General features: G+C 37.7%; 3 protein-coding genes across 3 annotated transcripts; all 3 read right to left on the reverse strand.

Annotated features, from left to right (window-relative positions):
- Positions 1-22,682: 22,682 nt before the first annotated feature.
- LOC134742671 (very long chain fatty acid elongase 7-like) lies at positions 22,683-40,793 on the reverse strand. The gene is made up of 8 exons (XM_063675860.1): positions 40,701-40,793; positions 38,489-38,570; positions 27,291-27,359; positions 26,265-26,452; positions 25,445-25,522; positions 25,134-25,223; positions 24,223-24,432; positions 22,683-23,646 (listed from the first exon to the last, which is right to left on the reverse strand). Exons 2-8 carry the CDS (start codon positions 38,526-38,528, stop codon positions 23,227-23,229), a joined length of 1,095 nt encoding a protein of 364 aa, XP_063531930.1. The 5' UTR covers positions 38,529-38,570; positions 40,701-40,793; the 3' UTR covers positions 22,683-23,226.
- Positions 40,794-47,917: 7,124 nt separating this feature from the next.
- On the reverse strand, positions 47,918-63,013 carry LOC134742679 (very long chain fatty acid elongase 7-like). Its single transcript, XM_063675870.1, has 6 exons — positions 62,822-63,013; positions 56,563-56,753; positions 55,375-55,512; positions 53,796-53,901; positions 53,300-53,436; positions 47,918-49,555 (listed from the first exon to the last, which is right to left on the reverse strand). Exons 1-6 carry the CDS (start codon positions 62,880-62,882, stop codon positions 49,292-49,294), a joined length of 897 nt encoding a protein of 298 aa, XP_063531940.1. The 5' UTR covers positions 62,883-63,013; the 3' UTR covers positions 47,918-49,291.
- A 4,541-nt stretch (positions 63,014-67,554) lies between these two features.
- On the reverse strand, positions 67,555-102,694 carry LOC134742677 (very long chain fatty acid elongase 7-like). The gene is made up of 7 exons (XM_063675868.1): positions 102,542-102,694; positions 85,052-85,120; positions 74,870-75,060; positions 73,704-73,784; positions 72,050-72,212; positions 69,573-69,709; positions 67,555-69,214 (listed from the first exon to the last, which is right to left on the reverse strand). The coding sequence occupies exons 1-7, from the start codon at positions 102,546-102,548 to the stop codon at positions 68,918-68,920; spliced, it is 945 nt and encodes a 314-aa protein (XP_063531938.1). The 5' UTR covers positions 102,549-102,694; the 3' UTR covers positions 67,555-68,917.
- Positions 102,695-144,179: the final 41,485 nt, after the last annotated feature.

A 144,179-nucleotide genomic window follows, 5' to 3' on the forward strand; every position in this document is an offset into this window, starting at 1 on the left:
TGACACTACTTTTCTATTGGCAATTGGACATGGAAGTAACGTAATGGAAATTAAAAATATTAGGTATTAATTGATATATTTTCTTTTGTAGAAGTGTGTATAGGCCAAAATACATGAGAAGTGAAAAATGCATTTTTCTCACCATCTAAATATTACTCTATCTTAAGATGAATTGTTTAACATCAGAAAAGTATCACTTAGGTTGGTGGAAGATGACCGGTGCGATGTTTTTTGTAAAGAATTATTTGGCGACTTCACTTATCGTGCTTCGGATTTTTATATCTGAAAAAAATCGGTCAATGCGGCCAAATCAATTTGCGAGAAATTCCGTACAAGAACGTACTTTTTTTTCAACCGTTTGAACTAGAGTTCATCAGCTATTGACTGCTCGAACTAAAACCTCGCTGCTTTATCGATAAAGTTAACAATCGTGTTTTAAATAAGCGCTCGTGTAGACGGTTTAGGGAATTCGGGGTTTGGCCGCATTGACTTAGAAGTTAACTCAGGAAATAATAATCAATTCTTGTTAAAACTCGTTGTTCCACATTTGTCCAAATACCAGGACGTTGTAAAAAGTTAGACCGCACGTAAAAAACTGTGTGACAATACCTTATAAGGCAGGTTGTAAACATGGCGCTTTTTTCTCGTTTTCGTGATTTTAAACGTTCGTTGTTCTAAAGGGGTCCACTGACTATCAGTCCGCCGGACGATATCGGCCTGACAGATAGAACAAAAATTTGACAGTTCCGAACAACTGACAGGCCGATATCGTCCGGCGGACTGATAATCAGTGGGCCCCTTTATAAATGTTTAAGTATGTTTATTTTAAAAGCACTGACATTGTGACACTTAAAATGACATTCAATAGAAATTGCAAAAAGAAAACAAAGGACTGACTTTGCTAGCATTTGACACATCTAATCTAAATATTTAATGAGCTATGTTTTGAAAGAAAAACATGCGAATAATTAATTGATACAATTTAGAAACTGACTAAGCTACTAACTCTGCAAGATATTTGCAATGTTACATTTCTATGAAAATATGATGCGATAATGACACTACCTCACTTTGTTTTATCCAAGTCGGTGCAGAGTTAGATTAGATAACGGACAGTTTGATAGGAACACTTTTTTTAGCGTTCCGTAGCTAAAATGGCAAAAACGGAACCCTAATAATTTTGTCATGTCCGTAAGTCCGTATGTCTGTATGTCAAAGACTCGGGAACTACCTATATGATATATTTTAATAAAATTTATAACGTAGGTGTATTTTGTAAGCCGCTTTTTAGTTTAGAAGTTAAAATGAATAAAAATAAATTTTAGGGGGGCACTTCATTCAGTAACTAAATTTAAAAAAGTTAAATTAACGGGTAGAATAAAACCTAAACATTAAATTTATAATAGCAAACTAACTTAACTAACTACACTTAGGTACTTAACTAATTACACTAACTTAACTAATCAATCCACAACGCAGGTTTCGTCATAGTTGCTACACACAAAAATAATATCCACAACATGCTTCGTCAAAAAAAAATGCTATTCTAACAATTAAGCTCCAAACGTTCCAAATAATTATGCTAGCTGCGTCACATTCGATGGGACTTTACTTTAATAATGGCATTAAGTTTGCTAAGAGCTTTTGATTCCGTAAATACATTTGAAAAAAAAACAGAAAATAAAGCTTAATACTTTCTACGAAAAGAAGCAATTGAAATTTGGTTTTAAATGGATTAGTCATACAATTTCCATTCTAATATTTAACTCCCATTCTATAAATAACGGTGCTTTTACCTAAATTGTTATTTGAAAGTATCCTCAAGAAATACTATAAAAAATATACTCAGTCATGTTTTTAAATAATCACATGTATTTTACTTTCCTCGTATTCGAAATGAATAGTAGTGTTTAAGTCGGGTGAAAGGAATCATTTCAGCCTTGGACTATTGGCGCTTGAACGCAAGTAATGAGTGCCTTTCATCCCTTGGTTAACAATTTTTTCGTGCTAAAATTACGTTATGTGCCCTAAGTCGACAACAAGTTTAATATTAGACTTCGAATATTCATCATCATCATTACTATTCATCTGAGATCTCAAGGAACTATTTTTGGTAGGTTTTATAAATTTAGTTGCTTCTATATTAATCTTAAGGACGACAATCGAGAAGGGGGTATTTCAACATTGACTCTCCAAACTAAAAAATCAAACCTCTGTACTTGATAATAATGTTACAAAAAAGTCGAATATCAGCAGATTCAGACAAGCTAAGGTATCCAAATCAGTCAAGTAAAAAAATCCTGCCTGGATACAAATATACTCAGAAAACATAAATCTAAATAAATATACAAAATCACCGAGGGAACAAATTTTCAAAATGGGCTGTGTACATTTCAAAATGATCTTATACCTAGTAAAGAAAATTTGTATGCCTTGTTAGAAAGAGTTAAGAAAAGGAATTGTAAAATAAAATGTTACACATCTATTATACTACTTTCTAAGATTATAGGAACTTTCAGTATGATTTAAGTATAAAGGCATAACTTACTCGAGGTACGCCCTGTGATGTTGGACGTAGAATGATAATAGCGTTGTAGTATTGAATCTATATAGTATATAAACCTTTGTTTATATACTAATAAGCTATGCACGTGTGTGGATAAGGCGTGGCATACACTACATCTTCTCCATTGAGGAAAAAAAATGCTTTATTACCTATGTAATAACATTTCATTATGTGCATCTAAAGCGCGCCTCTCATTTATATAGGAATCATTCACAACGCATTTATTTTCATGGCTACGGTCAAATTAATACTTTAGTATTTTTTCACCACACCAGCTGGTAAAGGCTCTCTTGATTTTTCCAAAAACTGATAAGAAATTTGCATTTTATTCACATGTGAGGCAAATTAATCAAATGCAAATTTTGAGTTATTTTCTTATGTTTTCTGGTAGAATTGACCTTTAAGTGATGATTTTGAATGATAAATATTAAATAACATTAATTTTGAATCGATTTGCTTTGATTTTGTTTGATATTTTACAGTTAGCATTTTCTTTGTGTTGGTGTGGTGAAAAATTTTGTGTTTCACTCGGTGGCAAACTTAACCCTCGTCGTGCCTTGAGACCGGGCAACGCTCAAAATTCCATTTTTCGAACCACTCGCTACGCTCTCTCTTCTGGAATCTTTCGCTTGCTCTTGTATCAATATAAGCACGAAAGGTTAAATAACAACTTTGCCCCCTTGAAAAATAAATAAATATTTCATTAGCTCAGGATACCTACAAGGAAATCACTTAGGTACTTACTTACATTCATATCCCACTAAAAAACACTCAAAAACGTAACCACACACAGTGAAACTTGAATATACATACATATAAGGCTACTCGTCCTTTGAAAAACTTATGTTTTAGTTTTCCCAAACACTTTGCACACTATTGCACTTTTCCAATATCAAGTCATTATTTTGTTTGTTAAATATGTATTATCCGTTTTAACGTTTTAACTATAAAACTTCCGTGAGACTCGAACGTACCTATTGGAACATTTGGAACGAAGTTCCTTATCGGACGGTTTGCGGATAAAAACGGGAAAAAAAAAACTAGGCGAAAAAAAGTGTAAGAATTTGCCGTCACAGACCATATTACTGCGATAGATGAAAATGTTTGATATTGGCGTCACATACAATACTAGTGCAACAGATGCAAATGTTAAATATTAGCGTCACAAGCCAAACTAGAGAATAGAACAAAACGGAACAAAACTGAACGGAACGGAACAAAACAACAATACACGAGAACACGAGAGCACGAGAACACAAGAACACAAGAGCACAAGAACACAAGAACACAGGAACAAAGAGACAAGACAAAATCAAAACATGAGCATGAGCATCAGCATGAGCATGAACACGTCACCAGCCTTTCTTAATTTCGTTCCAAACGAGTGTTACACGACACTCACCATTTTTAACATTATTTTAAATGTGTTACTCACGTAATTATTCAAGTCGAATAAACGCTTGACATGTTTCGATCCAATTTTCGAGGATCACCGGAGCAACGACTTTACTCGTCGATTCTCGAAAATTGAATCGAAACACATCGAGCGTTTAGGTAGTCGACCAGTAAAGGCAGTACAGTCGTTGCTCCGAGAAAATCCTCGAAAATTGGATCGAAACATGTCAAGCGTTTATTCGACTTCATAATAGTTGAGTAACCCGTTTAAAATAATGTTAATATGTCAGAACCGTGTGCGAGATAATGTCATTACAGAATAAATTATTCTTATAAACAATTTAGTTTGCTTACCATTAATGCTTTTAGTATTGATTTTCCCTGTACTAAATAACCCATTTAACTGATTGTTCTTATCTAAGGTTAGAATGGCAAATTAGCTGTCTCGATGATAATAGACAATGAATAATTTCAACATAATATAATTCTACTCACAGGTAGCGTCATAAAATTATTAAACATGACATACTTAAAGTAGTAATATAATTAATAAAAATGTATACCTAAGTAATAGAGGATAAGTCAGCAGGCTATTGATGTTTCTATTTTTTTTTATGATGAATACGATCCCACCTGATGATAAGTGATGACGCTGTCTACGGTGGAGCACGCTTACTTATGAGATACATATTAACTCTTGCCTTGAAGAGCCCCAGATTGTACTCATGCGGAAACACAGACAGAGGTATTTTATTTTTATTCAAAAAATATTCGAAAGTGCGAAAAAAGTGAAAGTTTATTTCTGTGTATTTCAGAAAGTTTGTTTTAGTTATTTATTAGTATCATTATTTACAAAAGGCATAAGGCTGACTAATGGACAGTAAAGTTGAGTGTTGCTGTTTGTACCATACTCTTAAAATATGAACAAAAACCAATATTTCGGGCATTTTCTATGAAAAGCGACCTAATTGTCGATGGCGCTTACGCCGCACAGCTTCGCGCGGCATTGTATTTATATCGGAGCATCGTTAATAACGGCGTAAGCGCCATCGACAATAAGGTCCCTTTTTATAGAAAATACCGCATTTTATCCTTGTAGTTTTGATGGGTAACTGATTAAATCTCAGTTCGAATGTCAACTCGATGGTGAACAATGTAAATGACGATGTCGGTTTATGTATGGATCTTTGTTTCATGTTCAGATATTATTACTCGTATTTTAAATTGAAAAGCTTCTTGATGAGAAGTATTACCTAGGTACTTAAAATATTGATTTTTGTGTGTGCGACCCGTAGGCCAAACGAATAGTCTAGGAGGCCAAACCAAACCTACATGACATAAAAATGATGTCATTTTGTTATCTCCCGTGCGTCTCCCTGGCGCCAATAGGTACGTGTCAAAACAAGTATGCGAAATGCACGAGCAGATGATAACAAAATGGCATCATTTTAATGTCATTAAGATATCAAAATGTAAGTTTAAATTAAATAGGAATTTCGGTCATCCGAAATGTGTACCTATAAGCAATATAATCATTAGGTAATTGGCGCCTGGCAGATGCGAATTAAGTAACAATAATGTTATAGTAACTACCTTTGTCACGAAGTATAGTCTGACAAAAAAATGTAGAAAAATATTGAGGGCGCCACTTCCTACGTAACTGTCACATTTTTGACGTAGGTAAAAGGCTTCAAAATGGCAACTATTTCATATGGAATTTTTTTAGTTCCATTTTATTTGATTTCTAATATTTTCTGTCGCACTATACTTCTACACTAAGTGTGCGTAATTTGCAGCGGTCGTTCGCCCATTAATCAAGTAACCATTTACTATAAGATAAGATAAAGATAAAGATAGTTTATGATTCAAGTAGGCATATTTACAATGCGCTTATGAACGTCAAATAAAGCTACGCCGGCTCTAACCCTACACCTCAGCCTCGAGAAGATTTAAATCCCCACTCAATTGGAGGAGGGTATCCCAATATGGGACCGGCAACAAACTCAACAATCAAGTAAAGCCGCTAATTCGGTATATAAGCGGCAAAACCGCACTTCAAAGCCCTAGGCATCCTAACCTTGCCGTCGTTACTAATCTTTCAAGCGGCAATATACGCGCGTTCGCAAGCAGACAGCGCCCCTGCCTCGTCGAATGCGGCCCCGCGCCGCTACCCCGCGCGCTGCGGCCGCGCCCTCTGCAGGCTCGCGCCCGTGCCGCACAAGCTGGCCAAGTCGGACAAGCTCATTCACATATTGGGCCCAAAAGTATACAATCGTCTTCCGGACTCAATAGTAGTTGCTAAAAGCGTAGCAATATTTAAAAACAAATTAAAGAAATGGTTAATCGAGCAAGCGTTCTACGACCATAAAGAGTTCTTTAAATTAGGAACTTAGGTAGATGTAAGAGATTAAATACAACCTACATTATGTAGCGAAAATTCATACTTAAATATAATCTTTATACACTGTATAAAATGTGACATGTAATTTATATTATTAATAAATATTATGATTATGATTATAAGCTAGTGACATTGCTCAATGGTTGTATTATTAAGTGTACAAGTATACCCGGTATGTCCTTAAACTGCGTCCGGACCCGGATATGTCCTTAAACTATGTCCAAAAGAGAGGTATGGGCACTGTGAATGACATCTCGCTTTGTGTGGTAGGGCAGAGGACAGCGGATGTCATTCCAGATCTAGAGCAGAGCCCAACTGGGGAAGTACCTCCTTAAAGAAAACCGCAGCCAAATAACAGTAAGACCCTACTCATAGTGTTGTGTTCCTGCCGGTAAGTAAGGTTGCCAGAGCTCAACGAGGGAGAGGAGTGTTAGGGTCGGCAACGCGCGTGTAATATCTCCGGTGTTGCAGGCGTCCATAGGCTACGGTAACTGCTTATCATCAGGCGGGCCGTATGCTTGATTGCCACCGACGTGGTATAAAAAAAAATAACATTCACAAGATAAAAAATCTTTAAGAGTACCGTAAACTCAGGTAACTATAGTGTCCTATAGTGCAACTATGGTCCAGTCCCAGTCCAGTCCTATGCTGCCCAAATTTTATATGAATATTCTTTCTCTTACCCCCGGTCGCTGGTGGCGCGTCTATAACTACTTGTATATACTATGTCTATGGCCCCAGTACAGAGTAAAATAAAAATGTGTTCGCAGTGTCCGTGTTACTGACATACAAAAATTACTAATTAAATTAAAAAGTTGATGTTTGATGACTATCAAAATTAATGATGTATCTTGCCAATAGCGGTGTCAATGAATCAGTAGGTATACCCGCCAATATAGAAAGTGTTCTATACTTGAAGGTACCTATATATTTTTAAAACCTTTTTTACTTGGCAGTATTACCACTACTTATCACTTTTCGAATGATAAAAAACTGAAGAGCTTCGGATAAAAAAGTAGTATGTATGTAATATGTAGGTATGTATGTCGTATCATTTTTAGGATAAGAATTGAAATGGTTTAGTAAGTAGTTTAATTGGTTAGTAGGTATATGATGCCTTGCAGTTTTTAGGGTTCCGTACCCAAAGGGTAAAAACGGGACCCTATTACTAAGACTCCGCTGTCCGTCTGTCTGTCACCAGGCTGTATCTCATGAACCGTGATAGCTAGACATTTGAAATTTTCACAGATGATGTATTTCTGTTGCCGCTACAACAATAAATACTAAAAACTACGGAACCCTCGGTTGGCGAGTCCGACTCGCACTTGTCCGGTTTTTTTTATTCCAATAAGCAAAGCAGATTTGTTATTCTGTTTGAAGAAGTTTTTGTTGTTAAGTATTACTAATGTATGACGACTGTAGCGCCTAGCGGCTATGGGCAGTGGGGGACACACCTCCTTTCGGGTAAACTCGGCTCCGTTCGGCTCAGCATTGCTCCGAGAAAATTAGGGTTGGCACAACTTGACGTCCCTTTGCGTAAACGACCACGAATTGAATTTTGACAACCCTAAATAGCCGAAAGTGATAGTGCCATAATTAGTCCCTGAATCGCTGTCAGACTTCGGGTTTATAGGAAGTGTCCTTTCTGTACGGTGGTACTATTACTTATTCTGTGCCATGGGGTCAGCTACACAAGCACCAGCGGTGCATGAGTAGCCCTTCACGATAGCTGCGTGCGTGTGCGAATGACCTAGTGCTTGAAAATGGAGACCTAGACTCTCTGAAATATAGACAGATAGATAAATCATTTATTTGACAGCTGCAATAACACATAAATTTACAAACATCATAACAGAAAAAAAAATATTACGCAAAGAAAAAAGCCTCATAAAAATGAGATAGAAATGAATAGTACAAAAGTAAAATTGAATAAAAGTAGGTACGAACTGTGTGCATTATAGCAGGACAAAAGGGTCATGGCTCAGTGTTACGATTCGCTTTTTCAAGCAGATTTTCTGCCGGAACCCAGGGCACCTACCGCGAACCACGTTCGACGTGTTGCCTCCCTGTCACACTTACATACGTATTTACAAGTGCGACAGAGAGGCAACACGTCGAACGTGGTTCGCGGTAGGCCCTCAGATCACAACAGAGTGTTTACGTACACAATACGTGAGTTCTTCTCGTGTCGATGGTTTCGTATTTTATATTAAGCGGGACAAATACGTGATAAGCTTACAAAGACAATAATACGCGAGTTAAACCGCATAATTAGCTATAGTTTGTCAAAGGACTGTCTCATTTCAAACATATACAGAGATAATCATACTATCTTTGTCTTACACTAGTACTAGCACCCAAAAGAAAAGGATAAGTATAGTTTTTTTTTTCTTATTTACTGCCAATTTGGTTTGACCAACTATAAAGTGTTAATGACTCACGACAGTTTAAATTCGGTGTTTATAAGAAGTCACAGCGGTACGTTACTGATCTGTCACTGTCTAAAGTGACGTTTTTTGGTTGAAAAATGTCACTTGTTTTCCGGTTCCAACGCCATCTTGATAGTCACGCCTCGTGATTAATTCCTTTGTTTTTAGCTCATTATTATTGTTTAAAGTTTAATATCGAGAGCTTAATTAATCTTAAAACGCGTTTAACCACCATTTTGGATTCAACGGCCGGTTGTCCGCGTGCTACTTGTAAAGTCCAGAGGCCCGTTTATCAAAATTTTGTAGCTTGTAATACAAGTGGAAGTCCCTTTCTAACAAAAGCTGTCAAAAAGAGACTTCCACTTGTATTAAATTACAAGCTACAAGCTTTTGATAAACGGGCCCCACTATAGCTTTACAAGAGCTAACAAAATCACCGTACACTGTCTTGTACTAACCGTAAAATTTTAATCGTACCTATTTAAAGCTTCTAATAAAATAAAAAATATCTTAATACGTAATAAATATAAGAGCCTCGGTAGAGAGTATAATTTCGTTCCATTTGGAGTTGAAACTCTAGGTCCATGGGGTCCCAGCGCGCACAAGTTGTTTGCAGAAATCGCGAAGCGTCTGGTTGACGAAACTGGTGACCGAAGAGCTGGCGGCTTCCTCGCACAACGTATCAGCATTGCGATACAGCGAGGAAATGCCGCCAGCATCATTGGTACAATGCCTCAAGGGCCTATTTTAGATTTAAGCTAGTTATTAATTTCGTTTACGTAGTACCACGCTACCACTGTATATATCTTGTATGTAAATAAAATATCTTTATTTAACAAAAAACACAATTTCACAGAGGCACATTGCAGTGAACCCCGCACTAGGCATGGCCTATATCGCGGGGGTCAAGGTCATCTTAACACTAGCGAAACGGACCACTGGGCTGACCCCATTTAATTTTAAAATTAATGTCACTTTTGACACAGAAAAGTCAAATGAGAAAAGATACTAGCAAAGATAGATATAACTCCGTAATAGATGGATACAGTCTAAGGAAAAAACGTGCCTCGAAAATCAAGAAAATTTGATTCTCGTTCAGAGGGCGCTACTAGCTTTGGCCAACTGTCGTATAGATGGCGTTGACGGTTTCGTTTGTTATTTAACAATTTTAACGCATATCAGTGAAAGAACATGGGTCAAAATCATAAAAAGAATTAATGCAAATAAAAAAAATCATTTATCCATATCTAAATACATTTTATCGTATTTTTAAAAATATTTATTTTTAGTTTTAAAGTGTGTCGACAGATGGCAGTGAATTTACTGGGGTTACAAAATTTACTATGATAGTACCGCTCTAGTATAAGTTACTCTATGATACTAGTGACCAGGTCTAAACACACTTAAATTGAAATTTTTAACAGTTATTATTATTGCACTTAACTTGTTCCCGATTAAAAGTACATTTGAGTTATAACGGTCTTCGAGTACAATAGATACAATATAACAAATATACTTTCACCTCTTGACCCACTTGAATGTAACAAGTGTTTAGATACCTAGATTCGAAGACTAGAAGGCATTTGATCTTTAATACATTCCTTGACCTTCTTGATTTTCTAGCTTTGGCGCTAAAATTAAAATACACGGTGTTAGTTGAGCCACTGAAAACCTGAGACACCCCAACAGTTTTTTTTGGACTCATCTTGAGTATATATTCTTTAATCCGATAAATATTAAAAAAATATTCGTTGTTTAGTTTTCCTAACAATTCTATTCGACTGGTAATTCTACACAAGATGCTTCGCCGTTAGTGACGTCAAACAATTGCTAGCTACCATCGTAAACACTGTTAACAGACCATTTGCATACCTTACTGCAACGAGATAAGGTTTACCAATGGCTAGTGGGTGCTGCTCATTGACAAATAACGTGACAAATGCTAGTTATTGATATAGTTGCATTAAGGGGCTACCTGAGGTTTTCATCGATTTTTGACAAGTTTTGAATCGTATCTCCTACTTTTGCACTACATATAGAATTATAAAACAAGCGGCTATCGGTTCTTCAATCTTTTATCTCCATTTTTGTCTACCGGATTGTGAAAAAAATGAATACTTATTTATTTATGATTGTTTTAAACATTGTCCAAAAAACACTTTTTTCGTATCTCGATTGCTGTGAAAGATCTTACTTATACGAAATCTACATATTTGGGTTCGTCTTAGATGTCTCTAAAAATTTGTCTAAGGTTTTAATTTTAAACTAATTAACACAAAAGTTATGGCCAGAAAACCAGTTTTTTGGCCTAAAATTGTTCAACTTTGATGCCAAATATTTCGAAAACAATGAACTTTGAAGTAAATATGCGATACTATATTTCTAAAATCCGTTGCTGTTAATATGATAAGCTACAAAAAATATTAGAAAACTAAGGGATTCAAATCGAAGGTCATTGGGGCATGGGATCCCCTTAAAAACTTGTAGACTGGGCACGTAAAAACAATAAATAAAATAAAAAATACCCCCATTAAAATATAGCGCAATCGATTACTAACTTAATACTTACTGAAAATTAGCTTCATGCAGCCAAGCCTTCATTATACGTACAGATATGTTCGTTAAGTCTGTCAAGCCGATTTGTCTGGCGGACAAATCTGTTAATTTATAGCGGAAATACGATGTGTCTAGGAATAGATCTCCGGCGCTTAAACGCGGTATATTTTATGCGGTTAAAAACACGTTGAACTACACGTTGCAAAAAACATTTCAAATGTATGTTTGTCAATTGGTCCTCGGAATTAGTTCGAACGTTTGCGATGAAATTATTATTATTATAAATAACAGGGTTAATAAAAACAATTAATCGATCTAATTTAGAAATGGCCCAAGCTAACTCTGTACAGACTTTGCAATGCATTGTCCAGTCCTTACGAAAATATGACGTACTAGTTTCATCCCCAAATTGGTCCACTCTATAAATTTCCATCCCATTTTTTACACCCTTAAGGGATGATTTCGGGGCTAAAAATATTCTATATCCTTCCCCACAGCTCAAAATATCCCCATACCAAGTTTCATCTAAAGCGGTTAAGCGGTTATTGATTCCCCATACAAATTTCCACCCCCCTTTTCTCCCCTTGAGGGGTGATGTCTGGGATAAAAAGTATCCTATGTCCCCGGGACGCAAACTATCTGTATACCAAATTTCAACTAAATCACTTCAGCGGTTTAAGCGAGATGAGGTAACAGACAGACAGACAGACTTTCGCATTTATAATATTAGTATGGATACAGCGGTACTTTCACACTTTGTTACTTCAAAATCTATACAGTTCACTAGGTTATTAGACAGCATTTTCGGTTGAACTACAAAATGGTGAAGTCATTTGTTCGTTTTTTGCTCATTAACGGTGTTCAGTGTCATATTGATAGCGTATTAAGGATGACTCACGCTATAATTATTCGCGCCCAGGCCGGGGCGCCCGACACTTCTTTTTCTATGACAGGTAACGGTGATGTTATGCTTTTTAGGGTTCCGTACCCAAAGGGTAAAAACGGGACCCTATTACTAAGACTCCGCTGTCCCTCTGTCCGTCTGTCCGTCTGTCCGTCTGTCAGTCTGTCCGTCTGTCCGTCTGTCCGTCTGTCCGTCTGTCCGTCTGTCCGTCTGTCCGTCTGTCCGTCTGTCCATCTGTCCGTCTGTCCGTCTGTCCGTCTGTCCGTCTGTCTGTCTGTCACCAGGCTGTATCTCATGAACCGTGATAGCTAGGCAGTTAAATTTTTCTGACGGAAGTAACGCTCAGTATTGACACACGGACAATAGAACACACGTCAAAGTGGCAACATAGTGATAAACGTCATCGTCAAAGAAGTCAAAGGCCAGGTCAAGAGCACCCTAAACCGGCGAGCGTGTATGAGGAATGTTATGAAAGTGAAGGAACCGAAAGAGGTATGTCAGGATCGTAGCAAGTGGAAATCTCTGCCTACCCCTCCGGGAAATAGGCGTGATTATATGTGTCAAAGAAGTTTTTTTACTTCAATCGCGCGTAAAGATTACACGCACACACTTTTTTTTTAAGAAGAAGCAGTTGGCTTAGACGCACCGTAGGCTTCATCCAGTTCCGGCTATCGATCTCGCATAATGCAAATGATACAAGTACATTTAATGTCATTACAAAATGGAAAGTTTGAACTAGTTAAATAACAATTTGATGCTAATTTGAGCGACATTCCGAATAGCTTGTTAATTATATCGCGGATGAGTTCATGGTCATCATTGTCATCAATTACAAGATATAATACAATTTTTGAGGTAAAACTATAATATATATTTTATTAGTTATAAACTGATCGGCGATTCTAGGGCCAATCGCACTTGATGGAATGTTAAGACAGGGCCTAAGAAGGAGCTCACCGGTTCAGTAACAGCCTATTCACTCTTGCTTTGGTTGGTTTTTAGGGTTCCGTACCTAAAGGGTAAAAACGGGACCCTATTACTAAGTCTCTGCTGTCCTTCCGTCCGTCTGTCCGTCCGTCTGTCACCAGGCTGTATCTCATGAACCGTGATAGCTAGACAGTTGAAATTTTCACAGATGATGTAGGTATTTCTGTTGCCGCTATAACAACAAATACCAAAAACAGAATAAAATAAATATTTAAGTGGGGGTCCCATACAACAAACGTGATTTTCTTGCCGTTTTTTGCGTAATGGTACGGAACCCGTCAGGCGCGGGTCCGACTCGCAATTTTCCGGTTTTTTTTTCTATCGAGCCAACTTTGACCATTTAAGGTTTTGGTTAGATCTGCTCTTGTATAAATATAATCTAGTTTTCGTGTGCATTTTTTAAGGCATTTGCCTAGTTTAATCTAGTTAGTCATCAATTAATGTGTAAAAATTCAATATACAAACTCCAATTTTAGGAGTTTAGAGAGAGTCCTCTAACCTCCTAGAGTCCCAGCTTTTTATAAACGTCTTGAGGCCTCTTGTTAATTTTTTTGCACAATAAAATTTTTGCTGTCCGTCCTGAACAGACTATTTACAACTCTATGGACTGTCAGAATACTCCGCGCGAGCATTCATATTTGAAAGCGGAGGGCATCTAAACATTTTGTACCGAAATATGACTGGGACTGGAGGGTGACTTTTATTATGTACAAAATTTGGTACCGCAGGACTTAGGAGGCTATCATATCCTTTGATTGACGCCGGGATACCTACTTGAGTAATTTTTAAGTCGTTCAATATTCCTTTCTTACCTACTTTTGCACTACAATCTGTCAAATAATTGATAGCAATATTATAACAATGTACTTTTTTGTAACCTGTTAACTAGCAATTTTGGAATAGGGGAGAGTGGGGACAAACGTAACAGCGGGTGGAAAGTAACAATTGCTCTGTAGGTTTCTTTTATCCAATAGTCAAAAACACTGCTCATTTTCAAACATGGCGCCACTTGTTATTAGGTTGTGTGAGAGGACGCAACGTGATTGTACGAATCAAAAGTACTTTTTTTGACGTTTAGTTAGGTATTTAATGTTTTCGTTGTATTAAAAGATACATTTATCCGAATATTTGCATGTTGATTATTCATTACATTGATTGCACAATGTGTTCATTTGTTTTTCTTTATCACGTTCGACTTCAAAGATAACTTTCCCGTTTACAGAAAAATGCAGTCGGGTATAAAACTAACAAAGTCAATGGTATAGTTACATCAATCCCTCCTAAAAAATTGTTTGAATTTAATTAAATGTAACTTACTTGCCAGTCCCAGCTTATTTTACTTCCAAAAATAGTCGAATCAATATCTGTTTTATTCGTATGCAGATTTCTTATTTATTTTTGTTGTATTATATTTGACACTAGTTTCACTAAACACGTCAGTTCTTTAAAAAAAATCACTCGATCTAAGGTATGACGAAATCCACTATCGTTTAAATCTGTTTCGTTTGACCATGAATCCCGGACTTGGACAAAACAATTAGTGACCTATGTCACCCTGTATACGTAGGCGAACAACATGCGAACGCGAAGCGAAGCGATGCGGCGAGGGGTGAATCAATTGATACCTATAGAAGTGTCCTACGTGGGCGATCTCGTAGCGAACGCGTACGCCGTGGGCCCGCCGCGCCGCGCCACCTGTGGGGCTACAGCGAAAACCTAAATTCACAAATTGCGGGGATCTTACTCTTTTACTCCAATGAAGGCGTAATTAGAGTGACAGAGAAAAATGCCCGCAATTTGCGAACTTCGATTTACGCGGTTATAGCCCTGTTGTTCGCTTACGTAAGACGCTGCGTAAGGCACGGTCCAGGAATTTAATTTCAGTAACATTTCGTACTTTGTCACAGTGAGAATAGTATGAGGTCTCCAGCGACTTTGATATTGATTGTCACTGTGACAAGGTACGAAATGGTAAGGAAATTAAATTATATGGCGGTAGTTATCATAACTATGTGAAAATTATAATGGCGTTATTCATATAAATCTGTCAAATCTAACAAAGAGTTGATAATCGTTTATTCTTATTCGTCATTTTGACAATTCTGTCTGTCAAGCAAATCTTGCCAGTAGAAAAAGGCGGCAAATTTAAAAAAAATTAGGCACGAAGGGACATCGTCCCATAGAAAATTTGAATTTCGCGCCTTTTTCTACTGACAAGATTTGCTTGACCATAAATTACAATTCTGCCAGGGAGTATGCTCTACAGCAAAAACATGTGTACAACGAAACAAGTGATAAATATAGATATTTTTAAAACTAGTTTAGAATTAGAGTTTTGAATGATTCACGGTTCCGATCCCGGTCAATATAAGTCTAGTCTAGAATTGTAAAGAGTCTGTGCGGAAAGAGAAGAAACGTGGAATGAATGGGTCCCAACACATTCCACAACCCTTCTTTTTACATTATATAGACTATATACAGACATTATATGTGCCATTTTCAACCAAAAGGGTACTTATTGTCGCTTGTCAGTAAGGCGCTATTTCCATATAGATTCAATTAGAAATCTACCTTATCGACAAGCGACAACCTTCACCTTTTGGTTGAAAACGTCACATATAAACATTATATAGATATTTTCCCATATATTCATTATAGCTATAGGTTCTGTTGTGGAGCATGAGACGAATCCCCTAGCCTGATCCTCTAGGGATCCTGGTGAATTTGAGGCCTGAACCCTGAAGTCGTAAAGCTGCGTTCACATTACGGCAAACATAATTGTTATAGGGAGCGTGCATATACTGTAGGGGGCAGCACAGAAGACGTCAGATTATTGGCGCGAGGCGTAAATGTGTAGTTTATGCTTCCAATGTAGCCCACAAGATGGCAGCACTTGCTTTGGCGTGAAGTGTCAATATACATGTGATGTTGGTTCCAATTCAGGCCACAAGATGGCAGGCAGACCCTCCAACGCGCACGGTCCCTATAGGTTTTCTTGTTGTTCAAACCGCGAGTTATCAGTTCGGGGCGAACTACTAGTTAGTAGTTACATATCAAACAACAAAAAATAAATAAATTTATTGAATATATTGACGTACGAAGACACAGAGAATCTACTATTAGTTGTGAAATGATTATAAGCGATATGACTAGATTTATAATAGGATAAATATGATAAGTATTCCATTACTATTGTATGATGATGTATGTATGTATGTAAACACTTTATTGTACATAAGACAGATTACAAACACAATAAAAGAACATAAATATATACAATGTACAAAGGCGGACTTATCCCTATAAGGGATATGATGTATGTATTAAGTTGCTAAATTATAGTATTATTGCTGTGTATTTTGTAAGTGAAAATTAATTTCCATTAACAATGTTTGCCATATTTCTCGCCTGAAAAATCGGGTATCTAGTTCAGGCACATGTAAACATCACTATTTTGTAAGTCTTTGTTTTGTATAAATGTAAGCATGCCACGTGTTTTTTGAATAAATTATCATCATCATATATTTAAGAGTTATACTCTTGCTGGTGGAGCGATTTCCATATGTGTCGGTCCTCTGCCTTCTCCCTTACAGCCTGATACGACACGACGTTGAGTTTTTCCTTTACTTGATCTATGTATGTTATCCTTGGTCTCCCCCTCCGTCTCCTTGCCTCAACTCTCCCTTCAATTATGTTTTTGATAAATTCGTCGTGTCGTAGCAGGTGTCCAAGCATCTTTCCTCTTCTATTTTCTATGGTTCTCAACAAACTCCTCTTCTCTCCTTTTTTTTTAATAACCTGTAGTATCCCACTGCTGGGCAAAGGCCTCTCCCTTAGATTTCCATGACTCCCGTTGTTGAGCTGTTTTCGGCCAGTTATTAGTGAAGGTGTCTAAGTCGTCCCGCCATCTCCGCCTGGGCCTGCCACGTCCGCGCTTCTTTTGCGGCATCCACTTGGTGGCTATACTAGCCCACCTATCCGGATGCATGCGGCAGACGTGACCTGCCCAGTCCCACTTCAGCCTAGCGGTCTTCTCCCCTACGTCAGCTATGCCTGTTCTGGAGCGCAGTGCCTTCTCTCCTACCATGCGTAAAACCTCTTCATTTGTTTTCTTCTCCGTCCAACTGACCTTTGCCATTCGTCGCCAGCACCACATCTCAAAAGCCTCCAGCCTTTCCCTATCACGTTGCCTCATTGTCCACGTTTCGCTTCCGTATAGTTCTATACTCCAGATGTACACTTTTATGAGCCTCTTGCGCATATTGCCTGATATTCGGGCTTTAAATAGTCACTTTTTTGTGTTTATGTTTATTGAACCAGCTTTTGTATCGAATAAAATTGTGTCGGCCACGAGGTCGGACAAATAGGCTATTCCACATTTTTTTTCAAATATATTAATAAATACGAACGTATAGCTTTGACAGCCAAAAAAAAATTAATCTTAGACGTGGCTGCTACAGTCTTCAGGATTAGATTTGCCATGTGATCATCGCTTACCCGTTGCAACTTGATGCCATCGAGGAATGTCCATGGTACATATATGAAAAAAATATAGTAGATTGTTAACCAAGGGATGAAAGGCACTCAGTCCTGCCGAGGTATTTTGGTGCTCGAACGCAGTGAGAGCGCCAATAGTCCGAGGTAGAAATGATGCCTTTCACCCGAGTTAAACACTTTACTTTTCATTTCGAATACGAGGAAAGTAAAATGCGTGTGTTTTTTTATAAACATGATTACATAACTTAGTTTATAAATTATTTTTTTATAAACTAAGTATAATTTTTATAGTATTTTCAATTAACAATTCAAGCAAAAGTACCGTTATTTATGGAATGGAGAGTCAAATATCAGAATGGAAATTGTATATCAAATCCATTTAAACTCAAATTTCAATTGCTTATCGTAAAAAAATTAAAAAAATCGTACTTCGAACGTAAAATGCTCTAGTGCAAACACTTATCATTTTCTGCACACCTTTTAGAACAACAATGACCCTCTTTCAGAGCATTAGAAATGAAATAGTAGATTGTTAACCAAGGGATGAAAGGCACTCATTTCTGCCGAGGTGTCTTGGCGCTCGAACGCAGTGAGAGCGCCAATAGTCCGAGGCAGAAATGATGCCTTTCACCCGAGTTAAACACTCTACTTTTCATTTCGAATACGAGGAAAGTAAAATGCATGTGTTTTTTCAAAAACATGACGAATAATACATTTTTATAGTATTTATTGAGGGAACTTTCAATTAAAAATTCAGGCAAAAGTATCGTTATTTATGGAATGGAGAGTCAAGTATCACAATGGAAATTGTATAACAAATCCATTTAAACTCAAATTTCAATTGATTATCGTAAAAAAAATAAAAATATCGTACTTCGAACGTAAAATGCTCTAGTGCAGACACGTATCATTTTCTGCGCACCTTTTAGAACAACAATGACCCTCTTTCAGAGCATGAGAAATGAAAAATTGTTTATCATACCATTCATGGTACCTATCACAAATATAACAATACCTAATACTATCTAGAGGGCACCTGTAATTCTAGTTGTCTATATCAGCCATTCTCAAAATGTACTCCGCGGACCCCTAGGCCTCCGCAAAGCCTCTATTGGGGCTCTCTGAGAATACTGGAAATAATAAGAAAAAAACCGGCCAAGTGCGAGTCGCCCACCGAGGGTTCCGTACTTTTTAGTATTTGTTGCTATAACGGCAACAGAAATACATCATCTGTGAAAATTTCAACTGTCTAGCTATCACGGTTCATGAGATACAGCCTGGTGACAGACAGACAGACAGACAGACGGACAGCGGAGTCTTAGTAATAGGGTCCTTTTTATCCTTTGGGTACGGAACCCTAAAAACGGGCAGATGCGAGTGGGACTCGCCCACCGAGGGTTCCATAATGTACAAAAGTATATTTTTTTTACGTTAACTTAGAAGTTTGATTTTTTCACAGCTGCAAGGGGCTATAGACCAGTATATGCCAACGTTTAAATGCTGTCTTCAACAATTCGAGTTAGGTATTTAAGTTTTGCATGCTTTAAATTGTATTAATGTTAAATTAAGTTTAAATTGTATTATTAATGTTAGTTTCTGAGCAACATAACTGTTATCATTCATTAGTGGAAACTGTGTGGCTTGTGAATGTGTTATCTGATTTTCTATGTGTGTTGTTTTTGGCTGTTTGTTTCCCAAAGGTTTAAATAAATAAATAAATATGGTTTTAATTTCCTTAACACGTTCACCAGATAAAGGGTATCGACAGCAGCCAGCTTGCGGCCGTAAAAATAACTATTTCTTATTTATTAAAGATAACTGTAGGCCGAGCACATGATTGACGCGACAGTATCTTGCCGCGAGATAGACTACCCGTCTTTTAGAAAGAAAGAAAGAAAGAAAGAAAAAGCATTTATTAGCACAACATAACATAAGACTAAAACTAGAAATAATTAAACAGAATGAGGTTGCGCTAAATGGTCCTTACTCAGCTTGGTGTCACGGTGTGAGCCAACATGGCACACTCCGCGACGCTGATTTTCAGTAAAGCCAAAGATAGATATAACTCCGTAGGTAATACATGGATACAGTCTAAGGAAAAAACGTGCCTCGAAAATCAAGAAAATTTGACTCTCGATCAGAGGGCGCTACTAGCTTTGGCCTACTGTCGTGTAGATGGCGTTGACGGTTTCGTTTGTTATTTAACAATCTTAACGCATATCAGTGAAAGAACCTGGGTCAAAATCATAAAAATAATTGATGCAAACAAAAAAAATCATTTATCCATATTTAAATACATTTTATCGTATTTTTATAAATCTTCATTTTTAGTTTTAAAGTGTGTCGATAGATGGCAGTGAATTTACTGTGGTTACAAAATTTACTATGACAGAGTGTACCGCTCTAGTATAAGTTACTCTATGGTAAGGCCCAGTAGTGAACACAATGTAAAAAATAAATAAGGGAAAGCTTAAATACAAATAACAATCAAATTACTTAATTAAAATTTTACTAACTGTATGAATTAAAGGGGGACGGGTAGTCTTATATCGCGGTGAGATACTCTCGCGCCAACCATGGGCTAATGGTCCGGCTGATCCTCAAAAAATGACTATGTTAAAAATAGCTAAATATTTTCTTTGGGCTAAGTATATTGTTTGAGCCAATGAAAACTCTCATAATTGATTAACATTTTATTTCATCTTATTATGTCATATTATTTTGTACTATATTAAACAACTTAAGTAATTAAACAAGGCCACATTAAACTGAGTGATTCATTAACTATACATAAATTATGTTAAAATATATATTATTATAAGTACATAACATTTTATTTTATGACTGTGTCAAAGTTCATAAGAAATTAATTGCTTCCAAAAGAAATAAAAATAATATGCCTCCATTCAATTAGGTATATAGTTTGTCAAAGGACTGTCTCATTTCAAACATAGAAAGAGATAATCACACTATCTTTGTCTTACACTAGTACTAGCACCCAAAAGAAAAGGATGAGTATAGTTTTTTTGTTCTTATTTACTGACAATTTGGTTTGACCAACATATATTACTTCGTAAAGACGGGCCTTACGGGCACTAAGAGATTGACGAGTTCGCATCACGCGCGCGATTGGTCGCAACTAGTTGCGTTAGACTACCCGATTGGCTCGAATTCGTGACACCGCTGAACTAGCACCATTCTTAGTGCCCGTAAGGCCCGTCTTTACGAAGTAATATAAATAATATAGGCCTGTCTTTATAATATAAGTAAATGTATGCCTCTCTTATTTACAACTTGTTTACGTATCAAGGATGGGGATGCATTGTATGAGGGCCTACAGGGAAACACGATAGGTACGATTTTACGTATCTACATTTAAAACTTTAAAATAATAATAATTTAACAAAATTATACAAAATCGTTACAATTGTTGTAATAAAAACATATTAATTTGGCAGTAAATACTTTGTTTACAACCCGCAAAGCTCGTTAAAAATGACGTCATTTCGATGGCATCAAATTATTCATGAAAAATCGGACGGCGTGCTTCAATTTAGGAGAAAAGGTGCGCAAGCGGTGTGCAGTATTTATAAGGATCTGTACGTAAGTTGCCTAATACAAAATCCAGTGTGTAAGGTTGGAATGTGAAATTACGATCGAAACATAAACAGTATTTTTCTTTAAAAAATCCGCGGAAAAACCTAACCACCATTAATCTCTCGTATGTGGATGCTATGGATTTTGACCGAATTTTTAGTCATCCTTTTGCTTTTTTTATTAAGAGCGATTTTTCTGCTCTATTCGGCGCGACCGAGGTCTGAGCTCACGATTTTTGACCATTTACACATATGTAAGGTTAAGCCCGTTTTAATCTGCCATCTTGTAGCCTGAATCGGAAACATAAACATGTACATTGTCAAAGGAAGTACTACCATCTACCGTTATCGTACGTTATCTTGTGCATAGTAGGTTCTGCCATCTTGTGGGCTACATCGGAAGCATAAACTTCATATTTACGCCTCACGCCAAAAATCTGACGGCTCCTATGCTGCCCCCTATAATTCATGAACGCTCCTAAACGACCTTCCATTATATACCTCTTGACTCGTCGCGCCCAAAATGTAACTTTTCGCGCACTTTTTCAGTTTTTTTTTTGCTAGACTTCCGCCCCTTACGGCTTTTCCAAATGGCCAATGTCTAAAATCAATTCTGCATAATCTATCAACATACAATAAATCCTTACTTAGAAATATTGTTTACAAATAGACAGGAAAATTCCAAAATTTGTACAGAGCATTTATTTTGGCAAGAAATTAAAAGTAGATGCCACAGTGGCAAGATTCTTAAATAAATTAAATATTGGTCATAATAACTAACCTACCTTAAGTACAGTATTGCGCTAACCGGTTTACCGGATCCGTTGAATCGCATAGTTTAATTTAATACCCCTATTCATTCTTACTTAGTTTTGACTGTGCGAGCCACTATTTATATTATATATATAACTAATTAAGATAGTGTTTGGAGTTACAGTTCAAATAATTTTCGAGCTGTACTTTTCATACCAGTCACGTTTTAATAAAAGCTAAAATTAGGATCTTTTAAACTAATTATAAGTAGTTTAGTTTCATAGGACACAGAAAGAAACTTCTTCTTTAAGGGTCAAACACATTTCCCTTCTGTGGACAAAATAATGAATGTTAACGTCCTGGGTACATTAACACGTTTTTCTTATTTCCCGCCGAGTTTCTTGCGCCGGTATTAGGGAATGTAAACCGGTTTTTACTTGTATGAAATTTCGCTTAATGACCGGTTATTAACCGGTTTTTCCATTTTTTGACATTCATAAGTGCAATGTAATATGCCTGAATTGAAGAATACTTTCACTTTCAAGTTGGGTCTCATTAACTGGAAAAATTTATCCCGTCTAAGGGTGCAGCGTAAAAATTAGCTTTCGATTCTGTTAACTTTGCGATACCTACAGGAACGACGCAAACAAGTTAAATATACAATAAAATGTGTATGACCCACAGTTAATTTGCAATGTTAACCTGAAATGCTATTCGCTAAATAATAACAGCGTAAGGCTATAATTTCAACAATAAAATCCTTAGCATCTACATTATTTAAAATTGTGCGGTTGGCATTATAATATTAATGTAATTTAAATCTTAAAGCGTATCATCTCACTGGTACGTTCAATATTTCAACAGCATACAAATGCACTTTAACTACGATATGCTGAAACATCTTTTCATTAATAAAATTTATTAGCACAATCAACATATTTTCAGTGACAGGATTGACACTAATTTAATTAAAAATAAAGTCAATTTTAAGCTCTATTTCATACGTCCTTAATACTACAACATTTTTATCCAATTTTTACTATTTACTTATTAATCGCTCCTAAATTATTTCGTTTATCATCGCCATCACAAAATTCAGTCTCAAAAAACCCGGAACTAACCATATTGTTCAACCATAAGAATCATTTCTTTATTATACTTTCGTAATCTAGTTCTTCACACGCTTTGGCTGTGCGTCTAGTAAGGAACACCTTGCCTTTCTTAATGTAGTCTCCACAAGCTTTGTCAACTGCACAAGGAACATCTTCTAGATTGGAAATATCCTTACAATCATTTGTGCACACCCCTTTGTTCTTTCCTGTTGTGATACCATTCGCTTCAACGCCATTTTGTTTGGTCCCATTTCTTTGTTTCTCGAATTCGTTCTGTATTTCCTCTTCTCCGCTTTTCTTTTTCTTGTAGCTTTTGGAATAGAAATTGAGAAAGAGACAGAGGAAAATGGTGACGTTGGCCGATATGAAGTAAGTGAAGCCGACCGCGTACTGGCATCTTGGAGAGAAGTGAGTCCAAATGCAGTAGGCGAGCATAATCACGAATTGTACCTGGAAGAAAACAAACAATTACCAGAAGAATGTAAGGAGGACCAGGGAATCTAATATGGTAAGACATTGATCTATGAAATGAAAAGAAAATTTAAAACCCCGTTAATAAAATGTGGATTCATTTTCTAGGCCGTGTCAGTATCTTGCAGTGTTAAGCCACATCAGTAAATAGTAACTGTCAAAATCTTAGAAGCTGCAATGACGTAGTGACGTATTTCTTCCGCCACAAATACTTTTGGAACTGAGGCTCCAGTTCAGAGAGAAGGTAGTAGGATTACATGGCAAGGTAGATGGCAGAGTTGAGCAGGGCGAGGACGGTTCCTCGACCACCAGCCCCTTCGTCCCTCAAAATTCGGTCAAAATTTATCTTACCAGCTGCAACGTAGTGACGTGTCTTTTCCACCATACTTTTGGAACTAAGGCCCTAGCCCAGGGAGGAGATAAGAGGAGTGAATACATGACAACGTGGAAGGCAAATTTCAAGAATGGCAGCCCCTTCATTGGTCCATTGAGTCCCTTGAGCTAGCTCCAGTATGTAGTAGTAGGTATTTAGAAGCAAAACTATCTAAATCTTACCAGCTGCAAAGTAGTGACATATTTCTTCCACCACAAATACTTTTGGAACTGAGGCCCCAGTCCAGAGAGAAGGTAGTAGGAGTACATGACGATATGGACGGCAGAGTTTAGGAGGGCGAGAATGGTCCCTTGGCCGCCAGCGGCGAACTTGAGGTAGCTCCAGGAGTAGAGAGCCATGATGCCGTGGTGGTATACGTGGAGGAATGTCACCTGAGAAAAAAAAATCTTATATTTGCTTTAGTTTACAATGCATACGATTAGAATATGTCTTCACGTAGGCCAACAGTAAGTGGTATTGTTCCTGTCTAGGCTCCGACACAGAACTAGGCCGAAGGGAAACTTATACTTATGAGAATCTTCACCTCTTGTTGGGTTTAATGTCCAAACACTAGTACCAATAACCTCCAATTAAATTTTAATTTTAATCCAATGGAAAAGAGTTGCTTTTGTTTAGTTTCGTTCGATTTTAGAACAAAACATATTCAAATTTATTTTCTTATACCATTGATTCAAACTCGATTGCACAGCGTCACTGCTAGCTACCACTACATTCAATTTTTTTATGAATGCCAGTGTAATTTTTAATCCCCTTATTTATCCCTTAGCAAACATCTGTTAAATTTTGTCTCATTCTAACAAACACAAATGTCAGAATGAAGGATAAGGACAAACGATTAAGTATCAAAGGTTTGTTAGACTTGACAAGCGTTTATGAATAACGCCACAGATCATATAATGATAACGCTATAAGGTGTCTGTGATTTATTAAAGTGACCTTTCTTTGCTACCTATTCTGCCAAAATAGATTTATCATAGAATTGAGCTAAGTAACGTCTTCATATTCAATTAATATTGTATTTCTTTTCAGAAGGATTAAAGCATTCAATATTGTACCAGTACCACTGACTTACCTGTTTGTTCTTTTTTCGAAGCACAAAGAACACAGTGTCGAGGAGTTCAGTGAACTTGGCGAAGAAATACCACCATCCTAGCTCCAAAAGCTGAAAAAGATAATCACAAAGTCAATAAAATTAATAAAGGAATACTAAAATGCGTAATGCATGATGTGATATGATATAAACCGTAAATCTGCAATATTTGCGTAGATTTTCTGAGCCCACGTGCGCCTTTCAAAATAAATTAGCAATTGCGCTTTTATGATAAATTTAGCTTATTTCTTTCCTGTGGTAACTGTGGAAAAAAATAATTTTAATTAATGTACCTGTTTGTTTTGGGTATTTGATGGATATCTGCACCCCGCATAGAGCACACCGTCTCGAAATATGTTCAAATTAAAAGCCTGAAAAGAAACAAATATTATATTAACTGATTTTCCCGTAAGTAGAGTAGAAATTAATGTATAGTTTGTGGGGTACGGATCGAAATATGTCCAAATAAATTCTACAAAAAACTCACATAATATTATTTTTGGGTCTCTATTGTTTTTCATAAAGTTTTAAGTCATAATGTATTGTTTGTCTGAATTTTCGTTAGTCATAATTTGGTTTTTCTCAGAAACACGTACCTAACTTTTCAGGATTGCCATAAAGGGTTGGATGGAGTATCGAGAATCCATTCTGGTTTAACGACGCTTTTTATCAAATATCATGTAAAATTTGTGATTTATCTCTAATAAATAAATAATAAATAGATAAAAGTAAACCTAACCTAACCTATTTCCCTGGATCCCATTATTTTTACATGATTAACTTATATTCCGTTTAACAGAGATTTATTAGCATTACTATCTTGTAGAAGTAGTAAGTTATGTTTTTTTTTAAATATAAAAGGTGCTTGGACAGCACTTGAAGGATCTTAACGCTTATATATCATAATAAGTTCAATGGATTTGATTTAATTTCAAAGGCAATCAGTTAACTTCTATGATTAGTACTGGAAAGTACCATTAACCATCATCACAGACAGCAACACCTGCGTGACGATGTAATACGTGATGAGCTTCGTGATCCTGAGTGGAGGCCTATTCTTCATCATATTGGGGCCGACGCGCACTTAGATTAGTTTATCAACTAGTCTAGTACCTTGTAAACCATCATCACAGACAGCAACACTTGCGTGGCGTTATAATACGTGATGAGTTTCGTGATCCTGAGTGGAGGCCTATTCTTCATCAGACCGGGGCCTACGCGTACGAAGATCAGGTACGCGATCACTACGCAGAGGATCGGGATCGGACTCGACATCATGAACCATGAGTCCACTAGGGCACCTGGAATAAATAAACCATCATCTATGTAAGTACAACTTAATCTCTAGCTGCCCAGATGCCTATAGAAATACCAGTGACCTATAAAAAATTCTGATTAGTCTTATCTATTGAAGTTGGTGGAAAATAACTCAAGTAAGTACCAGAAATGCGACAATTCTGCAACGCATCACACCGTGTCGAGTTGGTAACGTTACGGATATATCGAAGCCAAAACAATATAAGTAGTTGTTTTTCAGCACTTAATAATATTAACCATTCGGCTGGGTTCCGGCCTACATCGTCATTTATAATTCATAACAAATACGATGTCAGCAGGCATCAGAGAGTAATTCCAATAACACTTGACCAATGGCAAACGTAATGGCGCCACCACACTTCGTTATGGGTTATTCGTTATGCGGCTTCGCTGTATTTGCAAGCGAACAACAAATAGGGGTACCACACTTCGCCGTATTTGGCGAATAATTGCGCTGCGTCTTTATCGTGTCCTTTGAAGTGTGTCAAAAAACCGACAAGTGAACGGATACGCGTATTTGCTATTTGCGCTTATGCGTTATGCGTGCGAATAAGGCAAATACAGACGAATAAGTCCTCCACACTTCGTTGTATTCGGACGAATAACACGCATAACGAATAACACATAACGAAGTGTGGTGCCAGCATAACAGAAAATCGCTATCATGAAAAAGTCAGCTGTCAAAATGGAAATCGTAGTATTCGCGTCACGCGACGATCGCGTGGTCGCTTATTGTAACTAAGTAATAAAGGGAAAACGCTTAAAAACTTTTAAAACATTCTTGTCAGTTGTAGTGTAATGGACTTAACGATTAATACTCACTTTTTCCAACTTTTAGTGAATCAAGGTAGCGGTCCACCTTTTCAAGGTAACTCATTTTGATCACTTCACCTGAAAACAGAAATAAACTATGTTTACTTTATAAATCTTGCTGTTAGATTTGACAGATTCGTTCTTAAAAGTGCGTTGACGTTAAATATGTGCCAGTTATATTTGAGGTTAAAAGGAAATAGTTTGTTCGAGTAAAAAGCATACAGCATGTAAAGCCTGACCAGAAATATATGATCATTGTCAAGAGGGCGCTGTTATTCTCATGTAAAGGTTGACAGTTCAGTATAGTATGCAAAAATTTGTTCCAGTGAAATTCCGCAACATGGCGCGTGATCATATATTATATTCCTGGTCAGGCTTTATGTTGAATTTGAAAATATTTTTTTATTTACAATTTTAAATATACATCGTAACATGTAAACGTCTAAATTCCAAATAAATATAAAATCTGCAAGTACAAGGAAGGCTCAATATTATACTACTCTTTGGGCTCAATGCGCGCTGATGGCCTAGCGGTAAGGGCGCGTTACTTTTTGTTTGTTTTATTGACTTGTGAAAGATCTATATTAGAATAGAATAGAATAGAATAGAATAGAATAGAATAGAATAGAATAGAATAGAATAGAATAGAATAGAATAGAATAGAATAGAATAGAAATCATTTATTCAGACAACACATCAATACAACATATATATAGCAAATACAAGACAAAGATAAACAAAACAGTAGAAATAGAGATGTGAAGCCGAAATGGTCTCCACTCAGCAATGCAGCTGGCACGACTAGCGTGGTCAACGGCGCTACCTATATATTGAGACCTACTCACAAATAAATTCACATATATTTTCCTCGCGTTATCCCGTTTTTATTGCCACGGCTCATGGGAGCCTCGGGTCCGCTTGACAACACTGGCATAGGCACTAGTTTTTACGAAAGCGACTGCCATCTGACCTTCCAATCCAAGCAATGGGTAAACTGGGCCTTATTTTGATTAGCACGGTTTCCTCACGATGTTTTCCTTCACCGAAAAGCGACTGGTAAATATCAAATGATATTTCTTACATAATTTCCGAAAAACTCATTGGTACCAGCCGGGGTTTGAATCTTTGAATCCGGATTGAAAGTCGCACCTCCTTACTACTAGGCCACCAGCACTTTATTATTGGACAGCTGAATTTTCTAATAACCTTCATAACACCCATTTCAAACATGTCATTACGCTAAGAACATGTCGCTAAAAGACCGGTGTTAATTTGTATAGGGTGCATTGGGCTCAGATTGAAGGGTTTTTATGAGGGGTAAGATAAAAAGTCGTCCGTGCTTTGGCATACGGATTTTTTTTTGTCTTTCCCCTCATAAAAATCCTATAAATAAAATACATACGCTTTCTTATTTGTAGAACAAAAGACCATTTATTTTAGTTATCCTATAAAAGTGTTCTAAAGATTTATTTAATACATTGTCATGCACCAAATTTTATATGGACCACTAATATTTCAATAATATGTCATACACGTGTTACTCTTTGTCATTACGTCACTTTCTGACAGCTAACTATATCATCATTTGTAATGTCAATGTGATACCAAATTTGTTAATGTTTCATGTTTAACTTTTGTATTTGAGACAAAAGTTGACTGTGAATGGAATGTACACAAGAAACATTTTTATGGTTCGTTTCATACAGGGTTTTAAAGGAAGATCTCTCAAAAGGTAACATTACAATGGGATCGTATTAAAATATTACAACATAAGATATTAAGAAATGCTTTAACATGTTATATGTGCGGTATAATCTTAGGCCTAAATTTATTATTTGAAATTAGTAGCCAAACCCGTGAGGTGACCCTATAGTGGTAATATTGCGATTTAGTAATATTTTATCATTATTATTATTTATTATTCAGAGCCCACTGTGTCCCACTGCTGGGCAAAGGCCTCCCCCCTCTTTTTCCACTCGTCTCTGTTTAGTGCTATATCTGGCCAGCCTCTCAAGAAGGAGTCCAAGTTATCCCGCCATCGCCGACGAGGTCTGCCGGATCCCCGGTTAGACTCGTACCAACTCATACATAACATACAACATACAAATATTTTGGTGTGGTGTTTAGGTTAGCCTCTGGAAGCTAAATTACTACTACAAACTACTTCATGACGTTTAAAGTAATTGTATAGGTAAAAATATTCCAGTTTGGTGTACTTATGGGTCTCCGGCAAGCTCGGTTCTCCATACAAACGTAGTTCCGCTCTCATTTTAAAACGACTAGCTAGAATGCTCTGAAACTTTGTACTTACAATAGGTTAAGGTATTACTATGTCTGTAATTAGTTTATGTAGATTCAGATACCATAGTTAAAAAAATACAGCGTATTTAAGTTTTTCATACATCTTGTTTTTGCTCTATTTCGTTAGTTTTATAATCTGGAGCTATATAAACTAATTTAAGACCTAGATATACCTCATGTCATTGTATTTGCAAAGTTTCATTACAATCCAACACGTAGTTTTAAAATGAGAGCGAAACTACGTTTGTATGGGAAGGATTCGGCCGAGCTTGCCGGGGACTCTTAAGACAGGTCATAAATATTGAATTATTAGTCATAATTCAATATTTAAAAAACAATACACTCCTTTTTTGGGCAGTCGTGTAATGACATCGAGCTTATCTGATATAGATCGGAGGTGGCCATAGGGCCTATAGATGATAAAACAACTGAACATCACTGAGCTTAGATACTAATCTTAGAACTAACTCGTAGATGACTGTTAAAAAAGTACAGTCGACGATAAAAGCTTGTATCAAAACTGATTTTTTGGAAAAATAAACTTATCATTACGACTACGTAATATGTAACAATGTTACTACGTAATATGTATGTTACAATGTTGCTAGGCAGGCTCAGTTATTATTATGTAACTGTTCCTGGTTCCGGTCTTAGGGTAACAAGATTATACCTGAACTCTGCTGAACAATAAATTAAGTTTAGATGTGATAAATAATTTGTGTAACTATCACATGGCAGAGATCGCCACTAAAGGGGCCCACTGACTATCAGTCCGCCGGACGATATCGGCCTGTTAGAACGAAAATTTGACAGTTCTGAACAACTGACAGGCCGATATCGTCTGGCGGACTGATAGTCAGTGGGCCCCTTAAAACACTATGACTGCAGTTGCAGTATGTAGAGCGGCCCGGTTATATCAGTGACAATTTTATTCAACTAAGGAAAAGGTTTTTAAATAATTAATAATATTAATAACAAAACTTCCGTGAGAGACATACATATTAAATTAATATATTTAATATGTATGTCACTCACGTATTTTAAGTCGAAAAACATGTCGAGCGTTTTTCGACTTAAAATACGTGAATGACCCGTTATTAATATAATTAATAATATTTCTGAATTTAATTAGCAGTGCAATTTAACCACCTCTGCGTTAATTGAAGATATGAGATAACACTAAATACATTTTCATTTAAATAAAAGAAAAATTGTTGAAGTCGGTTCACATGATAAATAATTATCCCTGAAAAACTACCATACTAAGTCGCGCCAATTAGTTAGCTCATTCACTGAACACAATTATACTTAGTATAATTTTTTTAAGGTAATTGAAAGTTTGTATAGAACCCTCAGTGCGCAAGTTAAACAAACTCCCACTTGACCGGTTATTCTTCTTGAAATCACTTATCTATACATTCTACACAGATTATTTTTACATCTGCGATTTTTCATGCGTCTCTTGCCCCACGACTTACTTAAAGTTGGAATACGAGGTCCGAGGTTCAACTAAGGTTTCAAAGAAAACTAGTACCTAATAGAATAAAAATTGAAATTGAAATTAAATCTAGGTACTATATCGACATAAAATTTTTCACTCATAATATCGTGAGTTCTTCGGGCTATTTAGACGCACTCTGTACCATAGTAATAATCTTACAATTGTCTAGTCACGTTTTAATGAACCATGCCTAACACTGTTGATATTGCAATTTAAGTTGTCACTTCACTACGCCCTAGGTAACGTAGCGGTCTAAGCCTATCGACCTGTACGTTTGTAGGTCAGTTTCCCTTTATCAAGTTGTTATGTTGACATTATTGTCCATTTCTCACAACATATACACACATTTGATTCTTATTACCAAGGGATAAGGTCCTAGTGTATATGTTTAAGGCTGCTTTCCCTAGTGTATTTGGGATTACGGTCAATCGATGTGATTCAAAAGTAAGGAAAACTAACGGCGCAACAGTCATTCAAACCCTTACAAATCAAGAGTGATGAAGATGTTTGAATCAATGCTATTCTTGCCGGACATGACAAGAAATTAAGTTTTGAGGTGAAAATATTGTAAGTAGTGTAGAGTGCGAATCTAGCTCTGAGATAGAGTGTGGAAACAATATCAACGAAATGTATATTCGAATTTAATCGAATTTAAACTATCGTGAGACATATTAACTCAACTAACTTAGCGGTTTCACTCACGTATTTTTAGTTACTCGCGCGGCATGTGAAATGTATATTAATTATGAATTGTTATTTAATAAATAGGGACATTCTTACACAAATTGTCTAAGTCCCACGGTAAGCTCAATAAGGCTTGTGTTGTGGGTACTCAGACAACGATATATATAATATACGAATACTTAAATACATAGAAAACATCCATGACTCAGGAACAAATATCTGTCCCTCAACGCACAAATAAATGCCCTTACCCTGATTCGAACCCAGGACCATCGGCTTCATAGGCAGGGGACCCACTAGGCCAGACCGGTCGTCAAATTTGTTTCATAGGTAGCCAAAGTTTTTGCTAATATTGATATCTGAGCAAGCGAAAGATTCAACCCGTTAACCACGAGCGTAGTGACTGGTAAATAACAGTAAAGTACCTACCGCTCATTACTATTTAGGCACTCGTAATTTTTTCCATATATACAACGTCGACTTTCAGAATTATACCGCTAAGTCGCAGTCGGCACAGTTTTTTGTGCAGTTTACTTTATTAATTTAACAGACATATCGAGCTTCAAAATGACGTGCAGAATATTCGTGTACAACTGTACATTGCCTATTTACCAAATGGCAAGCGTAAAAAAATCCATAAATCGTTTTCCAGTACAAAATCGTTTTATTTTGTATGAACTAGTACATAAGTTTTTTAAATCGTTGCATAAAGTAAACTCGAAATTTTAAAGGATGTCTTTGGCAACAATTTGAGGCTCAATATTTATATTTACCTAAATAAAAATTCAATCCAACATGTAAGAGAGTCATTTGCCTGCGATCGAAAAGTATGATTTTGAAAATAATTTTTGTATACAATTGTATGGTAAAAATTGCGGGTGCCTGAATACTTTTGAGCGGTAGTGTAAATAGGCATTATTGTATGCTTAAATCTAAATAGATAAATAATCTAAACCCTATAAAATTGTTAATGGAGCCTGTATTCGGGGGTTCTAGTTCTTTTGAGTTGGTATTAAAAAAGACTCAATTAAGGACTTGACTTAAAATGTTTTGAAGATTTTAAGCGCTGAGTCTCGAATCAACCGGCCAAGTGTGAGTTGGGCTCGCGCACGAAGGGTTCCGTACCATTACGCCAAAAAATGGCAGAAAAATCACGTTTGTTGTATGGGAGCCCCACTTAAATATTTATTTTATTCTGTTTTTACAGACAGACAAACATACAGCGGAGTCTTAGTAATAGGCTCCCGTTTTTACCCTTTGGGGAACCCTAAAAACGAGTAAAATTTCTCAAATTTTAGCTCAAAATACCCTAGTTCCTACTAACACTAGTTGTCAAACCGTTGTATGTACTAGACCTATACTTATTTTATTATTATTCTCTACGTATACCTACTATATACGTGTCGTCTTTGATAAAAAAACTAATAACAAGGCCTGAAAGGGCGGAAAGCTGTCTTGCTTTAAGCTTGTCACTTATCTACTTTTATAGTCATTATAGTCATGTCTATAGTCTTGATTATAGACATGTCGTTTACTTGATTATAGTGCGACATAAAATAGTAGAAAATAAATAAACTATAACTAAAAAAATGCCATACTAAATTCGTTGTCAGCATTTTACTTCAAAAATGTGACAGTTGCGTAGGAAGTGGCGCCCTCAATTATTTTCTACAATTTCTTGTCGGAGTAATAAAATACAAGCATTTCTTTCCCACATACGTAACCACAGATGTCATAATACTGAGTTATATCAGAAGTTCCGAACTTTTGCAATTCAATATGGTACTTTCTGTTAATTGCTTCCCCCTTCCACCCTTATTTTTCTATACACTATACAAAGTACGTCATAATAAATGTAAGCAACTAGAAACATAATTATATATTATACTTAGTTCGATGACGCACCTGTAGAGGTTTATTTATAGAAGTAATCACTTATCGCTTGTCGTATTTTAAATATACAGGGTGGAATCCCTTGGCCATGCTAATGCAGAATTCAAGGGTGACTAAAGGGGCCCACTAACTATCAGTCCGCCGGACGATATCGGCCTGTCAGCTGTTCGAAACTGTAATTTTTTTGTTCTATCTGACAGGCCGATATTGTCCGGCGGACTGATAGTCAGTGGGCCCCTTAAATAGGGTGTGCAACTGTCAAATGTCTTGATAGATGGCGCGAGCATAAGGCAAAAGCATTTCGTAAAGGGCATTCTCGTGGAATCTCGTCTCTTTATTGTTAGCATCTAATTTTTGGTGACTGCGTAACCCGCGCCAAGTTCCATCTACAGCCAAAACTGCTGAGCGGAATCTTCTGGGATTCACGAATAGGTATAGCCAGGGGAATGAGATTGCTGTAGAAAGACCCGCGAAGGACCGGGGCAAATGGAAAAGCATTGTAGAGGAGGCCAGGGCAGGACACACGCTAGGCGAATATGAAAAAAGGTTTTTGTAATTTATTTTTATTTTTTTATTAGCCTACTTTGGTGTCCCACTGCTGGGCAAAGGCCTAGCCTCGTTTTCTCCACTCGACCCTGTGATCGACATTTTCCCACCATTTGGGGTAGAATGCGTCCAAGTCGTCCCGCCATCTCCTTTTTGGTCTGCCTGAACCCCGGCCTGCACCGTCTATGGTGCTCCGTGGGTCCCACTCAGTAACCATTTTGGCCCACCTTTCTGGGTGCATGCGAAATATTATAAAAGCGAAAGTAGCTCTGGTTGTCTGTCTGTTACCTCTTTACGCCTTAGTCGCTGATGGTATTGAAGAAACTTGGTTTAGAGTTAGTTTTACGCCTTAGCCGCTGATGGTATTGAATAAACTTGGTTTAGAGTTAGTTTTACGCCTTAGCCGCTGATGGTATTGAATAAACTTGGTTTAGAGTTAGTTTTACGCCTTAGCCGCTGATGGTATTGAAGAAACTTGGTTTAGAGTTAGTTTTACGCCTTAGCCGCTGATGGTATTGAATAAACTTGGTTTAGAGTTAGTTTTACGCCTTAGCCGCTGATGGTATTGAATAAACTTGGTTTAGAGTTAGTTTTACGCCTTAGCCGCTGTTGGTATTGAATAAACTTGGTTTAGAGTTAGTGAGTTCCGGGGAAGAATTTGAGGTAGTTTCCAGTGAGTGAAAATTGGAAATTATAAGTGATTGCTAAATTTTTTCTTTGGAACTTCGAGGCGTATTAAGGCCTTGTTTTCCTAAAACGTTGTGCGCATGCACATTAGTTACGTAAAGCGCCACTTTTTTAAGAAACTGTATTTAAAAAAGAACTATCGATATAGAGCACAAATTTGATGAAAAATAACAAAATGCTGCAGTTTCCGTTGCTTATGCTTCACAAAATTCCTGTATATTGCTCACCTCTTTAATAAAATGGAGTTCCAACTTTTACTAAATTTATCTGTGGGGTGCTCAGCCTTGTTTATTTACACAGCCTATTTGACTCGTCAGAATCTAAACTAATTAAAAATCTATTTTTTTATTAAAGATAATTAGGTATCTTTTAAGGCCACTATTTTAAGCCCAATAACCTCACTATAGGCTCACCTTTATTCAGGTCAAACCTATTATAGGAAGTTACTATTTTAAGTTAGTTGACATGTTAGTTTACTATCATTACTGAAACGTGTGATTAGTGGTATTATTAACTACGAATAAAATCTATTCTAGAAGGTAGTTTACACCCACAGTTGGCGACAGCTGGCTTTAAAAATAATATTGATTAGTGGTTTTTATCAGAATCATAGGAATGACTGCACTTTAGCTGACGCGGAGATCAGGACTCATATTTTTTTATGGAAAGTACTCATCATAAGGAATCTCCCCACCAAGTATTATCGTGCGGAACCCCATAGTTTTCGAGGGAAAAAATGTTAAAGTTCCCATACAAGTTTCCTTCAACACGGCTCTGGCGCATTCATTCAGTTGTCAGGAGTCTCCCCTGAGGTAGATAGGTAAAAACGGGCCACATAGCCAATAACAAACATAAAGTCTTAGATCAAAACAATCTAATCGCTCATAAAAAATCTAGGTTAAACAAGGGCTAAATTGCGCCAAAAATATCTACTTAACTCCCGTCTTATTACCACACAGTAAGGTCGAAAACTGTGTACATATCTTTGACGTTAATTACATCGCGTGACTCGAAAGAGCGATCGGTAAAACAAATGAAAATCATGTTGACCATATCAGCGGTAATTTGAGTCTTATATCTAAGTGAAAGTAAGGTTGAATTTAGTAACATGTAAAAACCAACACCTTTAATTTTGTTTATGTTATACATTTATAAACCTAGTGCGGCTATATTTACGACGTCAGTTACCTTCATTATAATATAGCCAATACGAGTACCTAGGAGTACCTAGGAGACCGAGCTTTGCTCGAAAAGTCGGAAAATATGTATTATATGTATAAACTTACAAATGCGCGTTTTTCTAGAGATAAGACCTAGCTAGATTGATTTTTCGCCCCCGAAAACCCCCATATAGCAAATTTAGTATTTTTTTATACTACGTCGGTGGCAAACATGCATACGGCCCGCCTGATGTTAAGCAGTCTCCATAGCCTATGTACGCCTGCAACTCCAGAGGAGTTACATGCGCGTTGCCGACCCTAACACTCCTCTCCCTCGAGCTCTGGCAACCTTACTCACCGGCAGGAACACAACACTATTAGTAGGGTCTAGTGTTATTTGGCTGCGGTTTTCTGTAAGGTGAAGGTACCTCCCCAGTTGGGCTCTGCTCTAGATCTGTATTAGATTTATGTAACCTATGCTCCTGACAAATTTCATGATTATTGGATTACCCTTTTCTTAGCAAATGCAAAACAAGATCTTGACTCTGCCTACAAGGATGTAGGTACGAGTAATAAACATTATAAATATGTATTGAGAAATCTGTGCCCAGACATTTGATTGTTGTGTGACTATGTAATGTCATTGTACTCGTAAGTTATTATGAAAGTCATAAACCGGTGACTTTCTTGTCTGACCCTTTCTTGGACAGATGCCATACTTTCTGAAGCGCTGGAAGTCAGAAAAATAAATGTCCTTTCAAAAATGTAAAAAGAAACCCTTGTGGTGCGACCGTCTATCTGTCACATCGCTAATTATTTCGAGAACTAATTACGATATCGATGTGAAATTTGGAAAAGCTACAAACAATGCTATTTATTTTACTCTAAATATAATACAGGTTGTCCCAAAACAAGCAGACATGTAACATGTAGTAAAAGTCATTCTGGACATTTTAGTTGGTTTTCTATTATTCAACACCTAATCATTTTTGCGTATTGGCATTTTTAATTTAAATAAAAAAAAAATCAGTTTTTACAGTACAGTCGCCATCAGATATATCGGAGCGCCCGAGGTGCTCACAAATATCTAAACACGCCTCTATTATCAAGGCGTTAGAGTGCGTGTTCAGATATTTTGACTATTTTGAGCACCTCGGGCGCTCTGATGGCGACTGTACATCTGGTGCTCCATGGTGGCACCCTGTGCTATAATAAGCACATTACGTAACTACGTCGAAAATTTAAAGGGCCATATTGTACTGTAAAACGATGACACGATATACGTGCGAATAGGTAATTCGCAACTCGTGTCGATTTAAAACACTTCCTTCGGTCGTGTTTTAATATTTGCCACTCGTTGCGAATTTCGCACTTGTATCGTAAATAAGTATTACAACTATTACATGTTCTTTAATATGTTCTTTTTAGGGTTCCGTACCCAAAGGGTAAGAACGGGAACCTATCAAAAATAATTCTGTCTGTCTGTCCGTCTGTCACCAGGCTGTATCTCATGAACCGTGTTAACTAGACAGTTGGAATTTTTACAGATGATGTATTTCTGTTGCCGCTATAACAACAAATACTAAAAACAGAATAAAATAAATATTTAAGTGGGGCTCCCATACAACAAACGTGATTTTTTGCCTTTTTTTGCGTAATGGTACGGAACCCTTCGTTCGCGTCGGACTCGCACTTGGCCGGTTTTTAGTTATTTATTTAATTAATTAAGATGAAGTAGAAATCTACACTGAAAAGCATTATAACTAGCTTACTTACCTAATATAGGGCTGAGAAATGTAAATAGGCCGTCAAATAGATTTGTAAATACGTGTAAATAATTAAACAACACTGAATAATCGAGTAGAAGTACACAATGGATCGGGGTTAGGTTACGAAACGAAATAGATGATGAAGTCGGTTAAAAACAATGATTGATTACTTAGTCTAATGTTAATATTAAGGAGAATCGCCTTGGATTAAATAATTTCAAGTTTAATGATTTTCACTCAGCCATTTTTACTCATTTTAAGTTACAATGCATGCATCTCTCGACGAACTCAAGAGACAGAATAAGTAATAGTATTATCATACAGAACGGCCACGCACCGCCCCGCCCCGATTCGCGACAGCAGATTGACGGCCGTTTGCCGGCCGCTCAGTACTGTTTTTAAGCAACTTACACAATGATGCATGACGAGTGTACAGACGTGCCGTTCACGCATAGAAACGCAAGTGATTTTTTATGTATAACGTCTCCGCCCTGTGCTCAAGGGTAGTGCTTTGAATTCCTTAGATTCCAAAAAGCTTGCTCCAAAGTGCTTTATTCTCTGCCAGGCGAGGGCGTGTCTAATTTCCGCCACCTTCTTACATTTTACATGAAGCCATGGCCATTAGATCTCAAAATGGCCGTGAGGTTTTAGTTTATTTATACTTACTAGAAGGATTGGCGAGCTGAAGCGGCAACGGGCTGGCCATGTCTGTAAGTCTTCACGATGCTGATGCCCAACGGAATGAGACCTGGAAAAGTAAAAGACAGTTAATAGAGGATATTGACATAAGGTCAATGTGGATAAGACTGTCTATCAGGTAAGAGATGTAAAACTATGTTTTATTAAGGAATGAAGGTCGGTAAAGCACAAAGTAACGTGACCGAGTGAAATATTAAAACACACTTTTATTTTATACAGCTGCACCAATGCATGTTTCCTCGCTATGTTTTACCAAGTTTTACCAAAGAGCGACTATTAAAATTTTATTTTATTTATTTATTGACTGGGATATAGACCGGGAATATTGTAAGCTCATAAATAATACAAAAGGTAATCACGGTCTATATACCGGTCAATATAAGTCTAGTGAAACTAACCGTGAATCATTCAAAACTATTATTAAAATATTAGGTGATAGTTCCGAGAAACTTATCAGTTTGAGCCGAGTTTTGAACCCACGACCTACAATTCAGAAGCAGCTCTTTATAATCTGTATAGATATTTGTATCGCGTGTTTGTAGCAAATAACCTTGGTATGAAAACCCTATGATTTATCATTTGCATAATGTCGCAGAGCCGTACGAGTAGGTACTCCAGTATCGTTAATATTTTCTTGATGAAATTTCAGTCTAAATTTAAAACCATGTAATTACATCCTTTACTTTTGAATGGCTAAAATAATACTTCTACATCTATATATAGATGTTTTGTTTCCCAAAAAGGAATTTGCATTACGTATTCAAATATTTCTGTTTTTAATATGCATTCATGGTAAAAATAGTATTCTTTTATTTATTTATAAAGTATGTTATAAGTTACCACGACAACACATTTATTATATGTTTAATTTTAGCAAATAAATCGCAGGTAAACGCCAATTAGATTTTATGTACCTACTTATATACTGTCTTATTTATTGGTGTTACATATTTATCAACGCACTATTATAAGCCTCAATCATTAATCGTATGTATTTGTGATTAAGGGGCCCACAGACTATCAGTCCGCCGGACGATATCGGCCTGTCAGTTATTCGGAACTGTCAAATTTTTGTTCTAACTGACAGGCCGATATCGTCCGGCGGACTGATAGTCAGTGGGCCCCTTTAATCTGTCATTGTGACTTATGTATTCGTAGGCCACCTAGCCCGGCAGCGCTTGCAAATTGTAACAAAACTGCAACTTTTATTAAACAACTTTTTTATATATTTTTTCTGAGATTGTCTGAATTAGTAACATGTATAACTTATGCCGTGTTTCTGGAATTTGTAAAAAAAAAACTGCTTCTCATAGCTCGTGACAGGTGGGACAGCAGCTAGTGACGGCATGATCATTGATAAAACTATTACTATACCTAGGTATGTTAAAAAATTATTAAAATGCAAAAACGAATAAAATTCGAATCATACTTATTGAATCCTAAAAATATGATTCATGAACTTTCATTAGTTTCATGAGTTTACATTTAAATCAATCGCTCAAATGACCCAACACACAAATCTACTAACTGGGTTTGGTTAGTTTTAGAAATAAGGGGGTCCGAACTGTAGATCTGGCCTATTGAAATAAGTACTTAAGAACGATTTAAGTTTAGGATAAAGAACTTACCTAATTATTGACAAAATACAAAGCATGTGTGACAGTGTTTTTTTTGTTTATGTAAATCGTTTTATAATAATTTTGTCTCTAGGTACTTTTACAAGTTCGCATGTCAAATCCAATTTCAATATCCATAATTATACAAGTGAAATTACCTATACTAATGTTGTTGTTTGCTTACACTAAATAATTTGAATGAATATTTTATTGCTTACTTTAATATTCAGGCTTCTATTTTTATTATTCAATGTGTGAACACATTTTTCACTAGGCCCTTTTACAGTTTAAAGTTACGTAAGTTTTCCTTCAAGCTCAAATTGAATTATAGGTTACGTAAATTTTTCCAGCAATAATTTGGTGAACTTCAGTAGGTAACCAATAATTCTAATTGCCTTTTACAACTTTCCTAATTATACCAACACCTTTACATACAAAGACTATTGTCAAAACTAAAAAAAGTTTCCAGTTTTACTTTTTTTTAACACTGTTTCACAATCACACTTCTAAAACATACTGGCCGTTTTCAGCCATTACTTTTTACAATTTAAAAAAATACTTACCGTTTAAATTTCGAATCGGCCGGTGTCCGAAATTGTTGGTAACGGGTACCGTGCGAGCGGTGCGGTGATGGAGCCGGCACTGCGGTACTATCGACCCGGCTGCTTATAAAATAAGTGAGCACGCGATAGACATAGTTCCTTCAAGACTACAGGAGTTCTAATTTTGAATTATTTATATTTTATTATTGATAAACCAAACTATCCGCATTCCATAAATAATGATAGTTTTACCTAAATTGTTAATTGAAAGTATTACCGTGAAAGTACCCTTAAGAAGTACTATGTAAGTTTATACTTAGTCTTGTTCCGGGTTCCGTACCCAAAGGGTAAAAACGGGACCCTATTACTAAGACTCCGCTGTCCGTCTGTCTGTCTGTCTGTCACCAAGCTGTATCTAGAACCGTGATAGCTAGACAGCTGAAATTTTCACAGATGATGTATTTCTGTTGCCGCTATAAAAACAAATACTAAAAAGTACGGAACCCTCGGTGGGAGAGTCCGACTTGCACTTGTCCGGTTTTTTAAAACACATGTATTTTACTTTCCTCGTACTCGCAATGAAAAGTAGAGCGTTTAACTCGGATGAAAGACACCATTTCAGTCTCAGACCAAACTACTTTGACAGAAATGGGTGCCTTTCATCCCTTGGTTAACAATTCACTTTTCACCAATTCGACAAAGGGGTTTTTCTTCCCTGCTAGGAAGGATCAAAGTGGCACTTTTCTTCCCTGCTAGGAGGGATCAACACTTTTCTGTTCTAGGACACTATTTAAAAAAAAAATGCACATTCTTTTTTTAGCTTATATAATATTTTTAAACATCATAATTACCTCATAGGTGATGGGAAAAGCAGTATGTGTCACATGGTAGCAAAAATATTTCCATCTTGGGCGTAACACACTTAAATCCCTCACTACGCTCAGGATTCTACTTTAGAATCCCTCGTTACTCTCGGGATTCTATTATAGAATCCTTCGCTTCGTTTAGGATTTAATGTACGCCCTCGCCGTAAATATGTCATTTTGCTCCCTTGTAACACAATCTACTAATATCAATCGTTCCACGCAGACAAAGCCACGGGCAGAAGCTAGACAAGTTATAAATAGATAATCTATGCACTGATAATATGAGGCACTCCGTAAAAACCTTAACCTTAGCCTTTTATATGGGAAGCGATCTAAATTTGACTGATTAACACAAGCACCATCTTCCTCGCGTTATCCCGGCTTTTTGCCACGGCTCATAGAAGTCTGGGGTCCGCTTAATTGGCAACTAACCCCGAGAAATGGCGTAGGCACTAGTTTTTACGAAAGCGAAATGCGTTCGCAACGAGATCGCCCACGTAGGACACTTCTATAGGTATCAAAGGATTGATTCACCCCGCGCCGCATCGCTTCGCTTCGCGTTCGCGTGTTGTTCGCCTACGTAGTACGCTGCGTTATGGAAAAGTTTCATATATTTTCTGGATGAGACTAGTGTAGATGGAAAGCTTTGAATGAAAATAGGTCAGGTCAACATACTGAATTGAAATAATTGTAAATTTTTCAATCGGTTTTCCACTTTTAAAAGAAAAGCTAGCTCAATCAGTAATGTCTTACTGCATATCAGTGTGGGGTGGCTCAGCAAAAACCAAGTTTCTGGAAGTTGAAAGGGGGCAACGTTGTTTACTAAAGGTTATGTACTCTAAGCCATACAGATTCCCAACGAAAGACCTCTACCACCTAAGTGACTTACTAACAATGAGGAAGCTGTATGTACTGAGTCTAACAACGAGACTACGTAAAACATTACCATTTAACCCACAGCTGCTAAATCGTAGAAGAAAACATAATGTTGCCCCCATATCAACTACAAAATCTGTATTTGCTAAGAGACAATTTGGAGCGCAATCTGCATATGTGTACAATAAAATAAACAAAATACTAAATAATACAATTTACAACTATATAAATTTAAAAAAATATTAACCGAGTGGCTTAAAATACTTAACTACGAGGAAACAGAGGCTCTGATATATTAAATTAAGTTGACATTAACTTAAACTCTAAAGTACCTACTTATCAGTTTTAATATAATAAGTCTAAGAAAATATGACATTTTACTTTACAGTACCTATTGTATAAGAAAATACCTATTGTGTAAGAAAAGTACGATACATAGTTCTATGCTTTACAGTACCTACATATAAGAAGTGCCGATTAGTACATCACCTCACCACCTGCACTCACACGATCTCATACACCTACACACACCCATACACTCTCTCTCTCTCTCTCTCTCTCTCTCTCTCACACACACACACACACACACACACACACACACACACACACACACACACACACACACACACACACACACACACACACACACACACACACACACATTTAATATAGATAAAATTTTATTAGCTTAAGTTTTCTTTCTGCTTTTGTTAAACTACTTGTTGTTACGGAGGAGGATACTTAAAAGGAAGTCCCTTGTAATGTAACATTTTATTAATGAAATAAAATATTTTCATTTTCATTTCATTTTCATTTTCATTCTTCTAGGAGTAAGTAAGTAACTAAATATTTTCATGATTTTGGTTTTTATAATTTTGAATTAATGTTAAGTAATGCAAAATAATCATAATAAAACTTGGAATATGCTTGATCCAAAGTTCATTGACTACTATTAATATGGAACACAGTTGTGCCTATTTTTACACGACTGTTGTACAGCTTAGTTACCGCTAGGGTAAAGCGAGCGGTTTCTAAACCGGAGGTCCTAGGTTCAAATACCAGCTCGTGCTCGTACTAAAGATCTTGGAAATATTATTAGGGTTCCGTACCCAAAGGGTAATAAAAACGGGATCCTATTACTAAGACTCCTTTGCCCGTCTGTCTGTCCGTCTGTCTATCCGTCTGTCTGTCCGTCTGTCTATCTGTCTGTCACCAGGCTGTATCTCATGAACCGTGATAGCTAGGCAGTTGAAATTTTCACAGATGATGTATTTCTGACAGAAACAGAAATTTTCTGTTGCCGTTATAACAACAAATAATAAAAATAGAATAAAATAAATATATAAGCGGGGCTCCCATACAACAAACGTGATTTATTGCCGTTTTTTGCGTAATGGTACGGGACGCTTCGTGCGCGAGCCCGACTCGCACTTGGCCGGTTTTTTTTATTAACCAGTTATTTTCGGTAAAGGATCATATTACGAGGAAACCGGACCAATTCCAATAAGGCCCAGTTTCCCCTCTGGATTAGAAGGTCAGATGACAAAACGATGAAAAAGGTCAATGCCTGAGCCAAATTAATTGCATTGTGACTTATATTCAGAGTTGCGACAGTATTTACATATGTACTGTCGCGGACTTTCGGGGCAAGGTAGTTCCCGAGTTCCCGCGGGTTGCGGGTTGCGGGTAGCGGGTTGCGGGTTGCGGGTGGTGGTTGTTCTGAATGAAATAATCGACGTCAAAAATATGTATACATATTTCGCCTTATTACAAAAGAGGAAGGTGCAAAAGTGTAAACATTTTCGCAATTATAAATGCGAAAGTGTGTCTGTCTGTCTGTTACCTCTTCACGCTTAAAACGCTGAACCGATTCAGTTGAGATTTGGTATCTTAGATCACTTATTTATGCTATAGACTATGCACATAAAAAACTAAACTTAGATACTGTCCTAAAAGCGAACATGCATGGCGATAGTTTATGATGACTATTTTAAAAAAAGATATATTAATTTATCTTTTTGTTTAATTGTCATTACACCTTTTAAATTATTTTAACAACTAATTCAGGTAAATAGATAGTTTACAGTTTTTATATTAGGGTATCTTTTCCAATAACGTTTTTTTAACTCATTTTTAAATTTAGCCATACTACATTTATTTTCTTCCTTAGATAGTTAATTTCGTTATACAATTTTGGTATCAGTGTTCTGTACAAGTTTTTTAAGCCTTATGCTCTTTGTTCTATATCTACTTTGTTTCAGCACCTTAAATTTATCATGAAAACAATTTTCTACTTGTATCATATATTTCACCTTTTGATGTATAGGAAGTATTTAACATATCTTATACAATTTGTCGTAATTTCCTTTAAGCTTATTTTTTAATTTTTGTATGTATTAGGTATTTCATAGATCTTAACTGTAGTTTTCTAATTTCATCTAAACAAGTATGAAAAGTTAGACCATAACACCAAGACCGTAACTAATGATTTTTCACCTCAGCAGCTTTTTAATTTAGTGAAGGCCATGAACTGCCACTTTATACTTCGGGGTCTATTACAAATTCGAAATACATTTTAACCTTTAATATATTATGTTCTCACTACTGAGGTGAAAAATTATATGTGCAACACGAGAGCAAAGTTATTTTACATCTCGTGTTTTTGAGTCCCTCGCTACGCTCAAGATTCTAACTTAGAATCTTTCGCTTACTCCAACTTTCCTCTCTTGTGTACAAATAACTATAGGTAGAGTCCACTAACGCGTAATAAACAACAAGCGTTGTTTTTTATTAACTAATCTATTTAAGTGATGTGATACAACTTAGGACTGAACGGAGTTTTGAACAAACTGCAGTAATGTGTTTTCCAGTTAAAATTGTTATCCAGATGCATACCTAAATGGTCAGAGTCATGCAGGCCGTTGTTTAAAAAGTATGGAATCTTGACAGTTCCGAGCTTATACATCTTAGAAATGTGTAAATTCGTTAAATGCAATTTGGAATTATTTGATCAGAAATGTAACATTGGAAAGCGCACAGTCACACGTAAAGCTTTGATTGTCCCAAAAAGTAGATTAGAAGTGAATAAGAAAAATTGCTACCACATGGCTGTCCGCATTTACAATGCACTTCCTATGTCATGGACAGAGTTACCAAGCAACAAATTTTTCTCTAAGTTAAAAACCTTTCTATTAACTGAATGTTTTTACAATCTCGATGATTTTTTTCTCAGAACAGAACAAAATCGATCGCTTGACATGTAAATTATAATGTATATTGACTTGAATTGTAATGTAAACTATACTAATATTGAATTGACTCTGTCTTTGGAATGTAATTTATCTAGCTATTATATATATATTACTATTGTATTTTAGGAATAAGTCTATTGTATACCCTAAACCGGTTGATTGTGACACTTACTATTATAAGATACTATTGTAACATCTGTATACTGACATGCACAATCTGACAATAAATGATTACTTACTTACTTACTTACTTACTAAATATTTATATGTACTAACATATTCTAAAGATTCACAGCTACAACTATAGATATTATTTGTTCGGTTGTGCAGACATTCGTAGATTCGTACCCGTGACCTACAATCTCATACTCATTGTAATTAACAGTTTTTGCCGTTCGATTGTATGGGGAATATATATGCGTACATTTCGTCTTTAATAAATTGATAATTATACCGTTATCGGGGGCCCATTTCACTACATTGTCGAGGTCACTTTGAATGTTATTGGGCTACCGATATATCTGTCTCTGAAGCAAGTAAGCACATAAACCTCCAATGTTTGACATACTTATTGAAAGTCATTATGTAATGATTGTCATATTATCATTAGTCATATTTCTGAAACCGTTAACTATTCAGGATTTTCCTTAGTTTATCCTGTGGATAGGTTAGGTTAGGTTTGTTTTATGGCCCCGTTTGGACCCGGGTATGTCCTTAAACTGCGTCCAAAAGAGAGGTATGGGCACTGTGAATGACATCTCGCTTTGTGTGGTAGGGCACAGGACAGCGGATGTCATTCCAGATCTAGAGCAGAGCCCAACTGGGGAGGTACCTCCATCTTACAGAAAACCGCAGCCAAATAACACTAGACCCTACTAATAGTGTTGTGTTCCTGCCGGTGAGTAAGGTTGCCAGAGCTCGAGGGAGAGGAGTGTTAGGGTCGGCTCCTCTGGAGTTGCAGGCGTACATAGGCTATGGAGACTGCTTAACATCAGGCGGGCCGTATGCTTGTTTGCCACCGACGTAGTATAAAAAAAATGGCAATCCTGAAAAGTTACACGTTTCTGCGAAAAACCAAATTATGACTAACGAAAATGTGGACAAACCATACATTATGACTTAAAGCTATATGGGAAACAATAGAGACCCCGTCCGCGTACATACTTTACATTTGTTCTAGACGTTTACAACACCGTTGACCAGCAGCATTAGATAACCGACTTTGCTATCATCCTGCTATCCCGCTGCTGGAGCTGGTATCCCCCAGACGCGAGGTCAAGTCTCATTCGAGACAGGTACAGAGTGATCAGCTCCTTCTCCGAACGCATATCGCTTAGCAGTGATGGCCGTGCGTGCCATCGTACATAATTGACTACATATTATTGTTATTGAATTGTTATTTTTAGTAATTTCTAACACAAAAAGAGTTATCGATGAGTTCGATCAAAAATAACATTAGGTACACATTTTTAAGGGGCCCACTGACTATCAGTCCGCAGACGATATCGGCCTGTCAGTTAGAACAAAAATTGGGCAGTTCCGAATAACTGACAGTCTGATATCGTCCGGCGGACTGATAGTCAATGGGCCCCTTCAGAAGCAATTTTCATGTTAACTTTTGTGCAAAAATAGTTCTATCGAGCGAAAGTTGTTTAATCGGTTTTCGAACCAATGAAGTTACTTTAGATAATCTCTGATTGCGAATTTCTGGTAACCGTATTATCACATAAAAAAATATCCTGCGATTTTTCATAGATTCTGTTGGCACCTTAATGATTATAACAACCGTTTGTTGCATGAAATAAACCGGTAGTGAAGGGTTCCTAGTTGCAAGTCTGTCATATTTCGACTTCGAGCACAGTTTAAACTTCGAGCAACGATAAGTGACAATTTTTATGGAACATATTGCCATTTCCCAACGCTGCTGCGGCAGCAGCGTTGAGCTGACGACCTATCCCGGGCTGTGGGAAAGCAATGAATGGCAATAGCTTCAAACAGAAACAAATGGATCGAGTTAGAGGAGGCCTACACCCAAAGAGGGGTTCACCACTAAGTAAATTAAAATAAATCCAAACTTACAAATGTAACTAAACCTAGTGTGAATAAACGGTTTATTTATTTATTGCCATTTCCAATGCTTTTGTGGGTTTCAATCCTCAGATGGCAATGGAAAAAAAATAGGAATCCAAAATGAAAATCCTTCACATAAAACATAATTTTATTATTTTACTTTACAATAGGTACAAGAATATGTTGTCTGAGAGCGAAGAATGAAGATCCGATATCGGATGTCGAATACAACCACAAAAAAAATTAAAAGTATAATAATACCTTTTTGTAAGGACTTGATGCCATAAGGCACTCTTTAGGAGCAGTTTTTCTCCAAAGGTCATCCGACATCCGATGTCGGATCGGACAATGTGAAGACGCTCTGAGGGTAGGGATTTGCCCGAAGATGCTAATTTTGAGCAAAATTAAGCGGCAAAATTATTATAACTGTTAATAAATATTATGAAATTGTCACACTATAAATTAAATACAGTCATATAAAAACATTTTAATAAAAACAATATAATATATTTTAAATAGTATACTCTCATATTAAAAAGACTCAGTGAGACGTCGGGTGACTCTATGGCTAACTCATTCCTAGGCCAAAGAATAGGCATCGCCACGTAGCGGAGGAATGTGGCCAGCCTCATGGACCTCTCCCACAGGTCACATCCCTGAATGACCTATCGTATGGCTCCTCTACACGATGGACCATCATAGTGGCCCACGAAGATGGGCCAACGTGTAGAGAGGGGGTTGGAATTATTTAAGAAAAGAATTTGATTTGTTCCCAAACTTGTTCATAGATGGCAGCACCAGTCTCTCTCTCTATAACGTAATTCCGTAGGCAATTTGTTTAGGAGGTGCAAGCGCACACTGCTTGCCCCTAGAGCTCGTCAAAGACGCCTAGTCTTACTAAGATGGCATATAGTCGAGAAATTGGGACGGGTACCGTCGTGGCGGGATGGCCTAGGGGTTCATGGCGTTAGCCGCGATAGCTAAAGACGCCGGTTCGAATGCGGCCTTCACCACTGGAGGGCTTCGACACTTTTTCTTTAATATATGACATCTATTACAGTTTTTAATTTATATATAGTAGTGTGACTACTTTAAAAAAATAATAATAAAATAATTTGATTTGTACCCAAACTTGTTTGTAAAAATATATTAATAATTATACAAAGATAATCATTATTACTTACATCTATTTGGTACCATTACTAGGTACAAAATAAATTGTTAAATATTATTAAATACCAATAGAAAATAAATAAAATCGTATGTTCATATCGTGTTTTAAAGCTGAAACATAAACTGAACTGAAATGATTATATTACTTTTTTACTTTTAAAAAATTGCTCAAAACTATAAGGCCTCCACAGACATAATTGCACGCAAATTGCGTTAAATTGCGACGTTGTTAAATTTGCGGCTTGAATTTGCTATTTATATCTTTTAATATAATTAACTAACAGTTGGTAAAGAGCATAACTACGTAGCTAAAACTATAATTTAAAAATACAGGAACTAGGTGCTAAATTATTCTAAGGTATAAAGTTAATTAAATCTACGCAATTTTTTTATGAACACCATTTTTTCCATTTTTAAGGTAACCATTACTCTGTCCATTCTGGATACCATTTTGACCATTTTGCAGACTGTTTAGTTGGGACTTCTTAGGTTTTATGTAGGCTTTTATATAAAAGTCTATGAACAATATGAGCATGAAGAGGTTCTGGGGTAGAAAGACGGCGGCGGTCCACCGGGGGTAGGCACAGTCTGTCTTCCAGACCAGGGTCGCCATGTGAACTATGATCATTAGGAACTGCAACTGCAAATAGAAAATATGGTGTGTTATCGAATTATGGACCGACAGAAAAAAGTCGCTCCTATCACCGAGGTTTAATAAACTTAAACTCAACTGTAGTTTTTCTTTATGTCCTACTTTTTGATCTATTTTCGTATAGGAGGTGTCAATTTAATCGTTTTTATAACACTATTGACTAGTCTTCAAATAGGAGGAGGACGAGGTTTAGGATGAAAAACCGTTGGAACACACGAATCAAATACTTTCATGACAATAGACTGCTAAAATTATAATCATCGGCTAAAATCGGCGGAGCTTTTATTGTTTTTCTCAGTCAATACGAATGATCTACTAATCAATGATCACTCTATAAGTGGCCACGCACAGGAGATAGTACCCGTACATGATGACGTGTACCTATGATTGAGTTGACCACCCCGATCATCATGCATCCGTGGCCTCCTAAAACCAGTGATGAATCGATCTTCGCTATATACTTACAATTTGCATCTGCGTGATGTATTTTTTCCACCACATGGATTCCTTCATGCTCGGCACGGCCACGGTCAGAAGATGTTACCCGTACATGATCACATGGACACGTCCGATCGTGCGAAGTGGAGAAAAAGGACAAGGAAAGCGTGGGGTCTGCTTCTATAAGGAAAGCAGACCCCACAATCAGATGGGAATAATAATGCTAAGGAGAGAGAGAGAGAGATTACTTGGAATGAGTTGATCATCCCTATCAGGGTGCCGTGGCCTCCTCAAATTGATGATTTAAAAGGCTGGTATGATGATGATGATGATGACGATGATACTTACAATTTGCATCTGTTTGATGTATTTCTTCCACCACATGGATTTCTTCATGCTCGGCACGGCCACGGTCAGGAGATAGTATTACCCGTACATGATCACGTGGACGAATGAATTGATCACCCCAATGTGGGTGCCGTGGCCTCTTCAAATTGATGATTTAAAAGGCTGGTATGATGATAAACTCCGTTATTGTTGTCTCTGGTGTGCTCGCAAGTGGCTGACGTAGCCGATTTTGTTTCCAAAAGTTCGCGAGCATTGCGGGCATGTGAGCACACCATTTGAGTAATTATAATGTATTGCCGCAGGTGGTCTGGCCTTTATTTCGTCGCGCTTGGAATCCAGCTCTAAGCGCCGTCGCGATTCGAATTCAGCCACCCGGGCATTTATTGTATCCCGCCATTCTGTTCGTATGGCTGCCCGCTGCCCCCATCGCGAGGGCTCTATACGACACTTTTTCATGTGCCGCTTAAGCACATCTTTGTACCTGAGGAATTGGCCGCCTTGTTTCCGCTTGCCCTCCTCAAGCTCAGAATAAAAGATGCGCTTAGCCACACGCTGGTCGTTCATCCGTGAAACGTGACCACACCACCGAAGCTGACGTCGCATGAGGTATACGTCGATACCACCCACATTTGCTCTACGCAGTACTTCGGTATTCCGAACACGATCAGACCATCGGATCTTCAGTATCTTGCGTAGGCATCTGAGGTGGAACCGATCCAGCATGCGAATATGGCGGCGATAAACGGTCCACGTCTCAGCGGAGTATAGAAGGTTAGGCAGCACGACTGCCACATAAACGGATATCTTAGTGGCCAGTTTTAAGTCATGTGAGCTGAGGACCTTGTGGTCTAACTTGCCAAAAGCTGCAGCCGCAGCCCCGATCCTGCAGTTAATTTCAGCATCAAGGTCGCACTTGGATGTTAACGTGGTAGCGGAACTTGTCTACCTGCTTCAGCTGGTCCTCGCCGAGTCTAACGACCAGTGTCTGATGACTGAGAACGTCCAGCGACATCACCTCAGTCTTCTTGACACTGATCTTGAGCCCAAATTTGCGACAGGACTCGTCGAAGCTGGACATGAGCTGTTGCATGCCTTCCGGGGACTCAGTCACAAAGCACAAGTCGTCTGCATACATGATCTCTGTGATCACTGCGTATGAGACTTTTGTGCGTGCTTTAAACCTGGCCAGATTGAAAATGTTGCCGTCAATGCGATAGCGGACGCGAACACCTTCAGAGCATGTGAGTAAGACTTCTCGGACTACGACCGAAAAATACATTGCGAACAGAGTGGGTGCTAGGACGCAACCTTGCTTCACCCCGCACGTAACGCGGAAGAAGTCCGATTGTTCGTCGTCGGTAGCAACGCAGCACTCCATGTCGTCATGTAGGAGTCTCACTAGCCTTACAAACTTCTCCGTGCATCCAAGCCTGCTCAGAACTATCCAGAGGGCTTCACGAGGCACGCTGTCAAATGCCTTCTCGAGGTCAACAAAGCAGAGAAACAGTTGACGACCTTGCTCTCTGCTCTTCTCTTCTAGCTGACGCACTGAGAATATAGCTTCACAGGTGCCTCGGTCCGGCCGGAAGCCAAACTGGGTCTCTGGAAGTATTTTTTCGGATATATCCATTAGGCGGTTCAGCAAGACTCTGGCAAAGACTTTCCCGGGGACCGATAACAACGAAATACCACGGTAAGAGTTGCAATCAGAACGGTCACCTTTGTTCTTATATAATGCCCTTATGCGAGAGACCTTGAAGTCATGAGGGACTCGTTCCTTCTCCCATATAAGAACAAAAAGTTTCCACATAGCTGATTGCAACTCCTCGCCGCCGTATTTAATCAGTTCTCCTGGTATAAAGTCGACGCCAGCCGCACGCTTGTTTTGCTGGTGTTTAATAGCAAGAGCAACCTCGTCCCTTGACGGTAGCTCATCCAGTTCAACGGCAATGGGGAGTTGAGGTATTGACCGGACGTGTACCAGATCTGCTGCCCGATCAACATTCAACAGAGTGTTGAAGTGTTCTGCCCATCTTGTCAACACCTCATCCTTACTCTTAAGAAGGCCTTCGCCATTACAAGGCTTAAGAGGCACCTTTACAGGTGGTATGGTATTCGTTAGGTTCCTGATCTCCTTATAGAACTCCCCTAACTGGTTAGTGTCCACGAGCAACTGCATGTGGCGAGCCTTATCCTGCCACCATTTGTCTTTAATTTCCCTTGACAGTTTACGCAGACTTATGTTACTCCGCCGTAGCTCCGCAACGCTTCTGCCTTGGTCGGCACTCCCGTGCTGCTGAAGAAGACGACGGTGTTTGCCAATAGCTTCCGAAAGGGCTGTGTCATTTTCATCAAACCAATCCTCATGCTTACGAACTTTCTTGCCCAATACGGACTTAGCAGAGTCTAATATATGAGATGACACAGTCCCCCAGATAGCATCGACATCACCCGTGTTCATGTCCACTGACCCGATTTTTGAATTTAAGGCTTCAACATATGTCTCCCTGGCCTCGCGGTCATTGAGCCTGTCCACGTTAAAACATACCGGCTTCGATCTTTCACACCTACGAGGATGACGGAGGCGAAGGCGTAGCTTTGTAATTACAAGCCTGTGGTCGGTCCAGCAGTGAGCGCCCCGCATTACGCGGGTGACTTGGACCTGGGAAATGTCCCTTTGCCGCACGATTGCGTAATCTATCAGGTGCCAGTGCTTGGACCTAGGGTGCATCCACGTGTTCTTGTGCTTAGCTGGAAGTCGGAACATGGTGTTCGTAATCGCTAGATGGTATTGCGCACAAAGGCTAAGCAAAAGCTGTCCGTTGCTATTCATATTGCCTACGCCGTGTCTGCCCAAAACTTCAGGCCACGGAGTTGACAGCAGTCGCCGTGGCCGAATCGGCCGTGGAGTTATTATATTATGATGATAAAGATGATGATACTTACAATTTGCATCTGTGTGATGTATTTCTTCCACCACATGGATTCCTTTATACTCGGCACGGCCACGGTCAGGAGATAATACCCGTACATGATCACATGGACGAATGAGTTGATCACGCCAATTAAGGTTCCGTGGCCCCCTGAAATTGAAGATAGGTAAAATGTTTATGATTTTTTTTCTTCGGCAGTCAGATTCAAAATTAAACGAAAATGTCTATAACTGTTTGAAAGCACGTCTGTGTCAATGTCTTTTGCTTTTGTAATTAATGGTAAAGCCCCAGAATTAATAAAAAGTGAAGGACAAAGGACAATTTAGAGTACATCACACACACTTCTGAATTTCATTCCAGATGTTTCCTAACGATATTTTTTTTATACCAAAAATCATCTGTACAGTGGAGATAAGAAACAGCTTTACAAGCCAAACTTAAAAAAATATATTTACACCACAATATAGTCTGTGTCGTTGGGCGCAAGGTTTAAATTATCAAAAAATTACCTGGGAAGTATGTAGAAGCGCCCCACGTCAACATAACCATGCCCGTGTGATGGTAGACGTGTAAGAAGGTCACGTGACTGTTCTTCTTACGCAGTACGAAGAATACCTGTAAAAATACCAAACCTTCATACCCTCAATATCGTTATTCTGCTAGCTACCAACACTTTAAGATGGTTGTGGTCTTTTTTGAAATAGTGCGGGCGACAGTGCATTCCACAGTATAGCTGTGCGTGAAGTTGCTACATTTCATTTCATTTGTTTCTCTGTTCTACATTAATTATTTAAAAGTCAACAACCCTTTTGTAGGTAAAACTTATTGTGCGTTTTTTTAGTTGGGGAATCTGAAGAAGAAGAATTAGTAGTAGGCAATAGTTTTTACGAAAACCACTGCCCCATATAAATCAACTTGAGATCAAGCGTCTCACGGGAAATGATAACAAAACTTTAAAATTTTTCGCTACGCTTTTCCCCCTTGCTTAGCTCCTAGTAATAAAGCATAGCACATTGCACAATGCTTGTCCTGAAAGGAAGCATTATCTAGGCTTTGCACATTTATTACCTGTAAATAATTTTAAAAAGATTTTCAACCCTTTGCAAGCAGCAGAATTTAATAGTGAGCCAGGAAACCACGATAAATACTAAAAACAACATTTTGCTGTGCTATGAAATTCCTAAATTTAATGACTCTACTACAGGTTAGCTTTTCGTTTAAAAAATTTGCCGTCTGATGATACGATCAAATTATGTTCCAATATCTATATTATTATAAGGAAGACAAACGAATTAATTCCGTTTTGAAGCTATTTTATGTAGTATGATACCTTTGGGCATGGTGCTTTACGTACACTACCGTCCCCCAACCTCCACTGGTGCAACGCTTTTAGCATTAAATATGTTCTGGTTGACAGTTTTTTTAATTTTTGAAAAGTGTTAGTGTAAGGCCTGAGTGGACGCTCGTGTTGGGCATGCAGCGGGGCGGGCGTGCGGCGTGCATGTTAAACAAATGCAAACGTATAGGAGCGGCCTTAGTGCACGCTGCTCAAATCACTTGTGAGCCCGACGCCACGCTGCATGCCCCGCCGTAAGCTCCGCTTCGGGCGTCCACTTAGCATAGAGTAACTTATACTAGAGCGGTACTGTCATATTAAATTTTGTAACCCCAGTAAATTCACTGCCATCTGTCGACACACTTTAAAACTAAAAATAAATATTTATAAAAATACGATAAAATGTATTTAAATATGGATAAATGATTTTTTTATTTGCATTAATTATTTTTATATGATTTTGACCCATGTTCTTTCACTGTTATGCGTTAAAATTATAAATAACAAACGAAACAGTCAACGCCCTCTATACGAGTGTAGGCCAAAACTAGTGGCGCCATCTGATCGAGAATCAAATTTTCGTGATTTTCGAGGCACGTTTTTTCCTTAGACTGTATCCATCTATTACGGAGTTATATCTATCTTTGCACTTAGTGAAAGGCCTGAGTGGCTCAAGTGATTTAAGCACACTTAGACTTAGGAAAAAAATGTCAATGAAAGAAATAATCCGTAATAAATTCTAAGCAACTTACGGTATCCGCCAGGTCGAGAATCTTGACAAGGAAGTAGGAGTATACGTATCGAGCCACACGCATCGCTTTCTCGTCTGTTGAGAAGTCCACGGGCTCACATAACCATTTGTAGTCAAACGCCCAGGCGTAGATTAGAGACTGGAAATAAAAAAAATACTAAAATTATATATTACTGTTAGAACAAATTAAATTATTTTCAGAAAATATTTATAGCAAGTATATAAATTATAAACTGAAATAAATGTCATATTATACTAAAAAAAAGTGACCAAGGCCTCCAGTACCCCAGTCTAGAATCGAACCAGCGTCCTCTGCTATCGCGGCAGGTGCCTGTGCCATTCAGCCACCGGGCCACGGCGGCATAGGTCGAATTTTTCCAAGTATATGCACTTCTTACAGAAGGCTTATGGCGCCCCCTGGGCATCCCGCATCCCTAAGGTAGAACAGTATGGTTCGACCTTCTAACTGGATCATCCATGTGATTCCAAGCTAGCGAGAGAGATGGCGCTGCCAATCAATACTATTACTCGCAGAAGTATTAGAATAAAATAAATTATTTTCAGAAAATAGTTTAATTTCCTTTTTTTTGCACAGGCACCTGCCGCGATAGCAGAGGAGGCTGGTTCGATTCCAGCCTGGAGCACTGGAGGCCCTGGTCACTTTTTCAGTATATGACATTTATTTCAGTTTAAAATTATATATTATTTTTTATTAGTTTCGGCCATATACAAATTAAGATATTTTATTAGTTTTACTAAGACTTTATACAAACAGGTACCGACTATTTTCGTACAATCGAAACTCGGTTTTGAATTGTGACAATAAATTGGGCTCAAGAGACCAGAAGAGTCTTTTCGATACCGAAGAGAATTTTTTTATATTTCTGTTTTTGAATAAGCCGTATTGACTACTAGAAGAGAAGTGAACTGTGTACTTTTACTCGAATACTCACAAAATTTTAGTAAGAAAGGTTTACATGTATTCTATTGTAGCGTCAAAACTACTTAACCCATTTTGATTAGGTGCCAATCGAATTAGCCAGGAGACAAAACGACATTATAATCAACTTTAACAATATTTATGCATAAGGTATGTTTTTTTAATACTAAATTTATATACGGAAATATACACAAACGGGTTACAGTGTAAACATATAAGTACTATACTATAATCATATAATTTACTTACCCCTATAAATATCCGTGCACATATCAATACTTGTATCGCATTGTACGCAATGAGGACCTTTTCCAAATTGTAAGCAGGCCGGTTCTTCATGTAGGCTGGGCCCCATTTGAGTACGAACATGAGATACAGGCCGAGCAGTGTTAGGCCCTGGTACGGCCGTGCGACGAGGAACCATGTGTTTGTTCTTGGGTCTGAAATTATAATAATTTTTAAGTGGGTCTCTATTGTTTCCCATATAGTTTTAAGTCATAATGTATTGTTTGTCCACATTTTCGTTAGTCTGAATTTGGTTTTTCCCAGAAACGCGTAACTTTTCAGGATTGCCATAAAACAAACCTAACCTAACCTAACCTCTCTATAGGATAACCTGAGGAAAATCCTGAAAAGTTAACGGTTTCAGAATTATGACTAATGATAATATGACAATCATTACATTATGACTTTCAATAATTATATCAAGTCAAACTTTTTAAGTACTTATGGATAAAAAACTATTTTAGTATGAGTTAAGTTTATGAGTCTTTTCTGTGGACATCATAAAATAAGTACCAATCTTAAAGTCTAATTTTCTCAGCAGAACCTTATCTTAGACATGTTACAACCTTCAACTTTTACAAGCTGCATAATTTTATTAAAGTCTCAGTAAGATGTTCCCAAACTTTCGTAATTTCCCTAAATATTTTCCACAGATAAGACGCCAGTTGTCCGGGACGTTGTTGACCTTTAGGTATGTATTAGTTCTAGGACATCTATGGAATTTGATTCTCAACGGTTTGCCTAATTTTGGGCAAGTTTAACACTATTCCTGCAACTCGTGAAGAAAAAGATAGTCACTGAAGCTGGAAAATGGAAATAAACTGTTGTGACACCACATTTAAACACGTTAGAGTCGAGACGAATACTGAGGCGCATTAGGCTACCTTTCCACTGAGGCGCAGATGAGAAAGATGAGAGCACCTGAGAGGAATAAACCAATAGCATATATGGGTAACAAGAAATACTATTGATTGATTCTTCTTGCCATCTTCTTCATTCTTTCTTCATTCTTCATTCCTCCATTTGTTTCTTTATTCTTGTCGTTGTGTTGTTGTTTGTGTTGTGTGTGTTGTTGTTGTTGTGTTTTCTTTCTTTCTTTCATCCATTGGAAAACTCGTGCGACTGTTATCAGCAAGTCTCTTGTAATAAATTCCACGTTGAAACTGGTTTTACAATGGCTGAATAACGGCAGGATATGCATTAAATGTCCACTTTATACTTATTATTCTCCTTTCTGCTTTCGTTTCATTATCCACATATATATAGCAATATGCAAAATGCTAAATTCTCAAAATTTCCTTAATTTCTGAAAACTTTCATAAGAAAATTCTCATGCAAGCTCCCGCCATCTGTATTCCCTGATCAATGTGACCTCGGTCTCTTTAAAACAAGAGTGAATAGGCTGTTACTGAACCGGTGAGCTCCATCTTAGGCCCTGTCTTCACTTTCCATCAGGTGTGACTAGGGCCAATCGCCGATCAGTTTATAATAAAAAAATAAAAAAACTTAAAAAGTTTCCGTTCATATTAGGGATTGTAACTCAATGTTCTTAATTGTTGACGACTGTTTTATTTAATATTTAAATCACTCGTTGGCGTCTAATATATTTCATATGTCATAGAAATCGAAACTTACTAGCAATAAAAAATATCGAGACATTTCACGATAACTTTGCAATTTTTTAATTCTCTTTGTCACATTGCTATCCAGAACGAAACGCTAAAAACTGATAATGGACAATGTGTAAATACTGTAAATCTTATTTCAATAAAGAAATAAAATCCTCGAATGGCTAGTTAAGACCGTTAGCGACTTAAGTATTTCTCATGTTATAAGCATGACACTGCAATTACTTAGAAACTCGCATTTTAAGCGTATTCGCCGTTAAGAATGTATGCATTTAAGTCTTTTTTATGTAGTATATGTATGACCCCTTCGTTGAACGATTAACCTTCGGAAGTGGTGTTTTAATGTAGCTCATTATCATGGTTAATTGAATAAATGGCTATGTATGGCTGTCGTTATATTCTGATCGGTTTACGTGCCTTAAGGTTACATTTCTATTGCGACTACAGCGTTTTTGCAGCGTTGCCGCGAGAAACGGGCGATGTCACAAGAGTAATACCAAGATGAGGATGCAACGATTTTGGCAGACAGACGCATATAAGGGTTCCGTTTTTTTTCTTTTTGAGGTAGGGAACCCGAAAACGGCGAAAACATGTCTAATTTTCATATATTTTCAATAGTGTTATATTTGTTTATTTAAACTTTAACAACAATGTACAAATGGAGGACTTAATGCCAAATGACCTACCAGTCAACCATAGGGCCAAACAGAGATACCTACCATTGGTGCAGAGAGAGGAATATATTGAGTGAAACTTTAGTATAAAATAGCTAATGATAGCCGCTTTGACTAGCAAAATTTCAAACGGTAGCCTTATCACGAGTCATTGTCAGTATCAACACTGACATATTCGGTAACGTCTGCGTAACTTACTTTCTACACATCTCACTCCCAATAATATGCCAGTACGAGCGAAATGCATAGAAAGTGTTACGCACACGCTAGCGAATATGCCAGTGTTGACACTGTCAGTGACACGTGGTAAGGCTACAGAAGTATACTTTCAGGGATATGCAGGTTTTGCAGTGAGCAAAATCCGTCAGTTAACTGATGTGAAAACAGCTCGATTAGTATATTTTGGTTACTTCCATAGCGTTATGTCATATGGTATTTTTCTGTGGGGTGGTGCTTTAGAGATAAATACCATTTTTGTTCTGCAGAAGAGGGCTATTCGAGCAATATATAAAATGAACCATAGAAACTCACTTAGAGATAAATTTAAGGAAGTTGACATAATGACAGTACACTGTCAATATATTTATAAGAATATTCTGTAAAAACATTGCCAGTTTTATGAAAAACTGTGACATACATATAAGATCAATACTAGAAATAAGCATAAGCTCGCAGTGGCCTTCGCTCGGCTCCATAAAATAAAATAAATCATATTATGTGGGTAAATGTGTAAGATTTTAAGCCTAATATAGCACACAAGACTACATGAATGATGAAACACCGTGGGATTGAGTGTGATCGAAAATAATTAATTATTTATTATTAAATATCTGTTATTGAGTAATAATTAATCTATGGAATGTAAGTATAGAGTAAACGCATGATATTATTATGTTAATAATGATGAAATTAATAATTCAATTAATATATTAGGTAATCAATATTTTTAGATTAGTATTTTGAAATGAAATTAAATGAAATGAAATGAAATGAAATATGAAATATTTGAAATGAAATGAAATGAAATAGATTAAGTAGTATTTTTTTATACAATTTTGGTGTTTGACAAATCTTTTGTGAAATTCTTGTAATTAAGTTCGACATATATAGGTAGTAAGAGAGATACCGACGCCCGAGAGCGCTTTAAAGCAAATAAATATGACTGTCTCGGCGCCAACTACGAATTCGTAGCTTTTGGTGTCGAGACACTCGGTCCATGGGGCAGGGGTGCACGCGGGCTCCACAAGGAGCTCGGAAAGCGGTTGAGGGAGGCAACCGGGGACCCTCGCGCGGGCAGCTTTCTCGCGCAAAGGCTTGCTATCGCGATACAGCGCGGGAATGCTGCCTGCGTGATGGGCACTTTGCCAAGAGGTCAGGGTTTGTTATAGGGATTTTTATTTTTTTTAGGTAGGTTTAGTTTTAATCGTTTTATTTTATAAGTAGTCTTAATTTTGTTTTATACAATTAATGTAAATTTTAGGTAGTATGTAATATCTCAATGTTTTTTTAAGAACAATAATAACCGCATTAATACATTGGTCTGATATTTAGATTAAGGCAAGTAATATTTGTAAAACTAGGTGCTTGTTGCTAAGCCTATTTGAATAAAGAATATATTGACTCTTGACTCTTGATATTGACGAAAAACGTCAAAACACGCGAATCCGAAATCATTCGTCGCAAGTTTCGCGCGGCGCGCCTAATCTTTGTTCGTTTGTAATTTCCTAGCTCAGGGGTCGGCAAACTTTTGAGAAGAAGAGCCAACTGCAGTAGAAATCACCAGTTTCACGTATGTCAAAGAGCCGCAACCGCCCAGTGGTATACCACTGAAAACACTATTTGCGGCAGAGATCGGATTATGTAGTTTTTTTTCTTGGCTGAAGAGCCGCGTACCCCTAAAGAGCCGCATCCCTCTCGCGAGCCGCGGTTTCCCAAGCGGTCGGCGGTCAAGCATCCAGATTTAATAGAATAGATAGAATGAGCTGTCATTTTAGGATTTTTTTTATACTACGTCGGTGGCAAAAAAGCATACGGCCCGCCTGATGTTAAGCAGTCTCCGTAGCCTATAGGACGCCTGCAACTCCAGAGGAGTCGGCAACGCGCATGTAAATGCGCGTTGCCGACCCTAACACCGCACCCTAGTTGAGCTCTGGCAACCTTACTCACCGGCAGTAACACAACACTATGAGTAGGGTCTAGTGTTATTTGGCTGCGGTTTTCTGTAACGTAGAGGTACTACTTCTTCAGCTACAAGCATTTTCCAAGCATTTTTTCTAAAAGAACCCTCAAAATAGTAAGATTTAATTTAATAAGTGACAATCTAAAATTCATCCAATAGTTTATGTCTACGTAATAAACTGATTTTCTGTCATCTACGGTTGTTTTTCGAAGTGGGGCAGCATAACATTGCGGTGTTCTCAATAAACACCGCAAATGTCAATTTACCGTATGCGACTCCCCCATTACGGATAGTTGCACTTGTAAACGTGATGGCGAGATAATGACAGTTTCTGTCTCTTTCTGGCGGTGGTAAAAGTGATGCTTGCTTTATCACGTGGATAATACAGTCCCTAAGAGAAAAGGGGACAACCACTTCTTCATATAAAAGTAGTCCATACATACATATTAATCGTAATACATATTTTTAAACAACAGCTATGCTCCTTTGTTTCATTTTTTTCGATTTTACAATTATTACAAGGACTAAAAGCTTTTTTTATGAAAATTTTCCGTTCCTAACTTTTCTAACATTCAAAAGAAAATCCAAAAAAGTAAAATATTTTCCATAATAAATATCCAGGGAGGAAAATGGGGACTACGTTTGTCTGGAGGAGTCATGGTCCACTCTATGGTCCACTCGTCTTGCTTGCGTTATCCCGGAATTTTGCGACGGCTCGTCGGAGCCCAAGCTCCCAATAATTTCCGCCGCTCTGCTTGGCAACTAACCCCCAAAAATTGGCGAAAGGGACTGCCTGATCTTTCAACACAATGTTTTCCTTTACCAAAAAACGTAGGTAATCGTCCACTCGCTTTTAGCTCGTTTCATAAACCCACATTCGTGTATTAATGCCTTTCATTATGTAGCAGTCACTTAAACTACCTACTATTAAAGACGCGGGTGAAAACGCGAACGAAGGCTAAGGTGGTTATAAATTACAGTTCAATTAGCAAACCCCGATCATCTTTTTGTACATACTAGATCTATAATGTAATAGTTATTTGTTTTAGAAGAGGGCAAAGTCGTTGTTTAACCTATCGTGCTAATATGGCTACATGAGCAAGCGAAAGATTCCAAAATTGAACCATGAGTGTAGCGAGTAGGGTGACTGGGGGAGTAGGGGGATTGGGCACTCCATAATAACTGAACTATCGAAATTAAACTATCGTGAGACATATTTCAAAATATTTAGATCACTACGCTGACACTCACTAGTATTTTTAGTCAAGGACAGCCGCCGCGGACACTCGAGGCTGAGGAAGGACTTCCGACGAGTCCGAAAAATGTCGCCAAAAGCGACTATTATATACCAGTGAGTGTAACCGTAGTGATCTAAATATTTTGAAATATGTCTCACAAGCAGAAAAGTCTGCGAACGATGCTATTAAGCTAAGACTAAATTTAAAAGTGGAAAAATTACTGCCTTGGGTAAGACTTGAACTCACGGCCTCTGGATCGATACTCAGACCTCATCCATAGTCAGCAAATCTTCCCACTATATGGGCCTAGATGACCCTAGCTGCATCTACCGTAAGAGCGTTACACTTCTTAAACGGAGTTCCAAGTCATATTGGAAATTCGCCAGTTGCGTCGGCTACCAATTCTAAATTAATTTTTAACAAGCACATAATAATTTAAAATTTAAAAGTCCAGTAATTTTCCACTTTTAAATTTATTCCAAGTTTAAATAGATAAAAACTTACCAGTAAGCTCTTCAAACACATATCTGTATCCCTGCCAAGCCGCTTTCAATATCAGCGCCATTCTACACAACGTGCGCGTGCGCTCACCGTGAAGATTCTACTACTAACCGCTAGCGGTTACCTTGCATCACGGCCCTAGCAGCTCGAAAACTATAATCACACTGAACTTACACCAAGCTTGATTGAATGGAGCAATGATTTAATTTGCATTACATTAGTTGACAATGCGTTTTTTTTAAAAGAACGTGTAGTTTGTATTATAAAGAAACATTGTTGGTGGTGCAATAGTCTTCTCAAACTTGCAATGAAATGTTAACATGACTCGTAGCTACTTCAAATTAGGTCCAGAAATACTACGTATCCGATGCGATGAGTGAAGATGGTATGTAAAGGAATTTCATACAACCTTACATACGTAGGCCTGTAAAGCAACCTTCTTTTGTTTTTAATAGCAGCCGCGGCCCGCGATACCTTCATACTCGTACGCGCCCCGGCCGCCGCGGCCCGGCGGGTTGGTCAACGACACCTTCTCGTAACTCATCAGGCCCTGGTACTTGCTTCTTGCTAAATTCAATTTTTAGACAGTTATCTCGATTTTGGCTACCGTAGCCTGTGGATATTTCATTGCAAGTTTGAGAAAAACACTATACAAATCTCAGCGAGAAACGGGGTTGCCGGCCGCGTATCCCTATCTAGTACTTACTATTAATACCGATATTCGATTGGAAATCGTCAGAGTTCGTCCAAGCTGACTGAGTGTTCTAAAACGAGCCGAAACCGACCAAATAAGTCATTCGCTCAGAAGGTAATTTAAAAAAAAGCCGGCCAAGTGTGAGTCGGACTCGCGCAACGAGGGTTCCGTACTTTTAGTATTTGTTGTTATAGCGGCAACAGAAATACATCATCTGTGAAAATTTCAACTGTCTAGCTATCACGGTTCATGAGATACAGCCTGGTGACAGACAGACAGACAGACAGACGGACAGACGGACAGTGGAGTCTTAATAATAGGGTCCCGTTTTTGCCCTTTGGGTACGGAACCCTAAAAAACTACCATCGTATCAAATCTATTTGAATAAAGAATTCAAAAACAAATAAACGAATTATGATTGACCGAACGGTTTTAGTACACATTGTATTGTATTGTATTGTATTGTATCATGTACAGCGTCGAGTGGAAATGGAAATTTCATAGGAAAATTTTCGTGCGGTTTAGAGCTGACTACTGTTTCATTGACAAAGCATCATGGCTTCTGACTGTGTAACGTTGTTTCTTGGAATTTTAACGCGATTGCTCTATTAGTCTCAGTAACATACTTAGTGAAGGTCGTCCGAAAATCGCGAAAAACCAGGAAAACATTGAAGCTGCTGTACGGCAGTTGTTCGTCGAAGCTCGCCGACGTGAACGCTGCTCGCACTATTAGTGCTTGAGAAAGGAGACCTAGGCTCTTCGAAACATGTCGCGCGAGTGACTAAAACAAGTGAGTCTAAACCGTGAAATTGTTTATAGTAGTATATCTCACAACAGTTCAAATTCGATTAAAAAAAGGTCACCTCGTTTGTCGCCAAAAGTGGACACGTTGCCTTTATCGGGTTAGAATATCACAAAATAGTTAACCCTGACTAGTATATCACACTTTGCTTACTAGAAACTATAAGTGAATTATGAAAAATCAACCGAAAACATCGTACGGTATCTACTGCGAAATGACAATGCAATCTCAAGCTCCAACACCTCCTGGCCAAAAATTGCGTTTTTACAATAGCAAAACGTCGAAATTCTCGACCACCCACCGTACAGCCCTGACTTGAGCCCTAATGATTTCTTTGCTTTCCCTAACATCACAGCTAAGCTGTGGAATGAACTGTCTCCCGTGGTCAGGATAGCCTGATTGTCGTCTGCTCGTTTGCCTCCTTTACCTTTAGCTCGTTTCTCGTTTGCATCGTTTAATCACGATAGAATACTGTTCAATATACTACAATAACATCCTGTAACTAAAATTAAGTATTCTTGCAAATAAATGATATTGATTGATTGATTGATTAGGCATCATAAAAAAAGTCTAGTACTTACACAATGAATTAAAATATGAATAATTTTAGAGCAATTTTTAAATCAGTTTTGCGAAAAAGCTGGCTCATCTTTATGTATTCTCACTGATTTTAATGGCTCATCTTTATGTATTTTCACTGACTTTGACCCATGTTCTTTCACTGATATGTGTTAAAATTGTTAAATATCAAACGGTGTCCCCAACGCCATCTACTTACCCGAGTATAGGCCAAAGGTGTGGTGCCATCTATTCGAGTATAATTTTTTCTTGATATTCCGAGGCACGTTTTTTCCTTAGACTTTACTTATCTTATACGGAGTTACATATATCTTTGGTCCAGGGCCTGAGCCGCGTAAGCGGAAGATGCCGGTTCTTATCCGGCCTCCGCTACTGAAGGGATGATCTCTTTTTCGTTAGTATATGACATCTATTTTAGTTTTTTTAATTTATATATATATAGTAGTCGTGTGACTAATTTAAAAAAACACAGCTCGTTAGGCAGCGTCGTTGAAGGTTGATGGAGACGATGGCTGAGATACGCGTCATACTCGTGAATCATTAGGTTGTAAATCATTAGGTTGGTGGGTGGGTTTTGAACTGCGATTCTCACAGAACTGAACTGCTATCAGAAAAATAGGTTAGGTTAGGTTAGAGCTGTGACCCTTACAGAAAAGAAATGCTATCAGAAAAGTAGGTTAGGTTAGGTTAGAACTGCGACCCTTACAAAAACGAAATGCTACTAGAAAAGTGGGCTGTTTTACCTCCTTTTCTACATAATAAGGCAAAATATGCTGTCTTTTTCATTTCATTATCTGGAATCTTAGAGTGCACCATCAACAATAAGTGAACTTTCAGCGGCATCCCCCATTGAAGTCGGTTTTTTTTTTCTTAAAAACTATTATTAATTATATAACAATTCAAGTCTTGGAGACCCTTTACATCTCTGGATAATTTGATGATCTTTTTTATTATTATATACATTTTATCTCTGACACCTAAAGACTTTTACATCTCTAAACAATTTTAGTACTTCTGTTGTTTGTATTTTTTTTATTAGTTTTTTTTGTGTAATTTGACATTTATATTTATTATGTAATTGTTTTTTGTAATTTTGGGTTAATTTAATTGTTTGTAGAAATTGGCATGTGCCCTGTGGCCTATTTGCTGAATAAATGTTTGATGTTTGATGTTAGCCAAAAAATAGTTTAAATGTAAATTTTGTTACGCAAGTACAGTGAACAATTGAATGGATTTTCAGCAGACATGCCTATTCTATAAATAGGTAGATATTGTTTCCATTATCTAAAGTTACCCTTCCATTCCTTGTTGACGAAATTAGCAAAGAAATTAATAAGTGATACTAAAAACCTTCGTCGATGAAAATAGAAGAGAAATCGATGTCGATGAAAATTATACGGATGACCTAAACGCGGGGAATAATTATTTTCACCTCAGCAGCTCGAACAAGCCTACTTTCCTCACTCCAGGGAGTGAAACAATGTAGCTTTTTTATTTAGTGAAGGCCATGAACTGCCACTTCATACTTTTATTATGGTATCGTATGGTATCGTATGGTATCGTATGGTATCGTATCGTATCGTATGGTATCGTATGGTATCGTATCGTATCGTAGCGTATTGTATCGTAGCGTATCGTATCGTAGCGTATCGTATCATATCGTATCGTATCGTATCGTTTGGTATCGTATCGTATCGTAACGTATCGTATCGTATCGTATCGTGTCGTGTCGTGTCGTGTCGTGTCGTGTCGTATCGTATCGTGCCGTATCGTATCGTATCGTATCGTATCGTATCGTATCGTATGGCATGGTATTACATTACATATTAAATTACATTTTTTTTCTGTTTATTCTGTGTAATTCGAAATACATTTTAACCTTTAATATGTTCTCACTACTGAGGTGAAAAATTATGTGTGCAACACGAGAGCAAAGTTATTTTACATCTCGTGTTTTTGAGTCCCTCGCTACGCTTAAAGGTTAAAAAGTATTTCGAATTACACACAATAATACAATGAAAAAAAAAATGTAATAAAAGTATGAAGTGGCAGTTCATGGCCTTCACTAAATTAAAAAGCTACTTTGTTTCACTCCCTGGAGTGAGGAAAGTCGCACTTTCTTCACTCCCTGGAGTAAGGAAAGTCGCACTTTCCTCACTCCAGGGAGTGACGAAAGTAGGCTTGTTTGAGCTGCTGAGGTGAAAAAATATTGTTGCTAGCATAAAAAGAAGCCAAGTATAAACTTAAATCATTATCTTCCTCGCGTTTTCCCGGCATTTTGCCACGGCTCATGGGAGCCTGGGGTCCGCTTGACAACTTAATTCCAAGAATTAGCGCAGGCACTAGTTTTTACGAAAGCGACTGCTATCTAACCTTCCAACCCAGAGGGTACACTAGGCCTTATTGGGATTTGTCCGGTTTCCTCGCGATAGCAACGGTTACGGTTTAAGTGTAAACTTAAATATTAACACAACTAAAACTTGACATGACCAGATTATCTATTGTTATCATTACGTAGTAAGAAGGCTTTTAAAAAAATAAGACCACATTAGAATTTTCCATAATAAAGGGTGAAAAGGTCCTCGTGTTGAAATGAATAAAAGTAGAGTCGTTTACCGACCATCGACCTTCTCATTGTAACCGTTAAATTAAAGACACTAAAACAATTGATAATTATTTATTCACCATTTCCTAATTTATTGGTATCGCCGTACGTTTGAACAAATTACGTATTGTTTTCTGATATTTTTAAGCAATACTGTAACCAAACGAATACATTGATACGGAATAAAGATACAAACATCGCTTGAATCAATTTGGCATCATTTCTCTAAGTCCCATTTGTATTTGAAATGATTTCATCTATACTCATATAGTCGCACTTATAGTCAATGAATTAGCCAATAAAAAAGCCACAAACACATTTCATAGAGATCAAAAAGCAACACACTTGACCATTGATATACGTATTTTATGTGATTGCAGTAAGATTTACGAACAGTAGTTAGCTGTTGCGATAGTTATTTATTAGTACTACAACTACTACTATAGTTAAAAAGCAGACTATAGTAGGTTTTGACTATAACCTGCATCAATTAAGTGTGACACAATATTAGCCGTCCATCTAGATTCTAGAAGCTAACTCTGTATAGGCTATGAAATAACAAAGCGTAGAAGTGACACTCTAAAATTCATATTTTAATGGGACGAAAAAATCGATCGATAGCGGTGGGCCAAATTGGCTACCGAATTGACACCGCAGGTTAGCCGGGGCAGATACCAGAAAAGAAACGATAAGAGATTTTGCAGCCGGTGGGAACATGTACCAAAATGTGATGAGTGGTGGAAGAAATGGGAGGCTTTTGCTCAGCAGTGGGATCTCAAAATAGGCTATTAAAAAATATGGAACAAAATCCCATTTATTCGGAGTACTTCCACACTCTGTCACTACAAACTATGTGCAAAGTTATCTGGGTCCGTCTCTATAACTATAAATGCGACTTTTTAAACATACAACATGATTGAAATATTACAAATAGTTTTGTCTTCGCTAAAATGGCTTTTTTTAGTCATACAAAAAATACTAGTAATACGTACAATATCAATAACAAAAATACGCATTGTGCTATAGTATTTGTTCAGATTTAAATGTAATATTTGTTATGTTATTTAATTTTTGCAAATAGTTATACTTTCTTATCATTATAAAACAAATAAGACAACACAATTCATAAATAAATAATTTCGATGTCATATATAAATTGAGCAAATCTGAAAGTAAAATTAGACTTAAAATATAATTAGACTTAAACTACGCATATATTTCAAACATCACAAAATAAAATTGTCTAAAATAAAACCTCGTTACGATAAATGGGATATTCAAATCTCCATATACTGACTGTACAATTAATTTAAATCTCCACCATGTTCTCCTTTTACCTTAATTTTATTAGACTAAGTAATAAAACGAAGTAATATTAACATAGCATCACAAACTGTATCCTTACTTAATAAGTATTCGCTAGCAATCCTTTTTTCCTTCGGTAACATTAGTTTTTGTATCTACTTCATTTACTTCACTTGTTAGTTTAACGTGATCATTATTTACATTGCTATCTACATTTTTAACTTCTTTTTTGACGTCTCCATTTTGAACAGGTTTTCTGTTTATTTTAACGTAGTTTTGATAATAAAAGTTTCCGAACATGTACAAGAAGAGACCAGCGTTTAATGAGAGCAAAAAGTTGATACCCTTCGGGTAGTTGCAATCGCCGAACATGACTGAGAAATTGTGGTAGAAAATAATGCAGAACTGGATCTGAAAAAAATAAAACAATTACTTTATTTCTACTTATGATGATTTTATTATTGGGTTGGCCAGTTGAAGTATTTTACAGATAGCGCCAGCATAGGTTTTACCTGTCAATCTACGGATCAAATTCCTGTTATTTGTGGGAATTTTATGGCCTGGATGCCCTTTAAGCCAAATCTCAAGTGACTGCCCGATCTTTTCGAGGTGGCCTAACCAGCGAAGACGATGAGCTTTTGCCTCACTTACGTATTAAATTCGGCTCGTCTATCAGTTGCTCTAATTTAACATTGCTTCGGATCCTCCAACTGCCATCATCTCTTTTGAATAAACAATAATATACTATAGGTATAAAATAAATGCTTACCAATTGCAATGTAGTAACATGCTTTTTCCACCACAGGTACTTCTGATACTGAGGGCCCAGCCCCGAAATCAGGTAGTAGGTGTACATGATGATATGGATGAAGGAGTTGATGACGCCTAAGAGCGTCCCGTGGCCTCCTGAAACATTACATTAAGGTTTTAAGATCACGGATATTGCACAAGAGCAGCCGATTCAACGGAGCCACGCCGTTTTGTCGCATAAATTTAATAGTGTTTAGTTTTAAGTTCATATAATACATACATGTATGTTAGTCTGTAAGGTATTTGTAATATGGGCGTTGTTGCTTGATTTAAAATTTTTTAAATAAAAAATAAATAAATTGCTGGGTAGCCTTAGGAGGACATATAATCTTTAACAAAAAATCATGTCATGTACGATGATGTGGATGAAGGAGTTGATGACGCCTAAATGCGTCCCGTGACCTGGAAGATTTATATAAAGGTTGTAAGATAACGGATATTGCTGGGTAGCCTTAGGAGGACAGATAATCTTTAACAAGAAATCACAGGTCAGGTAGTAGGTGTACATAATGATGTTGATGAAGTAGTTGATGACGTCTAAGAGCGTCCTGTGACCTGGAATTTTTATAAAAAGGTTGTAAGATCACGGATATTGCTGGGTAGCCTTAGGAGGACAGATAATCTTTAACAAGAAATCACAGGTCATAGGTGTACATAATGTTGTTGATGAAGGAGTTGATGACGCCTAAGAGCGTCCCGTGACCTGGAAGATATAAGATCGGACATTGCTAAGTAGCTTTAAGGTACCATTCGGATGCAGAATATATCAGCATTACTGTTGCAGTATTGCTGCGAGTCCTTACTGTCGACTACATTGCTGCCGCAAATGTAAAAAATCCTTGCACCAATTCTTGACTCGATTTTTCCAATAATCCATTATCACACCCTGGGGATCACACCATATCAGGGATGACGTATTTAATTGAACCAAAGAGGATATAATAAGATAGAGCGGTACTGTCATAGTAAATTTTGTAACCACTGTAAATTCACTGTCATCTATCGACATACTTTAAAACTAAAAATGAAGATTTATAAAAATATGTTAAAATGTATTTAAATATGGATAAATGTTTTTTTTATTTGCATTAATTATTTTTTTATTTTATTTTATTTCCAAATATGCAAGTTTACAGTTCTAAACCAAAGCACTTACATACTACAATAAATCATATTATTAAATTACATTATATTACATTATATTAATTTACATGTCAAACTATAATTTAAATCATTTCTTAAACTACCAATTGTACTCAGTCATATGATTAAATTACATTATAAATAATTCAAATTGCACATTAAACCTTATTCCTAAAATAATCAAGTATATATAAATCACTCATCTTATAAATCAATCATATTAAAATTACACATGTATAAATCAAATCAAATTAAAATTAATTTTAATTGCCCACCTATATTGCGTTACAATTGCCAAGACACAGCCCAACACGTCTCACGAAAACACCTATACTATCGTGGAATATATCTGTATCAGCAACCTGCGCGTACAATTTGTTCAGCAGCAAAAGTGCTCTCCGCGTGGGAGCATTACCACCCCGTCGAGTGCGCGCAACGCTCCTCGCAAACGGGTGCGGGCGTCGCCGCGGTTCCACTGCTGCGCCACCTCCGCGCCTCAGAACGGGGACGTGCAATCCTATCTGCCCTAGCACACTCGGATTGTCAACTCTATTATTTAGAAGCTGATAGTAGTGCACTATGAGCAACAACTTCCTTCTCAATTCCAGAGTGTCCAATCCGACCATAGCCGTAACAAATAGTGACGGATACATATAGGGGTAGTACCCATATTTACGCCTGTATATAAACCTAGCAAATTTGCGCTGTATTTTCTCTATACTTAGGATATATTTTGCTTCGTGGGGATCCCAAACTATAGCGCCAAATTCCAGTCTGCTGCGAACGTATGCATTGTAAAGCCTTATGGCAACATTCGGATTAGGAAACTGGTATGCCATCCTCATGATAAATCCGAGTGTTTTGCTCGACTTCAAACATGTGGTAATGATATGTTGCCGGAAGTTAAGTTCCCTATCAAGCGTTAGTCCAAGGTCACGAATTTCTGTGACGCGCTCCAACGGGATACCATGCAGAGTGTACGGTGCATTTATCGGCTTGCGGATTCGGTTTATATGATTTTGACCCATGTTATTTCACTGATATGCGTTAAAATTATAAATAACAAACGAAACCGTCAACGCCCTCTATACGAGAGTAGGCCAAAGGTAATGGCGCCATCTGATCGAGAATCAAATTTTCGTGATTTTCGGGGTACGTTTTTTCCTTAGACTGTATCCATCTATTACGGAGTTATATCTATCTTTGGTCTACGGTAAGTGACAAAAGTGCTGCCTTTTGATTGAAACGTCACATGTATATGTAAATTTAAAGTTGGTTTAAAGTAATATTTACCTGGCAAGAATTTCACCCCAATCCAGGCACAAATGGGCATCATAAAATGATGGTACAGGTGCAAGAAGGATATTTGCCTATTTTTCTTCCTCAACACAAAGAAAATGGTATCCAGAAGTTCGATGATTTTTGCCATGAAGTACCACCATACTGTTGCTGCCATCTGTGGAATAAGTAGTGAAACTTAAAACGTAGAAGCGAACTATCGGACGTAAGCAGTAACTTCTTGATAGTTCTTAACATTGAGACCAGATGGCGCTATAAGTACTGCTCCGTTACCTTTAGACTTTAGAGACATGTGCGTGATGGAGGGATTTCGTGACCAGAGGTGTCAGCATGGTTGCATTTTTATGACCTGTCACTATGCCTGTCACTTTCGCACTTACACACTTGTTAGAACGTGACAGGCATGGTGATAGGCGATAAAAATGCTACCGTGCTAAGCCCGCTTCGAAAGCGATAAGAATTCATGCTTTACGTACACTTCACGCTGGCTTTATTTCGCATAGTATTCTGCCATCTAGTGGCTTAAATCTAAAAATGGAAACTTGACATAATGCCGGGGGCTTCTGATGTGCTGCCGTCTACAGTTTATCAATTATTCATAATGTAAAAAACCGACAATCACAATATAAATTCCTACGAATCTACCATGTGTAATTTTAAGTGCAATTGTATATTGTGAGATAAATAAATCATATCATATCATATCATGGTCCCTATATTTCTCGCATTATAGGATCCCTATGACTCAAATAAAGGGTTTAATTTCAAAAATAGCTAAATAAATATGATTTTATTTTATTTATTTTATTCAGAGCCCACTGTGTCCCACTTGCCCAGCAAAGGCCTCCCCCCTATTTTTCCACTCGTCTATGTTTAGTGCTATATCTGGCCTGCCTCTCAAGAAGGAGTCCAAAAGTTATCCCGCCATCGCCGACGAGGTCTGCCGGATCCCCGGTTAGACTCGTGGAGCTCCCACTCCGTGGTTAACTTGGCCTACAAGTCGTCCGGCATTCGGCAGACATGACCAGCCCAGTCCTATTTCAACTTGGCCGCTTTCCGAGCTACGTCTATTATTTGAGTCTTAGAGCGCAGCGTGCTGTTTCGGACTCGATCCCTTAATTTTACACCTAATATGCTGCGCTCCATAGCTCTCTGGCAAACCCCGAGTTTGGACTTCTGAGCTTCCGTCAAAGACCAGGTCGGAGCACCAATTTTACAGAATCCAAAAGGTGCTGGTATTTGAGGGTCCGACACTTAAGGGGCCCACTAACTATCAGTCCGCCGGACGATATCGGCCTGTCAGTTGTTCGGAACTGTCAAATTTTCGTTCTAACTGATACGCCGATATCGTCCGGCGGACTGATAATCAGTGGGCCCCTGTATTTTTTAAACACGATTACGGTGAGAAATGTCTTCTCAAAACATTTTTTTCGAGATTTAATATATGCCACCGTGTTTGAAAAATACTAAAGGGGCCCAAGTTAGAACAAAAATTTGACGGTTCCGAACAACTGACAGGCCGATATCATCCGATGGACTGATAGTCAGTGGGCCCCTTAAGGTATATTTGTTTTAAGAATCCATAAGACTGTAATTATATAAAATATTACTCTAGTCTTATGGATGCTATAAGTATATTCTTTCTTACCCTTTTTGCTTTGGGCGAATCCGAATAGTCCACTGGTTGGCAAGAGAAGTTATAGTCATCCCACCATCCGGATACTAAACCCTGAAAATAAAAATAAAATTTATACATAATTTACATTTTTAGTAAATATTAATAATTGAAAAATTTCAATTAAGGCCCAGTAAGTTCGTGTTCTTCTTTCACTCTCACTGAGCGTAAGCGAAATGGAAGGGCGTGCCCGGGAGCACGGATGTCATCCTTTTTTAATTGAAAATGTTTGTGCGTAATAAATAAAAAAGTAATCGATATGTTCCCTCAAACATGATATTTTTTTTATACTACGTCGGTGGCAAACAAGCATACGGCCCGCCTGATGTTAAGCAGTCTCCATAGCCTATGTACGCCTGCAACTCCAGAGGAGTTACATGCGCGTTGCCGACCCTAACACTCCTCTCCCTCGAGCTCTGGCAACCTTACTGACCGGCAGGAACACAACACTATTAGTAGGTTCTAGTGTTATTTGGCTGCGGTTTTCTGTAAGGTGGAGGTACCTCCCCAGTTGGGCTCTGCTCTAGATATTGCCAATTTTTAGAAGCAATTTTCATATTTTTCCAATCCAATCGATACGGTCTTATGAGAAATGCCTCAAGATTGCTAATTAAATTTAAGGCAGCCTCAGAGCGTTTTCACATTGTCCGATCCGATATAGGATGTAGGATCCTACATCCGCGTAGTCAGGCCGCGGGGGCGCGCCCGGGCGCCGTATTTAGCGGTCACGCACACTACAACAAGCAATGCCTACACATACGCACACAAACAAATATTATCGGTCCGACAACTGACGGGGGGCTCCGACATGGCTGAATTTATCGGAAGCGCCTTCCCAATATCGGATGTCGGATGGCGCCTATGACAAAAGCAGCTGCAGGAGAGTGCCATTGGCATTAAGTCCGCCTTTTTTGCGTTATTTATCGTTTTTTAATAATAATAATTTATTAAATGCATAAATAAATATGGAGAAACACATATATTAAGATAGGAGTAAGGTTCACGCGGCATTATTTTTTCCCGTATAACGTATACGGGATTTTAATAGACCGTATACGGGCATAATTGCTAGCTTGTAATTGTATTTGGCTGTAATTTTGTGATTGTAATGTGTGTATAATAAAATTGTATTTAATTACCTCATAAACCAGGAATATAGACATCAGCACTTGTGACACATTGTACACAACTATGGTGTTCTTGAGGTCATAGGGTTTCCGGTCCCTCATGTAGCGAGGGCCCACTGACGTGCAAAAGTAAACGTATGTGGCCAAGATGGTCAGTAGGGGTCCGGGGCCTGACATTAGTGTCCACTCTTCTGTTCGAGGGTCTGAAAAAAGGTTAAATACGATAAAAATTGTACAAGAGCCCGATACAGATTAGACAACTTGAGGGCCCCACTGACTATCAGTCCGCCGGACGATATCGGCCTGTCAGTTAGAACAAAAATTTGACAGTATCGAACAACTGACAGGCATTAACGTTGTTTGAAGTGTAATTCTGATAGCTTATTATGCAGTAAACTAATGAAGACGTGTGCGGATAATGAAGAATTAATCTAGATACGAGTTTATCCACCGTTTTGGCGTCAACGCCAAGTAGCTCCACGTGGCCCTTGTATAGTCGCTATCGCTATACAAGAGCTCATAATATCACAACTACCGAACAACGTCGTGCTCTAAGAGCATTTGGTATTTCTACCTCTATTGTATTATTTATACTTTTACCGTACACTGGCTGATTTACATCAAGATTGAAGAAATATAACTCGATCCCACGTGGATCCCACTTTGACGTTGGCGAAATCATCGACAGTATACATGGAGCCATTCTACATAAAGATTGATTGATTGATCTTGTTTTGATACGACAAGCTCATCTATCTTCTATCTTACGCATCTATATAAGCGCATTAAAAAATTGTAATATGCCTACTTGAATAATAAATATTAAGATTGGTGCATGCGAAATGTAGATGTAGATGTGTCGTTTGATGCGCAATCACCAAGACAACCTTCAAAGTAGTATTAAAATCATATCAAGACCATAACAAATTGTTCAATTAGAATGAAACCACCCACCCTGGAGGAGAAAACATGCAAATTAGACACCGTGGGCTCGAGTAACCCGTGCATATGGATGTTTGGTCAAATTCGGCAAATAAAATTTTTGTGTGTGTGTGTTTTCTTCACACACGTTATTTGTTTTTACGTCTTGGCTAGGAAAAAATTTCCTTAAATATGCAGGTAAGTACTTATTGATTGATTTTCACGTACAGTCAGCAAAACTTAGCACGCCTGCATACATTTTAATAATATATGGAATGCAGTAGAAGTAATAGTTTTGCTGACTATTGTAAATAATTAAATATGTAGCTAAAAGAGAAATCGCGTTTTTTATTCAAAACGGACATGTTCCTACTTCCTACCTAACAATTCAGTTACCTATTCATGCAACCTATTTTCGACATAGTGAAAGCACATAAATATTAGACAACCTTGTCACGGCAAATTTTGATGTTAGTAGATAAAGATAAACATTAATTAAAGTACTAAAACCGTGTAAAAATGAAACCTAAGCAATCTTTATAATAACTATTATCTTTAAGACACCTAATGGGTTCGGTGCAATGCCAGTAGCTCTTTCATAATTGCAATTTGGTTGATTGTTGGAAAGGCAAACACTTAAATAATTGTTGGTACTTGGTACTGACGACACTATTAAAAAGTATTAAAATTAAAATTAGAAGAGGACAAAAGTTGTGGCCCGCCGCGCGAAATTTGCGAGGGATGAATTGGCCATCGCGCGGGTTTTACCTTTTATATCGATTGCTCTTAAAATTTATTTCTGTTTAAAATGCTCGTCAGATCCCTCGGCTGACGCAAATAATAAAGTATAAAACAATATCATTTACTATATTTCAACATATTTACATACGGTAGAATAATTGCAGCGCTATTGCGTTGCGTTGCGCGATTATGTTGTGCTATATCTGTGTAGATGAATCTTCACGGTCAAGTGGGCTTAAAGTATGACGCTGTCATAAAATAACTATTACCTGCACATACATATTACTAATAATGGCTCTTTATTTGCCTTAAGACTGCGTCGAGCAAAATCAGCGAAAAAGGCAGTCACCGTTTAGTCGCTAGCGTTCACAATTCCTTATCATCTTCCTCTCGTTATCCCGGCATTTTGCCACGGCTCATGGGAGCCTGGGGTCCGCTTGACAACTAATCCTAAGAATTGGTGTAGGCACAAGTTTTTACGAAAGCGACTGCCATCTGACCTTCCAACCCAGAGGGGAAACTGGGCCTTATTGGGTCTAGTCCGGTTTCCTCACGATGTTTTCCTTCACCGAAAAGCGACTGGTAATATCAAATGATATGTGGTATTTTCTATAAAAAAGGACCTTATTGTCGATGGCGCTTACGCCATTATTAACGATTCTCCGATATAAATACAATGCCGCGCGGCGCTGTGCTGTGTAAGCGCCATCGACAATAAGGTCCCTTTTCATAGAAAATGCCCCATATTTCGTACATAATAAGTTCCGAAAAACTCATAGGTACGAGCTGGGGTTCGAACCCGCGACCTCCGGATTGAAAGTCGCACGCTCTTACCGTTAGACCATCAGCGTTCACATCTCTTAATAAAAATAAAAATATATAATAAATGTATAATTGAAAAATACTTAGTTCGTTGAGTCGTTATCACAGTGAACTCACAATAGTCTTAAGCGCCAAAGTGAAAACAACCATCGTAAAATTTTTAGGTGATAATACTTATGTCAAATGCTAACAAAATCTGTCACGTTTAAATATTATTCGCCATTTCTAAGATAGAACTCCGGTATACGCTCTTCGCATCTTAGGCAGGCAAATCAAAATGCGTAATGTATTCACCACCTGCACTTCCTTGCGCAATGCGCGACCTTGACCGACGCCTGCGCATGCTCAAGCTTTGTAACGGTCGGGCGAACAAAACGCATAAAAGCAACTGCGGATGCGGTACAATGAAGCTTTGTCAGTTGATATATGAAATGACCTTGAAATATGAAAGTTTGTACTAAGATTGAACTGTGATTGTGTAAGTGTAAAAGGAAAACAGAAGCGGTCGGATGGCGATTGCAGAAGCGTAAAGGTACCGTTCACATTCCGACTGCACCAGCGTTACTGCTGCAGTAATCCGGCGCGACGTTGCTGCCAACTGCATGGCTCAAAAATACGAGCATCAAAATTGAGCTTGACATTTGCAGCAGCAATGCTGCCGGCAGTAATGTCGCGCTGCAACTAGAAACGTCAATCGGGGAATTTCATCGATAAATTCCATTGAAATAAAATTACTACGTATAGAACCGGCACAGAGAACCAGTATTTTGCACCATGAGTTGCTGCAATAAGCCATAGAAGCGGAGCGTGAATCTCGCGACCTAAACGCGTAAGCGCCATGAATTTTACGGCGCTTACGACGTTTTGGTCGCGTGGCACTGGTTGCGATTGCGACAATTTCATTTCATTGTTGCTATAACTCAATGAGAAATTCATATTGAATTTGACCTTTACAGTATATTTATACATAAATTGAACTGACGCAATTATTTAACGCAAGACATCGAACCAACACAGACATCTACATCGCATAATTTTATTATGTTTATCTAATAGGTGAATCAAGGAAGTTTTATAATAAATAAGGATATTTATTTTATCCTCACGGTACTCTTATCTAACTCGGTATCGTATTTCATTTTAATTTATTAGCAAAGATCGTCACGTCATGCGACTCGCACTTGTCCAGTTTTTTTGTACATTTATTGAACGTGACGCGTATGTGTCGATCCTAATTGAACGTGACGCGTCACGGACAAGTGCGAGTCGGACTCACCGACTGTGGGTCCCGTACAAATTTAACTTATTTTTCTTTTACAAGTTTATAGTGTTAGCGGAGTTCGGAACGCGTCCCGAACTGACAGGCCGGTTGTCATCAGCGCGAGCTGTCAAGATGGCTTGGCGCCGGATCCACGGAAGCGTCGGTGAAGCATTGTTGTGTATCGAGTTAAAATAAATCGTTTACTCAAGACCTAGTGCGTTTTGCTGTTAATAATAGTTTTCAGATATTTCCCTGTAGATACTTGTAGTGTAAGACGATATTACTTGCCAAAGGATGATGTTCCGCTCCCATACAAGTTTGGCCCAACACTCGCTAAACATGGGTGGTATATCTAATTATTAAGGCATCATAGTTTTATTTCATGAGATTTCATACAAGGCTCAAAGCTCATTTTACTTTAAAACATTACATTTAAATTAACTAACAAAAAAAACACCTAAAATAAAAGTTAATTCTACACTTAGCCTAATAAGATAAGATAGTTCTTTATTGTACAACCGTGTTACAGAGGTATTATATAACCCCCCCTGCATCGTACCTGGCTCAAAGGTCCCCATAATGTCTGCAGCATTCCCCCGCTGAACTGCTATGGAGACCTGTTGCACCAAGTACGACCCAGAACGAGGATCACCACCCCTCTCCCGCAAACGCCGGCCTAATTCCCTAAATAATTGGCGTGCTTCCACACCCCACGGCCCCGCGGTCTCTACAGCCAAAGTCGCCGCCGCGCCACAAAGTCGTACGCCGATGCCAGTGCGGAGATTTGCTTGCATCGTGATCTCCGACGCTGCACCAGCACGACGCACGGTCTGCCCCAAATGGGATGCAGCGATGTATCATCGTCCTGTTTCATCCTGTCCAGGCCGGTTTCGGCCTCGTAGACTGGGTTTTTCTGGTTAGTGAGAGCGACGATCGTGAGCTCTCAGGTGGCTGACGTAGCCTATTTTCGCAGTAAATGTACGACCACACGCACCGCAGGTCAGCACCCCTCCGACAAAATATGTATGTGTATATACTATATCTAATTGTTAGGCTTCAAACATGAAATTAAAGTCCCGATGGTTATTAGAAATTCACGGACCCTTTACAGAACATTATAAAAGCGGAATTTCTCTACGATTTTGAGGTTAGGAATGCCTTAATAGCCATACACGCACGGATTTGCCCATCGGATCTGCCTGAAAGATGTGTCTGGCGGCGCGGGGTGAATCAATAATTTGATACGTATAGAAGTGTCCTAACGCGAACGCCGTGGGCCCGCCGTGCCGCGCCGCTTCGCTTCGCGTTCGCGAGTTGTTCGCTTACGCAGTACGCTGCGTAAGGGCATTTACTAGTAATTTGTGTGTTCATCGCAGATATTTTCTTGCAGTTTTTTACGTGATACGTTTTTAATGAGATAAGTACGTATACATACATTGTATGTACACTTGTGTATATATATACACAGGTAGAAATGTATAGAATTTCACATACTTGGACTAAGGTACATGCAGCTATTACTTGCATAAATGAATAATTACTGGAATTGAGGTTTACTACCTTAACTGGTAATAAAACTCGAATCAAATTACTAATGGTTCATCATACTTTGTAATTTAGGCATTCAATTGTATTCGATAGGCGTAAAAAGGTTTTATGTTTAGTTTGTACTTGACATATAAATAAAATAAATAAATATTATGGGACTCTCTTACACAAACCAAGTAAACTAGATTGTACAATCGCGGACATTCCCGGTGAACCAACTTATGGGCAATAAGTGTTCCGTTTGTCAAAACAAAGTTTTGCACGGAACATTAAAAATCGTTTAAACGTCTTGCCGGTCAGGCGATATCAAAAAAGTGATGACCTATTGGTCATGCTATTGCATGGCACTTCAAAATGTGGGTGTTGAAAAAAAGAGGTTAAATCAGGTGAAGTTTATTGTCCTTCATTGTCTTTGGGACGGCCGGCATTTGTAAACTAAGATAAGGAATCGAAAATGCATCCAAATTGATTATTTTAATGGGGAAGCGAAGCCTCCTAGCTGTGGTAGGTCTTATTTATATTCATAACTACATACCTATAAGATCTTGTACAAACGTTTTATTACCAACATATTCAGACTAGTCACGTTTAACTAGGTGAATCACGGCATTCATTACATTTATCAGCTGGTCATATTTTGCATATTTATTCGAAGACCCTTATTAAATGGTAACAAGGAAATAACATGCATAATTATGTTTACAAGTACGACTGGTTTCTAAAATTAATTTTTCTCAAACTTGCAGTGAAATGTTGACATGACTTACTTCAAATCTGGTCCGGAAATACTACGTATCCGGTGCGATGAGTGAAGATGATATTAGAAGGAATTTTATACACCTAAGCTTGTCAAGCAACCTTCTTTTGTTTTTAATAGCAACCGCGGCCCGAGCGCGCCCCGGCCGCCGGGACCCGGCGGGTTGGTCAACGACACCTTCTCGTAACTCATCAGTCAGGCCATGTACCTTGCTCCTTGCTAAATTCAGTTTTAAGACTTTTAAGACAGTTTCTTTCGCAATTTTGGCCATTGTAGCCTATGAATATTTCATTGCAAGTTTGAGAAAAGCACTATACAAATCTCGGACGAGAAACGGGGTTGCCGGGTGCGTCTACTTGCCCTGCAACCGTTCGCCTCTATAGTAATGTACTATTATGCCATTATTTAATACATGTACGCATTCCAATGCAAGCTAAAATACCTAAAATTCACACGAACCTATAGACGCCGCCACACAATCGAAGTTACGCTCTCATTTTAAAACGACATTCTCCAATAACATGAATTTTAAAGTAACATATAGTTTGGCAAGCTATTTCCGTTACGCAGCGTTACGTAGGCGAACAACACGCGAACGCGAAGCGAAGCGATGCGGCGCGGGGTGAATCAATCCTTCGATACCTATAGAAGACAGTGTACGTGGGCGATCTCGTTGCGAGCGCGAACGTCGCGAACGCCGTGGGCCCGCCGCGCTGCGCCGCTCTTCGCGTTCGCGAGTTTTTCGCTTACGTAAGACGCTGTGTTAGTAGAAAAAGCGGCATAAAAAATGTAGGCGCGAAAGGGTTGTGATTCCATACAAAACTTGCATTTCGCGCCTTTTTCTACTAACAAAATGGGTTTGCCAGCGTAGATAATATGTGTGATTACAAATTGTGTTTTTTTTTTTGCAAATGACTATTTGAAGTGATATTTTTGCGGAATGTAAAGTTTGTCAAATATTATTTTATTAGTTAGTTTAGTGAAAAGTTAATTTTTGTAAAATTACAATTTGCGATTCGTGACCAACCCGAACACATTCTAACCCGATATTGCAAAACAATAATTTCGTCGGGGGAATTTATTTAAAACTAATTCATTTTAGGAGGAAATATAAATAAATTGCTAGTAGGTTCTTCTATGTTCGTGCTTACTAGTTAAACGTAATGTATTATGTACTTATTACAAATAAAGCTAGTTGCCTCAACGAAGGTGTGTATTTAAAACTCTAGTGTCATAAAAAACAAGAAGTTACTTAAGGAGCCGTGAGTTCAGACAGCAGTTTTTTCGAGAAATCGTAGCGCTTTTTAAATTAAAAACTGAACAAGTGCGAGTCGGTCTCGCGAACCGAGGGTTCCGTACTTTTTAGTATTTGTTGTCGTAGCTGCAACAGAAATACATCATCTGTGAAAATTTCAACTGTCTAGCTCTGACGGTTCATGAGATACAGCCTGGTGACAGACAGACGGACAGACGGACAGCGGAGTTTTAGAAAAAGGATCCCGTTTTTACCCTTTGGGTACGGAACCCTAATAATACGGTTGTCAAAAATTATTAATAGCTATCTCGAGGCCTTTTTCTAGTAACTTCATCGATTCGCAACCTGATTAAACAACTTTTGCTCAATAGAAAAAAAATCACGAACATAAGTCTCAAATATCAGTACACAATTAAAAGTTTGTTAATATTTTTGCACACAGGCAATTACTTGAAATAAAAACTGCTTCAAAAAATGCGAAATTTTATTTTTGATCGAACTTATCGAATACTTTTTTTATTTAAACTATAACTAAAGATTATTATTTATCTCCACGGGACTTAATCGCGTAAAATAGTTTTAAATTTACCTCCGACGTTTCGAGGACGGCGTTGTCCCCGTGGTCTCGGAGAAGACTGGCTAAAGTTGACATCAACATCTTCTAGGCGCGCAAGATAAATAATAATGAGTAAAAATCGAGAAAGTTTAAATCAGTGTTTTATAACTAAAGATGTCTCCCCTTGGGTGTTCCAGGTGTCCATGGGCGACGGTAATCGCTTACCATCAGACGATTCCTCTGCTCGTTGCCTCCTATATCATAAAAAAACATAGTATCCACGAACTCGGGCACACATGGCACATTGACTCAGTGCTGAGCAATCTGAGTTCGGAGAAGGACCTGCACTCACGGCGCCTTAAGTAAAGATCTTTTGTATTTTTGTCACGTACATAGCTATGGGTAAGTATTACCCAATTTTATAGATTCGCAGACTGGCGCCATTTTGCTAACGACTCTTTAATGATCGTGGCAATTTATCGCATAACGGCGTCAACAATTCCGATGACCATTATAATTATGTCATTATGTTTTTAAGTCATTGGACCTGATGATAAGCTATTGATGACAACCGCAAAATGCAGGTGCGAAAATGAGTCGAGTTTTTGTCAATTGGGAACATTTCCTAATCGGAACACGATACCGAATACCATAGTATGTATTCGGTGGGGTTTTTCAATAGTGTATGTAGGGTATGCCCTTAAACGGCCACTATTTTTGTTACATCTTGTATAGTCCACGCTTCCGACCATTTTAAAAATATGGATAACGATAACGTCATAAGAAAACATTGATGAAAAATTGCATACTTTTATTTATGAATTAAATTCAATTATTGTCACTGAATTATCATTATTTTGTATAATACAAAGGAGTTAATTAAAAAAATGAAATTTTTCGATAAATTAACATGTATTTGCTTTTGGCCGTAACGTTACCATGGAGATCTGTCCACAACGTTGCCATGGAGATAAGAATTCTGTCCACAACGTGACACTTTTCCACAGACCTGCGGGGCTAAGGTGGATGGCTGTCTATCATTTGTCACCATACCTGTCACGCTATACCAAGTACGTAAGTGCGAAAGTGACGCATGATATTTATGACAAGTGACAAAAACGCGACCATGATACCGGTGCTGGAGTTCATCGATTTATAAGACGTTATCACGTCAAAAGTAGCATATTATTAAATGATAAAACGTTTAACATACTGAGTAAAAGGCCTATGTATGACTATGACTTCATCCAAGCAAATATACGTACTCTAATAATACATGCAAATATTACGTATACGATGAGGTATGAGGAGTTATACGCAGATCGCACACCCGGATTTTAATTTTTTTGCGATTCATCTGACAAAAGAATTATCTATAGATTACTTTAGTTTTTTTTAAAGAATTTCCTAGTAAGTTACTAATTGATAGAAGACAAAAAACATGGTAAGGCACCCAATGTTTTGATTAGGTGCGTTTTGTAATAAGCATGACGGTATATGGTAAAAACCTTGATATTAAGGATTTATTTATATCCTGTCCGTCCAAGATTCAACTCAGATACGTGTAGAGGAAATCCAAAAGTCATGAAATGAAATGGTTCAAAAGAAAAGCTTCAAAATTAAAATATTTATTTTATCAGCACTCCAATATTACGTACCTAACGAGTGGTTATAAATTAAAACACGGCCCAAGGGAGTGTTTTAAATCGACACGAATTGCGAAGTACCTTCTTCTTCTGCTTAGGGATGTAACAATACCGATACCGATATATAGGCCGATAAATCGGCATCGCCGATTTAAATTCAGCCGATGTCATAGTATGAAAAGCGCGCGAAACGAACGACGCTGCTAATAATTTGAATAAACTTTGTTTCCTTAACAAAAATCTAAGTGAAATTTAAATAGATTTTAGAACTACCTAATAACTGATTTGGATTTACTTTTGCTTTGGCATTTTTCTTTATTTATTTTTTACAGTTTTTCACACTTAATCGTGTGTCTATAATACATAAGTATGTTTTATGCATATTAAGTACCTATATGATTCCTTATTTATTTGATTTATTAACTACTATTATATACCATTGATATCGATATCTGTATCGATATTGCCGATTATTTACTTCATAAATCGGTATCGGTATCGTTTCGGCAAAATCATATATCGTTACATCCTTACTTCTGCAGCTGACTTTAGTCTAAAATATTTTGAAATGAAATGGAACGAAATGAAATGAAATGAAATGAAATGAAATGAAATGAAATGAAACATATTTATTGCTAAAACATAATTATAGTGTTTTTCATACAATCGGATTTGTGAACAACTCACCGCTGTTCCGCTCCATAAATCGCTTGTACGAGTCTATTATAGACATGTTGAATGGAGGATTGGCCACCCCTGAAACAAAAAGGGTTATGAATTAACATTTCGGTTTTTTATTGGGTTTATTGAACGGATAAAAATTTCATACGAATAATGTACTCTTTACGTAAGCGAACAACTCGCGAACGCGAAGCGGCGCGGCGCGGCGCGGCGAGCCCACGGCGTTCACGTTCGCAACGAGATCGCACACGTAGGACACTTCTATAGGTATCAAATGATTGATTCACCCCGCGCCGCGACGCTGCGCGTTTGCGTGCTGTTCGCCTATGTATAGTACGCTGCGTTACTAGCAACACTAACGCAGCGTACTACGTATGCGAACAACACGCGAACGCGAAGCGAAGCGATGCGGCGCGGGGTGAAGCAATCATTTGATACCTATAAAAGTGTCCTACGTGGGCAATCTCGTTGCGAACGCGAACGCCGTGGGCCCGCCGCGCCGCGCCGCGCCGCTTCGGTTCGCGTTAGCGAGTTGTTTGCTTACGTAAGACGCTGCGTTACTAGGGCAAAAGGATGTTAACTCCACTATTTATAAACAGAGGCTAAAGAAAGGACGCATAGCATGAGAAATTTTATACATTGGCCAGCCTGTTCCCATCTCTATCATACGCGCGTAATTATATTGTTGTCCCACCCATGATGCCGGCGGTCAATGACACTGTGCGAGCGGTACAGTAATATAGTTATGCGCGTGCGATAGATAGGAATTGGGGGGTCAATGCCCCAAAGTCCTATTCGATCAGCGGACACGTGGCGGACACTGTAGCTTATGGACGCTAAAGTTGGTACTAAGTGCCTTGTAATTCAAATATGGTGGGTTCAATAGGTGGTTAGTAGTTCATCGCAGCACGGTTCCATTTTTGTCGTCTATCACTATGCTCGTCACTTTCGCACTTACATACTTGTCAGAACGTGACAGGCATGGTGACAAGCGATAAAAATGCGACCGTGCTACCCCCGCGATAAATCAGTTTGTCAACTGTTGTAAAAATCTACAGTATATTTTTGATATAGCCGCAAACTTAAACTAGACGTAGGTTAGAGCTATAAACGATTGTGATTTTTTTTAATTTAATCGTAATTACAAAAGCGTCATTAATATTTGAAATATTTGTTTTTTTTTCGAACGGCAATGTATTTTGTACATCGTGATCACTTGTGACCGTTGTGACGTCGCGTAAGCGTAATGTATGATACATTGCTTGCTGAATTCTTTTATATGTTTTTTTTTTTTTATAAAACCTATGAATGCGTGTTCACTGTTCATTTGGGCCTAAACTAACTACCATTAGATTATGCGGTCATATCGACACACGCTCTACTTATTAATATACTGAAAGTCTGAGTCGAAACCTCAAATACTAAATTGAATTCTACAGTTTTTTTCTACGTTGTAAAATGAATTGCAAAATTGCATGTTCAATGCCAGACATGTTTCACATTGAACTGATTGAAAACGCAGTTTTGGAGAAAGGTAAAGATCTAACTTACTCGTTATGGTTTGATAACTCGCAAAAGATTGATTATCTACGTACGTCTTGTCTCAAGGTGGTCTCAAGGTTCTTAAATTAGTAACAGTAATGCACTGTCGTCATCAGATATATCGGAGCGGCCGAGGTGCTCACAAATATCTAAACATACTTCTATTGTCAAGGCGCGTAGTGTGTGTTCAGATAGTTTTGAGCACCTCAGCCGCTCCGATGTATCTGATGGTGACGGTACAACTTTAAATTGGCTCACATATTTGTCATACATCAATCAATCATCGGATAATCTATAGCCGTTGAAATCTGTAACTAGCATAAACATTTGAGAAGATTTTTAGTAACAATAATCATGGCTTAATTGCGTATTTTAATGAATTATTTTTCTTGCAATAAGTTAGGTAACATACGTAGGTAGGTACATATGTATTTTGCTTTTAGCACAGAATTTTGGACCCGGGTATGTCCTTAAACTACGTCCAAAAGAGAGGTATGGACACTGTGAATGACATCTCGCTTTGTGTGGTAGGGCACAGGACAGCGGATGTCATTCCAGATCTAGAGCAGAGCCCAACTGGGAGGTACCTCCATCTTACAGAAAACCGCAGCCAAATAACACTAGAACCTACTAATAGTTGTGTTCCTGCCGGTGAGTAAGGTTGCCAGAGCTCGAGGGAGAGGAGTGTTAGGGTCGGCAACGCGCATGTAACTCCTCTGGAGTTGCTGGCGTAAATAGGCTACGGAGACTGCTTAACATCAGGCGGGCTGTATGCTTGTTTGCAACCGACGTAGTATAAAAAAAAAGAATAACTAATAGTACTACCGAACTTTTAGAAAACAATCAAAACCGTTATTAATGCTTGCTGGAATTCAGTACATACAACATTGTGTTATTTTTGCCATATGATGCCATACCTAACAATGGTATTGTCGCAATGACAACCTTACCACGCGAACAAAACGTCGTAAGCGCCGCAAAACTCGTGGCTTTTACGCGTTTAGGTCGCGAGGTCCACGCTATGCTCACGTTTGTTGTCAAAACAACAGCAACTCAGCGCTAAATACTGGTTCTCCGTGCCGGTTCTATATGTAGTAATCATAGTTCAATGACCTACAATAATCTAATAAGGTACTACCCCCAAAAAGGCCCGGTTCTTAGCTAATACTTTAAAGCTTGCCTAATACTTTCAAAATGTCATACTTTTATAAATGTGAATCCGTTCAAATTTTGCGCCCATATTCTTTAGTACAGTCGCCATCAGATATATCGGAGCGGTCAAGGTGCTCACAAATATCTGAACACGCCTTTATTGTCAAGGCGTTAGAGTGCGTGTTCAGATATTTTGAGCACCTCGGGCGCTCTGATATATCTGATGGCGACCTATATCATCATCATCATCATCATCATATCAGCCTTCTATCGCCCACTGCTGAGCATAGGCCTCTCCTCGAGTACGCCACTTATCCCGGTCCTGAGCCAATTTCATCCAGAAGTGACCCGCAGTCTTCCGAATGTCGTCCACCCAACGAGCCAACTGACGCCAGGCACTTATTCCGTAATTTTTATTCCGTAGACTAAAATGACATTTCATGTGTTGCTAGTTTTTTACGTCTTATATTTATATTTATAAGACGTAAAAAACTAGCAACACATGAAATGTCATTTTAGTCTACAGAATAAAAAAATAGACTAGAAGAAACTGCAAATTCATATTAAACAAAAGTATAGAAAAAAATAAATAACGATGAGCCTTCTCCTCACCTTTATTCACTTCCCAACTTTGAAAGTGCGGAGCTTCTTAACACAGGTATACGTTTAAAAAAACAGCTTTTTATAAACTTATTAAAAACTAAGTTAACTTGTTATTCACAACATTTCACTTAAATACAAACTAATTTCACTACAGATTAATTTCCAACTTCAACTAGATGTCTGACCCCGACTGCATCCAATTTTGCAATGATCACGATTGACACTAAATTTAATGGTCAGGTACCTAACTCTAATTACACTATACGTGACTTGTGAAACATTTTAAATATAATTAAGAATTAAATCGTTAACCGCAATTAATAATAATGTAACTAATTTCTTCTGAATGTTGAGTAATTTAGGGAATTGCATTTTAACTAACTTAGCGGTTACACTCATCTATTTTTAGTCACTCGCGCGACATGTTGGTGAGTGAAACCGCTAAGTTAGTTAAGTTAATGTCTCACGATGGTTTAATTTCGAGAATTGCATTTTGTTCTAGAAAATGGAGCATAGGTATTTTATGCACAATATTTTCTATACCTAACAGACTGACGTTCATACCTGAACACCAAGTGTAGATTTCATTCGATAGTATAAATAAAATTCATGGGATTTTGAGTTTCTAAAACGTCCCGCTTGGCACGCTGTTCTAAATCGCATACAAACTTAGATTTTTTAATAACAAAACTTCCGTGAGACACAGACATATTAAACATATTAATAACGGGTCACTCACGTATTTTAAGTCGAAAAACGCTCGCCATGTTTCACTCCGTACCGAGGAGCATTATCTGGAGCTTGCGTTTACGGTGACGATGACGCTCCTCGGTACGGAGTGAAACATGTCGAGCGTTTTTCGACTTAAAATACGTGAGTGACCCGTTATTAATATGTTTAAAATTAGTCTTAACGCAAACGCGTACATCACGTCACGCTATTGAATGAAATGTACACTAGGGGTACTGGACTTGTATGGGCTTCGTATGTAACACGTAACGAGTATGTCATGTATACTTGTGTGTGTGTCATGTACCTATGTGTGTTGAGTATGTAGCCACATAGTCAACTCTTCGAAAGTTTGGTTGGGTATATTATACTCGCCCCATTTTTCCTACATTCATTATTTTCAAACGCTTTAAATGACCGTTTTGAATAACTAGAACTAGGTATATTACCAACATTTAAATGATAAACGATATGCATACAGACATTACTACATATACCAAGGGCATTTCATACTTCACAAGCAGGTCATGCATGTTAAAAGACACTTCAGTTTTTCTCCGCTAAACATTCCCAGCGTTACACCACGACGGGAAATGCTAACAAACGAATAGATAATTACCTTATATTTTGATTAGTAACTATATCAAACAATACGCCATTTCCCACGAACGAAAAACTGAGACTAACCGCTCAAATTATCAAAGGAAAATGAAGCCTTAGCTTCAGTGAAAGGGTGTATTTTCCTTGTAAAATTCCGGTGAGATATTGTTCCAATATGGATGTAGAAAGATTACTGGAAATGTCTCAATAGTTTTTGCCGTAGTTTTAATTAGGGTTGCATTGGAGCGATTGGTAATTTGTGTAGCGGTTTTGCATTCCGAATCAATTTGTAACATTTTGGAGGAATGGAAGGAAATGGAATGTTCTTTTGAGCCTGTTAAGTTACGTTTACACACTACTTCAAGATGGATCAATCTGTGGAAGATAATTTTATATAGTCGCTTTTTAGATTAGAAACGATTTTCTTTGCTGTTTTTTTTTTTACTAAATTTTAACATTTATTTTTATTTATATTGGGGATTAACAAGGGGGGTTATCAAAATAAAATTACCTACTTATACTATTTACTTTTTGTCGAATAACTAACAACTCACTTATTGCGACTCAGAATCACGAGAATTATTGATTAAAACAGAGAAGTAAGTGGGTATGTTAAGTGACGGTTCGTAAAAATGTATGTGAAAATGCGTCACTTGCCGACACTATCCAGAGTAGAAATAACTCAAAAGTTGACGATTTTTCAAAAACCACGTTTGCTACCAATACTTTTCTCTGAAAATGCTTACATAGGAGTGTAGTGTTAGGTTTGTAAGTACGTTTCATTCAAATTAAACAGCTGATGATCGTGGCCTTGATAACCGTATTGAGGCCAAGTCCGTTAGGCGTGAAACACATTACTCTCCATTTTTGGAGTCGGTTATCACCGGCGTGTCACTGACACGTAATGTTTCTAATACTTTGTTGTTGTTGTGAATGTGTCTTGACCACCATGACATACGGTGCCGAGACATGGACGCTCACTAAGCAGGCTATGCATTAAATACGAGTAGCACAGAGAGCCATGGAGCGCGCCATGCTCGGCATCAAACTTCAAGACCGAGTGAGGAATGTCGAGATCCGACGCCGCACCAAGGAGTGAGATGGACATATTGCCAGGCAGAGTGATGGGAGGTGGACCAAAGTGTTGACGGATTGGTGACCGCTCTCGGATGAATGAAGCGCCTGGCGTCCGTTGGCTCGTTGGGTGGATAACGTTCGAAAAATAGCGGGGCACTTTTGGATGAGACAAGCCCAGGCATAACTGGCGTACACGAAGAGAGGCCTATGCTTAGCAGTGGGCGACTGAAGGGTAAAATGATGATGATGATGTGACTGATATGATGATAATGACTTTAAAAACCGGCCAAGTGCGAGTCGGACTCGCGCACCGAGGGTTCTGTTCTATTTAGTATTTGTTGTTATAGCGGCAACAGAAAAACATCATCTGTGAAAATTTCAACTGTCTAGCTATCACGGTTCATGAGATACAGCCTGGTGACAGACAGACAGACGGACAGCGGAGTCTTAGTAATAGGGTCCCGTTTTTACCCTTCGGGTACGGAACCCTAAAAATGAGTGGTGGTGATTTACTGTGCCTGACCCGAGCGTTTTTTTACATTTATGTATTTTTTGACATATCCATTTTAGAGCGAAGTCGTTTTCTAATGATTCCTAAAATAATAAAACATACGCTATAATTGACACTAATCGGTTTAAAAAAACTGTTTCTCGGGGCCGTATCCGGGAAATTAAAACTCGGATAGAAAAATAATTCCTAAATGATTCAGATTATAACTAACATACCTAATTAATTAAATGAAACATCTACTAGGTAGGTAGTAATTAGTATTTAATGACATATAACATTGAATTGGGGCATTTTCTATAAAAAGGGACCTTATTGTCGATGGCGCTTACGCCGCACAGCGTCGCGCGGCATTGTATTTATATCGGAGCATCGTTATAATGGCGTAAGCGCTATCGACAATAAGGTCCCTTTTTATAGAAAAAACCACAATTGATTGTGATCCAAGTATGGGGTGGGAACAAATATGCTGACGACTTAAAAACTAATTTATAACAGTGGCGGCAATATTCGTAGACAAGCTGGAGCTAAATTTGCTGCTGTATAAAAAGTGCTTAACTTGCTTGAAAATCGGTGACTAAAACAAGTGAGTCTAAACCGTGAAATTATTTAAGTATGTCTCACAACAGTTTAAATTCGGCCAAAATTCATCATCATCATTAACTTAAGAGTTATTCTCTTGTCGGTGGAGTATCTTCCAGCTTTCCCTATCCCGCGCCAGCTCTTTGACTTTTTGATACGACACGACCCCTACTTTTTCTTTCACTTGATCTAAAAAGCTGCGTCTGGGTTTTCCTCTACCCCGCTTCCTTCCTATCCGCCCCTCCAGGATAGTTTTAAAGAAGTAGTCTTAAATATCAAAATACGGATAAAACCATCAAAATGTTTTATTGTTCTTATCTCTCGAGTGTTAAAGTTAACATTTGGTGTACATTATTGTAAACAAAAAAATACAACCCTTTTAAATTTGTAAGAGGTAAAAAAATATTCTAACATTAAAATGAATTGTATTAAAAATACCCTGCTGGCACACATTTTCTATTAAAATGGTATTACTATTGACAGTGCAACGATGGATTCTAATTAAATGATATGAAAATTGGAATAAAATGAATAAATTATAGCATTACTAATGTATTTATTACCGATTCCGTCTGATATTAACTATAAAACTCCCGTGAAACTCGAACATATGTGTCGTATTCAAGCAAAAAGTACCACTGTCGCTTACCATAAGGACGCTCTTGACAGTTATTCGTATAAAGATACCAGCAAATTTCGTCCTTATAGGTAAGCGACAATGTGGTACCTTTTCTTGAAAACGTCACATATTAAAATTATCATAAACGGGTCGCAACGAGATCGCCTACGCAGGAAGGACATTTCTATAGGTATCAAAGGATTGATTCACCCCGCGCCGCATCGCTTCGCTTCGCGTTCGCGTGTTTTTCGCCTACGTAGTACGCTGCGTAATGCTATTGATTACTAATTCCAATGTACACACGATGGAAGAGTATGAGCATAACACATGTTATGTTATGAATGTCAATACGCATAATCTGACCATTTACATACTAAACATATGACGTGCACTGATCATTTTGCGTATTTAAAAAGTAAACAAAGACTTTTTAACCAACTTCAAGATATCGAAGGGGCATTCTGCGAGAATGTCCCTTACGAAATGCTTTTGTCTTGCATGGTAGCTGATTCCATCAAATCCGTAAAGCTCGAGAATATACTGCCAATTTGTTAGCAAAGTCATGAAATAACCAGACCCAATATCATTTTCACAGCCTTTTCAGAACTACTAGAAGAACGCCGTTTCGTAAGGGACATTCTCATGGAATTCACCCAAAGGAGGAGGCTAAATTCGTCGAAATCTTTTTACCGGTTTTTCGAATACGGATGAGCTGATTTTTTTATGATAAAGGAAGCGAACGAGCAGACGAATTGTCTGATGAGCACGCTCTTTTATTGAAGAAGTATAATGAACTTCAGAGACGTAATAAGATCAGGATTTGATGTTTGTATCCTGGATAAATCAAGGAAACTTCAAATATATTATTATTATAGTGATTGTGTGTCAAGATATGTCTGCTAGGTGGCGCAAGCGCGAGCAGGCGTCCGTTTCGTACATGTTCCGCTCACTGTAAATGTGGCCCACACCAAAATTGAACCGAAGGTTCGAAACTGCACGGAGAAATTATGAATGGAATTCATTTATAATTTCTCCATGCAATTTCGAACCTCACTGTACTTGTAGCGACGCGAGGAAATCGCGGAGTGAGCTACGCCTGACGCAACTAAATCTTTACGGTGCACAATAAAGTATATTTACTTACTTACTAAATCGCAGCAAGAAGTGTATAGGCTTTACATAAAGAACCCAAGAGCTAAGACCTCCTTCTTTGTCCTACCCTTATCCCAGTTTATCTGGGGTCGGGTCTTCCCGTACATTTGCGCCAAAGAATTCTAGTTCGGGTTGTCTGTGGGTTAATGTTCTGCTTCTGGACCTCTCTTTGCACGTTAGACCACCATGTAGAAGGTGGCCTGCGTTGTCCCTTCGACTGTTCTGGGTTAAGACCACTCATCAAAAAACATGTTTGTTTTTTTGTTGAAGAAACATCAGCAAGTAGCATCTAATAATCCACTGAGGACATCAAACAATGAGAATTGCCTTGGCATTAAGTAAATTGCTTAATAGCTGTTTGGCTAAGTTTGATTGCTACTTCGGTATAAGATTGAGTATGAAAGGCACTATAATTTTCTATTTTGAAGTCTATTGAGCCTTTTGTTGTGTAATGTACTTGGAAACAAACAATGCGGGTTTTCCATATGGATTTTTCTAGACGCTTTAGATTAGGTAATTAAAAGGGAAAATGATTGTTTGTGTTTATTTGAGTGTATGGAAATAGTTATTTACGATACAAGTGCGGAAAAGAGGAAATTCGAAACGAGTGGCGATAAATTAAAACACGACCGCAGGGATTGTTTTAAATCGACACGAGTTGCGAATTACCTATTCGCACGTGTATCGTACAACGTTTTACAGTACATATGGCCGTTTAAACTTTCGACATATGCACGAAAAGTGCTCTTTTACGCACTAGTGCGAGAAAGTAGCACCATATGTACTGTAATAGATATTTATGCAACAAGTGCGGAAATCATCTTTACGCACGTGTATCATACAATGTTTTACTATGCATTGTGCGAGTAAATAAAAAAAACATATAATGGTAAATAAGTTTAATTATTTAAAAAAATGAAACAAAAAGCACTAGTGCGGAAAAGTGCTCTTTTCCGCACTAGTGCGAGAAAGTAGCACCATATGTACTGTAAAAATAATAATTGAAAACAAAAAGCATTAGTGCGGAAAAGTAGTACTTTCCGCATGATATGGCTCCGTAGGAAACGCACTTTTATAAATATAAAAATACCGCAAATCGATGTACAGGTTAGCCGTTTGGCACACACATACTAGAGGTTAAAACAAAATTTTTGACCCGCAGTTCCTAAAAAAATTTCGCTGGGGGGGAGTGGTAAAACATTTTTTTTGTATGGAAAAAAAAAATCCAAAACCTGTCGTGTGTGGTATCATACGAAAGGGATTTTTGAGGCGATTCTAAAAATATATCACATCATTACATTTCAGGCATTTTTTTAAATTAAAACAAAAAGAATTTTTGAAACATACCAAGTTTGGGCTCCTCCAGACACGATATGGCTGTTTTTTTTGTACAATATACCACAAATGATACGTGATATCCTCATGTCTAACTCCAAGAAAGCAATTTTGAAAACAATAGCATTAACATTTTTTTTTAATTGTTCAATTTTACAAAGTGACACAGTTCTACTTCAATACCTATTTCACGAGACTTATGGAACTATACTGCAGATACGATATACTTATACGTAGGTATATAGTTATATAAATTAATTTTTAACAAGCAGAAACGTCTGCGATCGATGCTATTAAGCTTAGAATAAATTTAAAAGTGGAAAAATTACTGCCTTGGGTGAGACTTGACTCACGGCCTCTGGATCGATACTCCAACGCTCTGCCAACTGAGCCACCAAGACCTCATCCATAGTCAGCAAATCTTCCCACTATCCACTTCCCACTTTTAAATTTATTCTAAGCTATATAGTTATATACGTATAAGTAGGTATGTAGTAATGTTATAGAAGCGCCACGCGCCGCCGAGCGACCTGGGGTAAGAGAAAGAATATTCATATAAAATTAGGCAGATACATTTTTTTCTCTTTCACTTATAAATTTCGGTATTTCGCCATCGCCTCCTACCTATGATGCCATCCGGTCGGTGATAAAGACAAAACATGGAGCATGGCGCTATTTTCTCTTTCCTCTTATAGGAATCGCAATAAGACTATCTTTCTCTATCAAAGAGTGTGTCAGGCCCTTGGGATAAAGTGCATGCATGCCAAGTTCAATGGAGTAACTATGGCAACTTGGAAATTTTTGTCAATCTATAGACGATCTTTTTTGTTCGTATTCTAAGTAACTCCAATTTGTAGATAAGCAGTGATTATTAATCGACGATATGTTTGATTAAGCTAATGTTTAGATCGCTCAAGTTATATTACATAATACGCTTGTGGTAAAATGACGCACACACATTAATTCAAGCATGCTTGATGTTGTTTATCCTCTATAACTTTGTTTACATAGTTTGACTAATTGAAAATAAACCTTATCGTCTATATCATACAGTTGTATGTTGAATATAGTTTTCATTGACTTGTTACATTTTGAATTTGTTATTTACATTGTTGAAGCGTTTAACCTGATCTGTGCAAAAAGGTATTTTTATGTATTTTACTGCATCATAGAAAATAACTAGTCATCTATGCGCTTTCCTCGTTACATCTTAAGCCCGGGGTCTGCTGTGGCAACCTAATCCCATAGCATTCGTTTTGACGAGAACGACTACTACAGATGGAAAATAATAGGCTTTGTTGTTTTTATCTACTGGAAAGCGATTACTAAATATCAAATAATAGTTCGTACTTCTAATGTTATATTAAGTTTTTGGCAAAAATTTCATTTTTGGTACAAGTAGTAGTAGTAGTAGTAAACTCTTTATTGTACAAATATACACATTAAAAATTACACGGTACAAATAATAAGATGTACAAAGGCGAACTTATCCCTTTGAGGGATCTCTTCCAGTTAACCTTTGAGTAGATGAGAGGAGAAAGTGAAAAGAGGGTGACAAATGTAGCAAAATGTACAACAAGGTACCAGAAAGATAAAGGATATAAATACATACAAAATTAATAGGATAAACATATAATATATTACACAAAAAGGAATGGGGAAAATACACTAAAAATTGGAAAGAAGTAGAAAAATATAAAGCAACATACAATACAAATATAGGCACATTAGTCAATCAGATAACCACAGCTTCTTTAGCCTCTCCTTGAACGACGCAAGCGATTGCGCCTGTCTGAGCGAAACTGGCAGCTCATTCCACAGCTTCACTGAACGCACTGCGAAGGACTTGTTGTATCCACGAGATTTGTGAGAGGGGAGGATGGCAAGTGATAAATTCGCGCTAGAACGGAGACGGTGGCCACTGCCTTCAGCCAGAAATTGAAATTTTTGAGAGAGGTATACAGGAGAAGAAGGTGTAAAAAGAACATTGAAGAGAAGAGAAAGAGTGTGAAGATCTCTGCGGCGGCGGATTGGAAACCAATTGAGTTTATGACGGTAGTAAGATACATGATCGTACTTCCGTAGGCCGAAAATGAATCTTATACAGACATTCTGTAAGCGCTCTAACTTGTCCAAGAGTTCTTCTGTCATGTCAAGATTCACAGCGTCGCCGTAGTCGAGTAAAGGCAGTAACAGAGAGCGAGCGAGCATGGCTTTGGTGTCAAGTGGAAGAAAGTTCTGCAGGCGCCTTAAAGAATGGAGCGATCCAAACAGCTTTTTGCTCAATTCAGTGACATGAGGCGCCCAGGAAAGTGTCTGATCCATGGTGACCCCTAGATTTCTGACAGTGGGTGAGAAAGGAATTGGTATACCATCAAAGAAAATTCTAGGTTTTCTCTTTTCTCGCTGACTGTACTTTTATTACCACAGGCAACTAATACTTATTGAGACAATTCTAAAAACCCCAAACACAATTAGGTTGCGTTGTTTCATCACAGAGTTAATATGGCCACCTCCTGTCTCCATCATCAGATCAGCTCGATGGTACCATAATATTGCATTGTCTCGACTTACATATGTATGCAAATTTTCAACTCAATCGGAAATCGGGAAGTGGTTGGGTCAAATTTTGCTTCCAAGATTTGACCCACACTAACTAACAAACCAACTAACTTACACACTGACAGGGCAAATTAAACCAGAACATAATTACAGGACGTCTAAAATGGCCTGAATGGCTTTGAGAAAAGGATGGTACGGCCGTGCCTCTTTATTTTGCACGACTTGGCGGGGGCACTGCCGTGCCCCCAGATACTAGCTTGTACAATCATGTTTGGTATGTACGATTCGGGGTTCGAACGCATTTCTGAACTGGAAGACCCATAATAGACTATTAAATTAATATGTGTTTTTTCTTTGAAGATATGTAATAGGATTTCAATGAGAATATTAGCTTTTGAAATTATTAAAAAACACAACTTAGGGCCAGTTGCACAAACCACAGTTAACAGACTGATCAACGTCACGCCGCAGATATCAACAAACTTCCCATACAATAAAATTTAGCGAACGCTTTAACGGTGACAGACGGTTTGGTGCAACAGACCCTACGGGCTACGAGTACTATTTTACATTTTTATGTTTTATTTATTTATTTTCTATATTTTTTTTTATGATATAGGAGGCAAACAAGCAGAGGGCTCATCTGATGGTAAGCGATTACCGCCGGCCATGGACACCCGCAACACCAGAGGCGTTTAAGTGCGTTGCCGGCCTTTAAGACGGGAGTACGCTCTCTTCTTGAAGGTCTGAAGGTCGTAAATCCTAATTGAAAGCGTTCTATTTACTAGTAAAACATTTAAAGTTTGATGTTTATAAATAAATGAGGCGCTGCAGGTGGCCTAGCGGTAAGAGCGTGCGACTTTCAATCCTGAGGTCGCGGGTTCAAACCCCGGCTCGTCCCAATGAATTTTCGGGAACTTATGTTCGAAATATCATTTGATATTTACCAGTTGCTTTTCGGTGAAGGAAAACATCGTGAGGAAACCTAATCTCAATAAGGCCTAGTTTCCCCTATGGGTTAGAAGGTCAGATAGCAGTCGCTTTCGTAAAAACTAGTGCCTACGTCAATGTTTGGGATTAGTTGTTAAGCGGACCCTAGACTCCCATGAGCCGTGGCAAAATGCCGGGATAACGCGAGGAAGATGTTTATAAATGGGGCATTTTCTATGAAAAGGGACCTTATTGTCTATGGCGCTTACGCCGCACAGCGTCGCGCGATTGGCGATAATGGCGTAAGCGACATCGACAATAAGGTCCCTTTTTATAGAAAATACCACAAATAAATAGCTCCAGATTATTTTAGGACCCTAACGTAACCTTTTGACGTAAATGGCGCCTACGCATAATTTGCGTTACAAATAATAAACATTATGATCAAGGTAGCAAATAAAATAAAAACCGGCCAAGTGCGAGTCGGACTCGCGCACCGAGGGTTCCGTACGTTTTAGTATTTGTTGTTATAGCGGCAACAGAAATACATCATCTGCGAAAATTTCAACTGTCTAGCTATCACGGTTCATGAGATACAGCCTGGTGACAGACAGACGGACAGACGGACAGATGAACAGACGGACAGCGGAGTCTTAGTAATAGGGTCCCGTTTTTACCCTTTGGGTACGGAACCCTAAAAACAGTGGAAGGAAACTGGATATTTTTAGAATACCTGTTCTAGAGGACGTAACACTTATGGCACACAATTCAAGGACGTTAAGGGTCTGTACATATGTAGTGCATATTTCCATCGTTTTTTCACGGAAACGTACGAACGCGTCTTGCTATTTCAGTCAGTCTCGGTACAAAATGTACTGAGGTTGACTGAAGTAGCATGACAAATATGAACGTTTCCGAGAAAATACGATGGAAAGCAATTACCCTAGTAGCATTTTGTAGGACCTCTGTAAGTAAACAGTGGCCCAATATGAAATAATAAAGGAATATGAAATTGCGTCGATTTCGCTCAATTTTTTATTTTTGTTTATTTATTTTTGTACTAAACTTGTATAAAACGCCTGGAAGAGCTACTGGTCCATGAAGGAGCTAATGAAGGGGGACCTTCCAATGTCACTAAAGCGTAAACTCGTTGACATGTGTATTCTGCCTGTCCTAACCTACGGTGCCCAAACATGGTCGCTCACCGAGTCAGAAGTCCAAATTGAAGGTTTGCCAGAGAGCAATGGAGCGCAGCATTCTAGGTGTCACAAGGATGGATCGCATCCGAAACACTACACTGCGCTCCAGAACAGGCATAACTGACGTAGGGGAGAAGACCGCTAGGCTGAAGTGGGACTGGGCAGGTCACGTCTGCCGCATGCTCCGGATAGGTGGGCTAGTATAGCCACCAAGTGGATGCCGCAAAAGAAGCGCGGACGTGGTAGGCCCAGGCGGAGATGGCGGGACGACTTAGACACCTTCACTAATAACTGGCCGGAAACAGTGACAACGGGAGTCATGGAAATCTAAGGGAGAGGCCTTTGTCCAGCAGTGGGATACTACAGGTTATTAAAAAATATATATATATATATTTTGTGAAATCTTCAGTGACCTCTTTACCCGATAGCACTTTTTCATTTTATGAGCCACTAGTATTTTATGTTGTTTGTTTATGTTTACGAATAAAGTTAATTCAATAACATAGGTCTAAAACGGAGCTTAAGATTTGTAACAATCTGCGCAAAAGCTTAAAAATATGATAGGTTGCTAACAGCCATGGCTCATGGACCTAATATATTACCGAAATGACACCTTATGTAACGCATGATGACGAAATAAATGAATATTTGAATCAGCGTCTCCTTCAGTGTGCACGGATTCCCTTATAGGTATTTGCTCCTGTTTACTTCTACCTGTTTACAGTCTAGGAGAATATGTTTAGTTGTTTCTCCTTCTTCCATACACGCTCTGCACATGGGGCTACCCATATTGTTTTAGTGTTTTTTTTTTCATTTTACTTTAAAACATTACATTTAAATTTACTAACAAAAAAAAAACATACCTTAAATAAAAATGAATTCTACACTTAGCCTAAAATAACCCCCCCTGCATCGTACCCGGCTCAAAGGTCCCCATAATGCCTGCAGCATTCCCCCGCTGAACTGCTATGGAGACCTGTTGGACCAAGTACGCCAGAACGCCATAATTAGTGATTAGTGATAATTATGTGTTTGATAAATATCAGTCATAAGAACCGTTTTTTGAAGTCAAAAATGTACCGAGAGCTTTTATATTAAATTCCGTCGCTGGGTACAGGTAGGTAGGGAGCATAGGTAGGTTTAGTTATGTAACTAACTAGGTAGATAAAATGCTTTATCTTGTGGCATACCTGGGTATGTAAACTCATCTCATTGGCTGTCACCGTTTATGTTTTCCATTAATTAAAGCAACAATTAAGTATTCAATTATTAATACTTATATCGGTTGACGTATATGTTCTAGAACCTACAGCAGACATGGTACAGGTTTTTAAAGGATCGGCAACGCGCATGTAATATCTCTGGTGATGCAGGCGTCCATAGGCTACGGTGACTGCTTACCATTAGGCGGGCCGTATGCTTGTTTGCCACCGTCGTGGTATTAAAAAAAACATGGTGCGCCACGCGAAACTTGCGACTGAAGAAATGGCCATCACGCGGGTTTTTGACTGAAAATATCTGTTTTTTTTTTAATTTAAACATATTTATTTACATACTGAATAGATATTTACAGAATTACTAAAATACAAATACTACACTAAATTAATAACTAGCTTAAACCTAAAATAGACCCTTGAGGCATTGTTACCAAGGATGCTGGCGGCATTTCTATTTTCACGGTTCATGACATACAGCCTGGTGGCAGACAGACAGACAGACAGACGATGTCTTAGTAATAGGATCCCGTTCTTACCCTTTGGGTACGGAACCCTAAAACACCGTGTATGACTTTATTTTCTAAGACAGTGATATTTTTGCCGTTTTTCGCGTAATGGTACGGAACCCTTCTTGCGCGAGTCCTATTCGCACTTGGGCGTTTTTTTTTAAGTCTGTTAATTTCAAGGGTGCATTTCTGAGCTTAGATTAAGTAACTTTCTCAAATAAACCGGTATTCCAATTAATTCCTTTTTGGAGACAATCAATGATTTATTTTTATCTGATAAGGCCCCTGGCCTTATAGGTTAGTGTTTAGTATGAGTTTATACATTTGCTACCAAACGGAAGTACTGTCTTGGACGATCGATATTCGAAATGTCATTGATATGTCATGGTCTTCAATTGTTTGGTGGATTTAAAGGTCAAAATCTTAAAATAAGTCGCCTTAATAGAAGAGCGGGAGGGGTGGGGGGGAGGGAAGGGGAACCTGTGTCCGTCTGTCTGTCCGATTGTCCGTCTGTCTGTCATCAGGCTGTATCTCATTAACCGCGATAGCTAGACAATTGAAATTTTCACAGATGATGTATTTCTGTTGCCGCTATAACAACAAATACTAAAAAGTACGGAACCCTCGGTGGGCGAGTCCGACTCGCACTTGTCCGGTTTTATATATACCAAATATAAGCGAGAAACAAGTAATTGTATTAAAATTATTATTGAAGGCGGAGGTGTGTCAGCTTTTACCATCAATTAGAGGGTTTGTGTTTTTTCCTTCGTTTATTTTAAGTGAAATTACTCACGTGTATTATATATATATTTTATAAAAAAATAATTGATATCTTGCTTTGGTGAGTGGGTACAATACGAATGGAATTCGTATTTTGGTTGACCAAAAAAAAACTTTTCAAAAATGCATTTTATCAATATTTTTGAACTCTAGCCGCATCAATTTCTATCTATTATTTTTGGTATAATCTATCTTGATAATGTTTCTACAGTTATATTTTATTGAAAATGAGCAAAGAAGTTTTTCTTTTTACTAAACACGCAACTACCCTACCAAGATTTACTTACAACTACCCGCGTGTTTTTTTCAGAAACCTTTCTTTTATTATAAACACCTACTAGGAAGATTACCTTGTACCCTTGTACAGGGTTCCAGTGTAGGTATGAAACAAAAAAAAACTTACCATTCATTTTTGAAAATATGTCACAAGTCACAACACACCAAAAAAATTCATTCACACACAACACAGTCACTGGCCGAAAAATCCAAAATTCAAAACAAATAAAAAAATTAAAAAAATCAGCCAGAAGCGAGCGATCAACGCACGGGATCCAATCAAAATGCTGCGACCTCGCTGACTGCCTGTTTTAATAAACTCACGCGCAGGGTTTATTATCGCTTACATAGCACGAGCGAAAGCTAAGGCGACCAGTGTGTGCATTCTGTGAGTTCAGTGACTATGCTTAGCTATTATGATCTAAAGATCATATTATAATGGTTTGCCCAAGAAATTTATTTGCTCGCCGCTTGCGCACCGATGGAAATAATAACCAAGCGCCATTCATAATTTAGCGAAGTACGATCAAAGGAGTCCTATGTTTTTTTTTAAAATACCACATCAAATAAGCATACGGCCCGCCATGTTAAGCAGTCACCGTGTTGAATAGAACAAACTGTCGGAGAATTTTAACCTCTAACCAGGTAGTGTATCAATTACCACTTAACAATAGTAGATTGTGTCACAAGGGAGCAAAATGACATATTTACGGCGAGGGCGTACAATTGAATCCTAAACGAAGCGAAGGATTCTATAATAGAACCTAACGCCCAAGGTGCTTACTACCATGTGACACATACTGCTTTTCACTTCACCTATGAGGAAATTACATACATATATTAGGTTTCGAAACATTATTATTTTAAGCAAATATCGATACGGACAAAGTGCCAAAAATATGTATACACGACCTTAGTATAGGTAGGTACATACTTCTGGCACTTTGTCCGTATCGATATTTTCAGACGTGACTGTACTGACAAATTAAAAGTACCTACTGCTCATAATTATGTACCTAATATCTTTTCAAAGACAGCAGCAAACACCTAAAATGATACAATGAAAATCAAGTGCATTATTTTTGTAGATTTTTCTGGTAACAAATTAGCTCTTAAGTACCCTTTTGAACCAAATCTTCGGAAGAACACTATGAAGACTGATATCACTTATATTTATTATTATAAAGTTATTGATTTAAACTAAGTATTTACAAATTTATACACAATACAGAACCGCATAATTATGCTTTGTGAAATATTTGTACAAAACTTTTTAAATATAAACTTTTTAAATTGCATAGACAAGTATGGTTGCGTTTAAGGAGACCTAAAATGTCAAAATAAAAATTAAATTATTAAACTAATGTTTTTTACGTGCTATTAATTTATTTAAAATACGCTAATTACATTTATGGTTTACAAATTACAACAAAATATTATTTAAGTTAGAAAATTGTATGCACGTAATCTATTATAAAGAAATTGTAATCGATTATATGCATACTAATTTCATATGTCTTTGTGTCAATATTTCATACTGGCAACAAAATGTCCTTGAACAGAAAAGTGCCACTTTGATCCCTCCTAGGAGGGAAGAAAAGTTCCCTTTTCGAATAGGTGATGTGAAAATGTTTTTTTTTGACGAGTAAATACAACGACCACAAAATGTCATTGCCGTAAAGTCTATAAAGTGGGTGATTTCCGAACGTAAAAAATGGGAGATGTCAAAACAAATTTCCTTGACATTTTAGTTGTCAAGTTCAAATAGACAGCAAATGGCAGTTTTTATAGGTACGCGCCATGAAGACTATATAAAGGAACCAAATCTCTATGTACGAAAAGTGTCCATCAAAAAACAGTAATTAGGCGGCGCCACCATACATACACCGAAATACTATCAAAAACAACCTACGTAATTTGGTCGGGTTATTTGTTGCCTAATATGGTTCACGTTATACTCATGTCCCAGAGCCTAACTAGCGCCACCGGAGAGATTAGGAACTATTATTTACAGCTGAAAGCTGGTCACTTTTGCAATAGTTCTGCCATAAGAGATTGTCGTCCTTTCTATACCGTCCAGAGTACGCGCGTTTCTCCCGCTATAAAGGTTCGCTACGCCGAAAAAAAATACTGTAAGTAGGTACATATTTTGTGTTGTATTTTTTTTGGATATTTATTCAACGACATCCGCGCGAGCCAAGCAAGTGCTGGCAAATTTTATATTAAAGGAAAAAATTGAAAAAGTTACACTTCCGGCAGGATTTGAACCCGCAACCTCCGCAATCCGTGCGTTGCTCTTAACCAATTGAGCTACGCCGTCGGAAATCCTGCCGGAAGTGTATCTTTTTCCTTTAATATAAAATTTGGAGTATCGCTCGCAGACGTATCTGCATGTTAAAAATTGGTTCAAGTGCTGGCAGTTAGTGCATTTTGTGACGCAAATGTAAATGTGACGTGCGCCTGGCTTACCCTTAAAATTACTCTGTATGACTAACAAGGCAGTGGCCTGTACCATAGCCACGTAGCACCATCGGTAACGGGCAGTGGGCATATAAAAACCACCTAGTTTATTTTATTGAATGAATGATAATAAAAATAAAATACTTTTCTTTTAAGGTGGTTCGACTAGGTTACTCAAAGCTTAAACCCCGCTAGATGGCGCCACTCGCAAATTTTCAGGTTATATTTTTTTGTGGAATAGTCTTAGTATCTGTATACTTAAAAGTATGTTTAGCGCACTCTTTACATTAATATTGAACTATTATAATAAACATTGAATACTTCATTGTGCATAAACCACCTTTAATGTCGACAGAGTGTTTCTGTCATGCTTTTTCCTACTACTACTCACACATGCAAACAGTGTTTCCGTGATGCTTGTAGACAATTTCATGCAGTGTTAGTATGCTGCAAATCTTTCTTATACCTTTAAACAAAGATAGATATAACTCCGTAATAGATGGATACAATCCAAGGAAAAAACGTGCCTTGAAAATCACGAAAATTTGATTGATGTATAGAGGGCGTTGACAGTTTCGTTTGTTATTTATAATTTTACCGCATATCAGTGAAAGAACATGGGTCAAAATCATATAAAAATAATTAATGCAAATAAAAAAAATCATTTATCCATATTTAAATGCATTTTAACGTATTTTTATAAATCTTCATTTTTAGTTTTAAAGTATGTCGATAGATGGCAGTGAATTTACAGTGGTTACAAAATTTACTATGACAGTACCGCTCTATCTTATTATATCCTCTTTGCCTTTAAATGAGCAATATTCTTGTATATACATATCGGTGATATCGGAAACGGCTGTAACGATTTCGATGAAATTTGCTGTAAGGGGTTCGATCTAGCTAGGTCTTATCTCTGGGAAAACGAACATTTTTGAGTTTTTACTAATGTGTCTTAGTATTATTAATAAATTAATTTATAAAAATATGTGACGTTTTGAACTAGAAGGTACCACATTGTCGGCTGTCGATTAGGTTGAATCCGTTGATTTAATTTTGAAGCTTTCTGGATAGAGCGTCTTATTGACAGCAATAAATAAGTACCCGTTTGGTTGAAAACGCCACATAAATTGAAAACCTGACTCACAAATCTCACCTTTTTGGGTTCTTCGAACTCTGAATAACTAGCATATTTATATTGAATCCTGATGCTAACATAAAAACATGTCCCAAATATTTTTTAATGGAAGTTTTACTTTGCACTACGTCACGCAGGCTGGGAAAATTTGTTAATACTAAAACGTGACGTGATGGAACCGATATTTTAGGATATCTCTTATGTTAGGATTAGGATGGAGAATACTGATGATTCTTAGTAGAACGAGCCCAAGGAAGTCCAGGTTTGTGTCAGGTATCAGTTTTTTTTAAAGCGCTAATTTCTACAAGTAAAGCAATCCCTTACTGCCCAGCCTTATAGTATTTTTCAAACTGGAAGGGTACAATCAAAGATAGATATAACTCCGTAATAGATGGATACAGTCTAAGGAAAAAACGTGCCTCGAAAATACGAAAATTTGATTCTCGATCAGATGGCGCCACTAGTTTTGGCCTACACTCGTATAGAGGGCGTTGACTGTTTCGTTTGTTATTAATAATTTTAACGCATACCAGTGAAAGAACATGGGTCAAAATCATATAAAAATAATTAATGCAAATAAAAAAATCATTTATCCATATTTAAATACATTTTATCGTATTTTTATAAATATTTATTTTTCGTTTTAAAGTGTGTCGACAGATGGCAGTGAATTTACTGGGGTTACAAAATTTACTATGACAGTACCGCTCTAGTATAAGTTACTCCATGGTACAATGATGGGTCGTTACCAGTAACTTACTCAAAGTGGGACTTACTCAATATTCCCGGTAATGCTACCAGTAATGTTAGCCCCGATTGGTAACATTGAGAAACTTTAAAAATAAATATTAGAATTGTATATGCTTTTTTCGTGTTAAATAGTTAAATAAAATAAATAATAATGCTATTATTTACAGTCATAAACATAAAACAGTCAAGGAATCTCTGAGCGAGTAAATTCCCAGTTACCGGCAATATTCCCAATATTACCGGGTATTTTTCCAGCGGGATGGGGAGGGGAGGAGAGGAGAGGAGCCCTACTACACCCTTCCCAACAATTAAGACTAACTCCATCTCAAATTTCATGTATATCGCTTTAATTGGGTCCCATATAAATTTCCACCCCCTTTTCACCCCCTTTTCACCCCCTTTAGGGTCAACCCCTCAAATTAACAAATCAATTTCTGGGGTAAAACCTATCCTATGTTCTTCCCTAGGACGGCTAGGACTCACATTATCTCTATACCAAATTTCAACTAAATCGGTTCAGCAGTTATTGATTCCCCATACAAATTTCCGACCCCCTTTTCATCCCCTTAAGGGGTCAGTTCTCAAACTAATAACAAATTTATAAAATTTATCCTATAGCTCTTATGACAGTGAATTAAGATCTATGGGACATATTTTTGAGTAAGTTGTCTGCAGTCTACACTACTACTTACGCAGCGTCTTACGTAAGCGAACAAGTCGCGAACGCGAAGCGAAGCGGCGCGGCGCGGCGCGGCGGGCCCACGGTGTTCGCGTTCGTAACGAGATCGCCCACGTAGGACACTTCTATAGGTAATTAATTGATCAAATAATTGATTCACCTCGCGCCGCATCGCTTCGCTTCGCGTTCGCGTGTTGTTAGTAAGTAGTACGCTGCGTTACTGTCATATCAATGTCATATCTCATGAACAAAAACAACAAAACGATTCAATTTTATTGATTGACAAAAGTATGTAATTTCGGAGCAGAAGACCATTGTTTAATATTCAAGTTCAATACCTACACATGGAGGCGTGTTCTGATTGTAATAATAGGTATGAACTTGATCTGGATTCGTTATAAATATGTCAGTGTTAAACATGATATTTCTGGTTGAAGACGCTGACAGAAAATTATTTATAAATAACAAATCCAAATCAAATTCATATCCTGTTATGACAATCAGAATACGCCTAACCTACGTACGACGAATACGACCATACAATTTATTCTACAAAACAACCTCTTAAAAATCAAGACTGAACTCTCACAAGGCGGTCGCTCCCGAATGAATGGTCCTCACCAACAAATTGTATACTAAGTGTTATTGTGTTTCTTATAGTATGTTATCCTTGTCTAACTCGCTACCTAATTTTGGGCGCTAGAAGAGCGTAACTATACTTGTTTAAATGTGTTCAATTTCACCTCTAAATACGGCAACACCTCATTAACCACTCACTGGTAGCCGAGAGTTTACTGGTTTTCGCATCGACCCGTGAGTGGTGGGCCGCCAGTTTACTGCTTTTCGATCCGACCATTCACGGGTTGACCGCCACTTGAAGGGATAGGTATCAAAGGATTAATTCACCCCGCGCCGCATCGTTTCGCTTCGCGTTTGCGCCTTGTACGCCTACGTAGTACGCTGCGCTGCGTTAGAAGGGCCGTTAAAAGTTTTGGGGTGCAACAAAAAAATCATGGTCAATTATATTATTATGCATATTACTTATATGGTCAAGGGTAAACTAAACAACAGTAGTCGTAAAGATTTATCATGTTCGTTGGCGACGGTTTTTAAATTTTTAGGGTTCCGTAGCCGGAGACTCCGACAGCGGAATGCTGTTACATTGGGTTCAGGTTCGGCTCTCACTGAGCGTAACGCTGCGTACTACGTAGGCGAACAACACGCGAACGCGAAGCGAAGCGATGCGGTTTCACCCTATTTTCATTTACCAAAAACGACTGGTAAATATTAAATGATATACCTATCTTACAAGTTCCGAAAAACTCATTGGTGCGAGCCGGGGTTTAAACCCGCGACCTCCATTTAAATTACCTACGCGACCATTTAAATAGAAAAATAGGCTACCAGCGCTCCTTCTTTTCATTTTCATTCATTTCATTCGTTGTGGAACGAAAATTTCAAATCATGTCGGTCACATTTGGTCGACACTGCGCACTTCGCCACACGACTGAGCGCGCTGGTGTAACTAAATGTGATTTTGACTCCAATGTATGGGCGCCATTCGTAATGGTGCTGGTAAGGCCGTTCTTTACGAATAATAAGGAGGTTTTGGGATTGTACTAAGCAACTTTTACTATGGGACCAACCCCGAAATCGTGAAAAAAAATCGGCAAACGTTTGTGAGGCCTTTACAGAACACTTGTAACTTTACGTCTACTTTTTCGTCTTCTTCCTCGGTCCCCCATTGCTGAAAATCGCGACCATGTTAGCTCCTTCTATATAGTGTGCGGTCATAAGCTATATGGGTCACGCACTGCATGCTGCCGCCAACCACCCTCTTCACAGCATCAGACCATCTCGTGGGTGTTTTTCCTCGCCCGCGCTTGCCATCCATTTGACCCAAGATAATCTGCCTTTCTAGGTCATGCTTATATCATGCTTGCATCTTATAATTAAAAGTTGTAAGTGAATCAGATCTGTTTTCGTTTTCGTTTCTACAGTTTAAACGGCCAATGACCCGGAATGAGCCGGACATCTTAACCTTGCACTGTTGAGTTTGTGAGGTTGGTAAACATGTTTTTTTTATACTACGTCGGTGGCAAACAAGCATACGGCACACATGTGGCAACTACATAATTGTTGCGGTTGTGGTTAGTTTTACGCTTACCGCGTCAACTAATTGTTCATTTGGTAAAACCATATTCTTGTGCTCGACGGTAAAATACGCTATATAACGCTTTTATGTTTTTTTTAATTTATTTTCTTAACAAAATGTTTCACAATATTATCCATAGGTACAGGTACAGAAACACCAAATTACATTTTTGGGTACGGAACCCAAAGGGTAAAAACGGGACCCTATTACTAGGACTCCGGAGTCTGTCTGTCTGTCCGTCTGTCACCAGGCTGTATCTCATAAACCGTGATAGCTAGACAGTTGAAATTTTCATAGATGATGTATTTCTGTTGCCGCTATAACAACAAATACCTACTAAACACAAGTTAAAATTGTTAAATAACAAACGAAACCGTCAACGCCCTCTATACGAGAGTAGGCCATAGGTAGTGGCGCCATCTGATCGAGAATCAAACTTTTGTGATTTTCGAGGCATGTTTTTTTCTTAGACTGTATCCATCTAATATAGGTAACATAATATCATTTAGATATACCAGATATACGTTTGAAATATAACTAATATAAGTAGGTGTATAAGTCCTTTGACAAACTATAGTAATGTATTTAAAATTTTAGAACTGAATTAAAGATCCCAATTAGAGTAATTAGGTAAACACATCGTGGTTCAGTTGTATTTCTTAATTTATACTGGCAGCGCCACCTATGTGGTGCATTGTACACTACGTAGACGGCGTATCAGCGCCCTCGACTGGGTTGGCGAACAGTCACAGTAATTTAGAAAGTAGTTCACCGGTATTCTAATAGATGGCGCTGTTATTAAAACTGTTTAGTTGAAATAATACAATACTTATCAAAGATAGATATAACTCCGTAATAGATGCATACAGTCCAAGGAAAAAACGTGCCTCGAAAATCAAGAAAATTTGATTCTCGTTGAGAGGGCGCTACTAGTTTTGGCCTACAGTCGAATAGATGGCGTTGACGGTTTCGTTTGTTATTTAACAATTTTAACGCATATCAGTGAAAGAACATGGGTCAAAATCATAAAAATAATTAATGCAAATAAAAAAAATCATTTATCTATATTTAAATACATTCTATCGTATTTTATAAATCTTCATTTTTAGTTTTAAAGTGTGTCGACAGATGGCAGTGAATTTACTGGGGTTACAAAATTTACTATGACAGTACCGCTCTAGTATAAGTTACTCTATGATACTTATTCATGTACTGGATTGAAGTATATAGGAGATAGTAATGCTTTCAAATGTACATACTTAATATAAATGTATATCTTATACCTATAGGTGTTCCTGTACCTATACCTAGGTATGTACATAATTGTTTTTTTTTAACTTAAGTTTCAGTTTGTTTTGTAGAGAACCTTACAAACTTGTTTATTAAAGTCGATTAAAATGTAGATATATTATGTAGGTACTTACCTTACTTTGATCAAATTTACCTAATACTGCTAAAATTACAACGTTCGTGTAAACCCCTAATTAACATCTTCTTAAGTCGGTTAGTAATGACTTTATAACCCAATATGACTACTTTAATCTCACCACCACTCACATTTTAATTTCAAGGAGAGCACTTCGTTAAATCTGAGGCAAATTGGGTTTCTTCGTAATTTAATTTGCTCCAAGTTGTTTTTTACGCTAAGACTTTCCCGACAGCTTTCAAATGAAAAATCGTAAGTGCAAAGGTGTCTGTACGGATGTTACGACGTTTTTGAAGGAAAGTGTTGGCCATTAGGCGGCGCCTAACCGAGTTCGCTCGTTACGGATATAACTGCGCTTAGTAAAGCTTGAGTGAAAGAAAACCGGCCAAGTGCGAGTCGGACTCGCTTTCCAAGGGTTCCGTACATTACACAATTTAAGCAATGTATTTTTTATGCGAAACGTGAGTGAAATGTCTTTAAGAACCCGTAGGGTCGGATCAAAAACTGAGTAATTAAGTCCGACTCACGCTTGACTGCACATTTCTAATAGGTTTTCCTGTCATCTATAGGTAAAGAACTATTTTTTTTTTCAAAATTTTAGACCCAGTAGTTTCGGAGATAAAGGGGGGCGGTAATTTAGTGCCTATTTTCTTGAATAACTTCTAAACTGTTTATCCTAAAACTATAAAAAATATATTTGAGATTCTCACAATGAGCTCTTTCATTTGATATGTAACACAGTAGGTAAGTGTAATATAGTTTGAAAAACTTTAGTTTTCAATTTTCTCATTTACTTCCCAAAAGTGGCCCCCATGTTTAAAATTCATTTGTTTACGTTACATGTCCGTCTTTGGGTCACAAACTTTCATAATATGTAACGGACATCAATATCAAATTATGAATATCAAATTTCAACTTAATTGGTCCAGTAGTTTCGGAGAAAATAGGCTGTGGCAGACGGTAAGACAGACAGACAGACGCACGAGTGATCCTATAAGGGTTCAGTTTTTTCGTGGCTTTTTACTTTTGAGGTACGGAACCCTAAAAAAGCGAGCATGTCGGGTGATGCTTGGCGTAGGGTTCCGTACCCGTTAGGTATAGTCAATTCACTAATATTAGTTACTTATTTGTTTTACAAGGGGGCAAAGTTGTTGTTTAACAGCTCGCGCTAATATTGACCAGCAAGCGAAACATGCCAAAATTGAACAATGAGCGTAGCGAGTGGTTCGAAAAGTGGAATCTTGAGCGTTGCGAGGGTTTCAAGGCTTAACAAATTTTGCCAGCGAGTAAAATACAAAATTTTAAAATATCAAACAAAACCAAAGCATTTCTACTTCGGGTTCGAAACGTCGGGATGTATAAATTCAATATACGCGATATAATCCGTTTTCATACTTTTATTTCATGAGTAACTATCGCGGTAACTGAAGACAATATTAATATACTAATAGCATAGAGTAACTTATACTAGACCGGTACTGTCATAGTAAATTTTGTAACCCCAGTAAATTCACTGCCATCTGTCGACACACTTTAAAACTAAAAATGAAGATTTATAAAAATACGATAAAATGTATTTAAATATGGATAAATGTTTTTTTTTATTTGCATTAATTATTTTTATGATTTTGACCCATGTTCTTTCACTGATATGCGTTAAAATTGTTAAATAACAAACAAAACCGTCAACGCCATCTATACGACAGTAGGCCAAAGCTAGTAGCGCCCTCTAAACGAGAATCAAATTTTCTTGATTTTGGAGGCACGTTTTTTCCTTAGACTGTATCCATCTATTACGGAGTTATATCTATCTTTGACTAATAGCATAGAGTAACTTATCTTTGCTAATAGATAAAACTTATCATTACAGGTACCTATACATTACGAAGCTCCACAAAACTACATTTAGTTTGATGTGGAGCCAGATATCAGTCTCACTTTCTGTTGGGTACGGAATTCTAAAAACCGGGTTAATGCGAGTTGGATTCACTGTTTTCTAGTGTCCGACTGAACCCAAGTTTTTGCTGAAACCAAAACCGAATCCGAATGTTCGGTTTTGCTATAAGCAGTTTCGGCTAAAACCGAACCTTTGGACGAAACATGCCGAAACCGAAACGGCAAGCTTCGGCCAGAAATTTCCGAAAATACAGTTCCGGCGCGGCCGCAAAGTTCGGCGGTTTTTGGCTGAAACTTGCTAAAAGTGAACCTTAGGCGGAAACATGATTTTTATACCCGAAACCTGCTAAAAACTGAAGCTTCGGACGGACAATACTGTTTTCTTATTATATTAATAGCGACCCGCCCCGGCTTCGCACGGGTAGTTAAACTAATTTACACAAAACCTTTACAAATTATACATAAACCTTCCTCTTAAATCACTCTATCTATTAAAAAACCGCATCAGAATCCGTTGCGTAGTTGTAAAGATCTAAGCATACATAGGGACAGACATATATATACAGACAGCGGAAAGCGACTTTTCAAATCATCATTTAAAATAAAATAAATTTATTACTACTTAAAAATAGTTAAGCTACGCTTGTATTTTCTAAACAAAACTATCTAGATGTGGATAAATACATCTATTTCAGTTCATAAATAGCTATTTATTTTAATATCAACTTCAATTTAAAATTTATCACGCGATAATACAGTCAGACTGGTATCGGTAAACCGCGGCTGGCAGTCAAAAAGACAAGTCATTTTTCAACCGTCAGCAAAAAACTCTAAACCGTTTAGACCTCAAGTTCCAAAGCTCCACAGATGTTGTCTCTCAGCAAGAAAAGTATCCCAAGTTTGTACCGAAATAACAGTTCCAAACCATTCTGGAATGAATTATGTGGCAACTTAGTTAAATCAAGAAACAAATCGGGTTGGGTGGCAGTTAGAACAGTGGAATCATCTCAATCTTGGGAATGAGTTAAACAAAACCAAAGAGGATATAATAAGATAGAGCGGTACTGTCATAGTAAATTTTGTAACCACTGTAAATTCACTGCCATCTATCGACATACTTTAAAACTAAAAATAAAGATTAATAAAAATACGTTAAAATGTATTTAAATATGGATAAATGATTTTTTTATTTGCATTAATTATTTTTATATGATTCTGACACATGTTCTTTCACTGATATGCGTTAAAATTATAAATAACAAACAAAACTGTCAACGCCCTCTATAGGCCAAAACTAGTGGCGCCATCTGATCGAGAATCAAATTTTCGTGATTTTCGAGGCACGTTTTTTCCTTAGACTGTATCCATCTATTACGGAGTTATATCTATCTTTGACAAAACCAAACCAAATATTTAACTTACCCTAGGGTTGTCATATGTCCTGGCGAGGTTGCGAAAGAGTATTTCGGCATCATTAGCGTATATGGGAGTCCCACATAAACATTCCCAGGCCTAACCCCGCGCCTGGGTGGATTCAGCGATAAAAGCTTGTACCAAAAATGAAGTTTTTGGCAAAAATTTCATTTTTGGTACAAGATTTTATCGCTGACTCTACTTTTCTTTTCACAGGTAACTAATACACATCGAGATATTTCTAAAAACCCCAAACACAATTACGTCGTGTTGTTTTATCACAGAGTTTCTATAGCCACCTTCTTCATCGTCAGATCAGCTCGATGGTACCATAATATTGCATTGTCACCAGACTTACATACGTATGCAAATTTTCAGCTTCATTGGAAGTCAGCAAGTGGGTCAAATTTAACTTGCAAGATTGGACCCGTACATACATAAGTAACTTACATAAGTACTTACATTGCAAATTAAATAAAAGCTTGAAAAAGGTCATTCCATTCTCAATAAAATAACTTACACGAAACATCCAGTTTGAGTTTAAGGTCCCGAGTTAAAAGTAGGGGTACAAAGGAAGCGATTGGTACTCTGATTGGGGACATAGTTCATCAATTGAATACTAAAAAAAAGGTAGCGGGCTTGTTTCTGGACCTGAGCTCTGCATTTGACTTAGTGGACCATAACATCCTACTGGATAAACTGGAATTCTATGGAGTCAGAGGCAACGTATTAGCTTTGTTTCGATCTTACCTTCAGAACAGGAATCAATTTGTTGAAATAAAATGGTCTCTTGATAACAAAGAAACGACTCATAGATCCAAAATGACAAGACTTACAAGGGGTGTACCGCAGGGCTCCATCTTGGGTCCAATCTTTTTCATTTTTTCACCAACGATTTAATCGACTACATGAACAGTCAACTCTCAAATAGCCAGTTAGTGATTTTTGCTGATGACACTAATGCGGTAATATCTGCTGATAACGTCACAGAACTCAATAATAGAGTAAATAAGGCATTGGAACTTTTTCATACCTGGTTTAGTACCAATAAATTAAAATTAAACAGCAATAAAACTAATGCCCTGCTGTTTACAACAACCGCTAATAGTAAAGATAGGCTGCACTTATTATCTAATGGATCCAACATCCAGCAAGTGCAGTCTGTGAAATTTCTTGGCGTATTTATAGATTCTAACTTAAATTGGAAATATGAGCTATCCGCAGTGGTAGGTTCAATAAGTTCAGCCTGCTACGCACTCAGAAGCCTAAGAGACGAAATAAAATTGGCCCAACTCATTATGGTTTACTATGCGTTAGTCGAATCGAGATTAAGATATAGTGTTAAGTTCTGGGGTAACAGCTACCAATACAATTGTCATTCGGCTTTTGTGGCCCAGAAAAGGGCTATTAGAGTAATAGCACGAATATCGCAGCTGACGTCCTGTAGGAATTACTTCTCTGAGTTTGGAATTCTGACTGTACCCAGCCTGTACATTCTTATAGTGCTATGTGATTTGGTAAAGTCCTTGAACGAGATTGAAAACATAGAGAAACGGGAAGCTCGTCTAGCTTCAAGAAGAAAGGACTTGCCACTGACTGTCAGATCAAATCTCAAGGTATTTAAGCACTCAGCAGGTCACCAGGCTATTGTCCTATTTAACAAATTGCCAATTGATTTGAAGTCGCTCACAAATGCCAACTTGTTCAAAAATAAATTAAAAGCTTTTCTACTCAAGAAATGCTTCTATTCAGTGGAGGAATATTTATTGGATGACGATACAAGATATTAGTTAATTATGCTAGTTTTGTATAAAATAGACATATATGACATTATTTATATTAATTGTATTCGCACTTGTAATTGTAATAATATGTTGATAATGAATAAGTTGAAAATGAAATGTATATAATTAATTAAAATAATGAGCATGGATTATTGTATAATATTTAATTTTAACTATTTAATGTAATTTTTTAATTAGGTTAAGTTAATTATAATAGAAATTCAAACACAATGTTTATTGTTATACTGAATAAATATATGAAATATGAAATAAACTTTTTTTTTTCTTTAACGTTGATATTGATATGCAAAGTATTGCTCTTTAACATTGAGTGCCGTGACAACCGCTTTTCCGGCTTAGTTACTTCATAACAAATTGCCAAAACTCCAAGTTGAACAGAGCTCGAAGTAACTTTGACAGGACAGGCTTATTATGATCACAATACATATTGACGATTTTACATAAAAAAGTGGATTTCAGATGTTAAATATGTATTAAAAAACACAAAACGGTGTTAAATGGTATAATTTATAAGTAGTTTCATCCATTGTATGTGTAATAACTGCTTCAGGACAATGATAATACTCCAGATAGGTTATAGGCGTATCAAAATTGAAGCGCTTACCTTGTACAAATTGTACAAGATGCCTTAGCCGACTAAAGAGTCGCGCCTAGATAAGCGAGAGATCTTCTCATGCTAACGAGCTCCTGCACACCACGAGAGAAAGAGACAAGCAATTCAATAAGCGAACAACTCGCGAACGCGAACCGAAGCGGCGCGGCGCGGATGGAACACTGCGTTCGCGTTCGCAACGAGATCGCCCACGTAGGACACTTCTATAGGTATCAAAGGATTGATTCACCGCACGCCGCATCGCTTCGCTTCGCTTTCGCGTCTTGTTCGCCTACGTAGTACGCTGCGTAACAAAGATAAATGATATGCGAAAATTAACCAACAAAAACAAATTCATTCGCAGGTAAGTAAATAAATATGAAAGTATTTTTTGTGTTCCTTATGAGTATAGTTAACCTATCTACAGTTATAATAATATCATTGCATCAGAATTCAATTTTCATACAGAAGCGTGTATGAATAAGTTTTGAATATAATATTGCCTTCGGTTACCGCGATAGTTAAGTACTCATGAAATAAAACTATGAAAACGAATTATATCGCGTATATTGAATTTATAATATATCCCGCCGTTTCGAACCCTTTACAGGTTTACAGGTGTCACCCGTTAACCACGAACGCTGTAAAGGGTTCGAAATGTCGGGATGTATTATAAATTCAATATACGCGATGTACTTAATCCATTTTCATAGTTTTATTTCATAAGTTTTGAATACTTATATCTAATTCTAAATGGAGTTAATATATAAACGTTGATGTATGGCTAATGGGATTGACCCGAGCAGCCCATCAGTCAGTCCGTACTATTCCGTGATTATTACATTACGCGTAACCAGAGGCTAAGTTAATAAAGTAGACTGACAACCCCCACACCGCCGCGAGAATCGGCATTGTTGTAGGTGGCGCTATTTACTATGTTAATATTTTAGCCTTGTGCGCTGGGATCGTAAAGAAAATGGTGGGATGACTAGAATTTATACTATCTACACTGGAAAATACAATGACAGGGTCGACGAGGCCTTTGCCAAGAAATGGGTGGGACTAGTGTCCCACCTATTTCTGTAGTCAATACCAATACAAAAAGCTTTGTGAGTATGAAATTGACAATTTTACTGATATTTTTTACATTACATTACATCGAAACTTGCCTCGCTCAAATCAAAAGGCTGGCTCAGCAAAGAAAGGACTGGCAATTACTCCACCGACAAGAGCAAAGCTCTTAAGTAATGATGATGATGAAACTTGCCTAATTGCTGTAAATGACACTATCGAAAAAATGCAAAAAGATGACCCAAAATTTCGGTCAAAATCCTTATCATTATCATACACAGGAGTTTAAAAATGGAACGCCGTTTTTACATTCAAATTAGTGAACAGCTATTTTGCTCACCGAACGAAATCGACATTGTGTTCGCGTCTATAGAATCGCACTAAAGGCTGCGACCTGCCAGCTAAACCATTTTAAAATATGAATACCTATTGTGAAACTTCTTGCCGGATACTGAACTGGCAACAATAACTTGTAACAGCTAGTTCCGGCACAGTACACGACATTAAACAGTTTGCATACTTATAAAAAAGTCCCCCCAACAGGATAAAGACGGCCTACATTTTTCGAAGCGTTTCATCGTATTTTATACCTTATACCTTAGTTATGCAGAAAACGACCAACTCCATTTTTTTATCAACGCAGAAAGCGATCAAATCCACTGAGTTATTGTGTCACTTTGACAAAAATAAAAATTTGGTCGCTTTCTACAGAATGACGGTCTGTTAAGCTTCGTATAACATTACCACACATATCACACACAATTTTATAGAAAGAACAAAAACTTGGAATGACATGTTTAATGCTCAATGCGAAATTTAATATTTTAGTAAGTGTTAACGTATTGTTACCGATGAATTCTCCTTGCCCCCTTCTTTCCTCAACCCAACAAAACTGGAAAATTCCTGCTGGCTCTGGCCAGAGAAATCACGAATCTCGTAAAAGGTATTCTACTTAAACAACTTAAACTTCCTCAAAATGTCACGGAGAGTGGCTTCTGGAAAGCGTGTGGAAAGTGGAAAGTGCATTTTGCACGCATTAATGAATGCGAGCGATCCCTACCTCTCTCTCTCTCTCTTTAGCCCTTCTCTACCCTTCGGGTGTAGGCCTCCTTCATTTTACGCCACTTGTCGCAGTTCTGTGCGACCCCGACCTGGAGCCACTTCTTCCCCGCTGTTCTTTTGATGTCGTCGTCCCAACGCATTTTTGGGGTCTACTTTGAGGACGCCCTCCCGCCATGGTCGCTACCTATGAAAGAGTTAATTTTATATACTTTACATAATTCTAATCGCAGCAACGTCAAGAGAGTTTGTGGAGACAAATATAATTTCTAAACAAAACAGGGATTTGAATATTTTGGCAATGTAGGAAAAATTAACGAATGGAATAGCTTTTGCATAATAAATATTTTTGTAAGTTTAAGGCATGTTTTTGGTGAATACTTCTTCCCTCCTTTCTTTTCTCGGTCCTACGACTGAGAAGAAGGTACTAAAACAGGAAAATTCCTAATGTCTATTGCCAGGAAAAGCACGAAACTTAAAAGACTTTCTAAACATTTCTAATCACAAGAAAAATTTGGTAACACTTAATAACTGTCAATTTGTCACTAAAATTTTTAGATTTTTCCAATAACGCTATGAATCGAGAATGGTTTGACATTTTTTATTTCTTAAGCCAGAATATCACCAGGCCAAGATCTGGCAAAAAAGGAAGCGTATCAGCAACATTCTGGTGAAAAATTCCTTTGACTAGTTTCCTACTGATTTTCAGCGTTTACTGCTATGAAGCCAGTTTAGTAAATTAGATAGTAGCCGAAGTAACTCCGGCACTATGCCCCAGATAGCGGCGCATGCAAACTTGGTGACTTCATTAAACGTCCTCAAAATGTCACGGAGAGTGGTTTCTAGAGAGACACGGGAATTTTGTAAAGACAAATTGAAATTCTACACTTGTGTGTGTTTATTGCTTGTTTTGTCCAGTTAGACAGGGCGCAATAGTAACATAGATTGTTACGCAGCGTACTACGTAGGCGATCAACACGCGAACGCGATGCGGCGCGGGGTGAATCAATCCTTTGATACCCTATAGAAGTGTCCTACGTGGGCGATCTCGTTGCGAACGCGAACGCCGCCGCGCCGCGCCGCTTCGCTTCGCGTTCGCGAGTTGTTCGCTTACGTAAGACGTAGCGTTAGAGGACATTTTAAAGGGTCGGACCAAGCTAACTGCATGGCATTTGCAATAACAAATAGGGGCAATGTCATAATTAATAATACCTATGACATATAGTAACAGGGGGCCCACATTTGGTTCTGTTTACGTCGGTGCAGAGTTAGCTTAGACGGACTCATTTTGGCATGAAAACAAATTCCATACAACTTGAAATAAAACCATGAAAACGGATTATATCGCGTATATTGAATTTATAATACATCCCGACGTTTCGAACCCTTTACAGCGTTCGTGGTCAACGCTGTAAAGGGTTCGAAACGTCGGGATGTATTATAAATTCAATATACGCGATATAATCCGTTTTCATAGTTTTATTTCATGAGTAACTATCGCGGTAACCGAAGACAATATTAAATTCCATACAAATTTTTAATATATATATATATATATATTTTTTCTTTATTTAGAAACAAACAGTCTCTTATATTAATAGGTTGTTACAATATAGGGTAATAGACTTATAGACTTACAGTTTCCTAAAATAGGGTATGAAAACCATGTGACTTATATGAATACTAAATTAAACTAGAAATAGAAATTCCAAGTTGTCAAAACAATGTTACAAAAATACTCTTTCATTTTAACAAAAATAAAACAAGAATGGAAAAAAAAACAAAAAAAAAACATTATTCAGAGAAGAAATTAGGGACGCTGGTATGGAGATGCGATCACATGACTTCCCCTTTCCTCTAAATGACACATTTAAATTTATCTAGCCGATTGCCCACCACTACTATTCTAAAATGGCTATCTCGGATGTTCAATGAATTTGTCTGTAACTAAAACGAACAAGGCTTAGTTCTAACTTCATGTTAAACTTTGCAAATGCCTGAAAAGTGGTGTTTCATTGGTTTCAGTATAGCTTAGTCTTTTATGCCTACTCTGTTCCAATAACTTTAATATTGAATGCAAGTTTCGGTAGGTGGGCTAATTTTTATTTTGTTTTCATTATTTTTTTCGGATTTTGATAAAAGTTAGTTAGTTTGAAGAGCTATTGCTACAAAAATACCCAATAATTATAAAAAAAATAACCCTACATCAATGTGGAAAATGCCTCACATCATTGTGGAAAAGAACTGATACTCTTTAAATTGCTGGATCGATTTCTATCAAACAATATATTGATTTAAACTAACACGATTTTCACTCACAATTTTAAACTAACCCATATCATCGGATGTCGTGAGTGTTGTGTGTAGGCAAAGTGACAACCCTAGCGTACAGTCACCGTCAGATATATCGGAGCGGCCTAGGTGCTCAAAAATATCTGAGCACGCACTCTAACGCCTTGACATTAGAGGCGTGTTCAAGTATTTGTGAGCATCTAGGCCTCTCCGATATATCTGATGGCGACTGTACAAATTAATAATCAAGATCAAGTGCAGGTAGTTCGTAAAACCCGCGCAGCAAGATGTTGATACAATTCCTCGCCAGTCTGCCTGTGACCACCAACGTAGCGTCACGTTCGAAACGTCATGCCATAAATAAACATTTACGCGATTAAGTCCAGTGTTAGTTTAAAATTATATAACAATATTATTGTACTTGTAACTGGAAACTTGTAAGATGTCAAAAAAACGGATGACGTTTCATTCGAAATGTAAAATGTGGTTCCTGAGCAAATCTTAGAGAGCTTACAATATGTTTATAGATAAAGCAGTGTATGTATCTATACACATAATTAGGCATAGAAACACTCGTGTGTTTTTTTTTATGAAACTCGCTTTCACCTCGTTTCATAAACCCACACTCGTATTTTAACGCCTTTCATTATGTAGCAGTCACATAAACTACTATAATAAAGTGAGATCAGATGTAGCTAAAACTTAAATTTACCTGAGTTTGCGGGAGCTTTAATAAGTAGGTAGAGGTCTATCCTCTTATCATAAAATAAATTGCAACTTTGAATGATCCCATCCCTTCATCCCTAATCCCCTTAATTCTGTGAAGCCCCAAACTCCAACAATGTCACAACACCATTGGCTAGAGCGATAGATTAATGGCCGTTTCACCTCCGACCGCGGCCATCATTAGTAACAGGAGCTTATAAAACTTTCATTATTCACGTTTTTGACAGTGATATGAGAACATTAATCCTCTGTCAGGTTAATTGAAAGCCTTGTTTGAAAAGATAAAGACTTTTGTACTTATATTGTACAGATACTTTTATAATTTTTACATAGTCTTCACAGGGGTGGAGATACCGAAGATCCACATGTGGCAACATTTAATGAAAGTAATGTCGCGGGCAAAGCGTTGCCGGCTATAATTAATGAGGTACAGACTATAAACATCAACTCTTAAAAACTTTTTCAGTACCACACCAGTTCCTAAAGTTATATTTATTTTTCAAAAACTGGTGAAAAAATTGAATTTTATCCACAAGAGTAACAAAATTAATCTGATTCAAATTTTGAGTTGTTTCTTCATATTGGCTGGTCTATGATAACTATTTGTTATGGTTTAAAGAACAAATTTATAAAACAATAAATTAGGCTAAACAAAAATTATAAGTTTATTTCATGAAGTTTGATTATGTAGGTACTTTGGCTGTTTGTATCCTTGCCTTGGTCTTAGAATAATAACGAAACGAAATAAAACAAAGGGTTTATTCGATGAAGTTGAAAAAATTCGTGTGGCTGTTGGACCGATTGCCTTGATCTTTGACGAAGATTTTACTTTATGCACTCGAGCAGAAAAAACGACTTTATGTCGCCTAATACGGACAACATAAATACGAACTTTTAGAGCATGAGAAGTGAAAAAGATTTTGTAGACTCAAAATGTTAATTCAGGAGCTAATATCGCTTACCAATTAGCTTTAGTAAAACACATGAGTTCAGGTTCAAATCTTGATGGATATGAACAAATACTTAAATTAAAAATCTCATTTTATTAGCTGAAATCCCCGTGAGCCTATATAATAATATTCATTCAATTTCCATCTGATTAAAGCATCAACAAATTCATATGAGATTGTATTATCCTATCGACGGCGCCGTGTTGACACCGCATTGACGTGGTTTGATGAGGGTCATGTCATATTTTGATTGTTATCTTTACTTGCCGAATTTATATCGCAATAACCAGAATAAATGAAAACCTTGACATCCGTAACAAAAGCTATTATAGATCCTCCTCTACCTTGCTTCGTTCTCCTCATTGCTGAGGGTTGTGACCTCCTATAATGTGGACCAGACCTTTCGATAACTTGCGACTTCTAAGGCACTAGTTAGATGGACCTGGATGAATAGGGCTTTAATGCCCTCGCGATGGAGTGCGGCCTTGTCCTCTATCAGTCAACCATCCATATAAGGTATATAAGTTGGAGCGTGACTGCAGAAGGACGTATTGCAGCGTAGGATGTGCACCATCGGCCCAGTCCTACTATATGGTAGCGAGACCTGGCCTGTCCTCGAAAGACATGTCCAGCAGCTTCACGTCACGGAGATGAAGATGTCGCGATGGATGTGTGGCGTTACGCGACTAGATCTACGGAATGTAGACGACGTGACGTCGCGGATAAGCTGCAGGAAAGTCACCTCCGATGGTATGGCCATATAAGCCGCAGACCGGTAGACTATGTCGAAAATAAATGCCTCGACCACGCGGCCGGCCTCAGAAGCGCTGACTGGACGTCGTGATATCGGGCATGGAAGAGAACAATCTCACACCTGAGAGTGCCGAAGACCGGGCAAAGTGGAGAAGATTGAGTAGGAAAGCGGACCCTGGCGCTAGGCTGGGAAAACGTTTGGTTGAAGAAGTACTAAAATATGCACTAGTAAGTATGGTAAACGAGTCCGTGTGATATGTCCGTGTTTCATGCACTGGTACCATACTAATTAAGCTGTGAAGTTAATACATCGAGGCACTGCGCTCCCCGCCATTCAATTGGCCATCCCGACGTCATATATATTCCGTCGCTATTAGAATCCTTGCTATACAGATATACGCCTAGGCGATGGGAATGCCAGCATTATATTTCACATTTTTCCCCATCGTCCCTTTCCATTTGAGGAAACAAAACACCGAATATCAAAGCGCACCCATATCGTAGAAGGTTTTAAATGCCACCTGCACACTTTGGTGTCCTTTCACGTCGTACAATTCATTCAAGATAAATTACTTAGTCGACCGTAATATAAAAACCACTTTACGGAATGTTATACACGGCCCGTTTTGTTCACGGCCCGTTTAGCTGTGGGATTCTTTATGTTATTTCTACTCACAATTTCAGGCAAAAAAAAACTGTCCCAAAATTTCCAATATTTTTTTCGTTTCTTCCATTCCGTTACAAAGTCTATGAAAAATGGTAACGGAATGGAAATAAAATTCTTGGGACACTTTTTTCTCCCATTAGGATCGACAGTCCCTGGCCAAAGTTAATTTTTGTGGTTCTTCACAGATTTTCTTTATGACGCGTAACAAACATTAAATTTAACAAATTCCAAATTCAAACTGTAGCCGGATTCAAATGTATCAACTTGTTACTGGTTTGAACTGGTTTTGACACGACCTTGATATTCGTCTGGATGATTGGCGCGCATTTCACGCACGATTTTCATTTCGCATTCACCAATCAGCGTGAGCGATCTTCAAGGTCGTATTAAAGGATCAAAACCATGACATGTTGTTAATTCTAAATTAGGCTCCTTATTGTTTTCAAATAACTCAAAGGACTGTCTCGTTTCAAACATAGACAGAGAGAATCATACTATCTTTGTCTTACACTAGTACTAGCACCCAAAAGAAAAGGAAGAGTATAGTTTTTTTGTTTGTTCTTATTTACTGAAAATTTGGTTTGACCAACTATAGATGTTTTTTTTATAATACAAGAAATAGTACAAGAAATGTTACTACTGTTACGCGTGCAACACGTACATTGATGCGAAAAGGCCAAGGAAATTAATATCAAAACAAAATCATATTTTGAAAATTCGAATACGCCTTCTAGAGACCCTTAGCCTTTTATACGACAGCTACTTTCAGCTGTGAACAAAATTTAGTTAAATAAAAAGGGTGTAATCAAGATTGAAAAGGCCGTATCTTATCTTCAAGCACATTGAGACTTACGGCTGTAGAAAGTGAGACTCGTGACAAATCCCTTTACTTAGTTAGACCTTAATTTGATTCTTGGAGCAGTATTTTTTTATTGTATTTGAGAATATTAGTTGATTTTAATTTTAGATAGATATAAATTGCACGTGCTGAAAAATGCTCCGTATTCAGCAAGTTATTTCAGAGGGCCTACTGCGAACCACGTTAAGCTCTCTGCCGCACTTATAAAGTCGTACGTAAGCGTGACAAGGAGACACCACGTCGAACGTGATTCGCGGTAGGACCTCAGATACCTGTCTACAGGATTTTTTCAGTTTTAAATACAAAACTTTTATCCGCTCTATTTTCTTTGAATAACAATGAGCTACTACTTCTTCTTCTTGTACTTGAACTAGTATCAGACAAATATAATAATGTTACCTACTCAAATGATCATAACTTTCATGATAATTTAGAATATATTTTTGAAATGGTGACTTACGCAGCGTACTACGTAGACGAACAACACGCGAACGCGAAGCGAAGCGATGCGGCGCAGGGTGAATCAATCTTTTGATACCTATAGAAGTGACATATGTGGGGGATCTCGTTGCGAACGCGAACGCCGTGGGCCCGCCGCTTCGCTTCGCTTTCGCGAGTTGTTCGCTTACGTAAGACGCTACGTTAGAGATCAAAAGCTAATTTTGCACAGTTCACACGCTTATCCACTCCCGCAGCTGTACGTCATTTTAACCTGCAATCCATACTAATATTATAAATGCGAAAGTCTGTCTGTCTGTCTGTGTGTTCCCTCTTCACGCTTAAACCGCTGAACCAATTTAGATGAAATTTGGCATAGAGATAGGTTGAGTCCCTGAGAAGGACATAGGATAGTTTTTATCCCGAAAATCATCCCTTAAGAAAGTAAAAAGCGGGTGGAATTGAGATAATTAACGAAGTGCTGCTAATTTGTGTGCATAATATGCTCAAATTTAGATTGCTATGAGATTTTCTCCAGGCGCTGTTCTTACTCTAGCTGCGGTTACTAAGTCCACGCAGACGAAGTCGCGGGCAAAAGCTAGTTTCCTATAAAACACTAGGTGTAAAATTTTGTTCTAAACTCGCAAACCCATAACTTGCTCATTCTGTAACTATTTCCGTACTCGTTATAACACCAAAGCGATGTGAGAGCGTTTTCCAAATTCGAAACTAGCTGGATGCTACGGAAGTTTAACGGTCAGTTTTGAATTTTAAGCAAAGCGTGGAATAGTGAACGCTGACAACTACAGTAACCATTATTCGCGAATGGTTATTTGAAGTATTAAAACCTTCGAGCAACACCGGCTTCCGACACGTCGGAAGTGAGGAGCGCAAGCGATATTTCACCGTACAAATCGTTTAAAATGAAAATGTTTCTATTAAACAAAATTAAATAAAAGTTACAACCGTAAGCAATAAGATGTACCTATGTAGGCTATGTATTTTAATAATTAACCAGGCAAATAATTAGCTAAGACTACCCATCTGTGCTTTAAGAGAGTTCCCTCTGCCAAGAAACTGTCTTGCAGTTTGGCTTAAGAATTAATGTAATAAAATTAATTAATAAAAACAATTAAAAACACGACTGCTGAATTTTAAGTGAACTGAAAAGCTAAAAAATATTTTAATGTTAGTTACATAACTATGAATTTAAGTTGGAATATAAATGTACACTTACGGTCATTTACAGTAAATACAAAGGTGTATGCACATTTATGACGTGAGAGTACCTGTGTATTTTATTTCGATTGCAGTCGGGGTACCTTTTGAATGGGAAAATGCACTACATCAAGTTAGGTATATATATACGTATGTATGTTGCATATATATTTTGAGTCGTCTCTCAAAGCTCTTCATTTTGATACCCCACTCGATAAGTTTGCAAGATTTTTTTTTTCAAATGTCGCGCGTTATTGTGTATTACGTCCGCCATGTTGTTTTTATAATGACGTCACATAGCCTATGTCACCCGGGATGACGTAAGGGTTCCAATGATATATCATACATCTAAATCGGTTAAGGCATTCAGAAGTTATGGTGGAATAAAGAAACTCACATACATACAAACATGAACGCTGAAAACAATACACTCCTTTTTTGGGCAGTCGTGTAAAAATAGGGTTTACTTCGCCAGAATAAATTATTTTTTATTTAACTATTGAACCTGCTCACAAAATTTCACGAAACTCGGTTGAGAATGCGACCTATAGCAGGCCTCCTTCACTCGCTCAAAGCCACGCGCTATATGCCTACCGCTCGGCGTATCGTCGACGATATAATCGACAGAGGGCCGCCGAACGCCCGCCTGAGCGCTCGCACCGCACGTTTCCCGCGCTTACGCTTCGAAATGCTGAAACCACGTAATTATTGTGCAGTAGATGGGTGTAAAAGTCAAAAAACAAAAGAAAATTTGTCGTTTTTTTAGGGTTCCTTACCCAAAGGGTAAAAACGGCACCCTATTACTAAGACTCCGCTGCCGCTGTTCGTCTGTCACCAGGCGTCTGTCTCATGAACCGTGATAGCTAGACAGTTTAAATTTTCACAGATGATGTATTTCTGTTGCCGCTATAACAACAAATACTAAAAAGTACGGAACCCTCGGTGGGCGAGTGCGACTCGCACTTGGCCGGTTTTTTCATTTCCGAGAGACGAAGAAAGGTGAGTAGTATTTTAAATCTATCTTTATGAATTTTGTCACTATTTATTTCTTTGAACATAAGTAGATAAATCGTAAATTAAGGAGTTTTTTGAGTCAGGCATTATAAGTGTTGTTTTTAAATATTTAATTGACTAATTAAATATGGTTGATTCGCAACATTCGTTTTATTACAATAATAACATAAGTAACAGTACAACCCTGGCGCATTCTTACGATGACGCGTTGGCACGTGGCTCGCACGGCGAGCAAGGCAGTCTCGATTCGACTCTTCGTGCGCATACTTATGGTACATTTCTTCTCGTCCTGAGCAGCAGGTATTATTATTAAGATTTTGTAGGCTATTATAGCGTAGGTATTTTCGCTTTTGTATGGGAATGATGTATCTGTTACGTAGTAACTATTTATTAATCTGTGCCTATAGTCCCTGTAGAGGAGAGCATCCGGACATACTAAAGCATTTACCCCAAGTTGAAACGGAGTAACGGAGACCTTTGGTAACGCAACTATACAGTGTGTAAATTTAATACGGGCCTGAGTAACTTATACTAGAGCGGTACTGTCATAGTAAATTTTGTAACCACAGTAAATTCACTGCCATCTATCGACACACTTTAAAACTAAAAATGAATATTTATAAAAATACGATAATGTATTTAAATATGGATAAATGATTTTTTTTATTTGCATTAATTATTTTTATGATTTTGACCCATGTTCTTTCACTGATATGCGTAAAAATTGTTAAATAACAAACGTAACCGTCAACGCCATCTATACGACAGTAGGCCAAAGCTAGTAGCGCCCTCTGATCGAGAGTCAAATTTTCTTGATTTTCGAGGCACGTTTTTTCCTTAGACCGTATCCATCTATTACAGAGTTATATCTATCTTTGATACGGCCGATCATTTAAACATTTAAACAGATTTTGCTTAGAAATACAATGAAAATTTTAACCATACAAAATAATTCGGCCAACAATGTAATACACCACTCAAGTTACGGGATACGAGCTTTATAAAGTAACTGTCTACGTTTGTTGGCAGTTACTATAAAAAACTCGTATCTCGTAATGTCATGTTATCTTATGTTTCTTAATGTTTGCAGTACATTGCTGCTCGGTAAATTAGAAAAATAATAATAACGGGGTCATAATTAAGCGTAACTTAAAAAACCTTCTTAGTTAATGATTAGACGGATAAATTCTATATCTGGTTTAATTTATTGCCCGTATTAGATTTACACACTGTATACTGGAAAAACTACGACATTCAAACACCCACTGGCTTATTACGTAAAACCTTTTGAGAAATGCAACATTTCCACCCGCCATGTTGCTCAAATCGCCACAAATCTGATATTCAACTGCGCTGCATATTATTGCCTATATGGTCGTTGAGTACCTATGTTGCTTGGGCAGCCGCTTCATGGTGAGTAGGCTGAGAGATAAAGGTACTTTTAGGAACGTACCATGTTTGTACCAATTGCATGTTTTGATGTTCGTATACTTGTGTATACGAACATCAAAACATGCAATTGTATCTAAGAACTTTCTTTTTCGATAATATACCGATAGCCTACCATAACTTAGACCTTTTAAATCTTTACTGTACTGTATGATTACCTAATGTAAGTTAGCATGTAAAAAAAATTCAAACACAATACTGTATTGTTGATTAAATAAAGAAATAATCATAAAAACGAGAGTGAATAGACATCTGTTAGGTGAACATGCTCCATCCTAGACCACATCGGCACTTACCATCAGATGTGTTCAATTGCTTTCCTTTATCCAATAACAATGAACATGTATATAATATATCAACACCACTGTCAAATTGGTCAGTTTAATTTAGGGCCAGTTTCACTAACCAGTTAACAGACTGATCAACGTCACGCAGTAGAGATCTATGAAACCTCCCATACAATAAAATTTAGCGAAAGCTTTAACGGTGACAGACGGTTTGGTGCAACAGACCCTTAGTAATGGGAGCGCTACCGCTTATTTCAGTTTTGCCCACAATTACAATCAGTATACGTGTATATAAAAATATTTCCAAAAAGTAACCTGGGCAATTATAGTATAAAATGGTATAGAATAAAACTCAATCGCGCTGCTCGAATCTTAGCAATTTACAAGTAAAGTTGCACCTGTGTAATGTTGTACCTACTATCTACCTATTGACCTGTAAAACATTAACTTTTATCAATAAATGTCTTGTATCTTGTGTTTTGTAGTGGCGTGCTCTTTGTAAACGCTCTATAATGCGCTGTCTGTATAGTCTGTGCCTTTACCAAAAGGCGGTCGAGTCTCGGCCTATGACTGATGGACTTGCCGGCCATTAAGGCGGTTCCCTGAGCCAGAACGCGAAAAATCTCCTTATATGATACTGTTTTTCTAAGAGGCGTTGATATTCGTAGACGTGGAAAAATATATGTAGTTCTTGACTATATTATCTTTAATATCATAGCTTCCGATACACGAATTATGAAACTTCGCTCGATACAATTAATTCCCAAAGTAACCTCTAACTCGGACTTTTAATCCAACTTTACTCGGTTATTTATTATGTGATACTATAAACAAAAAAAGAAGAAAAAACAATGAAATAAAACTATGAAAACGGATTATATCGCGTATATTGAATTTACAATACATCCCGACGTTTCGAACTCTTTACAGCGTTCGTGGTCAACGGGTAATCCGTTTTCATAGTTTTATTTCATGAGTAACTATCGCGGTAACCGAAGACAATATTAAGAAAAAACAATCTTAACATGAATAATAATTTCATATCTTTCAAATTTCGATATTGTAGGGTAACGTTTTTAAAATAAATAAAAATCGACAAAATTCGATCAAAATTGACACTTGGCGCGCATGATCTTTCCCGTTCTTTCTTGCGAAATGTGACAGAGACAGCGGCAAACCGATGGAACGGCCTTAAATCGGCATGTCTATAAAGCAAAGATAACCGCATTCGATTCGATATTTGTAAGTTTATCCCAAAATATTTGATACAGAAGTATATACCCGACTCCTTTACCAAAAGGTGGTCGGGTCTCGGCCTATCGATTGATAGACGAGCTGGCAATCGAATCGGCAGCCCGAGCAATCGTGGTTCTTTGGCCTCGTTACGAGCCAGTTGAAAATGCACTTGAATTCCGGATGTTTTATGGCCATTTTGCGCCTTTTGCATTTTGCTGCAAGTTTGACAGTGAAGATGGTTTTGCTGTCTTTAGGTACACCATGTCATCGTCATTTATTCATAATGTAAATTTAGATGACAGTCGCTGTTAAGAAACTAGGGTCTGCATCAAATTAAATTTTAGATTAGTTGCAAACCAGACTCCTTTAGGATGTGATACAGGAAAAGCCAAATTTTTAAAGAAAAACTTCTTTAGGCGCGGCTAGAGGGTAACTCAGATTCTGACGGAAGTAAAGTTCAGTAGTGACACACGTACAATAGGATACATGTCAAAGTGCCAACAGCGATAAACGTCAAAAATTGTTTACTTTAATCGCGCGTAAAGATTACACGCACACACTTTTTTCCCATTAGCAAAAACAGCTCCAAGGAGCACTCTACTAAGAGGTCTAGGTTTACTTTGTCGGACACGTTTCGCGTATGGCAGCTACCTCATTAGCCTGCAGAAATCTGTATTTTAAACCATTGAATTTAATGTTAAGTTATCAAACGTTTTTTTGAAGAATAACGAACTCTTAGAATAAATTTTAAAGTGGAAAAATTACTGCCTGGGGTGTGTGGGTTCTCTGGAGTATCGATCCAGAGATTCCAGAGGTCGTGAGTTTAAGTCTCACCCAAAGCAGTAATTTTTCCACTTTTTTATTCTAAGCTTAATAGCATCGTTGGCAGATGTTTCTGCTTGTTAATAATTAATCGGACTCTTAGCTTTGTCAGAAGTGTTAAAACTTTTTATCTGCACTTTTCTGGAATGTAACGAGATTTAATGATGACTCACGCTAGACCGGGCCTGGTCCGGGCGGGAGCTTCTGGCGCTTAATTTTCTATGACAGGTAACAGGTGATCACGTGATGCTTTCAATAGAAAACGAAGCGCCGGAAGCTCCGGCCCGGCCCGGGCCTGTCTAACGAGTCATCCTTCACTCAGCCAAAATGTATGAAACAGTTTATTCATTTATAAAAGTTTTTCAATATCAGGATTACTACGTATAACTCGTATAAGTAATAAGACGAGAATACTCGGTGTTTCAGAAACTATTAACTTTGGATAATAGTTTTTGGTCATTATTAACTTGGTAATCCATTTTAACATTCCCAAACTCTAACTGACTAACCAATTGATGCTCGTAACAAAGACACGTAATTAATAAAGATTGGTTACCATACAGTCACGGTCATCATTGTAATTTACCTATAATTGGCAAGGTGCGAAGTCGGTGGTAGGAAAAGTGGCGCTGATTGTCACAAACACACGTAATCTTATGGAATATCGCTCATTAATGCGACAGCCGTTGGAACTAATTTTACTCCATAAGATTTAAGGTAGAAAAGCCTACAAATGGAGGGCAGCACCACTCATGCACCTAGCGAATCTCCACAGCATATATATTTAAATTAATTTCTAACAAGCAGAAACGTCTGCGAACGTAGAATAAATTTAAAAGTGGAAAAAATACTGCCTTAGGTGAGACTTGATTTTTAGAATGGGTAGCACATCGTAACTGGTGAATTTCCAATATGATTTGGAACTCCGGTGGCCGGGCGTTTAAGAAGTGTAACATTCTTACAGTAGATGTCGCTAAGGTCCCCTAGACCCATATAGTGGGAAGATTTGCTGACTATGGATGAGGTCTTGGTGGCTTAGTTGGCAGCGCGCTGGAGTATCGATCCAGAGGCCGTGAGTTCAAGTCTCACCCAAGGCAGTAATTTTTCCACTTTTAAAAGTATATATATTTGTAATGGGGAATCACTTTAATGGAATGGTACATATAGTAAGCAGGTATACTCTTTTACATCACGCACAAGCGTTCTTATCGCATTAAGCGTACTTTTCCAAGCAACCTTACGATATAAAGTACATATACTTTAAGTAATTTAATTATAAGTCAATACACAGAGGTTACGCAGTCAGCAAATATTATGCCCCAATAGCCATCGGTTCTAAGAGAAATCTTTCCAGATAACTTACTTCAAGTTCCTTAACTTGCTCAGGGTGCCTAAGCCAAGATGCTAGCGAACAATACGCTAATGTACCTATCTCTGTCGCACTAATATGGAAGAGTGATAGAAAAAGATATCGACCATTTCGTTCGTTACGGCGCAAACGATTGGCATCTAGGCTAAGCCCTTAGTTCAACTGCCGGCCTAGCCAAGGTGACAATCGCTATCGCTTCGTCAACGAAACGCTTTGTGTCTCTCTATTACTCTTCCATATTAGTGCGACAGTGACAGTTGCGTTTCGATCGCTACGGAGCGTAAGTGATTGGCGTGTTGGCTACGCGGCCTGCCCGTCGCTCGCTTTCAATGGTCCGACGGTATTATATTCTCCAGTTGTTATTACTAACACGTCGCTGTATCTAAGTCCACCAAAGTCAGATAAGCGTCCAGACATTGTTTCTTAGTTTGGCAGACATAAGTTACGAGGGGACGTTGATCAATCGTACGTCAGCGTAAGTTATGGCCGATCTTAGGCCTCCGCAAATAGGTCGCCCGGCCAATGCATACAGATTTAAAACGTATTGTCACCTTAGCGGTGCTGGATGTGGTACTGATATAGTCTGCATTCTCTCAAATGATTTTTACACCTAAGACGGTAATCTGTTAAAAAAACCATTGCTCCTTTGTGTCTGACAATGGCACGCGCCGTAGCACGCGCTCAGACTCAATGGCACACAATGGCCGCCCGCTCACATAAAAGGAACAATGGCTTTTGTTTAACAGATTACCGTCTTAGGCGTAAAAATCATCTGAGAAGATGCAGCGTATAATATACTGTGGATGAAAGCCGATCTTGATTTTAAATACAATTCGAATTTTGTTTTTAATCAGTCTGCTCTGAATAGAATAGTCACGTGACGTAAGTTTGACGTTTTTATTATTTTTTATTACACAATAAGTAATTAAGTAATATACAACCGGCCAAGTGCGAGTCGGACTTGCGCACGAAGGGTTTCGTACCATTACGCAAAAAACGGCAAAAAAATCACGTTTGTTGTATAGGAGGCCCACTTAAATGTTTATTTTATTCTGTTTCTAGTATTTGTTGTTATAGCGGCAACCTAGGAGGATATAACCAAACGAAGTAGCCATTAACAGGCATTCCCCTCTGTCGAAAATAGTCGGCCAATGGTCATACACAAATACTCAATGTATGGACTGACGTTTATCTGACATGGCTATTTTGACGTTATGTATACATTTGACGTTCCCCTCCCCCGCAAAAATTGGCAGACTTTTTTGTACAGCAAATTACAGAGGTAGCGGCTCCCTTTTCTAGACCTCTGGGCAGGCGTGGCTCACTCCGCGATTTCGTCGCGTCGCTACAAGTACATGCGGCCCACAATAATTTTGGTGTCTAGCCATAGTAGTTGCCGCGCACCGCTACGGAACGGATACCTGCTCGCGCTTGCGCCACCTAGCGGTCATATCTGTCGTAATACTATTATTTATTCTGTGCTCTAGATGGCTAGAGGCCATATCAAAAATTTCTTGAAACAAAATTGCCGTTTCCAGTATTTTATACAATACATATTCGCTATGTCCGATATATCCCAAACTTGACTAATGGACAAAGGGCAGTTCGGTTATGAGTTGGAGCTCGATACGATTTATGTGGGTTCTTGTTTATTTATGTATTAGATGAATCATGCTTTTGTAACTGTATTGTATTTATAAAGGGGTTTTGTGGCCTTTATTAATATAAAGGCCACAAAACCCCTTTATAAATACAATACAGTTACAAACCATGGAATAATTTTTTCGTGTGTAAAATTGTTCGAGAACACTATTATAAAATATGATGTTGAATAAAACATTTATTTGTCTGAAGCGATGCCTTTCGTGCTTAAAGGATTTCAAGATATTTTGTCAGGAAAAGTCATGTTCAAGATAACGTGCGAAAAAAGATATCCTTAAAAATATATTCATGGACAAATTTAGAGACGCAAAAAATAAAATTGAATTACTGGATTACAACACCAGCTATAAGTAACTAATTTTAAAATTAGTAATTAAACTTTTTTTTGCGTTCCTCTAAATTGGACCATGAGTGTAGTTCCAGTTACAATCATTATATTCAACATGTGTAAAGTAATAGACATAGTTATTTTGAATTTGTAATTAGATAATATCAAACAGAATAAATTACCCCAGATCGTGACTAAAATGTAATCCTTTCCGTGACCTAATTTATCAAAATATCTTATATTTTAAGCAGGCACGTACGTAATGTAAAGTAATGAAGGCGGTTAATAAAGGAAAAATAAGCCTAAAGGTACTGTTCGGATTCAGACCTGCTAATGCCGCAGTATTGCATGTACTGCTGACTGTATTGCTGCCGCGAATGTGAAAAATCCGGGCAGCAGCCTTGATTTTGATATTTACCCTGATCTGATTTTGATTTTGATCCTGGCAGGGTCGCCTTGTGAGGTTGGGCGTTAAAGGAAACGACTAGGTTCGAGTTTAGACGTATAATGCATTAAATGACACGGTACAAGGCCGTAAATACTAAAGTAGCTATGAATGTGTGTGTGAGGTGAGGGAAAGGTGTAGTATATACACGACAGCAGTAATTTTGCGCCGCAATACTGCAGCAGTAACGCTGGTGCAATCCGAATGATGCCTTAAGGCGCTAAAGCATACGGTAAGCTGGTATCCCGAAGTCGTCATTTTTTAACACATTTAAAATAACTTTTTGTTACCTTTTCACGTTTAAAGTACCTACTGAATATTCTTAGATAAAATTTTGTATGGAAATACTTTGATTCCCAGGATAAGACATAGGATAGTTTTTACCGCAGAAATCATTCCTTATGGGGACGAAAAGGAGGGTTGAATTTACTACGAATGTGGCATATGGAATTAAACTAATTCTACACAAACGATTTTGCAAGCAGAAGCTGGTAGATTTATAAGACTAAGGTATAAATATTACGAAGTTTCCTCAATTTTGCAGCAAAATGCTCATATAATGAGTTTAAAAGTTGAGGTTACCGCGGATTTGTCTAAACGATTTGCGCCGAAACGGCGAATGTAAGGCGAACTTCGCATTCGACTTGTTAAAGACACATTGTGAGATATGAGAAGTTGAACAGTTTTCGCCTAGCTTAGAACAAAGCAGTCACTGATAAATGTTTTATGCAATTGTTATACATAATAAAGTGATTTGTCTAAATAATTTGCGCCGAAACGGGGGAATATAAGGCGAACTTCGCATTCGACTTGTAAAGACACATTCTGAGATATATGAAGCTGAACAGTTTTGGTCTAGCTTAGAACAGAGTAGTCACTAAAATTGTATTTTATGCAACAGTTACGTAATAAGGTTAGTTGTTATGAAATATTGAAACAATACTATATCCACGACGTTTGCATTTCGGTTTCGCCCGATCTTTTACTGTGAAGAGCGCCGCAGCGCAGGCGACGTTTGTGGTGTTCATTAAAATTAGAGCAGGCTATATTTTCTAGACTCTGGTACTGGTCAGATTTAGTATACTTATGAAATATAATAAATATTGAGTTTTGTTTTGTATTACCAAAAAAATATTACCGGCCACCGGCCATTCTCACGATATATGCTTACAGCATAGAGTAACTTATACTAGAGCGGTACTGTCATAGTAAATTTTATAACCCCAGTATCACTGCCATCTGTCGACACACTTTAAAACTAAAAATGAAGATTTATAAAAATACGATAAAATGTATTTAAATATGGATAAATGATTTTTTTATTTGCATTAATTATTTTTATATGATTTTGACCCATGTTCTTTCACTGATATGCGATAAAATTATAAATAACAAACGAAACCGTCAACGCCCTCTATACGAGAGTAGGCCAAAACTAGTGGCGCCATCTGATCGAGAATCAAATTTTCGTGATTTTCGAGGCACGTTTTTTCCTTAGACTGTATCCATCTATTACGGAGTTATATCTATCTTTGCTTACAGTCTGATTGCCATGATACCTTACAAATGTTAACAACAGGCTGAAAGTGGGTTTTGATTGTACCTAATTGCTTCGGCTTTTCATAATTTTGATACGGATCCAATCTACATATAGGCCACAGGCCACAGGCATGATTTAATATCCCTAATTTTCAGGAACTGTTTCCTTGTTTGTTTAGTGAGATTGTGACCCAAAAATAATTGTTTCACGCTTAAAGTACGCCCGCTGTTCGTTTCTGGCCAGATTTTAAGCGTTTGGCTGATTTCTGCGAGTGTAGGTAACTTACGGGAACGCCTGTCGGAAATTTTGCCGCGCCTACATTGTGTCATACAACTCATACATTATTAGGCCCAGACCAAAAACACGTCGGGGACGATTTAGTCAATATATAAGACACTAGCAGATATATCCTCCAGGTAGATATCTTTAATTTTTAGGACGAAATCTTGATTGTATTTGTGTGAAATTATAAATTTTTGCGGCTTGTGTTACACCCGCTGTTTGATTCTGGCCGGTTTCCAAGGCGGTACTCTTGTTCAGCGCTGATATCTGCGAGTGTACCTTACGGCAAGTCCCTTCCGAAACATTGCTGCGTCTAAAATACGTCGGGGATGATTTTAGTCAATGTAATAAGACACTAGCAGATAATGTTTGCTCCAGTATATATCTAATTTTGAGAACAGTCTTGATTATATTTGTGTGAAATTATCTCTTTTTTTTGCAGATGGCTTGTAGTACCCCTGCTGTTTGATTCTGGCCGTTCTTGTTCAGTGCTAATATTTTTTATTATTATTTGTATCTTGTATAAACTCACGGGTATATACATCCCGGTCATTTGATAGGCGTGCTTGGGGATACAGATCCAACATCTTATTATTAACATGTATTACGAGTAAATAAGGAAAAAAAAACAATTTAAATGACTATAAAATTCATTCATTCATTTTCTTTACAGAAATGTGATTTAAAAATGTGTACATCAAACCATACAAATACGTAGCTCTTTCAGAAAACGAATAAAATATTGAAATCGCAAGCGTATGATACAATAATATCCGTTTCTTGCTTATGTAATCTTAAAGTGCGCCCGCTGTACATTTCTGGCCGGTTTCCAAGGCGATACTCTTGTTCAACGCTGATATCTGCGAGTGTACCTTACGGGAACTCCCGTCCGAAACTTTCCCGCGCCCTACATTCTGCAGAGAATGTTCAATTTACGAGATTTTGCACTGTATTTAACATAGAAATGTTTAGGTGTACGATTTATAGTTAAATATTTATTTAGATTATCCATATCCATATTCCATTCCATATTAATTATACTAATACTAATACCTATACTAATTATACTAATCCATACTTCCATACTAATATTCGTCTGTCTTTTACCTCTTCACGCTTAAACCGCTGAATCGATTTAGTTGAAATTTGGTATAGAGATAGTTTGAGTCCCGGGGAAGGATGTAGGGTAGTTTTTATCCCAGAAGTCATTCTTTAAGGGGGTGAAAAGGGGGATGGAAGTTTGTATGGGGAATCGATAAAAAGCAGATTGGATAAAAAATAACCTACCCAAATTACTAACTCCACGCAGGCGAAGTCGCGGGCAAAAGCTAGTATTTACATATAGTCGCCATCAAATATATCGAGTGGCCAAATACCTGTGAATGTTCTGATATTTTTAAATAAGACAAGTGTTGACTTTTTACTTTTTTATGAAAGTGCGAATTTTGTGCAGTACGCAGCCTGTCAGTTCAGTTAGAACAAAAAGTTGACAGTTCCGAACAACTGACAGGCTGATATCGTCCAGTGAACTGGTAATCAGTGGGCCACTTTACCGAACTGTCATCGTTAAAAAAGGTTTTTGACGATGCTTTACAATGCTAAGAAATAAGCTAGTACAATACGAGGAAATAGACCACAAAGGGCAGGTTTAATCAAGTAATGAGTTAACGTCGCTCCAATGGCCAGTATAGTGAAACATGGGTAAATGGGACATTAATAAATAAAGGTTAATATAAATCGTCAACCGAAACTCAATAATTGCAAAAAAATATTAAATAAAAGTCAACCTTGCTTTGATACTAGTACGGTTCAACACTGCGATAGAATAACTATAGGGAATATTACTTGAAACTGCGCATAGGGGGCGCCACTACCACAATCTGAGGGTCTATCGCAAAACAAGAAAATCGAAATTTCGTTATCTAATCTCTGTCACTTGCATATTTGAGCAATAAAGAGGCAGATAGCGAAATTTCGGATTCGCGTTTCTCGGTAGGGTAGGTCCTCTGAAAACAAACCGCCTTATTATCTCTGAAAACTTGTCAAAAAACTGGTAAAGGCACAGTATGTATAAGATATAAGTTACTGTATGGTTTACTAAACGAGCTAGTGCTGCACTCTGGTGGCAGAACATTGCAGTAATACCCCCCTATTAGTAAGTTAGTCCTCCGTGAGCAAATGGAATTGACCATGGTGATGGTGTAAAATCTCTTAAAATAAGATTTTTTCAAATAAAGTGGCAGGCATTTATAGGCTACGGAGAATGCTTACCATCAGGGGGACCGTATCTTTGTTTGCCACCGACGTAGTACGTAGTATAAAAAAGATGCCCATTTATTTGGGACCTTCGGTGGTGGTATCTGAATCTTTTCCTATTATTACCCCAAATTAAACAAAATATGCGGAGTTAAACCAAGAAAAGTCTGCAGCGATGTTGATAGCATACGCAGTGCAAGTGTTATTTTAAACGTCAAACGTCTATGAAATTATGACGTATAAATAACACTTGCACTGAGTGTGCTATCAAAATCGCTGCAGATCTTTCTGGGTCTAACTCTATTGCTCGGAGATTCCATTAATCAAGGTTTCACTGTATAAATAACTTATTAGTTAATAACTACCTTACTAGGAAACAATCAGTAAACGATTAGGAAGGCCTGTCATCAGGGTGCCTAACCAAGGTGACAATCGTTTCCGCTACGATAACGAAACGCATTGTGTCTCTATCACTTCCATATTAGTGCGACAGTGACAGCTTAGTTGCGTGTTCGCTACGGAGCGTAAACGGTTGGCTTGTTGGCTACGCACCCGATCTTCCGACTTGTCAAGTTTACTGGACACTAGATTATGTTAAGGTTGCATTCGGTTTGAGACTGCAGCACCGTTGTTTCTGCAGCGCTGCTGCAAGAAATGTGAATCATGACAACAATGATTAGGGTGATGACAACATGACAGTAAGTTTACAGACTGTCTTGTTGAAAGAAACGTCAAGAAAGAATTTTTCTTAATAAAATTATCTTTTCTTCGTACTTTTTTTAGTTCTCCTACCAATGTAAACGATTTAGGGGTCTCATAGGGATCAATAAGTAATACATCCTTACTTTTTGATTCCTATAACTCCGCGAGGTATGCGTTCGGGACGAACTTAAAAAATGCTTTTTCTACTCGTCGACTATTAATCTGCGTATTACAACTTCATATGCAACACTACAACCTTTGTCTTTTCAACGTTGGATAGTCTATGGCACTTCCGACTCAAACATAAGAATTTTTTCGATTCGGTTTAGTCAATTATAAGTATGAAGGTATCGCTCCGCTCGCGTATCTTAGCTGTATACGAGTACCTACTTTTGTTTTTTTTTTACCTATATGATATATTCTACTATTTGAAAGTATTATTTTTTTTGTCTCGTAGAAAAAGTATTGTAAACAATAGTGATATAATCAAGCTTTTCAATCTCGTACCTTACTTAAGCAATTCAGCAAGCTTCGTTGCTTAAACACAGTCTTACTCGACTGAAAAGCTCTCTATTATATCACGAATCACGATTGTATAAAATACTATTTCTAGTTTCAAATAATAAATAACGTTGTAGCAATAGGTATAGGAGTTAGAAAATTTGATTTTTCATTTCGCCTTCGATTTAAATAATCAAGTTAAATAAAATGTGCTTGGAAAAGGACGAAGTTATCGAATTACAGTAAATAGGCAGAGCTAATAAATTCGTTTACCGGCTCTATTAGTATTCAAGTTGTTTCTTGACATTTTTAAGAAATAAAAGCTACTTCTTTTTTATAAGTACCTGCTTTTGTAACAGGAATACCTACAGGGATGGTTTAAAAAACCGGTCAAGTGCGAGTCGGGCTCGCGCACGAAGGGTTCCATACCATAGCGCAAAAATCGGCAAAAAAATTACGTTTGTTGTATGGGAGCCCCACTGAAATATTTATTTTATTCTGTTTTTAGTATTTGTTGTTATAGCGGCAACAGAAATACATCATCTGTGAAAATTTCAACTGTCAAGCTATCACGGTTCGTGAGATACAGCCTGGTGACAGACGGACAGGCAGACAGCGGAGTCTTAGTAAAAGGGTCCCGTTTTTACCCTTTGGTTATGGAACCCTAAAAACTATCTTGTCTTAGTAATTAGCAAATAAATACAGTTATTAATTTCACTTAATGCATTCTGCATTAATTGCGCAAATTATTTACAACTTATTTACTATTAATTGCGCCAAAAAATGTATGTTAGCGATGTATTAACAAACTAAAAATTAAATGCCATCGCAAGTTTATAACAAAATTCATAGCTGTAGGTAGGTCAATAAAACCTGAGAAATTCCATCGATATTCCCAAGATCTCGTCATAAGATCCTGATTTGATGACAAATGGGACCAATTAGAAAGCATATCTACTTATTCATTATTATTCACAACGATATTCATTATTATTCTCCTATTTTCGAAGTCGGTTCAAAATTACGCACAAAGCAGTAATCAAGTCAGTCTGCTAGCAATAAATGTTATTAAAGAACAGGTAAGTTATAACGCTACCTTTGACTCAAAGCGAATGGGAAAAATCCAATAGTGCAGTCCTTTGTGGCCCTCATCAGAATAAAACACATTTTCGCAGCAATCCACTATAGGGGACTTAGGGGAGTCGCAAACGAGACATACAGCGACGGAATATATACTAATAAATAGCAAATTTTCTATGGGAGGACCACCATTCGCGCCTACATTTTTTAAATTTGTCGCCTACTACTACTACTGGGGGAACTGGCTTACCAAACTACATATAGACGAATCTCTCAATAGATTGTTGACTTCAAACTCAAAGTCAAATCATTTATTTGCCATACGTACATGCAAATATACAATAAATAGTACTAGTTACATTACAATAATATTTTTACTTTGTTACTATTTACTACTAAAAACAAAAAGTATATTATAGGTATTATTTACAGCCGCACGAATCATTTAAAGTTTACCTAATTAATAAAAATGTTTCTTGTGACTGACCCTTATCTGACACGTATCACTGAAATTTATCGCTTCGCCATAAATATATTCCGCCCGCGGCTTTGAACATCACCCAAAACACCATTTCCCGCTATAAAAAAAATTGTGATTGGTCGATAAAAGTTCTGATTGGGTAAAATAAAATTATATGTGTGAAACCTCTAGCGCGGCATTAGGTACAATATTTGACGATGTCAACATGCGCGCTTTTGTTCTAAGATTTTTTTTGTTTAAATAACCAACGTTTTACGGACCTATTGATACGACGGATTATAAAACACATTTTTTGCTCATAATACATAGTTAAATAATGGTCATGATCATGGTAGTTTAACCACCATGGTATCTATCTATCTATCTATCTATAGTTACCTTATGAATATATGGCTAAATATTTTTAGAATAAATATAACGCACCTCTCCACGGTTAAAAAAATGTATTTCGCACGATATTAATTAACCCATTTGAGACCGTATTAAGTTGTTTCGTGTGTAGCCGGCCTTTATTGAAGTTTACCTGAATTATTCATTCTATCGCATAGAGAATTTTCATCGCATTGATTTTAATAATTTTAATTAGATATATGCAGAATTGTCTTCGGTTACCGCGATAGTTACTCAAGTATGTGGGTATTTTTGCACTTTGTAATTTTCCTCAGTCACCCGTTGACCACGATCGCTGTAAAGGGTTCGAAACGTCGGGATGTATTATAAATTCAATATATTTTTTCATATTTTTTCATATTTTTATTTCGAGATATATGCAGATTGACTATCATTATTATGGGATTAAAGGTGATGTAACAATATTACTATGAGATGAAAACAAGCGATGTTACCATAACTTTGCAATCTATGCATGTTTTCACACGGTCTTCAAGAATAAAAGTGACATACGATTAGTTCACTTGATTTGCATTTGTTTTAGTAAATTTTCATCTACCGTTTAACATAATCATAGAGTAACTTATACTAGAGCGGTACTGTCATAGTAAATTTTGTAACCCCAGTAAATTCACTGCCATCTGTCGACACACTTTAAAACTAAAAATGAAGATTTACAAAAATACTATATAATGTATTTAAATATAGATAAATGATTCTTTTTATTTGCATTAATTATTTTTATGATTTTGACCCATGTTCTTTCACTGATATGCGTTAAAATTGTTAAATAACAAACGAAACCGTCAACACCATCTATTCGACTGTAGGCCAAAACTAGTAGCGCCCTCTGAACGAGAATCAAATTTTCTTGATTTTCGACGCACGTATCTATCTATTACGGAGTTATATCTATCTTTGACATAATACAGCCAGCGATGAAAACTATGTAGACGAAGCTCTCAGTAGGTACATTTTTGACTTCGAAAAACGTATATGACTGACAGTTATCTGACTCATAATAATATCACTGATAATAAACTGAAATAGATAATATATCATACACCAAAGAAAAAGTGACCAAGTCCTCCGTTGGCCGAGGCGGGAATCGAACCCGCATCTTCAGCTTACGCGGCTAACCTCGGCTACTAGACCACCCAGCCACCAGTGGTCAGGACTTTTTCTTTTGGAATGGATTTATAATGAGCCGGGCAGCGAGTACCATTTGCTCGCTTTTGGACTTGAGTCTAATGCGCGTTGACGTTAGAAGCGAAAGCTGATAACGCGGATTCGATTCCCACATCAGCCACCGGTGGACTTGGCCACTTTTTCTTTGGTGTCTATCTATTTCAGTTTATAATTTATATATAAAACTTAGTGTGACTAAATTAAAAAACACATCAAAATATTTCATTAAATAATTTGTTCCCGAGTTAAATATCACTGATAGTTATTCCTTCTCCATAAACACGTTCCCGCTGCTTTGCATATTACCCAATACACTATCTCCCGCTATTTAAAAAATAAGACTATCTTTCTCTATCAAAGAGTGTCAGGCCCTTGGCGCAGTACAG

This window comes from Cydia strobilella, chromosome 7, assembly GCF_947568885.1.
Source record: "Cydia strobilella chromosome 7, ilCydStro3.1, whole genome shotgun sequence".
NCBI lineage: Eukaryota > Metazoa > Arthropoda > Insecta > Lepidoptera > Tortricidae > Cydia > Cydia strobilella.

Bases quoted from the DNA above. Each gene is read 5' to 3' on its own strand.
- LOC134742671 (XM_063675860.1), bottom strand. From the start codon at position 38,528: ATGGCCAGCCCGTTGCCGCTTCAGCTCGCCAATCCTTCTA. The intron at 25,523-26,264 runs GTACTAGACTAG...GTTTCTTTTCAG, and splicing joins CTGTGATGATGGTTTACAAG to GCTTTTAATTTGAACATATT. The intron at 24,433-25,133 runs GTAAGTCAGTGG...TTTTTTTCTCAG, and splicing joins TTCGAAAAAAGAACAAACAG to GTGACATTCCTCCACGTATA.
- LOC134742679 (XM_063675870.1), bottom strand. From the start codon at position 62,882: ATGGCGCTGATATTGAAAGCGGCTTGGCAGGGATACAGATATGTGTTT. The intron at 56,754-62,821 runs GTAAGTTTTTAT...TTATAATTTCAG, and splicing joins TGTGTTTGAAGAGCTTACTG to ACCCAAGAACAAACACATGG. The intron at 53,437-53,795 runs GTAATTTTTTGA...CTTCAATTTCAG, and splicing joins CGCTTCTACATACTTCCCAG to GGGGCCACGGAACCTTAATT.
- LOC134742677 (XM_063675868.1), bottom strand. The intron at 69,710-72,049 runs GTAAATATTACT...GTAATGTTTCAG, and splicing joins TGGGGTGAAATTCTTGCCAG to GAGGCCACGGGACGCTCTTA. The intron at 69,215-69,572 runs GTAAGCATTTAT...TATTTTTTTCAG, and splicing joins ATGTTACTACATTGCAATTG to ATCCAGTTCTGCATTATTTT.